Source organism: Oncorhynchus keta, chromosome 23 (assembly GCF_023373465.1).
Source record: "Oncorhynchus keta strain PuntledgeMale-10-30-2019 chromosome 23, Oket_V2, whole genome shotgun sequence".
Taxonomy (NCBI): domain Eukaryota; kingdom Metazoa; phylum Chordata; class Actinopteri; order Salmoniformes; family Salmonidae; genus Oncorhynchus; species Oncorhynchus keta.
In genome coordinates, this window is record NC_068443.1 from 45149681 (window position 1) to 45293859 (window position 144179).

The 144179-nt window shown below is 41.6% G+C and overlaps 4 protein-coding genes and 1 long non-coding RNA gene across 41 annotated transcripts in view; 3 read left to right on the plus strand and 2 right to left on the minus strand.

Moving 5' to 3' along the window:
- Positions 1 to 17124: 17124 nt before the first annotated feature.
- Positions 17125 to 43485, plus strand: tmem71 (transmembrane protein 71). 6 transcript variants are annotated; one of them, XM_052477316.1, is made up of 10 exons: positions 17125 to 17148; positions 30424 to 30521; positions 36939 to 36993; positions 37355 to 37570; positions 39041 to 39225; positions 40455 to 40634; positions 40813 to 40879; positions 41043 to 41104; positions 41205 to 41254; positions 41361 to 43485. In XM_052477316.1, exons 2-10 carry the CDS (start codon positions 30491 to 30493, stop codon positions 41382 to 41384), a joined length of 870 nt encoding a protein of 289 aa, XP_052333276.1. In that variant the 5' UTR covers positions 17125 to 17148; positions 30424 to 30490; the 3' UTR covers positions 41385 to 43485. The 6 variants fall into 6 exon arrangements, 5 of the variants coding, with proteins under 5 accessions (XP_052333276.1, XP_035656514.1, XP_035656515.1 ...); XM_035800622.2 differs by lacking the exon at positions 17125 to 17148 and adding an exon at positions 17420 to 17587; XM_035800623.2 differs by lacking the exon at positions 17125 to 17148 and adding an exon at positions 27482 to 27628.
- On the minus strand, positions 43009 to 47310 carry LOC118402430 (zinc finger protein 665-like). 2 transcript variants are annotated; one of them, XM_035800617.2, is made up of 5 exons: positions 47193 to 47310; positions 46751 to 47006; positions 46539 to 46642; positions 46143 to 46245; positions 43009 to 45609 (listed from the first exon to the last, which is right to left on the minus strand). In XM_035800617.2, exons 2-5 carry the CDS (start codon positions 46992 to 46994, stop codon positions 44720 to 44722), a joined length of 1341 nt encoding a protein of 446 aa, XP_035656510.1. In that variant the 5' UTR covers positions 46995 to 47006; positions 47193 to 47310; the 3' UTR covers positions 43009 to 44719. The 2 variants fall into 2 exon arrangements, with proteins under 2 accessions (XP_035656510.1, XP_035656509.1); XM_035800616.2 differs by having other exon boundaries at positions 46751 to 47211.
- A 25144-nt stretch (positions 47311 to 72454) lies between these two features.
- On the plus strand, positions 72455 to 75318 carry LOC127911071 (uncharacterized). Of its 25 annotated transcripts, none has more exons than XR_008077544.1 (4): positions 72455 to 74707; positions 74763 to 74958; positions 75035 to 75132; positions 75175 to 75318. It is a non-coding gene; the product is annotated as an uncharacterized LOC127911071 (long non-coding RNA). The 25 variants fall into 25 exon arrangements; XR_008077537.1 differs by having other exon boundaries at positions 75035 to 75118; positions 75161 to 75318; XR_008077550.1 differs by having other exon boundaries at positions 75035 to 75118.
- Positions 75048 to 82483, minus strand: LOC118402429 (myoneurin-like). Its single transcript, XM_035800615.2, has 3 exons — positions 81918 to 82483; positions 81715 to 81775; positions 75048 to 76326 (listed from the first exon to the last, which is right to left on the minus strand). Exons 1-3 carry the CDS (start codon positions 82293 to 82295, stop codon positions 75347 to 75349), a joined length of 1419 nt encoding a protein of 472 aa, XP_035656508.1. The 5' UTR covers positions 82296 to 82483; the 3' UTR covers positions 75048 to 75346.
- A 45580-nt stretch (positions 82484 to 128063) lies between these two features.
- amph (amphiphysin) overlaps positions 128064 to 144179 on the plus strand; it is a 144721-nt gene continuing 128605 nt past the window's right edge. For all 7 annotated transcript variants that reach the window (XM_052477317.1, XM_052477318.1, XM_052477319.1 and 4 more), the window contains exon 1: positions 128064 to 128195. In XM_052477317.1, coding sequence (XP_052333277.1) covers positions 128127 to 128195 — 69 coding nt within the window. In that variant the 5' untranslated portion in view covers positions 128064 to 128126. The remainder of the gene's footprint in view (positions 128196 to 144179) is intronic.

The following is a 144179-nucleotide window of genomic DNA, read 5'->3' on the forward strand; positions in this document are numbered from 1 at the left end:
TTTTTTCATCCCTGTTGGTCAGCATTTCTTCTTTGCCAAGATGATGCATCCACCTGACAGTTGTAGCATATCAAGAAGCTGATTAAACAGCATGATCATTACACAGGTGCACCTTGTGATGTGGACAATAAAAGGCTACTCTAAAATGTGCAGTTTTGTCACACAACACAATGCCACAGATGTATCAAGTTTTGAGGTAGCATGCAATTGGCATGTTGACTGCAGGAATGTCCACCAGAGCTGTTACCAGATAATTTAATTGTTGAATTGTTAATTTCTCTACAGCTTCATTTTAGAGAATTTGGCCTCCGGCCTCACAACCGCAGACCACATGTATGTGGCGTCGTGTGGGTAAGCGGTTTGCTGATGTCAACATTGTGAACAGAGTACCCCATGGTGGGGTTATGGCATGGGCAGGCATAAGCTACGGACAACTAACACAATTGCATTTTATCAAATCAAATTTTATTGGTCACATACACATATTTAGCAGATTGCAGGTGTAGCGAAATGCAGCAGGTGTAGCTCCAGCAGTGCAGTAATATCTAGCAATACACACAAATCTAAAAGTAAAAGAATGGAATTAAGAGATGTATAAATATTATATAAATATAGGACGAGCAATGTTCGAGTGGTATTGACTAAAATACCGTATAATAGAATACAGTATATACATATGAGATGAGAAAAGCAGTATGTAAACATTATTAAAGGGACTACTGCTCCATTATTAAAATGACCAGTGATTCCATGTCGATATACATAGGGCAGCAGCTTCTAAGGTGCAGGGTTAAATGACCGGACGGTAGCCAGCTTGTGATGGCTATTTAACAGTCTGATGGACTTGAGATAGAAGCTGTTTTTCAGTCTCTCCATCCCAGCTTTGATGCACCTGTACTCTGCAACATACGTCTGGTGTCTGAGCCGTTGAATTGCGACTCCACTTTGCTTCTGTACTGACGTTTTGTCTGTTTGATTGCCTTACAGAAGGAATAACTACACTGTTTGTATTCGGCCATATTCCCAGTCACTCCAAAGTCCACTCCGAATACCTCTTCGCCGCCGCCGGCGTCTTGGAGCAGCCTCTGGGATAAGTTCAATTTCCCTAGGGGTTACGGACTAAGTATCCAATTTGGGAAAGTCGTATCCCTGGCTGTAATGCTGGCGAGTTAACGTCGCCCTGATATCCAAATGTAGCAACACAGAAAAACATTCTGGGCTATTAATGTAAGAAATAACACAAAAAAAAATAAAAAATAATGCAAAGTTGCTACGGAGCTACTAGAGAGAGATACCGTGACAAGAACTCGAGGCCCATTGTTGTGCCATTCATCCTCCGCCATCACCTCATGTTTCAGCATGTTCACGTTTTTTTGTGCAATTGCCTTTTCATTTGAACATTTGAAAAAAATTGATTGATTTATATACACTATATATACACCCCATCTCCATAGACAAATATTGGCAGTAGAATGGCCTTACTGAAGAGCTCACTTTCAACGTGGCACCGTCACGTCAGTTTGTAAAATTTCTGCCCTGCTTGAGCTGACCCAGTCAACTGTAAGTGATGTTATTGTGAAGTGGAAACGTCTAGGAGCAACAACTGCTCAGCCGCGAAGTGGTAGGCCACACAAGCTCACAGAACAGGGCCACTGAGTGCTGAAGCGCGTTGAGTGTAAAACTGGTCTGTCCTCATTTGCAACACTCACACCAAGTTCCAAACTGCCTCTGGAAACAATGTCAGCACAATAACTGTTTGTTGGGAGCTTCATGGTTTCCATGGCCGAGCAGCCACACACAAGCCTAAGATCACAATGTGCAAGGCCAAGTGTCGGCTGGAGTGGTGTAAAGCTCGCTGCCATTGGACTCTGGAGCAGTGGAAATGTGTTCTCTGGAGTGATGAATAACGCTTCACCATCTGGCAGTCCAAAGGACGAATCTGGGTTTGGAGGATGCCAGGAGAACGCTACCTGCCAGAATGCATAGTGCCAACTATGAAGTTTAGTGGAGGAGGAATTTATTTCACCTTTATTTAACCAGGTAGGCTAGTTGAGAACAAGTTGAGAACAAGTTCTCATTTACATTGACCTGGCCAAGATAAAGGAAAGCAGTGCGACACAGACAACATCACAGTTACACATGGAATAAACAAACATACAGTCAATAACACAATAGAACAAGTCTATATACAATATGTGCAAATGAGGTAAGATAAGGGAGGTAAAGGCAATAAATAGGACATACTGTCGAAATAATTACAATTTAGCAATTAAACAATGGAGTGATAGATGTGCAGAAGATGAATGTGCAAGTAAAGATACTGGGGTGAAAAATAAATAAATAACAGTATGGGGATGAGGCAGTTGGATAAGCAATTTACAGATGGGCTATGTACAAGTGCAGTGATCTGTGAGCTGCTCTGACAGCTGGTGCTTACAGTTAGTGAGGGAGATATGAGTCTCCAGCTTCAGTGATATTTGCAGTTCGTCAATCCAGTCATTGGCAGCAGAGAACTGGAAGGAAAGGTGGCCAAAGTAGGAATTGGCTTTGGGTGTGACCAGGGAAATATACCTGCTGGAACGCGTGCTATGGGTGGGTGTTGCTATGGTGACCAGTGAGCTAGCAAAGACTTATAGATGACCTGGAGCCAGTGGGTTTGGTGACGAATATGAAGTGAGGGCCAGCCAACGAGAGCATACAGGTCGCAGTGGTGGGTAGTATATGGGGCTTTGGTGACAAAGCAGATGTCACTGTGATACACTACATCCAATTTGCTGAGTAGAGTGTTGGAGGCGATGTAAATGACATCGCCGAAGTCAAGGATTGGTAGGATAGTCAGTTTCACGAGGGTATGTTTGGCAGCATGAGTGAAGGAGGCTTTGTTGCGAAATAGGAAGCCGATTCCAGATTTAATTTTGGATTGGAGATGCTTAATGTGAGTCTGGAAGGAGAGTTTACAGTCCAACCAGTCCAACCAGACACCTAGGTATTTGTAGTTGTCCACATATTCTAAGTCAGAACCATCCAGAGTAGTGATGCTGGCCTGGTGGGCAGGTGTGGTAGCAATCGGTTGAAGAGCATGCATTTAGTTTTACTTGCATTTAAGAGCAGTTGGAGGCCACAGAAGGAGAGTTGTATGGCAGTGTCTATAGAAGTATACAGAAGTATACAGAATGGTGTCGTCTGCGTAGAGGTTTATCAGAGAATCACCAGCAGCAAGAGCGACATCATTGATGTATACAGAGAAAAGAGTCAGCCCAAGAATTGAACCCTGTGGCACCCCCAGAGACTGCCAGAGGTCCGGACAACAGGCTCTCTGATTTGACACAATGAACTCTGTCTGAGAAGTAGTTGGTGAACCAGGTGAGGCAGTCATTTGAGAAACCAAGGCTGTTGAGTCTGCCGATAAGAATGTGGTGATTGACAGAGTCGAAAGCCTTGGACAGGATGATGAATACAGCTTCACAGTAATGTCGTTTGATGTCGTTTAGGACCTTGAGCGTGGCTGAGGTGCACCCGTGACCAGCTCGGAAACCAGATTGCCTATCGGAGAATGTACTGTGGGATTGTGCTAAAGCAGCGAATAAAACAAACTTATGTTAACATGCATGTAACCAAGGCTTTTACGGTTACAGAAGTCAACAAATGAGAGCGCTTGGGGAGTGGGAGTGGAGCTAGGCACTGCAGGGCCTTGATTAACCTCTACATCATCAGAGGAACAGAGGAGGAGTAGGATAAAGGTACGGCTAAAGACTATAAGAACTGGTCGTCTAGTACGTTCGGAATAGAGAGTAAAAAGAGCAGGTTTCTGGACACAGTAGAAGAGATTCAAGGCATAATGTACAGACAAGGGTATGGTAGAATGTGAATACAGTGGAGGTAAACCTAGGCATTGAGTGATGATGAGAGAGGTATTTAGTGACACCATTTAAACCAGGTGAGGTCAACGCATGTGTGGAAGGTGTAACAAAAGGCTTAGTTAGCTAAGGCATATTGAGCAGGGCAGGAGGCTCTACAGTGAAATAAGACAATAATCACTAATCAAAACAGCAATGGACAAGGCATATTGACATTAGGGAGCGGCATGCATAGCCGAGTGATCACATGGTCCAGTGAGTAACTAGGCGGGCTGGAGACACGGTGATTCAGACAGCTAGCGTGCCGGGGTTAGCAGGCTAGCAGAAGGGCCTCAGAGTGACGTTGCGATGGAAGAAGTCTGTTGTAGCCCCTTGTGCGGTTACGTCAGCAGACCAGTCGTGATGGATCAGCAGGGCTCCGTGTAGTAAAAGAGTCCAGGCAAAACAGGTATAGTAGCCCAAGAAATTGGCTGATGGACTTCTTCAGCTCACAGTCCGATATGCTCTAGACAGCTAGCCGGCCATTGCTAGCAGGCTAGCAGATGGGCATACAGAGTACGTCGCTACCGAGGAGCCTGTTGAGAAAAAAACTTGGGCGAATTATGTCTGTAGTCCAGTCATGACAGTAAAAGGGGTCCAGGCCAATTGGCAAAATAGGTATTGTAGCCCAAGGAGTGGCTGATGGACCTCTTCAGCTAGCCGGGAGATGGGCCTAGCATAGGCTAGCTCAAGGCTAATTGGTGCTTGCTTCAGGACAGAGACGTTAGCCAGGAGCAGCCATTCGGATAGCAGCTAGCTAGCTGCGATGATCCAGGTGAAAAGGTTCAGAGCTTGCAGTAGAATTACGAAGATGTGGAGAGAAAGAAGTCCGATATGCTCTGGTTTGAATTGCGCTGAGCAGACTGGCAGGAGTTGTCCGGACTAAAGGTTAGCTGATAACTTCTAGCAGTGGCTAGCTGACTACTAGCTAGAAGTTAGCTCTGTTGGGGGTTCCGGGTTCTAAAGTAAAGAAAATAGCAGATCCATACCACATTGGGTGAGGAGGGTTGCAGGAGAGTATGTTGAAGTTGGGGCTAATATTAAAAAAATATATGCAAAGGAAAATATATAAAAAGATATATACACGGGACACGACAAGACGAATAATGGTCTGGGGTTGTTTTTCATGGTTCGGGCTGAGCCAATTAGTTCCAATGAAGGGAAATCTTAATGCTATAGCATACAATGAAATTCTAGATGATTCTGTGTTTCCAGCTTTGTGGCAACAGTTTGGAGAAGGCCCTTTCCTGTTTCAGCATGACATTGCCCCCGTGCATACAGAAATGGTTTGTCCAGATCGGTGTGGAAGAACTTGACTGGCCTGCACAGAGCCCTGACCTCAACCCCATCGGAAACCTTTGGGATGAATTGGAACATCGACTGCGAGCCCGACTTCACTAATGCTCTTGTGGCTGAATGGAAGCAAGTCCCCGCAGAAATGTTCCAACATCTAGTGGAAAGCCTTCCCAGAAGAGTGGAGGCTGTTATAGCAGCAAAGGGGATGTTCAACGAGCAGGTGTCCACATGCTCTTGGTAATGTAGTGTATGTTGTCAAGGGGGAAGGATAAGGACGATTCAAAAATGACATGTACAGAAATCCAGTAAAAACACTGTCCAGGCTCTGTCCCACTCCCAAAATAATACCACCCAGGAATAAACTGGGTACATACGACACCTTTCCTTCAGCTCTCCTCTCCTTCTTTCCTCTCTTCTACTTTCTCAGCTCATCCTCCACTCTTACCCCAATCTAGGTCAACTGACGTTCTTCATTGGCAATGGCATCATCGAATCGCTCTTCCCTCCCTCTGGGTTCTTAAACATGCCTGCCTCATCTGGTGATCGGGGTGCTGGAACAACAACTCTGTGCTCCGGGCCAGACTTGGGAGTTTCTCTGGAATCTTCGCGGTCAATCGTGGGAAAGTCATTTGTTGCAGCTGGTTGGATGGCAGCAGTAGGTACAGTTGGCCAGGGGAACTTGTTCTGTCCCCCGGTCTGCACTCTGGGAGCAGCCCTCCTTAACTGGAGACTCTGAAACACAGAGACAGGGAGAGTTCAGGACTAGACTTATTGTGATATTGTAAACCATTCTCTTTACAAAAACGTTACTCATTTTAGTGTGTGATAACGATCATAGTTTTAGTAAGTGAGACACTTGTTTTTCTATGCCACTACATGTCATCTTAATGGGTAGTGATGGGAGTCACTGACCTGTGTTGCTCCTCCTCAGCCAGCAGCACATAGCTTCTACAGGGTGGTCTGGCTGGGAGCCTCCTAAATGGTCCCCAGTTGGCGATGCCTCGTGACAGACCACCGATGTGGCATTAAACCCTGTAGGAGCAAACACTTTCCCATCAGAGACGTATTCATTTTAAAATTATTCATTAACCATTAATAAACTAATTATAAACCCTTGTAAAGGGAACCTTATTGTAAAAATGACATTTTGCACCATAAAGCTCACAAAATCTTACATGAAGTTATAATAGTTGATAGCAGGAGAGCACAGTAAGAGTAATTGCTCAAAGTTCTTCTTGATCTGGGCACTGACAGACTCATGGATGTTCGTACCCAGGGCTGTGTCTTCAGCAGTCCTGGGGGAGGGAGAGAGACATGAGGGCCAGGCTCTGTTAGTGGGCACAACAACATGTGAAAGAAGGTGTGTGTGTGTGCGCATGCACTGTACCAGGGGTGCTGAAGAGCCTGGTCACATGTGTAGCATATCCTTGGGTCCTTATCAATCAGGTGGACTATAACATCTTTAGCTAAAAAAAACACCAAACACACACAACAGAATATGTCTCTCTCGTCTGAGAGTGGAGGACTACAGTAGCTGAGTGGAAGATATCGGCGAGAAAGGGTGTGGAAAGAAAGGAACGTGTGAAATCTCATAATAATGATAGACAAATAGTGCCAGCTTAACAAGATGTAAAAGACTGAAGACTGGAAATACTTAAACCAGCAGCAGTGATGGGTGGGGGGAAAAATCCATTCAGCTACATATCGTGATATTATTTTTGACGATAGATCGTATCGTATCATTTTGACAATATTGCAACATTATTTTTTGCACTACTTAAATGTACCTGTACCTAAAACTTCTGACCCACTGGGAATGAGATGAAATAAATCAAAGCTGAAATAAATAGTTCTTTCTACTATTATTGTGACATTTTTGTGACATTGTGACAGGGAATTTTTACAAGGATTAAATGTCAGGAATTGTGAAAAACTGAGTTTAAATGTATTTGGCTAAGGTGTATGTAAACTTCCAACTTCAACTGTATAGAATCGTGATAATCACAATACATATCGCATCGGCACCTAAGTATCGTGATAATATATAGATAGATCTGCTCCTGAATTCATCCCAGTCATCAGCAACAGAGAATTTGGGTAGGTACATATCTAACATCAATGTGTACACAATTACAATGATAGTTCAATATGGTCAACATACTGTTGACACGTAGGCTATGGTGTAATGGAATGTTTTGCCTTGTGTGGTAGGTTTTGACACTCTTATGTAGGTGTCATAACCAGCCATAAAATCATGCAATATATGTCACAACAGGTCTAAATATGTGTGTAATGACAGTGTTATTGGTTATGACAAGCTGTCAGCTGTTATGACATATGAGATGGTTATAACTCTGTGTGTCAAGTAAAGTGTTACCGTCCTTTAGATGTTAATGTACTGAACAAACAGCGCCACCAGCAGATAGAAAAGAGCAGGAACTCAAACAGCAGGCTTCTGTGCAATAGGAGGTCAGGGATCCGGGAATGAAGGACAGGTTCTGGCGTGATGAGGCCCAAAAGACCAATTACTGCTTTCTAGACGCAGGGGGAAATACAGGTAGTGGGGTTTAGTGCTTTTGTCTGTGGTGCAGTTTGAGTTGGCTACACGAATAAGCCTAGGTGTCTGTAGCATGGTCATAGATTTGTACTCTTGCCAACTCCATTGCTGTCATTGTCACCATGAGTGACAAGTAGTTGGCATTGTGGCACAAACAGACTGGGAGTCAGACTATGCAGCAGCAAGGAGTGTGTGTGTGTGTGTGTGTGTGTGTGTGTGTGTGTGTGTGTGTGTGTGTGTGTGTGTGTGTGTGTGTGTGTGTGTGTGTGTGTGTGTGTGTGTGTGTGTGTGTGTGTGTGTGTGTGTGTGTGTGTGTGTGTGTGTGTGTGTGTGTGTGAGAGAGAGAGAGAGAGAGAGAGAGAGAGAGAGAGAGAGAGAGAGAGAGAGAGAGAGAGAGAGAGAGAGAGAGAGACAGAGAGAGAGAGAGAGAGAGAGAGAGAGAGAGAGAGATCATTACAGCATGATGTGGAAGATATCTCTCCTTCTATCTGTGTTGCCATGACTTCTTTCCCTTAATATTTCAGACAAGGTAAATAATCTCCCCTCAGTCACATCAATGAGTTATCTGACTAATCTCTACTATGTTAAAGAAGATAGAAGAGACTATTAAAAGGAAGGAATCTTACAACACCGGTAAGAGCGTTGGGCCAGTAACCGAAAGGTCGCTGGTTCCATTCCCCAATTCTGTCTGTGCCCTTGAGCAAGGCACTTAACCCTAATTGCTCCTGTAAGTCGCTCTGGATAAATGTGTCTACTAAATGACTAAAATGTAAATCAGTCAGGATAGGAAGGAGGAGAAGATATGACCGTCTTATGGTAGTTGTCAACTTAAAAAAAAAAAAAAAAAACTCAAATGGGGTCGGATCAAATAGGACTACACATTTCATTGAAACCTCCAAACTCGATCCCGAGTATTCTACGTCTCCCACACCTACAGTATCAGTCAAAAGTTTGGACACACCTACTTATTCAAGTGGTTTTCTTTATTTTTTTACTATTTTCAACAGTGTTGAATAAGAGTGAAGACATCAAAACTACGGAGTAACACATGGAATCATGTAGCAACCGAAAAAGTGTTAAACAAATTAAAATATATTTTAGATTTGATATTCTTTAAAGTAGCCACCCTTTGCATTGATGACAGTTGTGAACACTGTTGACATTCTCTCAACCAGCTTCACCTGGAATGAAAAAATATATATACTTATTTTTGCAAATAAATTCATTAAAAATCCTACAATGTGATTTTCTGGATTTTTTTTTTCTCATTTTGTCTGTCATAGTTGAAGTGTACCTATGATGAAAATTACAGGCCTCTCTCATCTTTTTAAGTGGGATAACTTGCACAATTGGTGGCTGACTAAATACTTTTTGCCCCACTGTATGTGCTTTTTCCAGTCTAGGTGTTTTTATGTTTATTGTTGCTTAAATTGGTTCTCAATCAGAGGCAGCTGTTTATCGTTGTCTCTGATTGGGGACCATATTCAGGTAGCCATATGCCTTGGATAGTTTATGGGTTAATGTCTATGTGTAGTTGCCTGTTTCAGCACTCTTATTATATAGCGTCACGTTCCGTTTGTTATTTTTTGTTAGTTTGTTTAGTGTTCTTCGTTAATAAAAGAAGGATGTATTCAAATCACGCTGCGCCTTGGTCTCCTCTTTACGACGAACGTGACAGAATAACCCACCAAACCAGGACCAAGAAGCGTGAAAAGGAGGAACAGCGCTTAATGGGGAAATGGACCTGGGAGGAGATATTAGATGGAGCAGGACACTGGACACAGCCGGGGGAGTATCGCCATCCTAAGGAGGAGTTAGAGGCAAGCGACGATATGAAGGTACACGGCTAGCACGGAAGCCCGAGAGGCAGCCCCAAGATTTTTTGGGGGTGGCACACGAGGAGATTGGCTGAGTCAGGTAGGAGACCTGAGCCAACTCCTCGTGCTTACCGTGGGGTGCGTGTAACTGGTCAGGCACCGTGTCTCCAGTGCGCTATCCTAGCCCGGTGCGCTCTATTCCAGCTCCTCGCATTTGCCGGGCTAGAATGGGCATCCAGCCAGGACGTATTGAGCCAGCTCTATGTTCTGGATCTCCAATGCGTCTCCACGGTCCAGTGTATCCTGTGCCTCTTCCCCGCCCAGTACAACCAGTGCCAACACCACGCACCAGGCTTCCTGTGCGCCTTCAGAGCCCAGTACGCCCTGTTCCTCCTCCCCGCACTCGCTCTGAGGTGCGTGTCACCAGGCCGCTACCACCAGTTCCGGCACCACGCACCAGACCTCCAGTGCGCCTCCAGGGTTCAGTACGCCCTGTTCCTCCTCCCCGCACTCGCTCTGAGGTGCGTGTCACCAGGCCGCTACCACCAGTTCCGGCACCACGCACCAGACCTCCAGTGCGCCTCCAGGGTTCAGTACGTCCTGTTCCTCCTCCCCGCACTCGCCCTGAGGTGCGTGTCACCAGCCCAGTACCACCAGTCCAGAACGTCCGGCGACAGTACCCAGTCCAGAGCGTCCGGTGACAGTACCCAGTCCAGAGCGTCCGGTGACAGTACCCAGTCCAGAGCGTCCGGTGACAGTACCCAGTCCAGAGCGTCCGGTGACAGTTCACAGACCGGAACCTCCAATGACGGGCCACAGAACATCCGGCGATGATCCACGCAGCGAGGGTCCCCAGCCCGGGGCCTACGGCGAGGATCTGCAGTCCAGAGCCTCCGACGATGATCCACGGGTCGGTGCTACAAGAGCGGACTCAGAGTAAAGAAGGGGGCGGCGTCCAGAACCAGAGTCGCCACCGAGGTTAGATGCCCACCCAGACCCAGGTTTAGGTTTGCGGCCGGGAGTCCGCACCTTTGGGGGGGGTACTGTCACGCCCTCACCAGATGGGATGACGTATTGCTGCAAGATGCTGTGGTAGCCATGCTGGTTAAGTGTGGCTAGAATTCTAAATAAATCACAGTGTCACTAGCAAAGCAGCCCCACACCATCACAAGTCCTACTCCATTCTTCACGGCGGGAACCACACATGCAAATATCATCCGCTCACTTACTCAAAATCTCACATAGACACGGCGGTTGTAACCAAAAATCTCACATTTGGACTCATCAGACGAAAGGAGATATTTCCACTGGTCTAATGTCCATTGGTCATGTTTTTGGCCCAGGCAAGTCTCTTCTTCTTATTGGTGTCCTTTAGTAGGGGTTTCTTTGCGTCAATTCAACCATGAAGGCCTGATTTACGCAGTCTCCTCTGAACAGTTGACGTTGAGATGTGTCAGAACTCTGTGAAGCATTTATTTGGGCTGCAATTTCTGAGGCTGGTAACTGTAATGAACTTATCCTCTGCAGCAGAGGTAACTCTAGGTAATCCTTTACTGTGGCAGTCCTCATGAGAGCCAGTTTCATCGTAGCGCTTGATGTTTTTTGCGACTGCACTTGAAGAATTTTTAAAAAGTTATTGACATTTTCTGGATTGACTGACCTTCATATCTTAAAGTAATGACGGACTGTTGTTTCTCTTTGCTTATTTGAGCTGCCTCGAAGACCAGCATCCTGGAGTCACCTCTTCACTGTTGACGTTGAGACTGGTGTTTTGTGGGTACTATTTAATGAAGCTGCCAGCTGAGGACTTGTGAGGCATCTGTTTCTCAAACTAGACACTCTAATGTACTTGTCCTCCTTCTCAGTTGTGCACTGGGGCCTCCGACTCCTCTTTATATTCACATTGGAGCCAGATTGAGCTGTTCTCCGAAGGGAGTACACAGCGTCGTATGAGATCTCCAGTTTCTTGGCAATTTCTCGCATGTAATAGCCTTCATTTATCAGAACAAGAATAGATTGACGAGTTTCAGAAGAAAGTTATTTGTTTATAGCCATTTTGAGCCTGTAATCGAACCCACAAATGCTGATGCTCCAAATACTCAACTAGTCTAATGAAGTCCAGTTTAATTGCTTCTTTAATCAGCACAACAATTGTCAGCTGTGCTAACATAATTGATCAATTAGCCGTTTAAAATGATAAACTTGGATTAGCTAACACAACGTGCCATTGGAACACCGGAGTGATGGTTGCTAATAATGGGCCTCTGTATGCCTATGTAGATATTCTACCAAAAGAATCTGCCATTTCCAGCAACAATACTCAATTACAACATCAGCAATGTATATACTGTATTTCTGATAAATTTTATGTTATTTTAAATGAACAAAAAATGTGCTTTTCTTTAAAAAACAAGGACATTTCTAAGTGACCCCAAACTTTTTAACGGAAGTGTATTCAGTACATTCTGAACGTTTTCAGACCACATTCTGTTACTGTAACGTTCGTTGTCTTCCTCTGATGAGGAGTAAGAGAGGTCGGACCAATTTGCAGCGTGGTAAGCGTCCATTTTAATAAGACAAACTGAACACTACAAAAATACAAAATAACAAAGAGAAACAAACTAAACAGTCCCGTGTGGAAACAAACACTGACACGGAAAATAACCACCCACAACTCAACAGTGAAACCAGGCTGCCTAAATATGGTTCTCAATCAGGGACAACGATAAACAGCTGCCTCTGATTGAGAACCATACCAGGTCAAACACAGAAATCCCAAAACATAGAAAAAGGAACATAGACAACCCACTCAACTCACGCCCTGACCATACTAAAACAAAGACATAATAAAAGAACTAAGGTCAGAACGTGACAGTTACGTTACAACCTTATTCTAAAATAGTCCCCCCCCCCCTCATCACTTTACACACAAGACCTCATTATTACAAACCAAAAACAATCTTTTGTCTTTTTTAGCAAATTTATGAAATAAAAAATTGATATATCACATTTACATAAGTATGCAGACCCTTTAATCAGTACTTTGTTGAAGCACCTTTGGCAGCGATTACAGCCTCAAGTCTTCTTGGATATGAAGCGACAAGCGTGGCACACTTGTATTTGGGGAGTTTCTCCCATTCCTCTCTGCAGATCCTCTCAAGCTCTGTCAGGTTGGATGGGGAGCGTTACTGCACAGCTATTTTCAGGTCTCTCCAGAGATGTTCGATCGGGTTCAAATTCGGGCTCTGGCAGGGCCACTCAACGACATTCAGAGACTTGTCCCGAAGCCACTCCTGCATTGTCTTGGCTGTGTGCTTGGGGTCGTTGTCCTGTTGGAAGGTGAAACTTCGCCCCAGTCTGAGCTCCTGAGCACTCTGGAGCAGGTTTTCATCAAGGATCTCTCTGAACTTTGCTCCATTCATCATTCCCTCAATCCTGACTAGTCTCCCTGCAACTGAAAAAGATCCCCACAGCATGATGCTGCCACCACCATGCTTCACCTTAGGGATGGTGCCAGGTTTCCTCCAGACATGATTCTTGGCATTCAGGCCAAAGAGTTTAATCTTGGTTTCATCAGACCAGAGAGTTGTTTCTCATGGTCAGAGTCCTTTAGGTGCCTTTTAGCAAGCTCTAAGAGGGCTATCATGTGCTTTTACTGTAGAGAATTTGTATTTAATATGGATCCCCTGGGTCCCATTAAAATTAAGGCGGTTTATACAATTTTAAAAAAAACATTACAATACATACACATATTTCATAACACAGGCCCCTATTCCACCACTACCACATATCTACAGTACTAAATCCATGTGTATGTATGTTATTGTGTGTGTGTGTGTGTGTGTGTGTGTGTGTGTGTGTGTGTGTGTGTGTGTGTGTGTGTGTGTGTGTGTGTGTGTGTGTGTGTGTGTGTGTGTGTGTGTGTGTGTGTGTGTGTGTGTGTGTGTGTGTGTGTGTGTGTGTGTGTGTGTGTGTGTGTGTGTGTGTGTGTGTGTGTGTGTGTGTGTGTGTGTATAGTATGTATGTTATTGTGTGTGTGTGTGTGTGTGTGTGTGTGTGTGTATGTGTGTGTGTGTGTGTGTGTGTGTGTGTGTGTGTGTGTGTGTGTGTGTGTGTGTGTGTGTGTGTGTGTGTGTGTGTGTCTATGTTTGTGTTGCTTCACAGTCCCCACTGTTCCATAAGGTGTTGCTTTTTGGAAGGTGGATTTGTCCTTCAAAAATAATTTGAGTTACTATGTTGATTCATGTTTTTTTTAGGTATCTTTGGGCTGTGTTTTAATGTCAGGTGGGAGTTTGAATTGCTATGTGTCAAAGACTAGAGCCCAATTCCAAGTCTCCACCTTCTGCGCAAAGTGTGCATCGGAATTGGGCTTTTAGCAGAAACCACATCCTCTGAGGTCATGACCTAAGAAGAAGCACTTTATTACGATAGGATCAGTACAGATGTACTATACATCACATTGTACTGATGAATATATACATGTACAACATAGTCATAGACGGACATTTACCATTCAGTCTAGTTCCCACGGTTAGGCGTATCATTGCAGTAGTCTTTTGAATGTTACATATTTATTACTACTATGGTACATTTTTCATTCAAGAGTGGGTCAAATGTACACTACGTGGTTCTCAATTCACATGATTTTAAATGGCCCTCCAGTATGACAAATTCATTTCATTAATGTTGTAGCTTCACTGAGAAGCACTTACCATAATGCACACTGACAGAAGTAAAAGCAACAAAAACCTGATAAATCTAATGGTTCCCCATCAAAAGGGCAACTAGGCCACGCTCAGTTAATTGTTGTTTTCAATGAGGGTTTCTGTGCCCATTCCAATTGCCTTTAGTCCAATACAATATGTTTAACTTGTACTGTACCTCAAATTGCTTAAATATAAGAGTAGAAAAGATTTGCATTATAGAGCTTTGCATTATAGAACCAATTATTTGCAGTGTGTGTTTGTGGAGCCTGTCCAACTCTCTTTCGGCAAATAGCATGTGACTGTGACACCATTATAACTTTATGTATAATATGGTTTGATTGGTTTGGTATTTGCATTTATTATGGATCCCCATTAGCTGCTGCCAATGCAATACCCTTCCCCAGATTTGTGCCTCGGCTGAATCCTGTCTCGGAGCTCTACGGACACTTCCTTCAACCTCTTGGCTTGGTTTTTGCTCTGTGGGACCTGATATAGACAGGTGTGTTGCCTTTCCAAATCATGTCCAATCAGTAGAATTTACCACAGGTGGACTCCAATCAAGTTGTAGAAACATCTCAAGGATGATCAATGGAAACAGGATGCAACTGCGCTCAATTTCGAGTGTAATAGCAAAGGGTCTGAATACGTATGTAAATAAGGTATTTCTGTTTTTTATTTAAATACATTTGTCAAAATGTCAACCTGTTATCGCTTTGTCATTATGGGGTATTGTAGAATAAGGCTGTAATTTACAAAATGTGGAAATATTCAAGGGGGTCTGAATACTTTCCGAATGCACTGTACACCTATATTTACCACCTGGGTCCTGTTTAAACAATAGTAGATTTAGTTGACTATCTGATAATCTACCATTTTATAGGAGTGTTTATAACATGTAACTAACGGTCCTCTAAGTACATCAAAAAGGTTTGATATACCTCAACTGGCATGCCATTCAGCCCTGGAGTTTTCCCATACTGAAAGGCTTTAATTGCATCAAGAAGTTCCTCCTCTGTAATTTGGACTTCACTTGAGTGTTTCTGTACAGCTGTTCATTTGACATCATTCATAGAAGAAAAAAATCCTTACATTTAACTTTGGTTCATGGAGATGGAGGAAACTAAAATGAAAATATACGCTTCAAGTTATTTGCTTCCTCTTTCAGCCCAGGCACAATTTATATTTTGGCCCCTAGATGGCAGTAGTATATGTGCAAAGCTTTAGACTGATCCAATGAACCATTGCCTTTCTGTTCAAAATGTTCTCAAGACTGCCCAAATGTGCCTAATTGGTTTAGTAATAACTTTAAGTTCAAAACGGTGCACTCTCCTCAAACAATAGCATGGTATTCTTTCACTGTAAATTGGACTGTGCAGTGAATATGCCAATATCAGATATGTCTATGTCCTATGGAAATTCTCTTGTTGCTTCAATCTCATGTTAATCACATTAGCTCAACTGTCCCACCGATCCTGTAGAGGTCAATGTGAACTATTTTTGACCTACATTGCTGTTGTTTTAAAGAAGAGTATTGAATTGTATGGCCTCTGAAAGGGATCTGCTGTACAGATGGCATTGAGATCTCTGTAGTCAATATATGGACGAAGATGAGGCCCTTCTTGGCCATGAAGAAACATGCCGAAGGGGAGGTGGATGGGCAAATTAAACCCTGTTGAAGAGCCTCCTGGATATAGTCCTCCATAGCCTTGGTTTCAGCCACCAACAGGGGGTAGATGCGGCTGCGCAGAGTCTGTTAGAGGGTTGATGGCACAGTCTCAGGGGAGATGAGGGAGTCGGGTGGTGTGGGTCTTGGAGAAAACCTCCCAGAGATCCTGGTAAACCTCTGGGATGTCGGCCCTGGATGGCAACCAATAGGACTCTCAACCGACGTGGAACCACAGGGTAAGGGAAAGCAGGTCTTCTGACATCCGGGTGTCCAGGCCGTGATCTCTTCATTCCATCCACTGGATGCTGCCACTGTATCGAAGGTGAGGGCGTACTCCGCAACGGTCTGGTCCTCCTGCCGTAGTTGGAGTAGGTGCTCCCCTCTGCCCTCCGATGGATGGTTGAAGACTCCTCTGAACAGAATCATGAACCTCCCATAGGAACCCAGTTCCTCCTCTCTCCCAGACGGCCGAAGCCCACTCCATCGTCTGGAAAATAACAGTGGCAACCTTGGACCTCTCAGGGGTGGGGACTCCTGTTTGATGAACAGGAAGCCACGGCATTTGGATGGAATCCAGGCATTTGTCCGGGAGGGACAAACGGGCATCACTGACCTAGGCAGACTGCTGAACAGGCTGGGGTGCTGGCTCGCTGGGTCGACTGGGGTGCTGGCTCTCTGGTAGAAGATCCTCCGCTAGTTGGGGATGATACCCCTTGAGGAAGATCTAGACATTGAAGAAAGCGGAGGACCTCATCCATAGCCGTCCACAGTTGCACCAGCTGGACGTGGTTTTGGCCGAAATAGGTCTCCCTGTTCGCCGACCATCTGGGAGATGTCTCGGTTGGCTGCTGCTTCCATTCGGTTAGACAGTATTCTGTAACGAAGACGCAGGGAGTCACTAAGCAGGTGTAACGGATGTGAAATGGCTAGCTAGTTAGAGGTGGCGCGCGCTAATAGCGTTTCAATCGGTGACGTCACTTGCTCTGAGACCTTGAAGTAGTGGTTCCCCTTGCTCTGCAAGGGCTGCGGCTTTTGTGGCGCGATGGGTAACGATGCTTCGTGGGTGACTGTTGTTGATGTCTGCAGAGGAGCCCGGGTATGGGCGAGGGGACGGATTAAAGTTATACTGTTACACAGGTGCAGTCAATGAGTTTAATAAGAATAAACAGTAGACCTGACAGTAATGTGATTTCCTTTATGATCCATTGAGGTATTTAAAACCATATAATCTCCCACCAAAATAATAGTCTTGTATTGCTTGTAGGCTTGATAAATTATTATATATATTTTCAAAGAAGTGTGGATCATAACATAAATTACTTTTTGCATTTTCTTGTTGGCACAATAAAAGTGGGCATTGATATAAAATTCTATTTCTTTTGAATTAGTTATCCACATTGCAATGTTTTGAAATGCGGGCTTTTATTTTGATGGTTTCCTCATTACCATACAAACTGACGTCGAAAATTGTGCTGCTGGTAGAATACTAGTCTATATAGCCAGGCAATATCAACATGGCTTGCGTGTTGAATTGTTGAACGTTTCTTAACGTTTAGAATAGATTGATCCTAAATAAAAACATATGCAGCTTATGTACAGCCTACCGCTCTCCGGGACATACAGAAAGACTTCGATAAGCGAGAGAGTTTGTAAGTAGTCTTATCGCTTTTAACGTAATATTTTATTTGATTCTTCTATCTATTCCACCAAACAGCTATTGTTTTCTCTCTGCTTGACTTTGAACTTGATAGATCTACACTGAAATGTTATAAGAAATTCAATAGACACACAGTGTTTATGTATTTTTGAGTGTTCATTTCAAATATTTGTTGAAATTAACACCTATATGAATATTGTTGTTTTATGATGAACGGTATCGTTATAGCCTTACTCATTCTTAGCATTCTTCAAGGACAGTATTAGTCTATAACCAGTGGGCTATTGCTGCAACGCTATTTGCCAGCACCCTTGTATCCGCAAATAGCCTTTTCTATGTAGGCCCTTTCCTCCAGCAGCAAAAGCTCCAGCATCATCAGATCCTGCATCATCAGTCGGGGCCTACCGGTCGCCAACCTGCTAGGTTCAGATGACAGGCTTTCATTTAGAATGTTTCGGGAAGGGGTGAAAGTCCCTTATGCACAATAGGCGATAACAATAGTGAATTGCAATAGTATTTTTTTCTTCTTCAATTGAAACTCAAATGTCAAATTCAGACAAATGACAAAACAATGCCTTATGTATCATATGGCATGCAGTCCTGAGACAAAACTGGGATAGTTAAATGTAATTTGCACTTCTCAGCAGGTCTGAAAGACACCAATTAACATATGCTTAATTCAAGCTCTGACCTAATAAAGCAATTACAGTATTTATGGTTACTCATACAGTACCAGTCAAAAGTTTGGACACAGCTACTCGTTCCAGGATTTTTCTTTATTTCTACTATTTTCTACATTGTATAATAATTGTGATGACATATAAACTATGAAATAATACATATGGAATCATGTACTAACCAAAAAAGTGTAAAACAAATCTAAATATTTTATATTTGACATTCTTGAAAATAGCCACCCTTTGTGCCTTGATGGCAGCTTTGCACACTTTTGTAATTCTCTCAACCAGCTTCATGAGGTAGTCACCTGGAATGCATTTCAATTAACATGTGTGCCGTGATAAAAGTTACTTTGTGGAATTTCTTTCCTAAATTCGTTTGAGCCAATCAGTTGTGTTGTGACAATAGCCCAATTTGGTCCATATTATGGCAAGAACAGCTCAAATAAAGAGAAACGACAGTCCATCATTACTTTAACACTTGTGTAGTCTTAACATTCTGTAAACCTTGTGCAAAGGGTAAAAAATGACCCGCCTTCACTAAACCCCTAAAATAAAGCAGCTTAATTGAATTTTAAACCCCAAATCTATTTTGCATGAAGAAACAACCTGCCATTCTTCACAAATGTTGTGAATATCTGGGTTTTCCCTCTTCACAATGCAGAAAGACTGCAGTTAATCAGTTGAGACAACTCGTTTTTATTACAACACACCTGTCAATTGTTTTCTTTACTAAAGTAGAGGTGCATTATTATTATTGCTAAAGGTACTGCATAGGTGTAAACATTTTTTTTTTTAGCAAGAGATGGCACTTATATAGCCTATACCTTGTGTCAATTAAAGCTTATCCTCAATACTGACAAAACTAAACTAATGGTGTTTTTTCTAATGCAAGAAATTCAAGAAATAGACCTCTGAACCTTTCACCTATCACCTACCTGTCAGGGCAAGGAGATGGAGGTTGTAACCTCATAAATATCTTGGAATTTTAATTGATGACGGCCTCTCTTTTAAATTGCATATTCAACAACTTACAAAAAAAATTAAGCTGAATTTGGGATTTGATTTTAGGAATAAGGCCTGTTTTTATTTTGAAGCCAAAAGGAGGCTAGTATCAGCTACATGCCTTTACTAGACTATGGGGATATTTTATATATGAATGCTTCCGCTCAGTGTTTGAGATCAATTGACACTCTTTACCATGGCACTTTGAGATTTATTTTAAACTGCAAAACCCTTACGCACCACTGCACTTTGTATACCAGGGTTGGTTGGCCTTCTCTAGTCACCCGTAGGCTCAGTCACTGGTATACTTTTATTTACATAGCCATTTTGGGTTTACTACCTTTTTATTTGGGCATTTTTATTGTTCAGAAATGTGGCGGGTACTCTCTTCGTTCGCTGGAATTTATCCTGCTAAACTGTTCCAAATGTCTGAACTGAATTTGGTAAAAGGGCTTTTATGTCCTCTGCGCCATCGTCTTGGAACGCCTTACAAAATACTTTTAAACTGGAAGAACTTGTCCCGATTGGTGTTTTTAAATCACTGATGAAGGAGTTTGAGGCCGATTCCCTGACCTGTCAATGTTTTTAATTTGCTGTTTTATACTCTTGTGAATTCTATGGTTTTTACTAGATTACTGGTAGTTTTTCATGTTGTCTGTCTGTAATTCTTTTGTAATGACTTGGTGCTGCCTATCTTGGCCAGGGCGCTCTTGAAAAAGAGATTTTAACCTCAATGAGCCCTTCCTGGTTAAATAAAATAAATAAATAAGAAATTTGCATTTTATTGAGGGGAAACACTAAGTCTTGAACTTTTTTGGCAACATAGTGATATATTCTTATATACTGTACAATGAGGAATTCAACTACAAAATATTAGTCTTCTCCCATTTAAAAAAAAACGATTGCCCCCACCCACAAGGTGTATAAACAACAACAATAAATAAGATAATAGATACAAAACAAAAACGTGAAGAACATAAATCAATCAACTCTAATTAGCACATGTAGGACAGTATGCAGGTGTGTGTGCATTGACTTTGCAGATGTATTTCTCACATTTGCAGCACATCGTATTTGTTTTTACAGTCCTTCTTCAGGGGGCAGAATTGGCATCTCTTTCTCTTGCCTGCCCCAGTTGCAGCCTCAGGTGGATCAGACTCAGCCCCCCGAACAGCTTTCACAAGCACTGCAGAGGCTACTGTGCGGGGGAGGCACTCCCTTCTTTGAATGTGTGGGGTTACAAGTGCCTTTCCCAGCTGCTCCAGGAACACTCTCCTCTTGTTCCGCTTATCAGGCATCCAGGTTGTGTTGATCTTGTTTCATATCACGAAGGCATTGTATGAGGACACATCAATGATGTTATGGAAGAAGACCAGAGGCCAGCGGACAGTCATCCTCCTCCAGCTGTAAGTTCCAATCCCCTTGTCCAGGTTGTCCACGCCTCCTTTGTTGTGATTGTCGTCCAGGATGATGGCTGGCTTCCTGTCCTCACGATCACTGATCTCAGCTGTTTTGTGCAGTGTGCTCAGGAGGACCACATTTTTGTTCTTCTTCGGGAGGTAAGAAACTAGAGTGGCGGTGAAGGCAAACTTTGATGAGAAGCCCTCTCTCCCCCTTGTTTCAAGGAGTGCAGGGGGGAGCTCAGGCTTGTTCTTTCTAACGGTGCCCACCATGGTGATCTTCCTCTTCCGGAGCTGCTGGCTGAGTTTAATCTCTAGCACACATAATCTCAATTTCTCGTGCGTGTGTGTGTGTGTGAGAGATAATGATTTTATAACTGCCAGGTCAAAAATGACCCTAAGACAATCTTTGTACCCTGGTGGTGTACAACTTTCATGGAATTATGAACAAAGGCGATGTTTCACTTTTTCTAATGTTGGGGTCACTCGTCATAACATTTCAAGTTGATAAAATATAATCTAGGGTGTTTTCTCTGCTGTTAAACATAGTGGCGGGTCATTTTTGACCCTTAAGGCAACACCAGGGTTAAGACATGAAGGTCAGTCAATCTGGAAAATAACAGAACTTTGAAAATGACAATATATTATTTACCATTCATTTCTATTGGGCACAAAATAATATGAAACAACCAAAATGAACTGCAAATGCATCCGACAGCTTTCAGTCACAACCTTGACGTAGAAATACTGGAACAAATACAAAACTTTTGACTACTTCAACATTTTTAGGGTTGTCAAAGCATTTTGACCACTACGTTTTTTTGGGTGGGGAAAAAATACAAATATTACTTGTTAAACAAAATGTTTATTGTATTAGTATAAAAGTATAATTTCCCAGACTTCTTTTGCATACAACATAGCTCGGGATTTGAATGATTTTATACAGAAGGGTGGCAATCAGACCACACTGTATATCATTGACATTATTTTGTAGGTAAATGTCTACAAATGCCAGCACTGAATATATATATTGTAGACATACAATTAAATAGTAATTAAGATAATGTCACTCGTCAATTGTAGTGTAAAACATGTAGTGTTTTTTTTGTTGTCACCATTTCATTTGTTGTAAAACTAATTGCTTTCATGTCTTTTACGTAATTTTCCATTTCCTAACGATGGGAGATAGTCAGTTCACAAGCGATCTTTGGCTTGTGGTGGGATATGTATCTAGCCTTTAAAACCACGTCAAATATAAATGTATATTATATTGATACATGGCTTATCAAGAGAAACTTTACAGAACACGGAAAAGTGTTGATTAGATTTTACTTGTCACATCACCACGAATTGTTGCACTGTTGTCAATGATGGTTATTGTGTAAAATAATTATATGACCATGATTCACTTTACTGTTAGGTACTTTGTAAAGACTATAATCAAAACCATTGTAATGTACACTACCAGTCAAAAGTTTTTTTTTTTTTTTACTATTTTCTACATTGTAGAATAATAGTGAAGACATAAAAACTATGAAATAACACATATGGAATTATGTAGTAACCAAAAAAAAAAGTGTTAAACAAATCTTAATATATTTTATATTTGAGATTCTTCAAATAGCCACCCTTTGCCTTGATGACAACTTTGGACACACGTGAATGAGTGTGTTCTAAAACTTTTGACCAGTAGTGTGTTGCCATTGTATTATACATTTGCATACCCATGTTTGTCTAATGTTGCTCATTCTACATACTGACTCTACTTTTACTGTCAAATGAACACACAGGAAGAAAGATAGCTGCCTTTCCTCAGGAAATCCGGGTTGTGTAATGCTGTGGTTGAGCGTTCACTCTTTAAACAGTGTTTGAAAACAATGACATGACTGAAGAGGCCTGCTGGCTTTTGTCTTCATTGTCCAGCGCAAAAGACACAATCGACTGTCCATGTCAACAGCCCTCCGCTTTCTAGCATTGTTCCACTGCTGGCTCACACCATGTATCCCCTTTTATTTTAGTTCTGGGAGATATGCACGGCTCTCAGGCCTTAAGACATCTGCCCATTACTCTGTAGCATAAGGACCTGTGATAGATTTGAGATACCATGTTCTGAGTCACGTGTTTATGTTGACGTCCATATTGCGAAGTGCCACAAGAGACGAGACAGAATGTCAGCCTTTTATTTGAATCATATTCAAACCAAAAAAAGGCAACGTACGCTTTCCCGAACGGTCGAGTGCATCAAGGCTGTGGCTTTATACTTCAAAAGACACTTCTCAAAAGGTCCCTTCAACCTGGCTTCAGAAAGCTACATATCTACACACAAACCATTTCTGTATCGACCTTGCTTTGTGCATGGCGGCATTGTCATGGTGAAACAGGAAAAGGCCTTCTCCAAACTATTGCTACAAAGTTGGAAGCTTAAAATCTTGTCATTGTATGCTGTAGCTACTCCAGAGTCCAATGGTGGCGAGCTTTACACCACTCCAGCCAATGTTTGGCTTTGCGCATGGTGATCTTAGGCTTGTGTGCAGCAGCTCGGCCATGGAAACCCATTTCATTAAGCTCCCGATGAACAGTTATTGTGCTGACGTTGCTTTCAGAGGCAGTTTGGAACTTGGTAGAGAGTGTTGCAACCAAGGACAAATGATTTATTTATACGCGCTACTTGTTCAGCACATGGTGTGAGCTTGTGTGGCCTACCGCTTTGCGGGCTGAGCCGTTGTTGCTCCTAGACGTTTCCACAATAACAGCACTTGCAGTTGATCAGGGCACCTCTAGCAAGGCATAAATGTTACTCACTTGTTGGAAAGGTGGCACCCTATGACGTTATAGGATGCCACGTTGAATGTCACTGAGCTTTTCAGTAAGGCCATCCTGCCAATGTTTATCTATGGAGATTGCATGGCTGTGTGCCAGATTATATACACCTGTCAGCAACAGGTCCATTCATTTGAAGGGGTGTCCACATACATGTGTGTGTGTGCAGTGGGACAAAAAAGTATTTAGTCAGCCACCAATTGTGCAAATTCTCCCACTTAAAAAGATGGGAGGCCTGTAATTTCCATCAAAGGTACACTTCAACTATGACAGAAAAAAAATCCAGAAAATCACATTGTAGGATTTTTAATGAATTTATTTGCAAATGATGGTGGAAAATAAGTATTTGGCCACATACATACAAGTAAGATTTCTGGCTCTCACAGACCTGTAACTTCTTCTTTAAGAGGCTCCTCTGTCCTCCACTCGTTACCCGTATTAATGGCACCTGTTTGAACTTGTTAACAGTATAAAAGACACCTGTCCACAACCTCAGTCACACTCCAAACTCCACTATGGCCAAGACCAAAGAGCTGTCAAAGGACACCAGAAACAAAATTGTAGACCTGCACCAGGCTGGGAAGACTGAATCTGCAATAGGTAAGCAGCTTGGTTTGAAGAAATAAACTGTGGGAGCAATTATTAGGAAATGGAAGATATACAAGACCACTGATAATCTCCCTCGATCTGGGGCTCCACGCAAGATCTCACCCCGTGGGGTCAAAATGATCACAAGAACGGTGAATCCCAGAACCACACGGGGGGACCTAGTGAATGACCTGCAGAGAGCTGGGACCAAAGTAACAAAGCCTACCATCAGTAACACACTACGCCGCCAGGGACTCAAATCCTGCAGTGCCAGACATGTCCCCCTGCTTAAGCCAGTACCTGTCCAGGCCCGTCTGAAGTTTGCTAGAGAGCATTTGGATGATCCAGAAGAAGATTGGGAGAATGTCATATGGTCAGATGAAACCAAAATAGAACTTTTTGGTAAAAACTCAACTCGTCGTGTTTGGAGGACAAAGAATGCTGAGTTGCATCCATAGAACACCATACCTACTGTGAAGCTTGGGGGTGGAAACATCATGCTTTGGGGCTGTTTTCCTGTAAAGAGACAGGACTACTGATCCGTGTAAAGGAAAGAATGAATGGGGCCATGTATCGTGAGATTTTGAGTGAAAACCTCCTTCCATCAGCAAGGGCATTGAAGATGAAACGTGGCTGGGTCTTTCAGCATGACAATGATCCCAAACACACCGCCCGGGCAATGAAGGAGTGGCTTCGTAAGAAGCATTTCAAGGTCCTGGAGTGGCCTAGCCAGTCTCCAGATCTCAACCCCATAGAAAATCTTTGGAGGGAATTGAAAGTCTGTGTTGCCCAGCAACAGCCCCAAAACATCACTGCTCTAGAGGAGATCTGCGTGGAGGAATGGGCCAAAATACCAGCAACAGTGTGTGAAAACCTTGTGAAGACTTACAGAAAACGTTTGACTCTGTCATTGCCAACAAAGGGTAAATAACAAAGTATTGAGAAACTTTTGTAGGCGACCAAATACTTATTTCCCACCATAATTTGCAGATAAATTCATTAAAAATCCTACAATGTGATTTTCTGGATTTTTTCCCCTCATTTTGTCTGTCATAGTTGAAGTGTACCTATGATGAAAATTACAGGCCTCTCATCTTTTTAAGTGGGAGAAACTTGCACAATTGGTGGCTGACTAAATACTTTTTTGCCCCACTGTACATATATACTAGTATAAGTATTCAACCCCCTGAGTTATTACATGTTAGATTCACCTTTGGGAGCGATTCCAAGTCTCAAAGTGCTTTCCACATTTGGATTGTGCAACATCTGCCCATTATTTTCTTAAATTCGTCAAATTGGTTGTTGATCATTGCTAGAAAACCATTTTCAGGTCTTGCCATAGATTTTCAAGGAAATATAAGTCAAAATTGTAACTCGGCCACTCAGGAACATTCACTGTCTTCTTGGTAAGCAACTCCAGGGTAGATCTGGCGTTTATGTTTTAGGTTATTGTCCTGCTGAAAGGTGAATTCATCTTCCAATGTCTGGTGGTAAGCAGACTGAACCAGGTTTTCCTCTATGATTTTGCCGGTGCTTAGCTCCATTCTGTTTCTTTTTATCCTGAAAAACTCCCCAGTCCTTAATTATTACTAGCATACCCATGACATGATGCAGTCACCACTATGCTTGAAAATATGGCGAGTGGTACTCAGTAATGTGTTATATTGGATTTGCCCCAAACATATCACTTTATATCCAGGACAAAAAGTTAATTTACTTTGCCACATTTTTTGCAGTATTACTCCTACAAACAGGATGCATGTTTTTGAATATTTTTTATTCTGTACAGGTTTACTTTTCACTCTGTCAATTATTATTGTGGAGTATTTATTATGGATCCCCATCTTCCTGAGTACCCTGATGAATACAGCTTGGCTGTCAAAACTTTGGTTATAAAATGTTTGCGTCTGAGTTCCTAATGTGTGCAGCTCCTTTCTTTTTCTAGTATAGTGGAGTAACTACAATGTTGTTCCATCCTCAGTTTTTTCCTATCACAGCCATTAAACTAACTGTTTTAAAGTCACCATATGCCTCATGGTGAAATCCCTGAGCGTTTTTCCCCCTCTCCGGCAACTGAGTTAGGAAGGCCGCCTGTATCTTTGTAGTGACTGGGTGTATTGATACATCATCCAAAGTGTAGTTAATAACTTTACCTTTTGCTCAATATGCAACGTCTGCTTTTTTTGTTTTGTTTTACCCATCTACCAATAGGTGCCCTTCTTTGCAAGGCATTGGAAAAGCTCCCTAGTCTTTGCTGTTGAATCTGTGTTTGAAATTCGATGCTTGACCGAGGGACCATATAGATAATTGTGTGGAGTACAGAGGTGAGGTAGTCGTTCAAAAATCATGTGAAACACTGTTATTGCACGTAGTGAAGTCCATGTTAACTTATTGTGACTTGTGAAGCAAATGTTTACTTCTGAACTTATTCAAGCTTGTCATAACAAATGGGGTTGAATACTTGTTGACTCAAGATATTCTCAAGATTTACATTTTTAATGAATAATAAAATGAGACACAATTCCACTTTGACATTATGGGATATTTAATCAATTTTAAATAACAAACAACGTGTCAAAAAAAGGCAATACTTTCTGAAGCCACTGTAGAAAAGCCAGTTTCCAGACACACTTCACAAGCCAACCGTTATGCTATTCCCCTCAGGCCCTCTCGGTCTACTGAAACACTGGGCCTCTGTTCCACTCGTTTACTGCTATTAGTACCCTCTCCTGTGTCAGCAGACAGAGACTGTTACCACGGCGGAAAGTCTGACCCACATAGTCTTATGCATCGGGTGTCACAGAGCCATCCCATAATGCCTCTCATTTGGAAGAATGCCCCAGGAAGACAGATGTACAGAAACAAGTCTGGCGGACAATTGAGCGTCTGGCACCAGAAAAGACCAAACAAGCATACAGAGAGGATTTTAAGAACAACAAATAGCCTCTATGAACATAACGTACTGTAATGCTAATAAGGTTGAATGTGAGAATTTATGAATGTTTTAATTTAGTCTTATTTCTTTGCAGTATCCCAGATAATATATTTGTTTTTAGCTAGATTTGGAATACTATCATCTATCAAGAACAGAAAAGGACACATTGGCATTATCTTGAAATGTTGAATAGCTTCTAGTCAGGATAGAGTTAACAGGAAATGTTGACTAGCTTCTAGTCAGGATAGAGTTAACAGGAAATGACACATTATTATAATACATGTTGAATAGCTTCTAGTCAGGATAGAGTTAACAGGAAATGTGACATCATTATTATTATAAATGTTGAATAGCTTCTAGTCAGGATAGAGTTAACAGGAAATGTGACATCAACCTCTCTTTCTTTTCTGTCCTCTGGTTTTCTGCAGCTGTTTTTCTCAGGGTGTCAGAGAATGAACAAGATTTTGGACTGCATGAGAACAAAGTCCTCAATAAACAAATACAATTTGAGTTTACCTAGTTACTTCAAATCTAGTTTAACACGCATCGTTCCACAAAATATATTAGGGGTGTTGCAAATTACGTTTATTTCAAGCGGAACTGTTTGGGTAAGACTGATCAACTGAGTTTCACATACTTTGTGAAATGTCCTAAAAAAGTGAATGTGTGTAATATGCAAACCTCAGATTGTCTCTAAACGTAATAGCAGTACTTAAATCAGTAGTACTTAGTAAACTACAAGTACCAGTGTTGAAATTAGCATTTTGGTTATGCATGTTAGAATCAACTTTGATACCTCATAAAGATATACAAAATCCCTGTCTACTTAGTTTCCCATGCTACCTTGAATTTCAACAGTCTACCATGTAGTCAGTCAGCAGTGTTTTGATTGGAAAGCCCATCATAAGCAGAGAGAAGGACTGGTCTGATATCTCGGGGGGGTTACCAGGGCAGAGTAATCTTGGTAACAACTAGAGGGGTTAAGCTAAGGATTTTAAAGGAACTGCCCACTGTTTCCAGATTTCTATGGAATATGACCTATTAATTAAGTTACAGTATGAGTGAAATAGTTTTCCTTCCTAAAAATGGTAATTAAGTTTGTTTAAAAAAAAGCAGCTTTTCTGTGTTGGAATGGTATGAGCGTATACTGGTCATAAAAAATATTGATGCAGGTAGACTGCTAATTTGGCAGCTCATCCTCAGGGACATGTCATGTACCTACCTCCAATTTATGCTTTGGCCACAAACGAGTATAGGACGGCTCAACATTTTGGATATGGGTTAACAGAATATGAATTTTTAGGAGTGAGTGTTTCCCAAACTTGGTCCTCTGTACAACCAAGGGGTGCACGTTTTGGTTTTTTGCCCTAGCACCACAGCTGATTCAAATTGTCAAAGCTTGATGATTATATGAATCAGCTGTGTACAGTCGTGGCCAAAAGTTTTGAGAATAGCACAAATATTAATTTCCACAAAGTTTTCTGCTTCAGTGTCTTTAGATATTTTTGTCAGGTGTTACTATGGAATACTGAAGTATAATTACAAGCATTTCATAAGTGTCAAAGGCTTTTATTGACAATTACATGAAGTTGATGCAAAGAGTCAATATTTGCAGTGTTGACCCTTCTTTTTCAGGACCTCTGTAATCCACCCTGGCGTGCTGCCAATTAACTTCTGGGCCACATCCTGACTGATGGCAGTCCATTCTTGCATAATCAATACTTGGAGTTTGTCAGAATTTGTAGGTTTTTGTTTGTCCCCCCCCACCTCTTGAGGATTGACCACAAGTTTTCAATGGGATTAAGGTCTGGGGAGTTTCCTGGCCATGGACTCAAAATATTGATGTTTTGTTCCCTGAGCCACTTAGTTATCACTTTTGCCTTATGGCAAGGTGCTCCATCATGCTGGAAAAGGCATTGTTTGTCACCAAACTGTTCCTGGATGGTTGGGAGAATGGGATGGTTGGGAGAAGATGCTCTCGGAGGATGTGTTGGTACCATTCTTTATTCATGGCTGTGTTCTTAGGCAAAATTGTGAGTGAGCCCACTCCCTTGGCTGAGAAGCAACCCCACACATGGATGGTCTCAGGATGCTTTACTGTTGGCATGACACAGGTAAGTTAGCGCTCACCTTGTCTTTTCCGGACAAGCTATTTTCCGGATGCCCCAAACAATCGGAAAGGGGATTCATCAGAGAAAATTACTTTACCCCGTTCCTCAGCAGTCCAATCCCTGTACCTTTTGCAGAATATTAGTTTGTCCCTGATGTTTTTCTGGCAGAGAAGTGGCTTCTTTGCTGCCCTTCTTGACACCAGGCCATCCCCCAAAAGTCTTCGCCTCACTGTGCGTGGAGATGCACTCGAACCTGCCTGCTGCCATTCCTGAGCAAGCTCTGTACTGGTGGTGCCCCGATCCCACAGCTGAATCAACTTTAGGAGACGGTCCTGGCGCTTGCCGGACTTTCTTGGACGCCCCGAAGCCTTCTTCACAATTGAACCGCTCTCCTTGAAGTTCTTGATGATCCGATAAATGGTTGATTTAGGTGCAATCTTACTGGCAGCAATATCCTTGCATGTGAAGCCCTTTTTGTGCAAAGCAATGATGACGGCACGTGTTTCCTTGCAGGTAACCATGGTTGACAGAAGAACAATGATTCCAAGCACCACCCTCCCTTTGAAGGTTCCAGTCTGTTATTTGAACAATCAGCATGACAGAGTGATCTCCAGCATTGTCCTCGTCAACACTCACACCTGTGCTAACGAGAGAATCACTGACATGTCAGCTGGTCCTTTTGTGGCAAGGCTGAAATGCAGTGGAAATGTTTTTTGTGTGATTCAGTTCATTTAGCGGGACTTTGCAATTAATTGCAATTCATCTGACCACTCTTCATAACATTCTGGAGTATATCCAAATTGACATTACACAAACTGAGGCAGCAGACCTGAACCATCGAACACCTTTGGGATGAATTGGAGCAACGACTGCGAGCCAGGCCTAATTGCCCAATGTCAGTGCCTGACCTCACTAATGCTCTTGTGGCTGAATGGAAGTAAGTCCCCGCAGCAATGTTCCAACATCTAGTGGAAAGCCTTCCCAGAAGAGTGGAGGCTGTTATAGCAGCAATGTTCCAACATCTAGTGGAAATCCTTCCCAGAAGAGTGGAGGCTGTTATAGCAGCAAAAGGGGTGACCAACTCCATATTAATGCCCATGATTTTGGAATGAGATTTTTGACGAGCAGGTGTCCATATCCTTTTAGTAATATATTGTACTTTAGTGAGAATTCAGCAACATGTTCCTATTTTTCCATTTGGTTCGATCGTCATTTCAGGCATTTATTTTCTATGCAGTAGTTCTATGTGTTATTACTGCTTTGTCTTGACTGTTTTCTTATGTGTTTTCCAGATTGAGACAGGACCTTTTGACCTTGGAACGCTCCTCCCGAGACACCGCTGTGTGTGTACAGGCAGATATGGCCCTGCCTTTCAATGGGGTTGTTACAAGTACGTCAACTCCATTTCTAGATTTTGTATTTTTATAGTTATTATTTATTGTGCTTAGAATATAAAGACAGTAATCTGAACAAGACGGTTCTATATACGTTATCATTTTGTCTATAGAGTCAACCATTCTATATGGTTTAACAAAACCAACAAATCACTTTTCTTTAGGTTATTCATCTTGAAGGTTCAATTATTAACTCATTATTAACTCATAATTCAGCAGTCAGGCTGAACTGCTTGTGAGTTAGTAGTATGTTAACATGTAGTTATTGTTCTCAACTGGCTTCAACACCAAGTACTGGAATGTTGGTCCTGGCTGTGGCTGACCCTAACCCTGACCCTGACCCTAACCTTGACCCTGACCCTGACCCTAACCCTGACCCTAACCCTAACCTTGACCCTAACCCTGACCCTGACCCTAACCCTGACCCTGACCCTAACCCTGACCCTGACCTTGACCCTGACCCCTAACCTTGACCCCCTAACCTTGACCCCTAACCTTGACCCCTAACCCTGACCCCTAACCCTGACCCCTAACCCTGACCCCTAACCCTGACCCTAACCCTAACCTTGACCCTAACCCTAACCTTGACCCTAACCCTAACCTTGACTCTAACCTTGACCCTAACCCTAACCTTGACCCTAACCCTGACTCTAACCCTGACCCTGACCCTAACCTTGACCCTAAGCCTAACCTTGACCCTAACCCTGACCTTGACCCTAACCTTGACCCTGACCCTGACCCTAACCCTAACCCTGACCCTAACCCATAAACCCTAACCCCTAACCCTGACCCTGACCTAACCCTGACCCCTTACTTTGTTTACTAGATGATGATTTATTGCCTGTTACCTCACCTGTGGTTTTCAGCTCCTGATCAAGGAAGGGTAAAATAAGGACTGCACTTGGGGTAGAATCCTAACTTGAGATCTGTGCTCTTTACCTCTGACTTTAATGTAAATCATGCAGATCTTCACTAAACTTCCAAGTTACGCACGTTGATCTCAAGTAAGGATCAAGAAAGGGTAAAATAAGGACTGCATTTGGGGTAGAATCCTAAATCCAAGTAAGGATCCAGCCCCTAAAGGGTGACTGCACTTCCTGAAATGGCATCGTTTTATATTTGGATCATTATGACTGAATTCAAACGGAAGTTGGTTTCGAGTGTGGTTTGTTCACAGGTGGGAAGAGTTATACAAATGATTTAGCCGATACGCTTCAGCCGGCTGGTGTGTGACCGTGGCAAAGTTGATTTGAGTTTGGATAGCCGGGCCTGGTTAGGGATCTTCAATCAATTACACAATGTAAATGAGAGAATATTTTCATGTTTGTATTTATTTAGGATCCCCATTAGCTGCTGGCAAGGCAGATATTCTTCCTGGGGTACAGCAACATTAAGGAAGTTATATAAAATATTACACTTCATAACACTTTTCACAACACATTGTGGGCCCTCAGGCCACTACTCTACCACCACATATCTACAAAACAAAATACATGTGTATGTGTGTTTAGCATGTGTATGCCTGTGTGTCTCTTTACAGTTCCCTCTGTTTTTAATCTAATTCTACTGCTTGCATCAGTTCCCTGATGTGGAATAGAGTTCCATATAGCTATACCTCCATATAGTACTGTGTGCCTCCCATAGTCTGTTTTGGACTTTGGGGTTGTGAAGAGACCTCTGGTGGCATGTCTTGTGGGGTATGAATGGGTGTCCGAACTGTGTGCTCGTAGTTTAAACATTCAGCATCTCAAAGCTTCTTACAAAAACTATTAGTGATGAAGTCAATTTCTCTACTTTGAGCCATGAGAGATTGGCATGCATATTGCCAATATTAGCTCTCCATGTACATTTAAGGGCCAGCCATGTTGCCCTGTTCTGAGCCAATTAGAATTTTCCTTAGTCCATCTTTGTGGCACCTGACCACACGACTGGACAGTAGTCTATGTGCGACAAAACTAAAGCCTGTAGGACATGCCTTGTTGGTAGTGTTGTTAAGAAGGCAGAGCAGCGCTTTAGTATGGACAGACTTTTCCCAATCTTAGCTACTGCTACAACATTTTTAGCTTACAATTCATGGTTACTCCAAGCAGTTTGGTCACCTCAGCTTGCTCAATTTCCACATTATTCATTACATTATTTAGTTGAGGTTTAGGAATTAGTAAATGATTTGTCCCAAATACAATGCTTTCAGTTTTAGAAATATTTAGGACTAACTTATTTCTTGCCATCAATTCTGAAACTAACAGCAGCTCTTTGTTAAGTATTGCAGTGATTTCAGTCGCTGTAGTAGCTGACGTGTACAGTGTTGAGTCATCCGCATACATACACACATTGGCTTTACTCAGCCAGTGGCATGTCATTAGTAAAGGGGCCTAGACAGCTGCCCTGGGGAATACCTCATTCTACCGGAATTATGACTTGCATTAAAGAAAACCCTCTGTGTTCTGTAATACAGGTAACTCTTTATCCACAATATCACAGGGGGTGTAAAGTCATAACACATTTTTCCAGCAGCAGACTATGATCAATAATGTCAAAAGCCACACTGAAGTCTAACAAAACAGCTCCCACAATGTTTTTATCAATTTCTTTCAGCAAATCAGTAATTTGTGTAAGTCCCAAACATGTTGAATGCCCTTCCCTAAAAGCATGCTGAAAGTCTGTTGTCAATTTGTTTAATATAAAATAGCAATGTATCTGGTCAAACAATGTTTTCAAAAAGTTTACTAAGGGTTGGTAACAGGCTGATTGGTCGGCTATATGAGCCAGTAAAAGTTTTTTTTACTGTTCTTTGGTAGTGGAATGACTTTTGCTTCCCTCCAGGCCTGAGGGTACACACTTTCTTGTAGGCTTAGATTGACGACATAGCAAATAGGAGTGGCAATATCATCCCCTATTATCCTCAGTAATTTTCCATCCGAGTTGTCAGATCCAGGTGGCTTGTCATTGTTGATAACAATTCCATGCTCAATTTACAATGCTTTTCTTCATAATTTGGTCAGTTATACTTGGATGTGTACGGTCGCCATTTGTTGCTGGCATGTCATGCCTAAGTTTGCTAGCTTCCATTCAGCCACACGCATTAGTGAGGCCGGGCACTGATATTGGGCGATTCCAATTCATCCTAAAGTTTGTCGATGTGGTTGAGGTCAGGGCTCTGTGCAGGCCAGTCAAGTTCTTCCACACTGACCTCGACAAACCATTTCTGTATGGACCTCGCTTTATGCATGGGGGCATTGTCATTCTGAAACAGGAAAGGGCCTTCCACAAATTGTTGCCTCAGTTGAAAACACAGATTCGTCCAGAATGTCATTGTATGCTGTAGCGTTAAGATTTCCCTTCACTGGAATTAAGGGGCCTAGCCCAAACCATAAAAAACAGCACCAGACCATTATTCCCCATCCACCAAACTTTACAGTTGGCACTATGCATTCGGGCAGGTAGCGTTCTCCTGTCATCCACCATACCCAGATTTGTTTGGGCTCTCAGTCCAGAGAACACATTTCCACTGCTCCAGAGTCCAATGGCCTCGAGTTTTATACCACTCCAGCCGACTCTTGATATTGCGCATCGTGATCTTAGGCTTGTGTGCAGCTGCTCGGCCATGGGAACCTATTTCATGGAGCTCCCAACTAACAATTATTGTGCTGACGTTGCTTCCAGAGGCAGTTTGGAACTCGGTAATGAGTGTTGCAACAGAGGACAAACGATTTTATATGTGCTACTTGTTTAGCACACTGCGGCCTCGTTCTGAGTTTTTGTGGCCTACCACTTAGTGTATGAGCCGTTTTTTTTAACCACACTTACCGGGGCCGCTCTAGCAGTGCCCCGTCGCCATGTTGAAAGTCACAGAGCTCTTCAGTATGGGCCATTTTACTGCTCATGTTTGTCTATGGAGATTGCATGACTAATCCTCGATTTTGTAAACCTGTCAGCAACGGGTGTGGTTGAAATATCAAACTCCACTCATTTGAAGGGGTGTCCACAACATGTTTGGTTACTACATGATGCCATATGTGTTATTCCATAGTTTTGATGTCTTCACTATTATTTTACAATGTAGAAAATAGTAAAAATAAACCCTTGAATGAGTAGGTGTGTCCAAACATTTGACTGGTACTGTACATTATCAAACATTTCACACATGTTCTCCAGATACTGACTGGTAGCACTTGGTGGTCTATAACAGCTTCCCACCAGAATGGGCTATAGGTGAGGCTGGTGAACCTGTAGCCATATTTCTTCAACAGTATTTAACCTGAGATCCTCTCTCACCTTTACGGGAATGTGGTTATGAATTGGACTGCACCACCATTGGCATTTGTCTTTTCTGTAGATGTTATAACCATGTATTGCTACCACTGTATCATGTTGTACACCTTTTTAGTTCTCATTAAATTATTTAAATATTTGTACGTGAATTCCTACAATTTATAGTTGGTTTGAGCTTTTATGTCTTGGAAATTTGGAGCTATTGGAATTAACATTTTTCGGTAATTAACATTTACTGATGGTGCCTGACTATCCCATAGTGATGTCCAAAGTCAACCCAAATTTTCCGCATGCATTACAATTGGGTCGCATGCTCATGCACTCCGAATTGATGACGGCTTTTCAGCTGCCAGCTGTGGGCAAGTTTGAAACAAACCCAACCTGAATTTACATTGTGATGCAGTCACGACCTTAAGTCTCACAGAACTCCAAAATTATCCTGTTTACACAGTACATTTTTACAGTAGAATAAATGTTTGGCTCATATCGATGTCACACAGTTTTTTAAAAGTCTTAAGACATTGGAGGGGATACTAAAGTTAACATATGGAATTGTTTTAAGATGTTTTCTTTATTTCTTTAACCCCTATTTTACCAGGTAAGTTGACTGAGAACACTAACTAATTTACAGCAACAGCCTGGGGAATTGTTACAGGGGAGATGAATGGGGATGATTAGGTGACTGTGATGGTCAGATTGGGAATTTATCCAGGACACCGGGGTTAACACCCCTACACTTACAACAAGTGCCATGGGATCTTTAGTGACCACAGAGAGTCAAGACACCCGTTTAACGTCCCATCTGAAATACAGCACCCTACACAGGGCAATATCCCCAATCACTGCCCTGGGGTATTGGGATATTTTTTTTTCGACCAGAGGAAAGGGTGCCTACTGGAGGCCCTTCAGCACCTCTTCCAGCAGCATCTGGTCTTCCATCCAGGGACCGACCACGACCAACCCTGCTTAGCTTCAGAAGCAAGCCAGCAGTGGGATGCAGGGTGGTATGCTGCTGGCTATACCATGGTCATTCCATGGAGCATTTATCTATTTGATTTGGAATTTTACGACCTCTAAGGTATGCCCCCAAAATATTTACTACTATAGCCAATAGAAATGCACTGAATAACACATGCATAAATAGGGAAAAAAGAATAAGGGTTGAAAGGTCCGTCCGTATATCTAGGAGATATTAAAAAAAGCTCAGGAAATATACAGTGCATTTGGAAAGTATTCAGACCCCTTCCCTTTTTCCACGTTTCATTACGTTACAGCCTTGTTCTAAAATGGATTAAATAAAACATTATCGATCTACACACAATACCCCATAATGACAAGGTGAAAACAGGTTAACATTTTTTGCATATTTAAAAAAAAATAATAATAACATAAGTATTCAGACTCTTTGATATGAGACTCGAAATTTAACTCCGGTGCATCCTCTTTCCATTGATCATCCTTGAGATGTTTCTCCAACTTGATTGGGGTCCACCTGTGGTAAATTCAATTGACTGGACATGATTTGGAGAGGCGCACAGCTGTCTATATAAGGTCCCACAGTTGACAGTGCATGTCAGAATAAAAACCAAGCCATGAGGTCGACGGAATTGTCTGTAGAGCTCCGAGACAGGATTGTGTCAAGGCATAAATCTGGATAGGGTACCAAAAAAAATGTCTACAGCAGCTGGCCACCTGGCCAAACTGAGCTAATCAGGGAGAAGAAAGGGCCTTGGTCAGGGAGGTGACCAAGAACCCAATGGTCACCCTGACAGAGATCCAGAGTTCCTCTGTGGAGATGGGAGAACCTTCCAGAAGGACAACCATCTCTGCAGCACTCCACCTATCAGGCCTTTTGGTAGAGTGGCCAGACGGAAGCCACTCAACAGTAAAAGGCGCATGACATCCCGCTTTGAGTTTGCCAAAAGGAACCTAAAGTCTCTTAGACCATGAGAAACAAGATTCTCTTGATTCATGAAACCAAGATTGAACTATTTAGCCTGAATGCCAAGCGTCACAGATTTGTTAAAAATGTATTATGTGAGATTGACGCACGGGTACATGGATTTTAATAAATTAGGCTAGCCAACAAACTTGTGAAGTCTTGGAAGTCATAATCTGTCAATATTTTTGTATATCAACAGGTTCACCTATAAAGAGAAAGAGAGAAAAAACATTGGCTAACGAGTCATGTCAAAGGTAAAACTGGTCAAAATGTAGGCTTTGAGGTGCATGGATGCAATGTAGCGTTCCTTCGAGTAGAATTACAATTACCCCACAATTCTTTTTGACTATGTATGCAATGGGTGACCAGACCCTCCTGGAGAGCTATTGAGTATGCTTGTGCTCCAACCCCATTGTTACACACCTGTTTCAACTAATCAAGGTCTTGGGGAACATCAAACTAGTCAAATCAGGTGTGCTAGGTTGGAGCGGAAGCCTGCTTAACGGTACCCGTCCAGAAGGAAAGTTGGACAACCTTGTTGTAAGCTTTTGTTTCTTTTATTGAATAACTCTGACATCTATAACTCTGTCTTTGTTCTCTTTGTGTACTCTGTAGCCTGGGCCTGTCCCTCCTGTCATCTCCAGATTCATCATACGAGTGTTACTCTGTGAACCCCGTGACGGGCTCCCCCAGCTCCTGCCGTCGGAGCCCCCGCCTCCTCAACAACGGCTACTACGTTCTGACTGAGGACAGCTACACCTGGGATGACGAGGGCAATGTCTCTCTCACCCCCTCCAAAATCAAACTGTCCTACAAAGAGAATCTAGTCAGGTGAGTTGTTCCAAAGAGACATGCCACGTTGAATCCAGAACTGAGAGAACTATTATGTCAAATATTTTCCTCTGTGCAAATACTTGGTTTGTCAGATGCAATGGAACCAATAGACTAGTCCCCGAAGTGCAAACGTTGAGCTAAATCAAGTATACCTCAGTATTTGACCTAGGTCTGGTTGAATGTCAGTCACTAATAGACACTGTTTAGCTAGCATTCATGAATAACTATGAAAGCTCAACTCTGAGGTGTATATAGTTTCAAATGTAGAACTACTATGGGTATTAAATAACAGTGAATATAATTGAAAAATGACTGTAGCAAACTACTTTGGTGTCATGGTCGGAAATGTTCTCCCCGTCGTTATGCAGCTCTTGACAATGGGTTCAGATTTCTATTTGGGTGTGGATAGCCATGCAGGTCTGTGTTCAAACACAAGCCCTGTTTATAGGGATGAGGTCATGGATTAGCCTATTTGAGAGAGCTGCACGGAAAATGTGAGGCTGGTTGGTCCTGTAAATTGGAGGTCGTAAGTCAAGTCAACCGTTTGCATCGCTAAGAGATTCTAGTCAGTGCCATTTTGCTCTTAGAATGAAAAACATCAATGCCTTTTGCAGGCATTTGGTTAAAAGACATTTGATTGCATAATCATGCTGTCATTTTATTTGAAAGCCTATGATACACGAAATAATTTATTGGTGGAATTATGTAATAGAGATTTGTTCAGAGATGAATTTTCACATGGCATGGTTAAGCCACTGGTTTTGTGGGCTTTCGAACGTACCCTGCTGTCTAATTATTACTACTTTGACAATACAATATCACGATACCCAATGGTCCTTTTAGAACCTGCTTTTGCTCAAATATTGTAATATTTGCCGTTTAGCAGAAAATATTATCCAAACCAACATTGTGTGCTCTATAACTTCAAAAACAAACCACTTTGGTGTCATGGTCGGAAGGCTAGGGATAATATGAGATACCACGGGAGCTTTGGTGTCATGGTCGGAAGGAGAGGGATAATATGAGATACCACGGGAGCTTTGGTGTCATGGTCGGAAGGAGAGGGATAATATGAGATACCACGGGAGCTTTGGTGTCATGGTCGGAAGGAGAGGGATAATATGAGATACCACGGGAGCTTTGGCAGCTCTCATATTCAATACATATAGGACAGCAGCCAATTGATAAGAACCTTGCTCAAAGGGACAATAACGATACCCTTTACAAGTCACTACGCTAACATGACAAATGACATGAAATAAGTACATGAAACATAAGGTAGATTTAGTTAGGACTTGTTTTTTGAGTCTGTCATACTAAGTATCTTGACAACATTATTGATTATTACTGTGATCACAGATGTAGTACAAAGAAAGACATTAGGAATACTATGAAGAACATTAGTCTTTTAAACATTTGTTGACATTGTCCTGATAAAAAGTACGACTTGTGTTTCCCTCCCCTTAGAATCTTCAGACGCAGGCGGAAGGCCCGCCGGTCTCTAGCTAGTCTGTTTAGTGACATGACTGAGACGTGTCAGTCATGGCTGGATGAGAAAGTGTTCGGAGGGGTGCGTCACCCACCTCTTGCAGAGTCCTCCTGGATGGAGCATAGCACCACCGATTTGGACACCAGCTGCAGCTTCACTTATGGTAAGGCCTGCTATGCTATGTCTGAGTGGGAGACACGTGGGATGGCCAACTGTTGTGACACTTAAGCAATGTTGCACTTATTTCATGTAATTTTGGCCATGTTTATGTAAAGGGTATTGTTGTTGTCCCATTAAGCAAGGCTCTTATCAAGTGGCTGCTGTCTTATACAGTGCCTTCGGAAAGTATTCAGACCCCTTGACTTTTTCCACATTTTGTTACGTTACAGCCTTATTCTAAAATAGATTTGTTTAAAAAAAAAAAAAAAATCCTCAGCAATCTACATACAATAACCCATAATGACAAAGCGAACAGTTTTTTTGCAAATGTATTAAACATATAACATATACCTTATTGAGAAACAAGATTCTCTGGTCTGATGAAACCAAGATTGAATTCTTTGCCTTGAATGCCAAGCGTCACATCTGGAGGAAACTTGGCACTATCCCTACGGTGAAGAGTGGTGGAAGAATCATGAAGTGTGGGGATGTTTTTCAGCGGCAGGGACTGGAAGAATAGTCAGGATCGAGGGAAAGATGAATGGAGCAAAGTACAGAGAGATCCTTGATGAAAACCCGCTCCAGAGAGCTCTGGGCCAAAGGTTCAACTTCCAACAGGACAATGACCCTAAACACACAGCCAGACAACGCAGGAGTGGCTTCGGGACGGGTCTCTGAAGGTCCTTAAGTGTCCCAGCCAGAGCTCGGACTTGAACCCGATCAAACATGTCTGGAGAGACCTGAAAATAGCTGTGCAGCAACCTGACAGAGCTTGAGAGGATCTGCATAGAAGAATGTGAGAAACTCCCCAAATACAGGTGTGCCAAGCTAGTAGCGTCATACCTAAGACTCAATGCTGTAAACGCTGCCGAAGGTGCTTCAACAAAGTATTGAGTAAAGGGTCTGAATACTTTGTAAATGTGTTTTTACTTTTCATAATTTAACAATTTATAAACCTGTTTTTGCTTTGTCATTACAGGGTAGTGTGTAGATTGATGAGGACAAAATAATTTAATACATTTTAGAATAAGGCTAATGTAACAAAATGTGGATAAAGTGAAGTGGTCTGAATACTTTCGAAGGCACTGTATGTATAAAATATGAGCGCTGTCAAAGCTCACATGGTATCTCATATTATCATCCTGCTTCGAGGGTAAACCACACCAACCTTGAATAGATGTGTGAAACTAACAACCTTCCTCAGCTGTAGTCGTGTCTCCTTGGCCATTCCAGATGACAGTGAGACCATGCCCACGAAGTTGGCTCACGAGCCCATGGTGCAGGAGGAGATCATCACGGAGACCTGCGTCCACCAGGAGCATTTCGGCCAATCCCTGGGTGGCCTTCTGGATGTCCCGCCCCCCTCAGCCTTCCTCTCCAATAGCTGCTGTCCCCCTAAACCCCAGCCAGCAGGTGAGCTGCAGTCCATCGTTATCTCATTATCTACGCTCTTCTGTGTATTCAAATGTTTAACTGTTGTGTATATCATTATAGATCTATCCCCCTCTCGTCTCAAAAGTACTAGATGAAGACAGGAGAGGAGGTTCCATTGGGTTTTTGTCAGTTTTGTTAAAATATTTATGCATTTCAGATTTTCCCATGGCGAAAGCTCTCTTCATCATTCTCATGGTCTTTATCTTCTCTGCCATATTTTCAAGGTAAGCAGTATATCAGTATAAAGGTGTATGGGGTGGCATTTACCTTTTTAACCAAACAGTACACATCTAATTCAGTGTGAAATGATTTGATAAAAGCCCTCTTAATGATGCTCTCTTGTATAGAATACCTGCTATAACGTAAACTATGTCATTATTATTTCAGGTGTCTGTTGTGGGGACTGACAATGGCATTCAGCACATTTATATCGATAATGATATATCTGTGTAAGTATACCTCTCGTGTGGTCAGTGTGGCTTTTGAAGCAAATTTCAATGGTGTTTCAAAAAAATGGACCGTTAATTTAATACATTGCCTTTTCTCCAGTTGTCTCACAATCTGGGCCCATGGGCAAGTGGAGAAAAGCGAAGACCGAGGTGAGTCTCATATTCTCAAATATGAAATTACATTTATTTTGACCTCAGGCAACCACATGTTTTACATTAACGTGGTCAATAACTTTGTTCTTCATTTTTGTTCCAGGATATTACATCAAAGAATGAGTAGATGAAAGCTGTGCACACACACACACACACACAATATCTGTTTACTCATGAAATGAATCTATGATAATGAAAAGGGTGGATGTATGATAATGAAAAGGGTGGATGTGGACCACAAGAAAAGAGTCATAGATTCTTACATTTCATTAGATAAATGCGTGTAGATTGCACTTGCACATAATGTAACACGAGTTCCATTAATCTGGTCATAAAAGCCGGCTATTGGGCTCAATTGAGCGGGTATAGGGTGACACTGGTCATGCAAAAATGAGCACTGATCAGTGGAATAAATACAAAAAAAACGCATAATCAAAAGCAATTTAATTAGAAACTCCAAAGATGTGCGTTAGGAGAAGATGATTTTAACTGTATTTTTGTAAACCACGATGCATTGCGTATTTGGAACTTGTATTTTTGTAAACCACGATGCATTGCGTATTTGGAACTTGTCTTGGATAATATGCCTTCCAGACTATGCTAGTTATTTTACTCACTGATCACTGCCATTTGCTTGTCCAAGATGTTTCCCATAATCCTGAATCTAAAAATAAATCGGTAATATTCATATCATATATTCATATCACATATTATGCACACATGTTTTTAATATATGTTTTTAATATATTCTTCAAATACCTGAATTGATATTGTTGATAGTTGATCTTGGGTTTTTTTAGGGCTGTCCAGTGTTACTTATTTTCTAGCTTCCAGTATTTTGAATACAATTGCAGGGCCATTAAAGTAGCAGTAGCAGTGGCTTGCAGTCTGAGACCTGTTTTTTTTCCTCACAAAAATGACAGCTGCAACTTTTAATCTGAATAGAAGCAAATGGAAATACAACATGCTAATAAGTGCCTTCTTTAGCCTGGCTTAGCTAATAGCATGCTGTGCCTGCTAAACAAAACAGGCCTACATGTCAGTAGGCAGTAGACTGCGGAATCAGATAACAGCCTATCTGCTCATGGTAGTGCTGAAACGCGTATAGAAATGTTTCTATTCAAGGGATATGGGGAGGAGTTGGTCATTTTTCATAATACTCATACCACTAGCTGCCTCCTGTGGTTAACCACAACCACTTATCAGTGGATCACAATAATGGAATGTGAATGTTGAGGATAATGACGGCTGCAAAGAATAAAACAATCGCCCCCCCCCCCTCCCTTTGACTCATTAAATGGTACAATGTTGAGTATGTAATGGCATTGAAGGCTGAGGGAAAGTGTGTTTTCTGTCAGGAAAAGGAACAGGGCACAGTAACTGAATAAAGTTCATATTGTATAGCTTTATATAGTTGAAATATGAGTCGTGTTTTTGGACCTCAAACTACAGCAGGACTCTTTTGAGAATCAAAAAAAATAGGTGACTTGTACTTTAATAATGAGTTAATTTTGTACATCTCAACTCGCCATTCTTTGTAATACATTGCATGTTGTTGGTCCTTTAGAAAAGCTGTATCTAATCGTCTCCGTATATGTACTATGTGTCCAGACGAAAGTGACTTGAGAAGTGTTGCTGTATGTATTCACTCCAAGTGCCAAATCTGAATGATTTTACAATTCTGACCAGAAAGTGTTAAATCACCAATACTTCATCAATAAGCCAAAACTAATATATAACAAAAAAAAAAGTTGCCGGTAGACACCATTTTATTGCTAGTTTATTGTAAACAAAAGCTAATGTACATACTACAGTATATGAAGACAACATGGCTGTTATTTCTTTGTAATATTCATGATTTATTGGCATATACTGAATGTACTTTACAAGACCTTGAGATGTAAGTAATTGCCTATTGTGTACATTTGGTCACTTACAGTACCTTTTACAGAAACCAGTTTGAAATGTTACTTTTAAAAAAATAATTTCTAATGCTTTGATACTCAACTAGTTTCCACATTTGCAAAATGTGTGGTTCTTTGTAATGCATGTTTATCTTTTGCACTCATATTGGATGTATCTGAAAATGTAATCAGTTGTACTGTTTTTATATTCTTTAATAGTTAATGAGCTATATTGCACTGAAATGTTCATCTTTTCTAACAGATTTGTAAAATAGTTCAACTCAATTGGCTTTATACAACATTAAATGTCATTTTTTTATAGTTGCCCAAGTATGTGACCTTATTTTTAAAGATTCAATATTTTCAGTGCATTTTCAGGATCTCTGGAAATGTTATGATTCTAATGTGAGTCTATAACGTGACCGTGAAATGTATCATGAATGACTTGTCAGTGTTCAAACCACTGACCACTTTCTGCACCAGCTGAGGAGTAGAGACTTAGATTGCTAGGGCAGTGAATATTTCATTGACTGTAAGAGGCCTTTGTGTAGCAGTGAGCCTGTGCAACATCCATCCATTCAATTTGACTGGCTCTTTCAGGAACCCTATTAATCATGACTACAACATGCTCGTATTATTGTAAAAAAAAAAAAAAAAAAAAAAGTCTGGTTAATACACTATTACAGAATTTGCACCATGAAAGTTATTTGTTTGACAATACCACTTACACGTCTACATACTATCACTATTTTCCTCAAATGAGGCACTGTCATGTCAGAGGATGAGTGACTAACAACAACGATAGTTACAAAAACACATTGAAAAGTGTAAGGAATCATTTTTGGACTATAAAGTCCGTCAGTCAAGCACCCGATTCCTTTGCAGGTTGACGTTTATTGGGATGACTGTTGTCCTGGAGGCACAGTTGAGCGATTTCCACTAGACGGGCCAGCTGCAAAATCAAAATTGGCTATAAACAGTGCATTCAGACCCCTTCCTTTTTTCACATTTTGTTAAGTGACAGCCTTATTCTAAAATGGATTAAATTAAAATTGTCCCTCAATCTACACACAATACCCCATTTTGCAAATAAGAATTAGCTTATTTACATAATTATTCAGACCCTTTGCTATGACATTCAACATTGATCTCAGGTGCATCATGTCTCCACTGATCCCCCTTGATGTTTCTACATCTGGCAAAAATGTCTAAAAACCTGTTTATGCTTTGTCATTATTGGGTAGTGTGTAGATTGAGGGGGGGCAATTTAATCAAATTCAGAATAAGGCTAATGTAACAATGTGGAAAAGGTTTAGGGGTCTGAAGACTTTCCAAATGCACCGTATAGTACAAATGGTTTTAGCTTTTGTCTTAATTTAAGTTGTGTTTGGTTTAAAAAGCTGATTTTTATGACTGTGGCTGACTACCCTGCAGAGCTGCCTCCAGTACATGAGTCATCCCAATAAATGCCAACCTCCCGAGTCCCTTTTCTGTTCAAGCTTGGCTGAAGCACGTTTAGGCATGCTTTCACCCATTGAAAAGTTGTTGGTAAAAGTATTTATCCATCGTGAACACTGATGTGTCTATTGAGGTGATTGGCCGATATGAAAGTCTTCCCACAGTGCATACATCTGAACTGCTTACATCCCGTGTGTACGCTCATGTGCACTTTGAGTGAGCCCGACTGTGCGAAGCGCTTGCCGCAGTGGCTGCAGCCGTAGCGTCTCTCCCCCGTGTGAACGCTCTGGTGTCGCTTGAGGTTGCTGGAGTCGGAGAAGCGCTTCCCGCACTGCGCGCAGCTGAACGGCTTCTCCCCGGTATGAACCCTCAGGTGTGTCTTGAGATTCTTCAGACAAGTCAAAGTCTTACCGCAGAAACTACAAGTTAACAGCTTACCTGCTGAGACGTCGCCATTGATACTCCCATCATTGTGATGACTGTCATGGGAGACCAAACCATTGGATCCTGTTCCCATGCCTTTTCCTACAGTCCTGTGAGGCTCTGAGGGCAACGGCGCCCTCTGTCTACCGTCCTGGTAAGCGACAGGTTTTTTGTGCTCAGTTATGGAGGGAATCACTTTGCTCATTTCATAGGGGAATCCATTCTCTGACTCCGATTGAGTGGGTACAACATCCACATGAGAGTAAGAGCACTCGGGAAGATCAGCCCCAGAACCCTGTGTGCGAAGGGTCCCAAGTTGTCTGTGGGGCTCAAACATCATACAATCAAAGCCCACACTTTTAAGTATTCCATCACCATTTTCCAGTCCTGGGTTTAGAGATCTTTTGTTCACACTCAGGTTATTTGATCCTGGCAGGAGGTTGTTGTCCGTTTCACCACTCACCCATAAACAAGAGCTGGCGTTCTCCTGTTTGCTGATTGGTTGAGCAGCCTCTGTGTCCACGTTGGATTGCCTTTCTCCTCCATCAGCACTGTGATTTAAAGCTCCTATAAAATCAACAAGGCCGTGTGTGAATCACTATAAAAACTGGATGCTCATCATGAAGGTAATCATCAACAATCACATCAGTTGAAGGATATGAGCCATTTCAGAGAGTTATTGGTATACATCTATACAGTATAGTCTATATGAAAGTTGAAGGATATGAGACATTTCAGAGAGTTATTGGTATACATCTATACAGTATAGTCTATATGAAAGTTGAAGGATATGAGACATTTCAGAGAGTTATTGGTATACATCTATACAGTATAGTCTATATGAAAGCCCAAACTGACATAAATTCAGTTGTACTTAAATAAATGTATTAAATTGTATTCCGTATGTAGTTTAACATTGTCGCAATCACTTTACATGACAGTATTCATTTGGCAAGTTATTGGGTCACTAGAAAGGTTGATTCATTCATATTTATGGGAAAGGCATAACTGAAAGCATCAAAGTGTAATGAGGTGTGTATGAAAACACTTTTCCAAAAGGTATAATGAAAACACATAAGTTTGTCTACCATTTTACTTACCACCACTCAGTCTCCCCCATTGGTCATGATTCTCCCAGGATTCTTCCCACATCTCCTCTTTGATGGTAGGTGATTTGGGGTTTATCTCTTCCAACCCTGCAGTCTGTGTAAAATCAGTTGGGATGCCAGATATAACTGGGAATAATCCACTTACTGTGCACATGGTACACCTTACACAGTCAAAGAAAACTGAAAAGATACAACAAGAGCACTAACAGCACAGTAAACAGGTAAAACAACATAGCTTTAATGCAAGATGACCACTAAGCCTAGGTAGGCTAGATCATGTTTGCTTTCAGACCGAGGTGGTGTTGATAACCATTGTGAAATATTAGAGGCGGCCTTTTTGAAATATTGTGGGAAAATGAGGCACACCGAGGCAAACGTAAAGCTTACCTTTCTCGGTGTTGTCGTTTGTCCAGTGTCACCCGAGGACTCTCTGTGCCTAAACATGCTGGTTACCAACTTGGAATCAATTGCTCCCCGACATCGTACCTCGCCTGAAATGAGTAGAGGGGAATAAGCATGCATCCAGACACAATATACGTTATTAATGCTGTAACCAATTCATGTAAATGAATTGTTTATAACCAGTAAATGTAACGTACTGTTTGATGTCCTTTTCGATTCCATGCCAAGGTGAGCTCGAGAGCGACTGTGCGGAGGGACGGAGTTTCCCATTCCCTCTCTCGGAGTACTCGCACTAGACACTTTCATCTCCATCAGCCGTAGTTTTCTCCTCAAAGTTTCATTCTCCTTCTGGCCTCGAGATATCTCCACGTGCAGCACGGCATAGCCATTGTCAACAAGCTCGCAGATTTCAGCCACGGCCGCGTTAGCCAAAACCTCCATGATGGAGGCGAGCTGAGTGTGAAAAGCAACGGAATTTGCCATTACTAGAGAAAATACTTACAGGATTGTTAATAGGAAGTGTAGAAGAAATAGGCTGTAGAAAAGCATAGATGCCGACGCCTCGAAATCAAATGTAGTTTAGCATCAATAAAATGTAAACACAGTGCCTTCGTTGACCAGGAAGTATTTTTTGAATACCTCTCACACTGCGCCTGCGTGGTAATTTCACCCAGTCGTCCTTTCTTCCTCTTCTTTGTCTTCTTCTTCTTCTATGATATCATGGCGGTCCTCAAACAATCGTTTAAGCACGTGCCGCTGGCTACTGTGCTGGAATGTACGATCAATCATGATCAGTGGTGGTAAAAGTATCCAAGTGTCATACATGAGATAAAGTGTAATAATATAATAATAATAATAATAATAATATAATAATATATGCTATTTAGCAGACGCTTTTATCCAAAGCGACTTACAGTCATGTGTGCATACATTCTACGTATGGGTGGTCCCGGGAATCGAACCCACTACCCTGGCGTTACAAGCACCATGCTCTACCAACTGAGCTACAGAAGGACCCCATAGTGTAGATACCTTCAAATAGAAAGTTGCTCAAGTAAAAGTGAAAGTCAAACAGTAAAATACTACTTGAGTAAAAGTCTAAAAGTGTTTTGAATTGCTAAAAAATACTGAATTAAGTATCAAAAGTAAAAGTATAAATCATTTAAAATTCCTTATATTAATCAAATCAAAATTAATCTGCCACATGGGCAAAAAAAAAACAGGTGCAGACCTCACCGTGAAATGCTTACTTACAAACCCTTAACCAACAATGCAGTTTTAAGAAAAATAGAGTTAAGAAATCATTTCAGAAATAAACTAAAGTCAAAAAAAGTTACAATAACATAACAAAAACGAGGCTGCAGTATGTACAGGGGGTCAATGTGCTGGGGTAGAGGATAGTTGAGGTAAATGTAATGTAATAGTGCCTAAGGAAGTATTCAGAACCTTTTGACTTTTCCCACATTTTGTTAGATTACAGCCTTATTCTAAAATTGATTACAAAAATAATAAATCCCTCGTCAATCACCGCACAATACCCCATAATGACAAACCAAAAACTGGTTTTTAGAAATGTTTGCAAATTAATTGAAAATAAAACAACAGAAATAACACATTTACATAAGTATTCAGACCCTTTTACTCAGTACTTTGAAGCACCTTTGGCAGTGATTACAGCCTCAAGTCTTCTTGGGTATGATGCTACAAGCTTGGCACACCTGTATTTGGGGAGTTTCTCCCATTCTTCTCCGCAGATCCTCTCAAGCTCTGGCAGGTTGGATGGGAAGCATTGATGTACAGCTATTTTCAGGTCTCTCCAGAGATGTTAGATTGAGTTCAAGTCCGGTCTCCGGCTGGGCCACTCAAGGACATTCAGAGAATTGTCTCGAAACCACTCTTGCGTTGTCTTGACTGTGTGCTTAGGGTCATTGTCCTGTTGGAAGGTGAACCTTCACCCCAGTCTGAGGTCCTGCGTTGTCTTGGCTGTGTGTTTAGGGTCATTGTCCTGTTTGCCAGAGTAGTGCAGAGATGGTTATCCTTCCGGAAGTTTCTCCAATCTCCACAGAGGAACTCTAGAGGCCTCTCAGAGTGACCATCGTGTTCTTTGTCACCTCCCTGACCAAGACCCTTCTCCCCCGATTGCTCAGTTTGGCCGGCCGGTCAGCTCTAGGAAGAGTATTGGTGGTTCCAATTTTCTTCCATTCAAGAATGATGGAGGCCACTGTGTTCTTGGGAACCTTCAATGTTGCAGAAATGTTTTGGTATCCTTCCCCAGATCTGTGACTCGATATAAACCTGTCTTGGAGCTCTACGGACAATTCCTCCAACCTCATGGCTTGGTTTTTGCTCTGACATGCACTGTCAACCGTGAGACCTTATATAGACAGGTGTGTGCCTTTACAAATCATGTCCAATTAATTGAATTTACCACAAGTGGACGAAAATGAAGTTGTAGAAACATCTCAAGGATGATCAATGGAAACAGGATGCACCGGAGCTAAATTTCGAGTCTCATAGCAAAGGGTCTGAAAACATATGTAAATAAGGTTTTTCTGTTTTTTATTTGTAATAAATTTGCAAAAATATATATATATATATTGTTTCCGGGTTGTCATTATGGGATATTGTGTGTAGATTGTTACAGATTTTTTGTATTTTTAATGCATTTTAGAATAAGGCTGTAATGTACCAAAATGTGGAAAAAGAAATGGGGTCAGAATACTTTCCGAAGGCACTGTATAGTGGTTTCAAGACTGGGAACGAGCAAGGTCAAATCATGAGGCCAGTGATTTTCAGGTCGGAAAGTTGGAGCTCTAAAACGACGCCAAAGTTTCCGACTTGGATGACCTTTCAAAACTATTTTTCCCAGTTTGAGTTCCTAGTTGTCTTCTATGCACTGAAGTCGGAAGTCTGAGATTCCCGAGTTCCCAGATGTTTTGAACGTGGCAATAGATCCACCTGTCGTTAGTTACGGGCAAGCAAAATCAAAAAAAGATGGTGGAAAGGCAATCATCGATGTCTGGTTTTCCAATTCTATATAATGTCACTTTGCTAGAATACAGAGACAAAATCAGAAGGTCAATGGCACGGAGGAGGATTGCAGAGATTTTTTGTGTTGATGGTGGGTGAAGAGAGATTTGCACAACAATGTTTGGTTTGTCATGCTAGCTGCGTAGCTATGAACATCAATCAACCTAAAAAGCCGATTTATGGTCAGTCTGGCACTGGCCATGCAACATTTACTGCGATGCAGCCTCAAACGTAAGTCAGGGCATTTATACTTCTTGTGCTTCACGGAGCAGAGCTGTTCTGTCCTACCAAGCAAAAAGGCAGAAACTGCTCATTTGGTGGAAAATGTGTTAATGTCATTTTTGATACATTAAATACATGCTTAATCATGTGAACAAGTATCATGCCTCTATTGTTTTGCATTTTGGAGAAAATGGGGGTCATGTTAGCAGTAACTTTATAAAGTTACTGTGAAACCAATGTAAATAAAAAGCCATTTTTCTCAGTTCCACACTTTGAGTAGTCAAGGAAGTGAGTTTGTGTTTATACAGGACGTACCGCCTCCACCTACCGTCAACCAATCATGTCAATACGGAGCTATACGGAGCCCTTTCGCTTGTTACACAATTTGGGAGGCGCACGGCGATGCGGTACAGAGTTTGGCCAATGCACGCCTCAGGAGGCTCCACAATTGCATCACACTCTCCGTATGGAGCCTCCGGCCTCATTGCAGGATCAAGCATAGATTGGCTTTAAACTTCAAAACTATGATCAAAGCCACCATTTGTGAATGTGTTGAGTAAATCAAATTGCACACCAAAGGGTAGGAAACCAGTGTAATATGCTACCAATTGGATTATGGTATCTTAACATTATGAATCTCATATATTGTACCTTATGGCTCTTTCATTATACCCGTGTCATGACATTGATGGTTAAAGCTCACTTCCTGTAAAATACATAGGACTACAGGTACTTTGGGAAAAGGAAATTAAAATTACAAGGCTCCACATTGTTTTCCTTTTTGAGATTTTTAATTGGCCTACAAATTGTCAGATTCTTATTTGTACCTATAATTTGTACCTAACATTCATAACGTTAAGATACCTATAAGGACTTGCTCTAAACAATTTAAAATGTCAGAAACATGTAGCTCAACAATATGCAAATGCTGTGTGTTTTGCTATTCTCTGCTTCAGATGGACAATTTGTATTTTTTTTATTTCACCTTTATTTAAACAGGTAGGCTAGTTGAGAACAAGTTCTCATTTGCATTTGCACTGCGACCTGGCCAAGATAAAGCGTAGCAATTCGACACATACAACAACACAGAATTACACATGCAATAAACAAAACATACAGTCAATAATACAGTGGAAAAATAAGTCTATATACAATGTGAGCAAATGAGGTGAGATAAAGGAGGTAAAGGCAAAAAAAAGGACATGGGAATGGTAGAACAGCTGGAATGGCGCTAGATTTGATTCCCGGGAGTGGAAGAATGTGCAAATGTAGAGAGTGGAAGAATGTGCAAAGTAAAATAAAATAATGGGGTGCAAAGGAGCAAAATAAATAAATAAATACAGTAGAGGAAGAGGTAGTTGTTTGGGCTAAATTATAGATGGGATATGTACAGGTGCAGTAATGTGTGAGCTGCTCTGACAGCTAGTGCTTAAAGCTAGTGAGGGAGATAAGTGAGCTTCAGAGATTTTTGCAGTTCGTTCCAGTCACTGGCAGCAGATAACTGGAAGGAAAGAAGACCAAAGGAGGAATTGGCTTTGGGGGTGACCAGTGAAATATACCTGCTGGATCGTGTGCTACGAGTGGGTGCTGCTATGGTGACCAGTCAGCTGGTGAGATAAGATAAAGGAGATTTTACCTAGCAGAGACTTGTAGATAACCTGTAGCCAGTGGGTTTGGCGACGAGTATGGAGCGAGGGCCAACCAACGAGAGCGTACAGGTCGCAATGGTGGGTAGTGTATGGGGCTTTGGTGACAAAACGGATGGCACTGTGATAGACTGCATCCAGTTTGTTGAGTAGAGTGTTGGAGGCTATTTTATAGATGACATCACCGAAGTCGAGGATCGGTAGGATGGTCAGTTTTACGAGGGTATGTTTGGCAGCATGAGTGAAGGATGCTTTGTTGCGATATAGGAAGCCGATTCTAGATTAATTTTGGATTGAGATGCTTAATGTGAGTCTGGAAGGAGAGTTTACAGTCTAACCAGACACCTAGGTATTTGTAGTTGTCCACATATTCTAAGTCAGACCCGTCCAGAGTAGTGATGCAGGACAGGCGAGCAGGTGCAGGCAGTGATCGGTTGAATAGCATTTAGTTTTACTTGCGTTTAAGAGCAGTTGGAGGCCACGGAAGGAGAGTTGTATGGCATTGAAGCTCATCTGGAGGTTAGTTAACACAGTGTCCAAAGAGGGCCAGAAGTATACAGAATGGTGTCGTCTGCGTAGAGGTCTATCAGAGAATCACCAGCAGCAAGAGCAACATCATTGATGTATACAGAGAAGAGAGTCGGCCCGAGGATTGAACCCTGTGGCATACCCATGGAGACTGCCAGAGGTCCGGACAACAGGCCCTCCGATTTGACACACTGAACTCTATCAGAGAAGTAGTTTTAAACCAGGCGAGGCAATCATTTGAGAAACCAAGGCTGTCGAGTCTGCCAATAAGAATGTGGTGATTGACAGAGTCGAAAGCCTTGGCCAGGTCGATGAATACGGCTGCGTAGTAATGTCTCTTATCAATGGCGGTTATGATATTGTTTAGGACCTTGAGCGTGGCTGAGGTGCACCAGACCAGCTCTGAAACAGATTGCATCGCGCGGAGAAGGTACGGTGGGATTCGAAATGGTCGGTAATCTGTTTGTTAACTTGACTTTCGAAGACCTTAGAAAGACAGGGTAGGTTAGATATAGGTATGTAGCAGTTTGGGTCTAGAGTGTCACCCCCTTTGAAGAGGGGGATGACCGCGGCAGCTTTCCAATCTTTTGGAATCTCAGATGATACGAAAGAGAGGTTGAACAGGCTAGTAATAGGGGTTGCAAAAATTTCTGAAAATCATTTTAGAAAGATAGGATCCAGATTATCTAGCCCTGCTGATTTGTAGGGGTCCAGATTTTGCAGCTCTTTCAGAACATCAGCTATCTGGATTTGGGTGAAGGAGAAATGGTGGGGGCTTGGGCGGGTTGCTGTGGATAGTGCCGGGCTGTTGACCGGGGTAGGGGTAGCCATGTGGAAGAGCATGGTCAGCCGTAGAGAAATGCTTATTGAAATTCTCAATTATTGTGGATTTATCGGTAGTGACAGTGTCTCAGTGCAGTGGGCAGCTGGGAGGAGGTGCTCTTATTCTCCATGGACTTTACAGGGGCAGCAGGTTAGCCTAGTGGTTAGAGCCCGGAAGAACTGACAAGGCTGTTGTTCTGCCCCTGAACAGGCAGTTAACCCACTGTTCCTAGGCCGTCATTGAAAATAAGAATTTGTTGTTAACTGACTTGCCTAGTTAAATAAAGAAAATAAATAAAAAAACTTGCAAATTTCTGTTTGAAAAAGCTTTCCTAACTGCCTGTGTATATTTGTTCCTAACTTCCCTGAAAAGTTTGTTCACGCCCTGGTCTATTTTGTGTTTTTCTTCATGTATTTGGTCAGCCAGGGTGCATGGGTTTTTGTATGTGGTGTGTAGTTTAGTGGGGTTGTGGCAATTTGGAAAGTCTATGGCTGAAGTGGTTCTCAATCAGAGGCAGGTGGCAGGTGGTTATCGTTGTCTCTGATTGGGAACCACAGGTAATTGTGGGTGATTGTCCTGAGTGTCTTGATGTCCTTGTTAGATGTTAGTTGACAGTATAGGCTGTTTCTGGTTTTGTTTATTGTTTTGTAGTGTTGTAGTGTTCGTGTTTAGTCGTGTTTTACGTTTGTTTAAATAAACATGGATCAAATCGACACGCTGCAGTTTGGTCCGACTCTCCTTCACCATTAGAAAACCATGACAGGGGGCTATTCGATGCAAATGCAGAACGTCACAGGATGTTTCTGTGCTGGTCAAAGGCAGACAGGTCTGGATTGAACCAAGGACTATATCTATTCCTAGTATTCCTCAATGACCAGGCCAGTAATTCCATCATACTGTAGGCCTATGGCACATGGCTGATATCCTAAGACAGAGTGACAATCAAATAAAAAGATTAGAGACAAAAACATTATCATTTACATTTAAGTCATTTAGCAGACGCTCTTATCCAGAGCGACTTACAAATTGGTGCATACACCTTATGACATTTATGTATTTTGTTTTTGTTAGCAAGGTGAATTATATATAAAAACCTTCTGAGATTATTGGAGGACAATCTATTAATTATGAAGCCAGTCTGATCTGGGTTGACCAACAGGGGAAGACATGACTCCAGTCTCTTAGATAGCATCTTGGTGACCAGTTTACAAGGAGAGAGATTGGTCTATAGGAGGCACACTTTAGCGTGTTTTTTCCTTTCCACTGCTTGAGAGAAAGACTCTGGAAAGCAGTTGTCCTCCCCGTCTTTTTTAAGTACCTCCATAAGGTAAGGTACCAACAGCTCCCTAAATTCTTTATAGAACTCTGGAGGTAAGCTATCCTCCCCAGGAGATTTATTTGAAGATAAGGATATAATGGCCTACAACAATTCAGGAACTGAGAACTGTTCACTCAGGCGCTCTCTGTCTACCTCTGACAGGCATGGGAGGTTGAGAGAGGAGAGAAAGGAGTGGATCTCTGATAGATCATCGCTTGATTGGGAAGTGTAGAGGTCTTCGTAGTATTTCTTAAAAGTATCATTAATTTCAGTAGGGTCGAAAGATATCTCATTAGTAAGAGTTTCTATAGCATTAATTGTCTTACTTTCCTCTGCTTTCAGTCGCCATGCCAATACTTTGTGTGCTTTCTCTCCAAGCTCGTAATAACGCTGTTTTGATTTAGTGATGGCCCTCAGCTTGATATGTGTTCAGAGTATTATAGTTCATGTCATTCATTTCATGAATGACATGGTGAGCTTGCCGGCTTTGGTAAGAGGTGAGGGTTTATCAGAGGACATATCAAGAACTGTATCTATACAAAAATTGAAATCTCCAGCCAGTAGGCATCCTGGTGGTGCTTGAACAACCTGAAGGAAGACATTCTGAATAAACATATGGTCATCGAAGTTAGGAGCATAAATATTCAATAGGGTCCAAGACTCTGAAAACATATTCCCCTGCACCAAAACAAACCTGCCCGAGGGATCAGAGATGGTGTTGTTGACACAGAAGGGGATGTGTCTACTTATCAAAATTTCAGTTCATCTTGCTTTGGAGTTAAAAGAGGACGCAAAAACTTGTCCTCCCCATTCCCTCTTCAATTTATTGTGTTCACTGGCTGTAAGATGTGTTTCTTGTAAAAACACAATGTCAGCCTTTAATTTCTTAAGGTATGTATAGACTCTTTTCCTCATAATCGGGCTGTTAAGACCTTTTCCGTTGAATGTGACATATTTTAGTGGATTAAGCATAGGTTGGGTTTCAAATATGTAACCGAATGGAAATCTCTCATATGTAAATAGTCAAGAAATGTTTCAACTTTAGTTTGAATACTGAAGTGACCTATGTGTCTCTTTTAGGAAGGAAATAACAATAAACATAGAAAATTTAAAAACAGAAAACCCCACCCACCCCGATTGTCAGACTAAAACAACAATCCCAACATTCAAACATGAATACACTTGTAGAGATACGTTGCTGCTCGCTTTCCATCTATCTTCCTCTTACTATCTGAAACCTTGGCGTAAACTAAAACCTGCGAGCTCTCTAAGTTGAAAACAAACGTTGTGAATAGACATTTATGGCTGAATATTTACTGCCCACGGTAAGGGCTGCTTGAGTCTTTTCAGGAGAAGAGAAACAGCATAAATGCGGGGGCCTAAGGCCACTAATTTGCTTCGCCCAGTGGATATTGACTAATCCAAAATATACTCTCCTGTAAATGTAATAGAACTCACCACGGGAAAAAAAAACGGTTAGTTGAAAATGTACAAATCAATTATAGCGACCAGATAGCGGGGTAAACGGATCCAAATTCCAAGAAAATATCAGCAGTTCAGTCCCAGGACAGCATGAAGAAGAAAAACAAACAAACTGCATCTTATTGCCCAGAGAGACCGTCCTGGTTCAGACGCGGTTCAGTTCTTTGAGAAAAGTGAACACTTCTCCTGGTGTGTTGAAGAGATGGCTTCGGCCTTTGTACTGAACTTTCATCCGCGCAGGGTGGATGAGGTAGCCGGTGATGTTCTTCTCCTTCAGTGGCTCTTGGTCAAGCATCTTCACGGGTAGTGGCTCTTGGTCAAGCATCTGCACGGGTAGTAGCTCTTGGTCAAGCATCTTCACGGGTAGTGGATCTTGGTCAAGCATCTTCACGGGTAGTGGATCTTGGTCAAGCATCTTCACAGGTAGTGGCTCTTGGTCAAGCATCTTCACAGGTAGTGGATCTTGGTCAAGCATCTGCAGGGGTAGTGGCTCTTGGTCAAGCATCTGCACGGGTAGTAGCTCTTGGTCAAGCATCTTCACGGGTAGTGGCTCTTGGTCAAGCATCTTCACGGGTAGTGGCTCTTGGTCAAGCATCTGCACGGGTAGTGGCTCTTGGTCAAGCATCTGCACGGGTAGTGGCTCTTGGTCAAGCATCTTCACAGGTAGTAGCTCTTGGTCAAGCATCTGCACGGGTAGTAGCTCTTGGTCAAGCATCTGCACATCCTTCAAAGGATAGTTTATATGTTTATCTCTGGCCACATCTGTTCAACTGTGTGATTCTGTTCACCAGAAGAATATATAAATCTGCTAACCTCATCACAAAAGCAATTACTGTATGAACTAATATCTTTTCATTATTCACAGTGATAAATATATTGAGAAAAGTTTTAAAGTAAATGCAGCGAGGAGACCAAAAGTGTAATAAAATGAAGTAGTGGCGTGTGTGTATTTTTATGTGAGAAATGCTGAATTAGTATAAAAAAAAATGTGATGAAAGTAACTCAAGCAAAGTATTTGCATGTTGTTGCAGTTGGTTCCTCGTCAATCATTTGCTTATTGGTGAAATCAGTATTCAGACAATATCTTAAGTAAATCAATCAAAAACCTTTATTAATGCAATTGCAGACAGAAGTTGACAACTGGTACATAAGCACGCATGTTTCCGAGTAAGTTCTGCAAAATAGGAAAGGATCCAAGTTGCTTTAATATGCTTGCAGTCAACCCCTAGTGATGTCACTGCCTACGTTAACACCTTCTACTCATGAGACCAATCCCATGCATCAGGAGAGACAATAGTTTCAGTGTTTTCTAAGGGCTCAGCAGTAATTTTCCACTCCCCAAGTTGCTTTATAGTGGTATGTCTGACTAGTCTCTTATCTCTTTCACTCCCCTGCAGGGCTCTGTGTCTATGAATCTCTTTCAGCCTTGAGGCGCTTTCTCACAGACACCCTGTTTTGACTGCAATAACTCACACATCTCTCAGATCGTTTCTTATAAGAGGCAAAGACTAGAAAATAACTGTTGAACGGTATTAAACCTTATAATGCATATATTGCTAATCTGTAGTCCAGGGCCCTATAAATGTAGTGGGGGAGGGGTCTTATAGCCCTTCCCCTTCTATTAATACAACATATATATTGCTAATCTGTAGTCCAGGGCCCTATAAATGTAGTGGGGGAGGGGTCTTATAGCCCTTCCCCTTCTATTAATACAACATATATATTGCTAATCTGTAGTCCAGGGCCCTATAAATGTAGTGGGGGAGGGGTCTTATAGCCCTTCCCCTTCTATTAATACAACATATATATTGCTAATCTGTAGTCCAGGGCCCTATAAATGTAGTGGGGGAGCGGTCTTATAGCCCTTCCCCTTCTATTAATACAACATATATATTGCTAATCTGTAGTCCAGGGCCCTATAAATGTAGTGGGGGAGGGGTCTTATAGCCCTTCCCCTTCTATTAATACAACATATATATTGCTAATCTGTAGTCCAGGGCCCTATAAATGTAGTGGGGGAGCGGTTTTATAGCCCTTCCCCTTCTATTAATACCACATATATATTGATAATCTGTAGTCCTGGGCCCTATAAATGTAGTGGGGGAGGGGTCTTATAGCCCTTCCCCTTCTATTAATACAACATATATATTGCTAATCTGTAGTCCAGGGCCCTATAAATGTAGTGGGGGAGGGGTCTTATAGCCCTTCCCCTTCTATTAATACAACATATATATTGCTAATCTGTAGTCCAGGGCCCTATAAATGTAGTGGGGGAGGGGTCTTATAGCCCTTCCCCTTCTATTAATACAACATATATATTGCTAATCTGTAGTCCAGGGCCCTATAAATGTAGTGGGGGAGCGGTCTTATAGCCCTTCCCCTTCTATTAATACAACATATATATTGCTAATCTGTAGTCCAGGGCCCTATAAATGTAGTGGGGGAGGGGTCTTATAGCCCTTCCCCTTCTATTAATACAACATATATATTGCTAATCTGTAGTCCAGGGCCCTATAAATGTAGTGGGGGAGGGGTCTTATAGCCCTTCCCCTTCTATTAATACAACATATATATTGCTAATCTGTAGTCCAGGGCCCTATAAATGTAGTGGGGGAGGGGTCTTATAGCCCTTCCCTTCTATTAATACCACATATATATTGCTAATCTGTAGTCCTGGGCCCTATAAATGTAGTGGGGGGGGTCTTATAGCCCTTCCTTCTATTAATACAACATATATATTGCTAATCTGTAGTCCAGGGCCCTATAAATGTAGTGGGGAGGGGTTTATAGCCCTTCCCTTCTATTAATACAACATATATATTGCTAATCTGTAGTCCAGGGCCCTATAAATGTAGTGGGGGAGCGGTCTTATAGCCCTTCCCCTTCTATTAATACAACATATATATTGCTAATCTGTAGTCCAGGGCCCTATAAATGTAGTGGGGGAGGGGTCTTATAGCCCTTCCCCTTCTATTAATACAACATATAAATTGCTAATCTGTAGTCCAGGGCCCTATAAATGTAGTGGGGGAGGGGTCTTATAGCCCTTCCCCTTCTATTAATACAACATATAAATTGCTAATCTGTAGTCCAGGGCCCTATAAATGTAGTGGGGGAGGGGTCTTATAGCCCTTCCCCTTCTATTAATACAACATAAGCATAATCAATTCTTATAATACATCAATAATTTGGTGCAACCCCTATCATGACCCCAAGCTGAACCCCATCAATGTGTTCTACAAGTATGAGAGAGAAGTGTTATTGGGGTGTTGGCGGGGGGTGAATTGTTCTTGGACTACATATAGAGAGGCCATACATTCTCTCAGTAAACATGACATGTTTTTATCTGAAGAAGATATGATTTACTTGGAACTGAGAGTGTCGGCGCCACAATGCACAAGTTTTTGATTTATTAAAACCAATCCTCACCTCAAGTTGTTAGCGCATGGATTTCGCCTCGACTGTACTATCCTTGAACTGCATACAAAAAAAAATGTCTGTCTGTTTTTTACAGAGAATGTTTTCCCCTTTCTTCAACGATAGGCCAAATGGCATTGTGAACGATAAGGGAATATATTATTTTTGTGTGAATGCCATCCTGTTGTGCAGCTTACTTACCTTTACACTTCCACCTTTGAGACATCATAAATGACAAGGGTTGTTTTAAACTGTCATTGCAGCATCGCCTACAATCTTAGAGCTGAAGCCATCTACACCCTTTGAAAAAGAATATAAAGACAACATGCAACAATTTAAAGGATTTTACTGAGTTACAGTTTATATAAGGAAATCAGTCAATTGACATAAATTCATTATGCCCTAATCTATGGATTTCACATGACTGGGAATACAGATGTCATTGGTCTGTTGGTCACAGATATCTTTTTTTTTTTAAACGTAGGGCGTGGATCAGAAAACCAGTCCGTATCTGGTGTGACCACCATTTGCCTCATGCAGCGAGACACGTCTCCTTGGCAAAGAGTCGATCGGGCTGTTGATTGTGACCTGTGGAATGTGGTCCCACTCCTTTTCAATGGCTGTGTGAAGTTGCTGGATATTGGCGGGAACTGGTACACGCTGTCGTACGTGTCGATCCAGAGCATCCCAATAATGCTTAATGGGTGACATGTCTGGTGCGTATGCAGGCCTTGGAAGAACTGGGACATTTTCAGCTTGCATGAATTGTGTACAGATCCTTCCGACACGTGGCCGTGCTTTATCATGCTGAAACATCAAGTGATGGCGGCGGATGAATGGAACGACAATGGGCCTCAGGATCTCATCACGGTATCTCTCTGCATTCTTATTGCCATTGATCAAATGTGGCCATTGACTGGCTGAGAGGATTGTCTACAGCCCACCCACTTGCCCAGGTGAACAGTCATTGGTCTATTATAATCAGATCACATTGTGACGTCATGATGTGGGCCAAAAGTTCAATCCCATCTGAACAGGGTACCTCATAATTTGGAAATATCATTAAACAAAACGGAATATCACACTCTTTACTGCACTGAATGGATGTTTATTTGTGTCTGCCTTTACTTCACACTGCCTCCTAGAGCCTGGTGGCATTTCTCCCATGTGACATTATACATGAAGGAAACTGGTGTTGTCATTATGAGAGTGACTTCATACATTAAATTGTGACATTAATGTCACATAGATAGGATGTGTTTAAATGGTATCCGATCATGTTTTCCCAAAAGGAACATTGTGGTGGATGCGCTGCAGGTGGGAAGCTCGGTCACAGTCTGAGGATGCTGCATGTTTCCTCTAGCAACTATTTTATTCGGGAACATTTTCAACGATAATATAGACATGATATTTGCAGTAGGCCTATGTTTAATTCCAAATGTCTTAATACCAAACAGTGTTATTGTGTACACATTCACCTTTATTTACAGTCAGAATTCAAAATAAATGTTTTAGTTCATCTAAAGCCACATATTTCTCCTTGTGTATTCACTTTTTCACAACAGTTTGCATTATATGCACGCAGTGTACTCTAATCACTTGAAGTCCCTGTATAGGCCAAGGCCGGACATCTAGATTTTATGTTGCTCATTATAACATTGTGATATGCTGTTTGTTGTCTCCTCACGGTAGCGCACATCGAACCCCTATAAAAACACGTGTCAAAACTTTGGTGAAGCCTCCTTAAAACAGGTTCATCCTGTTGCAAAATACCGTCAAGAAAGATCATTACGGTAACAGAAGAGATGCTCCTGGACTCGGGGAGATCGAGATAAAAAAAGGCGGTAACTGTTGCCCACCAGTTTTCAATTTGTAACAAATTCTTTATTCCCATCCTTATATCCATTGGTATGACTGGTTTGTATAAGTTATTGTTCATAGAAATGCACCAGCCTCATGTCCAAGACTCCTTATATATAATAATAATATATGCCATTTAGCAGACGCTTTTATCCAAAGCGACTTACAGTCATGTGTGCATACATTCTACGTATGGGTGGTCCCGGGAATCGAACCCACTACCCTGGCGTTACAAGCGCCATGCTCTACCAACTGTGCTACAGAAGGACCACAAGTGTAGCGCTATCGTAAGTACATTTCCAACATATTTCTAAAGGAAATGATTTATCAGCCAATAGGCATTACCCAATGGACAAAACAATGTCCTATCTAAGGTCTGGACTTGATTTTATCAATACTGATTCTAGATGTTGCCCTGTGTCTCAACTTTCGGTTGGAGGAAGTGGGGTTGCTGCAGGGAAGAAGAAGACTCCTCTTCGCTTTCGAGGAAGATTGAGGAGGTGGTTCTTGCTGCTGACTCCTGCCGCTGTGCGTCACCAGCAAATCCTTCAGCAGCAGGTGCCGAACTCCAAGCCCCTGCTAGATGGGCCGAGGCTCTTCAATTGTCCCATTCACAGTGCGGCACCAGGTGGTCTTTGGCATTACGGCATTCTTGGCTATGGAATTCGGTTCCATCCTCAGAACGTTTCCGAGACAAGGAGTGTTCTTTGAGTTTACGTCTCTTATACATCTGAACTGGTCTTGTAGAAGTCCTGGTTTGAGACCTTGTCAGGCCTTTGGAAATGGTTGTGGATATGGAGTTCATGTCAGTCTCGATGATTCTCCAGCTTTAGCTGTAGGACTGATTTCCCATTGTTGTTGTAGATGTCTTTGGGCTGTATTGATGCATATATACACGTCCCGGATGTTGTCAGGAGTGTCTCACTTTGTTGTCGTCTGTGCTGGATGTCTTTTTAGAGGTGGAGTTTTCTTTGCAAGGTATGTAAAAGCAGTTAACAGGTTTTTCCATTCCAAGCATTACTCCATGATGTTTCTTAATGTAAATATGTGGTCCATAAAGCCAGATTCTGGAGCCAGCTTGTGCTTCACACAGGGTCTGTTCAAAGGCAGAAGTACAGTAACCGCTTATTCTAGCAGGGATTCGAAACGTGTTAACATTGTAGATGACTTCAGAAACAAACAGTGTTTGTCGGTGCATAGTAAAAGATCATTTGGGGTTGAAGTTTAAAGGTTGTGCAACATCAAAAAACATGTTGTCCTGGTTGTTAAGTCCTATTTGGTAAAGGCCAGTTGAAAGTAGGCTCAGCAAAGTATTCTATTGAAAAAAACAGATCACACCGGCATATAATCTACAGGCTTGGGTTTTACTGTTTTAACCTCAAACATGAAGAAAATAATCAAACTAATCCACTAAAAGCGTGATTGACTGTAAAAGTGTAGCGTTGCAGGTCTTTGTGTATTATAAATACCGATCAGCATTGTTAACCGAGGAGTTCCGGTGTCTAGTTGTGTGTAGGCCTGCAGCACCCTTATAGTATAGGATTCATAAGCGCTTTTTAAAACACAAAGTGTATCGTTCAGTTGTTTGCTAATGAATCAAACATAAGATTTTCTAATTGTTTTACTCTTTAACATTATGTTATACTTTATACCATGTGATTTTAAATCAACCCTGGAGTCCTGAAGCCACTCAATTTCACTCTGGTCTAAATATACTTATATGGATTTTTCTCCCATTTTTTTGTTGATACAGCAACAATGAAAGAAACAGTCAAACGCTGCAAGACAATCATTGGATACAAGGTCTGCGTGTAGCAATGCCTCTTCCCATCTAACCAGTGTTTAAAATGTAGGGGGCCTTGATACACAGACACATTGATTAATGTGGGCTCCAGGAAGCCTTGGAGTATCTCAAAACTACATCTGACTAAAAGGGTGTAAATTATTGGTTTTGTTTAACATGGAACTGTGTTTGTCTGTACGTTATTACATATGTAAATTAGTCACAGGCGATATCTCTGACCTCTTCTCTATGTTCGCTACATACTTCAGTCTGACACCATGCCCAAAGTCTGCAAATGGATTTTGTCCCCCCACACCAAACGCGATCACGACATGCAGGTTGGGTATCAAAACAAACTCTGAACTAATTATATTAATTGGGGGACAGGTCGAAAAGCTTTAAACATTTATGGCAATTTAGCTAGCTATCTTGCTGTTGCTAGCTAATTTGTCTTGGGATATTGATAGGTGAGAACTGTCTGTTAATTGAATGATTAGAATATCTGACAATTAATCCACACATAAAATGGTCAACCGAATCGTTTCTAGTCATTCTCCTCCTTCCGGGCTTCTTTTTCTTTGTTGGACTTTATATGACGATTGGCAACTTACTTTCATAATAAGGTGCATTACCACATCCGACCTCAGTTCACCTTTCAATCACCCACGTTGATATATGTTCCTAAAAACCAATGAGGAGATGGCACGTGGGTATATTAAAACCAATGAGAAGATGGCACGTGGGTATATTAAAACCAATGAGAAGATGGCACGTGGGTATATTAAAACCAATGAGGAGATGGCACGTGGGTATATTAAAACCAATGAGAAGATGGCACGTGGGTATATTAAAACCAATGAGGAGATGGCACGTGGGTATATTAAAACCAATGAGGAGATGGCACGTGGGTATATTAAAACCAATGAGAAGATGGCACGTGGGTATATTAAAACCAATGAGAAGATGGCACGTGGGTATATTAAAACCAATGAGAAGATGGCACGTGGGTATATTAAAACCAATGAGAAGATGGCACGTGGGTATATTAAAACCAATGAGAAGATGGCACGTGGGTATATGCTTCTTAAAACCAATGAGGAGATGGGAGAGGCAAGACTTGCAGTGCGTTCTGTGCCACAAATAGAACTTATATTTTAGCGCCTGGCAATGCAGACGCTCATTGGCGTGCGCGAGCAGTGTGGGTGCAATGATAGCATGTATGTGTACATTTATTTTGCAATGCGTGACGCGACCGCTGTGGTCAGCATGTGAGACTGTCATCGTTGAAGTCGATTGTGGATGTTTTACAACAACAAAAGATCTGTGATTGTTTGTTTTCTTGTTAAATGTTTATGTTACATTTGTTTATAGGTTGTTTGTGTTACACAATAAAACTATTTTGTGGTTTTTAAATGCATTGCGTTATGTAAGTTCAACATCTTTTTCAGCTGTCAGTGGTGCGAAAGACACATTTAGGTTCAATGCATTATGTTGTGCAACTGACTAGGTATCCTCTTTCCCTCCTTTCTTTCTTCAGATTTAATTCATTTACATGTGTTGGAAGTATACAAGTAGACAATATCGTAGGAAATCAGGGCAGCAAAGTTATCCAAACAATAGCATTCGTTTCATTTATAACTTTTCTTACAAACGTATGGGGTGAACAGAAGCACAGTAGCAGTTACTGAATTTATGGCACTCACGGATAAAGTTCTTAATTTTAACAGAAATAAAGCAAAAGGAAAATATACAAGACATAGAAAAATACATTTTATTTTCTTCCCACCAACTGACAGAACTGTAACTCTCGCAGTTGCCATATCAACGGAGTTGATTGGAATTTGTTTCAGTGCAGCTCATATCAACAAAACCAGTAGACAGTGAAATTAAAAAATCCATTAAAGCGTTGATATTTTATCTTGAGTTACGAACCAGAAGAGTTTTGTCCTCAAAGTGCCTGTGAGAGGAAGGTACAACAATATTGAGACTCAGCCACTGTGAGTGTCCTCAAGGCCGAGGAGGTGTTGAAGGTACCCCACGGGGGTCGGGGGGAGGCGATGGTGGGAGTAGTCCTCGCGGGCGAACATGAAGACGCCGCTCGTAACGGGAAGTGCAAGAAGTCGTATATCATGACGCGGAGCTCCGGGTGATGCCGCAGGTATGAGGCATGCTTTGCCTTCAACTCCTCCTGTACATTCCTAATAGTGTGTGTATCTGTGTGTCTGTGTATTTGCGGCTCAGCTGGCCAGGTGCCTAAACAGGAACAGGATGTGATATCACACAAGGAGAAAGAGATGAGAAGAGCAGTGGTCCCAGGTTTCTCTAGTCTAGGCCGGGTTACTGTAAAAGCATTTTGTGACAAAAGAAAATGGCCATGTTTAATTTTGCTTGATTGATTGTGTAAGTGGACGTGATGTAGGAAGTAGCAGTGCCAACACTGCCAAGTGGCTGGGATGTCTTCCCCCGAGTCCACTGTCTCCTCCACCCCAAACACCTCCAAGAGCACCACTCCCACCGCCTGCACCCCAGCTCCCTTTGACCACACAAACATGGTCATCCCCAGGCTATTGCACACAGCGCATATAAGCTTGGGATATCAACCACTCAAAGTTGGCCTTACTGGGAGTGACCATAGAATTCTATGGGACCTACTGAGTAAAGTGTTTGTCAGTTAATCACAGAATGGTGAGGTGTACGTACCTCTGCTTATGGTGTGCTAGCATACGGGGGATGCTTAGGTGGAAGTTGTTATGGGAGATGATTGGTTGGTAGATTAAGGCGATTAAGCCAATGCCTATGTGCTGGGATATTCTCCTGGCACTCTGTATTGGCTAACGAAGGCCAAGTTTGACACGTTGGTCAACCAGACTCTTCACGCATTTGGGCGGAAATGTCTGGGAATGAGATGAAAACAAACTGATTAAATCAAACTGAGAACACACATCAACTTCATAGAACAGTGAACACACTAATCTCTAAAAAACAACAACTGGTATGAGTATTATGAGTAGGGCAGACTAAATCAACGGACACACCCACATATGTGGAGGTCATGTTTTTCAGGATGCTCTTCCTCAGAGGGCACAGCATCAGAAGCAGCAGGCTAGAGCCCTCACACACTAACCCATTCAGAGAGGACAGAGGGTAAAACACAGTCCGCCTTCTCACTTACCACCCCCCTCCCCCCCTTAGAGCCTTCAAATACATCACCTCTAGAAAGCACATTCGGAAACACTCACTCTGCCCCCTTACCTTACACAACCTCCTTACTAGAGTTGTTGTGGTGACCGTATTACTGGCCTCATGAAGGCAGTCAAATTCCACGTAACCTTTTAGTCACAGCAATTAGGCTTCTTCAAGCTCTGATGCTGCTGATGGTCATTAGTAGCCTGCCAAACTTGCTAACTGCCTGGTACTCAGGACTCTATTGTCCCTCTAATCACTCTGACATCAATGCAAATGTAATAGGACATCGAATCAAACACTTCATGAGAGATCACGAGCTCATGTTGCGCAACATTTCTATTAGCTCTGCAACTGCATGAGAAAACAGAGTGATGGCATCTATTGAAAAGAGGAGGATCCCATCAGCTTTCTATAGGCTTGGCCTGCTATATTTATTTCTCAACTTCTCCTAATATTAAGCACATTGCTTATCTATACAACAGGAGTATAGCCTACCTGGCTGGCATGCAAATGAACCACGGGAAAAGCATCCTCCATTTGCAATTGAAGTGCATAGATAGTATTATTTTCCCTGCCCTTGTTGAGACAGGTGCATGATAATGGTCCATTCTAAAACAAAACAAATTTCACACATATATTATTTAGAATAGTCTGATGGGTGACAATATTAGCCTATCACTTGTAACTTTTTCTAATCATAGGCGCATACCTCATGTAGACCATAGGCCTACAGTTGAAGTCGGAAGTTTACATACACCATACACATTTCAACTCAGTTTTTCATGTCATTTGATCCGAGTAAATAATTCCCTGTTTTAGCTCAGTTAGGATCTCCGCTTTATTTTAAGAATGTGAAATTTTAGAAAAATAGATGAGAAGGATTTATTTCAGCTTTTATTTCTTTCATCACATTCCCAATGGGTCAGAAGTTTACATAAACTAAATGTGTATTTGGTAGCATTGCCTTTAAATTATTTAACTTGGGTCAAACGTTTTGGGTAGCCTTCCACAAGCTTCCCACAATAAGTTGGCTGAATTTTGGCCCATTCCTCCAGACAGAGCTGGTGTAACTGAGTCAGGCCTCCTTGCTCATTTTCTATAGGATTGAGGTCAGGGCTTTGTGATGGCCACTCCAATACCTTGACTTTGCTGTCCTTAACCCATTTTGCCAAAACTTTGGAAGTATGCTTGGGGTCATTGTCCATTTGAAAGACCCATTTGTGATCAAGCGTTAACTTCCTGACTGATGTCTTGAGAAGTTGCTTCAATATATCCACATAATTTTCCACCCTCATGATGCTATCTATTTTGTGAAGTACACCAGTCCTTCCTGTAGCAAAGCACCCCCAAAACATGATGCTGCCACCCCTGTGCTCCACTGTTGTGATGGTATTCTTCGGCTTGCAAGCCTCCCCTTTTTTCTTCCAAACATAACAATGATCATTATGGCCAAACAGTTATATTTTTGTTTCATCAGACTTGAGGATATTTCTCCAAAAAGTATGATCTTTGTCCCCATGTGCAGTTGCAAACAGTAGTTTGGCTTTTTTATGGCGGTTTTGGAGCAGTGGCTTCTTCCTTACTGAGCGACCATTCAGGTTATGTCGATATAGGACATGTTTTACTGTGGATATAGATACTTTTGTACCTGTTCCCTCCACCATCTTCACAAGGTCTTTTGCTGTTGTTCTGGGATTGATTTGCACATTTAGCACCAAAGTACGTTCATCTCTAGGAGACAGAACGTGTCTCCTTCCTGAGAGGTATGACAGCTGTGTGGTCCCATGGTGTTTATACTTGCGTACTATTGTTTGTACAGATGAACGTGGTACCTTCAGGCGTTTGGAAATTGCTCCCAAGGATGAACCAGACTTGTGGAGGTCTACGAATATTTGTTCTGTGGTCTTGGCTGATTTATTTTGATTTTCTCATGATGTCAAGCAAAGAGGCAATGAGTTTGAATGTAGGCCTTGAAATACATCCACAGGTACACCTCCAATTGACTCAAATGATGTCAATTAGCCTATCAGAAGCTTCTAAAGTCATGACAACAATATTCTCGAATTTTCAAAGACGTTTAAAGGCACAGTAAACTTAGTGTATGTAAACTTCTGACCCACTGGAATTGTGATAGATTATTTAACTTATAATCACTGTGTCTGGAAACAATTGTTGGAAAAATACTTATGTCATGCACAAAGTAGATGTCTTAACCGACTTGTCAAAACTATAATTTTTTAACAAGACATTTGTGGATTGGTTGAAAAACAAGTTTTAATGACTCCAACCTAAGTGTGTGTAAACTTCCGACTTCAACTGTCAATGCCTGGACTACTTTAATTTCGGTGAACCTCTTATACAATGGGTTAAAGTTATGTACAGCAACCCCAGGTGTAAAATAGTAAATAATGGTTACTTCTCACAAAGTATTGAGCTGTTAAGAGGAGTAAAACTAGGCTGTCCATTGTCTCCATATCTACAGTGCCTTGCGGAAGTATTCGGCCCCCTTGAACTTTGCGACCTTTTGCCACATTTCAGGCTTCAAACATAAAGATATAAAACTGTATTTTTTTTGTGAAGAATCAAGAACAAGTGGGACACAATCATGAAGTGGAATGACATTTATTGGATATTTCAAACTTTTTTAACAAATCAAAAACTGAAAAATTGGGCGTGGAAGGTGTATATTCTCTTTTAATGAATGAACAAATGAAACGTGAAGCTATACAAAATACTGCTGAAAGGCAACTACACATAGTCAAGATGCCACAAACTCAAATGAGGAAATGGCTACCTAAATATGATCCCCAATCAGAGACAACGATAAACAGCTGCCTCTGATTGGGAACCATATCAGGCCACCATAGAAATACAAAAACACCTAGATGACCCACCCAAGTCACTATCACGCCCCAACCAACACAGAGAAGAAATAGCTTACTATGGTCAGGGTATGAAATCTACATTGTAGTGAAGACATCAAAACGATGAAATAACACATATGGAATCATGTAGTAACCAAAAAAAGTGTTAAACAAATCAAAATATATTTTAGATTCTTCAAAGTAGCCACCCTTTACCTTGATGACAGCACACTCTTGGCATTCTCTCAACCAGCTTGAAGGAGTTCCTACATATACTGCGCACTTGTTGGCTGCTTTTCCTTCACTCTGTGGTCCAACTCATCCCAAACCATCTCAATTGGGTTGAGGTCAGGTGATTGTGGAGGCCAGGTCATCTGATGCAGCACTCCATCACTCTCCTTATTGGTCAAATAGCCCTTACACAGCATGGAGGTGTGTTTGGTCATTGTCCTGTTGAAAAACAATTGAGTCCCACTAAGCCCAAGCCAGATGGCATGGCGTATCGCTGCAGAATGCTGTGGTAGCCATGCTGGTTAAGTGAGCCTTGAATTCTAAATAAATCGCAGACTGTGTCACCAGCAAAGCACCCCGACACCATCACACCTCCTCCTCCATGCTTCACAGTGGGAATCACACATGCAGAGATCATCCGTTCACCTACTCTGTGTCTGACAAAGACACCGTGATTGGAACCAAAACTCTCACATTTGGACCTATCAGACCAAAGCACAGATTTCCACCGGTCTCATGACCATTGCTTGTGTTTCTTGGCCCAAGCAAGACTCTTCTTCTTATTGGTGTCCTTTAGTGGTTTCTTTTCAGCAAATCGACCATGAAGGCCTGATTCAAGCAAGTCTCCTCTGAACAATTGATGTTGAGATGTGTCTGTTACTTGAACTCTGTGATTTATTTGGGTTGTAATCTGAGGTGCAGTTAACTCTAATGAACATATCCTCTGCAGTAGAGGTAACTCTGGGTCTTCCTTTCCTGTGGCGGTCCTCATGAGAGCCAGTTTCATCATAGCGCTGGATGGTTTTTGCGACTGCACTTGAAGAAACTTTCAAAGTTCTTGAAATTTTCCAGATTGACTGACCTTCTTGTCTTAAAACAATGACGGACTGTCGTTTCTCTTGGCTTATTTGAGCTGTTCTTGCCATAATCTGGACTTGGCCTTTTGCCATCTTCTGTATACCAACACTACCTTGTCACAACACAACTGATTGGCTCAAACGCATTATGAAGGAAAGAACTTCCACAAAATAACTTTTAACAAGGCACACCTATTAATTGAAATGCATTCCACCTCATGAAGCTGGTTGAGAGAATGCCAAGAGTGTGCAAAGCTGTCATCAAGGCAACGGGTGGATACTTCGAAGAATCTCAAATATAAAATATATTTTGATATGTTTAACACTTTCTTGGTTACTACATGAATCCATATGCTATTTCATAGTTTGAATGTCTTCAGTATTTTTCTACAATTGTAACGTGAATGCAGCGTGGTTATGGTTGAACATCTTTAATAAAGATGATAACGTGAACAATATACATATACAAAATACGAAAACATGGAAAAACCGAAACAGTCCTAACTGGTGCAAAAGAGACTGGAAGAGACAGGAAACAATCACCCACGAAATACCACGAAATACCCAAAGAATATGGCTGCCTAAATATGGTTCCCAATCAGAGACAACGATAAACACCTGCCTCTGATTGAGAACCACTCTAGGCAACCATAGACTTACCTAGAATACTACACTGAACACAACCCCATCAATCTACAAAAACCCCTAGACAAGAAAAACACAATCACCCATGTCACACCCTGGCCTAACCACAATAATAAAGAAAACACAGAATACTAAGGCCAGGGCGTGACATTAACCCTTAGCCCCACCCATCTCTTTAAGGACTCACATAGGAGTCCATGGCGTGACAACAATGTAGAAAATAGTGAAAATAAAGAAAAACCCTGGAATGTGTCCAAACTTTTGACTGGTACTGTATTTTTAAATGAATGATTTGGCCAATTCCTTACATTTTCACATGTTTCCTGAAAATGCATCTAAACATATATATTTGAAGTATATTTTTTTTCAATATGGGATAGCCAACTACAGACACAATATGATCAATCAAAATGGTTTCTCTCCCGTGTGGACATTCTGATGTTTCTTCAGATAGCTCAGTTGGTAGAGCATGGCGCTTGTAACGCCAGGGTAGTGGGTTCGATCCCCGGGACCACCCATACGTAGAATGTATGCACACATGACTGTAAGTCGCTTTGGATAAAAGCGTCTGCTAAATGGCATATATTATTATTATTATTATAACCAGCCTGGCCAGCTGAAGGGTTTGTCTCCTGTGTGAACCCGCTGGTGAACCTGAAGATACTATGGACATGTAAAACTCTTTCTTGCAGAAGCCACAAACAAACAACAGTCCGCTTTCGAACCCTGCGTTGCATTTTATGTCCTGCACTGACATGTAGCGTTGGACTATGGCCACTTTTTGGCCTTGCTATGTTCTCTCTCATATTTCCTTGACTGTTAGCGAAAAGCCTCTCGGCAAGATATCCAAAGGCTTCACTAGCCTCGTAAGAAATGCAGGTTAAGTGGATGTAAATCATTACTATAATCATAATAATCATTACTGCTAGATTCATAGTTTTCTTCATTGGATCTATAAATCAAGCATCGCAGTCTCTGGTTTCACATTGTGAAATGCAAACTTAACATGTGTAAATATTTGTATGAACATAACAAGATTCAACAACTGAGACAAAAACTGAACAAGTTCCACAGACATGTGACTAACAGAAATGGAATAATGTGTCCCTGAACAAAGGGGGGGCCACCAGCTGCATTAAGTACTGCAGTGCATCTCCTCCTCAGGGACTGCACCAGATTTGCCCGTTATTGCTGTGAGATGTTACCCCACTCTTCCACCAAAGCACCTGCAAGTTCCCGGACATTTCTGGGGGGGGATGGCCCTAACCCTCACCCTCCGATCCAACAGGTCCCAGACATGCTCAATTGGATTGGGATCCGGGCTCTTCACTGGCCATGGCAGAACACTGACATTGCTGTCATGCAGGAAATCACACACAGAACGAGCAGCATGGCTGGTGGCATTGTCATGGAGGGTCATGTCAGGATGAGCCTGCAGGAAGGGTACCACATGAGGAAGGAGGATGTCTTCCCTGTCACACACAGCGTTGAGATTGACAGCAATGACAACAATCTCAGTCCGATGATGCTGTGACACACCGCCCCAGACCATGACGGACCCTCCACCTCCAAATCAATCCCGCTCCAGAGTACAGGCCTCGGTGTAAGGCTCATTCCTTCGACGATAAACTCAAATCCGACCATCACTTCTGGTGAGACAAAACCGCGACTCATCAGTGAAGAGCACTTTTTGCCAGTCCTGTCTGGTCCAGCGACGGTGGGTTGGGCCCACCGTTGTTGCCGGTGATGTCTGGTGAGGACCTGCCTTACAACAGGCCTACAAACCCTCAGTCCAGACTCTCTCAGCCTATTGCGGACAGTCTGAGCACTGATGGAGGGATTGTGCATTCCTGGTGTAACTTCGTCAGTTGTTGTTGCCATCCTGTACCTGTCCTGCAGGTGTGATGTTCGGATGTACCGATTCTATGCAGTTGTTGTTACACTTGGTCTGCCAATGTGAGGACGATCAGCTGTCTGTCCCGTCTTCCTGTAGCACTGTCTTAGGCGTCTCACAGTACGGACATTGCAATTTATTTGCCGTGGCCACATCTGCAGTCCTCATGCCTCCTTGCAGCATGCCTAAGGCACGTTCACGCAGATGAGCAGGGACTCTGGGCATCTTTCCTTTGGTGTTTTGCAGAGTCAGTGGAAATGACTCTTTAGTGTCCTAAGCTTTCTGTGACCTTAATTGCCTACCGTCTGTAAGCTGTTCGTGTCTTAACGACCGTTCCACAGGTGCATATTCATTAATTGTTTATAGTTCATTGAACAAGCATGGGAAACAGTGTTTAAACCCTTTACAACGAAGATCTGTGAAGTTATTTGAATTTTTCGAATTATCTTTGAAATACTGGGTCCTGAAAGAGAGGCGTTTCTTTTTTTGCTGAGTTTATGTTGTTGCTTTGGGTGAGCTGTGACACGAATGGGGCTCATTTCTGTAGCATAAGAGCGAGCTGGATCTTCAGAATCTGTTTCAGAGTGCTTCTTTTTCTTTATTCTCACGGAAAGTCACCAGTTGAAGTATCCTGGGGTAAAGAATGCGTTTGGCTGTTTCAGTACTTGGTGTCCATAAGAGTATCCCTCCTTCCGTACGCAGTGTGCAGCGTTCATACGCTGAAGCTTCGGGATCGTGCTCTCCCTCACTCCCTCTGCGTTGATGTGCGAATCAATCACATCCCTTTTGTCTTCATCATCATCACCTGATTCAAAACTGCCTATAGGAGGGGGAAATAGTGGATAATTGCCTTTTGGAGAAATCTTTCTATTATGGGGTTGGTATTTTCTAGTATAGCTAAACCATCCATTCCATTTGACTTTTTATTCCAGGCCTCCGTTGCACTTACTCTCTCTTTGTATCCTGTAGGCTTACGGTGTCCGGCTTGCCTTCACCATAGACTGTAGGGAACCAGATTCATCCTTTCTTAAAATGTTTCAATACCATATCAAGAAGAGCATGTAACTCTCAATTCCATAAAGTAACAATAATGTAAGGACACATTAGGAAGAACTCAATATTATTCTCATACCAATGCTGCATTTTTAACTAGGGTGCCTGAAATCATAACATTTCCAAGATCCGATATTATACATTTTGTCATGTTTCTAGTCATCTTCCTAGCTTTGCTAATATACTATAGACAATATTGTTTTACAGGATCTTCCTCTTCTTTGCTTGGATGCTCTCCATCGCAACAAAATCAACTCTTTGCCAACTGGACTCCAGTGGTCATCAGCCTCTAAAAACACAAAGAGTAAAACATTGACCTGGTGTTTAGCTTTAAGTGGCAATACAGAATTGAGGAGAAAACCCATGAAAACTATAGAAATAACTACAGTGGCTAGTAGAATAGTGGTGATATAAATACATTGGTTAAATCATTGTAGGCTAATTGTAAACAGCCAGGAGTTGATGACTGGTCTCACTGGGATCAAGGTGATTTCTGACCGAGTGTTTGTGCGCTACTGACCCCTTTCCATGTCCTTGCGCATTACGCTTCTCCATGATTTGTATGATAAAGTGCGCGGTTTGTGAAAAGGAACTGAAGTCGACGTTGTGGCCGGCGAAAAGACTGACATCTTGTTATAACAACTTTCTAAACTAATCACAGACAAACAGCATTTGTCTACGAGTCAGTTGATGTTGTTATAGGGTTTCTATGGTCAGAACCATAACAGTTGTGACAAGAGGCTCCAACCTAATCTAAACGAAGAAGCCTTCCGCACTGCAAGACTGCGCGACAGTATTACGTCAACCGCGTTTCAAAATGGTTAGCCAACGCAGTTGTTTTTGAAAATCATCCACCATGGACCAGAGACGTACACCACGGTCTGAAAATGGTTATTCGAATAATAATTCATCCATAGAAATTAAATTATAACTAACAGTACATTTAGGTTACTATGCATATGATATGTCTGAGGGTCTCTCAGCATTTTTGAATCGAGGATACAGAGATACAGAGGTGCGAGATAAAGATGATTATCCGCCATTTATTTCAACAAAACCTTGGATCTAAACAACATCTAAACACAATTGTTGTCAAGAGATACAATGTAATACTGTTCTATTTAATTCTGTGGATTGACCTACACATAACAATATCATAATGGAACATGAAATGGTCATCTTTTCAAAGTCTAAACATTAAACCTAAAATTGCTAAATATGCAAATAAATTGTAAACGACACTAAAGTGAAAACAAGCATTTACACTCCCCAGGTAACATTCCCCAGGTAACACTCCCCAGGTAACATTCCCCAGGTAACACTCCCCAGGTAACACTCCCCAGGTAACACTCCCCAGGTAACATTCCCAGGTAACATTCCCCAGGTAACACTCCCCAGGTAACACTCCCCAGGTAACACTCCCCAGGTAACACTCCCCAGGTAACATTCCCCAGGTAACACTCCCCAGGTAACACTCCCCAGGTAACACTCCCCAGGTAACACTCCCCAGGTAACATTCCCCAGGTAACATTCCCCAGGTAACACTCCCCAGGTAACACTCCCCAGGTAACACTCCCCCAGGTAACATTCCCCAGGTAACATTCCCCAGGTAACACTCCCAGGTAACATTCCCAGGTAACAGGTAACATTCCCCAGGTAACATTCCCCAGGTAACACTCCCCAGGTAACACTCCCCAGGTAACACTCCCCAGGTAACACTCCCCAGGTAACACTCCCCAGGTAACACTCCCCAGGTAACATTCCCCAGGTAACATTCCCCAGGTAACACTCCCCAGGTAACACTCCCCAGGTAACACTCCCCAAAATACCCTAAATAGATAAAACATGTCATTTTGATCCAATCAATTTCATTCAGTTTCCCATTGATTTGTATGCTTTTGAACAGTAAATGGTTAGAAAGTGCACTCTAATGCATGTAACTTTTGTTTTAACTTTACAAAGGTCTCACATTAGAGTGGTGTTTCTTCAGGTGTAACGTGAGACTGTATTTCACTATGAAACTTTTCCCACAAAGTGTACACGCAAACGGCCGTTCTCCTGTGTGTACACTCTGGTGAGTTTTCAGATGGGCTGACTGGGTGAACCTTTTCCCGCACTGGGCACAACTGAACGGCCGTTCTCCTGTGTGAATCCGCATGTGCACCTCGAGGTTCTGAGACGTCATCAGACACTTGTGACAGAAAGGGCAAACGAAACGCTTCTCCCTGCTGTCAGCGCTCCCTTGGATCTCGCTCCCTTGGATCTCGCTCCATTGGGGATGGTTAGACTGTTTCTCATACATGGCAAAACTCATCATGTCGGGTCCATCGAAATTTGATGCTGTGTTCATTCCCTGTGTCAGTTGACAGTGATCGGGACTCATGCCTGAGATATTTTCGAGGTTTTGTTGGAGCTGAGAGAAAGTAATCTCTGGCTTAGCCTGTTTGTTCCACGTAGAGCACACGTCCATCTCTAATTCAATAGGCTGAGAGTCACTAATGTCGATATCCCTCCTATCGCTGTGAGTCCCTACTTGACTGCTAAAGGTGACAGCTGATACAGTGGGAACAAGCGGAGGCTCTGGGTGGACCACAAGCACATCAGAGTCTGTTTTTGAGGCATAGGAGCAAACCAGCTCCACTGTCTCCATCCCATTGCCCCCTAAGTGGCCAGAGGAACCAGGCTGATTGGGGGTTTCATGCAGTGTGTATTGAGGGCCCAAGATCACCCGTTTCCCAATACTTAATCTAGATGCAGGGCGTTTGAGATTCTGCTTCAATGTCTCTTTCCTTTGCTCACCCTGGAAGATACTGTTATCTTCATTCCTTTGCCAGTCAATCTTCCTGCTCCTGAACTGTGCTGGGCTGTTCCCTTCCTTTCGGGGGGATGTATGGGGAGCCACACTATCTCCTCCCACGGATGACACATTAACACCTGGAGGAAAATATCAAAGATTAATAACTACATAGAGTAGAACTGCATGGTGGTAGCTAACTTTCTGAATGGTTTTATAGGACACATTATACCAGTAGGAGGGGGTTATGATTAACTCATTTTACCCCACTATCTGAATCTGAGAACATAAACAACAAAATCACCCTCTCTCTCAAACAAAAATAAATGCAACATGCAACAATTTTGAAGATTTTACTGAGTTACAGTTCATATAAGGAAATCAGTCAAATGGATGCATGGATGTCCCTCAAAACTTGAGACATCTGTGGTATTGTGTTGTGTGACAAAACTGCACATTTTAGAGTGGCCTTTAATTGTCCCCAGCACAAGGTGCACCTGTGTAATAATCATGCTGTTTAATCAGCTTCTTGATATGCCACACCTCTCAGGTGGACGGATTATCTTGGCAAAGGAGAAATGGTCGCTAACAGGGCCGTAAACAAATTTGTGCAAAAAAAATGAGAGAAAAGATGGCGCCGAAGAACATGGCTGACGTTTTACATTCTCCCAACCAATTGTGCAATTTAGTTTTTTTGCATTTTGTGTAACATTTTTTAAAACTCATTGTGTACATAATGTTGCTGCTACCGTCTCTTATGACGCTCGTCGGATGTTGCAGGGCTTGAAAACTATTATGGACTACAAAAGGGAAACCCAGACGCAAGCTGCCCAGCGACGCGCGCCTACCAGACGAGCAAAATGCCTTTTATGCTCGCTTCGAGGCAAGCAACACTGAAGCAGGGACGAGAGCACCAGCTGTTCTGGATGACTGTGTGATAACGCTCTCGGTAGCCGATGTGAACAAAACCTTTAAAACAGGTGAACATTCACAAAGCCGGTGGGCCAGACGGATTACCAAGCCATGAGGTCGAAGGAATTGTCCGTAGAACTCAGAGACCGGATTGTGTCGAGGTACAGATCTGGGGAAGGGTACCAAAAAATGTCTGCAGCATTGAAGTTCCACAGGAACACAGTGGCCTCCTCCATTCTTACATGGAAGAAGTTTGGAACAACCAAGACTCTTTCTAGAGCTGGCTACCCAGCCAAACTGAGCAATCTGGGGAGAATGGCCTTGGGTCAGGGAGGTGACCATGAACCCGATGGTCACTCTGATAGAGCTCCAGAGTTCCTCTGTGGAGATGGGAGAACCTTCCAGAAGGACAACCATCTCTGCAGCACTCCACCAATCAGGCCTTTATGGTAACCAGACGGAAGCCACTCCTCAGTAAAAGGCACACGACAGCCCGCATGGAGTTTGCCAAAAGCCACCAAATGGACTCTTAGACCACGAGAAACAAGATTCTCTGGTCTGATGAAACCTTTGAACCTGAATGCCAAGCGTCATGTCTGGAGGAAACCTTGCACCATCCCTACGGCGAAGCATGGTGGTGGCAGCATCATGCTGTTGGGATGTTTCTCAGCAGAAGGGACTGGGAGACTAGTCAGGATCGAGTGAAAGCTGAACGGAGCAAAGTACAGAGAGATCCTTGATGAAAACCTGCTCCAGAGCGCTCAGGGCCTCTGGGGGCGAAGGTTCACCTTCCAACAGGACAATGACCCTAAGCACACAGCCAAGACAATGCTGGAGTGGATTCGGAACAAGACTCAATGTCCTTGAGTGTCCCAGCCAGAGCCCGGACTTGAACCTGATCGAACATCTCTGGAGAGACCTGAAAATAGCTGTGCAGCAACGCTCCCCATCCAACCTGACAGAGCTTGAGAGGATCTGCAGAGAAGAATGGGAGAAACTCCCCAAATACAGGTGTGCCAAGGTTGTAGCGTCATACCCAAGAAGACACGGGGCTGTAATCGCTGCCAAAGGTGCTTCAACAAAGTACTGAGTAAAGGGTCTGAATACTTATGTAAATGTATATATCAGTTTTTTTGTACTTTATACATTTGCAAAAAAAAATAAAGAAAAGGGTTTTACTTTGTCACTGTGGGGTATTGTGTGTATATTGTTGAGGGAAAAAAACTATTTAATCCATTTTAGAATAAGGCTGTAACGTAAATACACAGTTTCCTGATCTTTCTTATATATCATAGTTTCCTGACCCTTCAGAACAAACGTTCTTCAGATTGTTTTTGTTGACTATTTTGTTATCCATGTATGAAGCTGTTATCCAATGCGTTTCTATGGGCTAACAGCAGTAAGGGCAAATTCAATGTTTCATCAAATACATTTTTTAAGATTTTTTTTTTTTATACATAAAATTATAAATCAAATGGCTAACTGATCCTTGGTATGACCATCTTAAAACAATTCCAGGATGAGTTGTTAGTATAAAAATACATGTAATTGTATTATATTGACCATCTTAAAACAATTCCATGTGTTAGCCTCTTCCTCTGTGGTTTTATTAAAATGATTTCCTAGGCTTTTATAGCCATATAGTCTAGTTCGGAAATTAATGTTTTGTGATAACTGCACTGGGATTTTAATTATGTTTGAGAACAAAATGTTTTTTTGGTTAGGGATTTTTTTTTAACCTTAAGGACTCCAAATCTGAAATGTTGAAGTGAAGAGAATGTATAGTCAAGGAGGAGAATAATTATTATGTCAAGGATTTTTCCCCCCTCCAGAAATAGAGGCATACTAAGACAAAAGAAATGTGACACCGTGTGTAAATGATAACACATTAGCGCAGGAAATGAAGAAATGTATTAAAATACTGGAAGTGAATGTTAGAATTAAACAATTAACTATGCAAATGAGTAAAGTAGTATTCATTAAGGAAATGCATGTCTCTAATAAGCACCTGTTGTGTTCAGTGATTTAAAAGGTTAATCTACCCCCAGAAATAAAAAAACATGAAACTCCTCTGTCAATTTGATAAAAGCCTATAAAAAAGCCTAAATACTAATTTTCCCCATGATTTAACTTCTGGTCTGCTTGTGGAAATCAGGAAATGGTGTGCACTTGATACTTACATCCGACTTTTGCCCTAAGGATACGAAGATCGCATTGAAAAGACGGGGGCCATCCTCACAAAAGTCGCTTGGTGGTCTGTATATGTTCAGATCTGTCTGACCTCTTCAGAAGGTGGTCAGGCATGCATTGTGTGCGGATTTCACCTCAGTCTAGACGCAATCAGGCTACCGAAAGCGCATACAGTGGGAGACGTCAACAGCACTCCTCCCACAAGTCTCCAGAAGATGTGTTTTGGGACAGAGGGGCACCTTTTAATTACAATGTTGTAATATATATATATATATATATATATATTTGGGGTTAGAGTCATGCTAACCTGTTTGCAATTCCTTTGGCGTTGCTCGCTCGCTACATAGGTCAGCTGGCTAGTTAGCTACAATAGTTAGCTACTGCCATCAGTTGTTGTGTCATCATATTTTGCCTGTTCCACCGTTTGTAGAATGCATAGTGGCATTTTAATATAGCATGGGAATAGGGAATCCAGACACACCGTGGACACCTTTAAATGTTGGTGTAGATGCATGACGCGTCTGGAAGTCTATGAACAGAACTCTATGATCAAAATACTAAAGCTGCATGAACTGTCAAGTCCATGTTGTGTTACTACCATGTTGTTGTCATGTTGTATTGACAACTCCATTGTGTCCTCCTCCCAGAGCGCTAAGAACCATGGCGTGATCCTGGACAACACCCTGTCGTTCTCAACTAACATCAAGGCGGTGGCCCGTTCCTGTAGGTTCATGCTCTACAACATCCGCAGAGTACGACCCTGCCTCACACAGGAAGTGGCGCAGGTCCTAATCCAGGCACTTGTCATCTCCCGTCTGGATTACTGCAACTCGCTGTTGGCTGGGCTCCCTGCCTGTGCCATTAAACCCCTACAACTCATCCAGAACGCCGCAGCCCGTCTGGTGTTCAACCTTCCCAAGTTCTTTCACGTCACCCCGCTCCTCCGCTCTCTCCACTGGCTTCCAGTTGAAGCTCGCATCCGCTACAAGACCATGGTGCTTGCCTACGGAGCTGTGAGGGGAACGGCACCTCAGTACCTCCAGGCTCTGATCAGGCCCTTACACCCAAACAAGGGCACTGCGTTCATCCACCTCTGGCCTGCTCGCCTCCCTACCACTGAGGAAGTACAGTTCCCGCTCAGCCCAGTCAAAACTGTTCGCTGCTCTGGCCCCCCAATGGTGGAACAAACTCCCTCACGACGCCAGGACAGCGGAGTCAATCACCACCTTCCGGAGACACCTGAAACCCCACCTCTTTAAGGAATACCAAGGATAGGATAAAGTAATCCTTCTCACCCCCCCCCCTTAAAAGATTTAGATGCACTATTGTAAAGTGGCTGTTCCACTGGATGTCATTTACATTTACATTACATTTAAGTCATTTAGCAGACGCTCTTATCCAGAGCGACTTACAAATTGGTGCATACACCTTATGACATCCAGTGGAACAGCCACTTTACAATAGTGCATCTAAATCTTTTTAGGGGGGTGAGAAGGATTACTTACCCTAAAGGTGAATGCATCAATTTGTAAGTCGCTCTGGATAAGAGCATCTGCTAAATGACTTAAATGTAAATGTAAATGTATTGCTGCCATGCTATGTTGTCGGCTTAGGTCTCTCTTTATGTAGTGTTGTGTTGTCTCTCTTGTCGTGATGTGTGTTTTGTCCTATATATTTTTTTATTTTTAATCCCAGCAAGAGGCCTTTTGTCTATTGGTAGGCCGAAAGAATTTGTTATTAACTGACTTGCCTAGTTAAAAAAAGGTTAAATAAAAATAAATGAATAGACAGGGCGGGAAAGCAACGCTGCTCTCACTCTGGGTAGATATGCCGTTATAGCTCAGTTGCAAAGACTAACTGCAAGTTGAACTCTGTGTGACGGAGTCCTAAATAGATAGTGCAGTTTGTTTAGGTGATTTTACAATCTAGCTAGCTACTTCACATGCTGAAATTGACTTTGGTATTATTGTGTGTAGCTATGTTTTCTAGCTAAATACCTAGCCTGGGAGAGAGAGAACATTGCATTGTGGGTTTGTAGTAGACTTGAGCTGCAACAGATTTCACAAAATATGTTCACATTTCTATCAATCTTGTTATTACAACAAAATGAAACATTTGTTCACAAAAAAACATGTTCACATATTAGTGTTATTTAATTAACACTGTTACCTAATATGAATTAGTGGTTTGAAGTGGATTATCCCTTTAAACAAATAAATGCCAGTGCTATTAATTGAAGTTTTACAGCATCTTCATACTGTACTGTCTTTGCTATAACTAACGAATCTGGGAAACCCAAAACTAAACTCTTGCGTAATTGCATCAGATGCCAGTTACTTTAAGTGTGTCTGTCTTCGAGAGATTAACTGATCAACATACCTTCTTCGTCATTCTAGAACAACACCACAGATCTGCACTCTATTTACCTTCCTCATGTGTGTCACTGTCCTCGGAGTCCTCATCTTTGATAAGTACCACATCGGGTAACTGCAACAAATCATCATTTGAACGCAAACAAAAATGAACATAATGTACAATTCTGTATTATTGTTCAATGAGAATTTAGTGGATAAACAATACACACGGGGGATATAGATAGCTTCTGAAAGACTTGAATATGGACACTTACCTCCTCTTCTTCTTCTTCTACAAAGTAGCAATCTCCAGACGTTATTGTTATCCCATTACTTTTATGACATGTGTCCTCCTGCTGCGACAGTTTTGGATGAAGACCTTCACCTACTGGGACGGGTTCAGTAACAACAGCTTGAGTTCCAGCTTTTCCATCGATTCCTCGCGCAATTATAGACTCAATCAAATGCAGTTTCTTCTTGAGGTCCTCGTTTTCCTTGTAGCTCCTTGATATTTCTAATTGCAAAATCGCATAACCTTCATCCACGACTTCACATATGTCCGCCACCGCTGCATTGGTCAACGCCCCCATGATGGACGCTAACTGCTCGTGTAAAGCCTTGGAATTCCACATGGGTCCGGGTATTCTGCTCATTTTCAGGACTAGTCTGTAGTTACAGTTAATCGTTTATTGATACTTGAAAATATATCATAATATTTGGGTGGTACTAAGGATTTGGAAATACCGATGTGTGAAGAGTTCGTCCATCGGGAGAATAGCTTGCTAGCTGGCTAGGCTACAAACAATAGGAAAGGGGCGAAGAAGAGATACTTCCTGTACCCCACACTCAGTTTTCAAAATAAAGGTTTTAAACAGCAGCCTTGGTGCCTAATAATCGGCATACTGTTCCCAGTTGTTGGCCACCTTACTATTTTGTTCAATTACAAGATATATCCGTAATATTGTATTCAACAAAAACCCCACACCAACCTCATCTCCGAAGTGTTTACTGGATAGTTGAAATAAATTAATTTGCTGGTCAATTTTTAATTGCTTAACCCCGTGCGCCCTCATGTGGACTCGTAAAAATAGTTATGCAACAACAAACATATTTACAACAGTTAATAATAACAAAATATACATTAGTATAAATCATTTACATATAATCAAACGTATCTGCATTGACAAACAATGAAAACACTGTGTTGGAGTTTGTGTTGCAGAGATGTACTTGGAAATATAAGGGAAGAAATACACAAAAAAGAGTTGAATAAATATACAACAAACAAGCATAGTTGCCCACACTTGGGTTTTGTTGGTAACCAACCAACCACTATATACTGCAGGTGACCACGTTTACATGTGCACAGTATTAGTAGTAGTAGCTCATATCCCGCTTAAGGTCGCATTCGGGATAAGCCGTTTGCGTGCACCGTTGATATCCCCCTCATGAGTATCTATGAATAATCAGAATTATTCCTCAGTTAAATTGGTTAAATGGAATAGTAACTGAAATATTGACACTGACACTGGCACTAAACCTATAACCGCTCACATGCAGCGTAACACTGTTATGCAAGCAGACAGTATTTCAACCACAAAATATGCACCCATATGTGTTTAGCCATTTTCCATTTTCTCAGCATTTGATTTCCTTAAAACTGGTCAAGCTGATAATATCTGGACATTTTGGACCAATCATTCCACTGTTTGGGAGTTATTGCGTTTTCTCCCCGGTCCCCAAACGAAACAGACAACTTTACCATTAGATTACTAATGCATTCATTCTATCGATGTAAGACAGTATTCTGGTGAGCACTACTTTATTTAGTCTTCTGGAGCAGCAAGTTATGACAGAAGAGAAGCATGTATCTAACTATAGTTGACAAACAAATGGCCTACGAAATGTCTAAAATTATAATATGGCCTACCAAATGTCTGAAATTATAAGGAGAAACTTGTCTAAATTAGGGGTGAAAGTAGCCCGTAGTAAATTAATTCTAGTAGGCTAAATTATTGTATTTGTCACATACACATGGTTAGCAGATGTTAATGCGAGTGTAGCCAAATGCTTGTGCTTCTAGTTCCGACTGTGCAGTAATATCTAACAAGTAATCTTAACAATTTCACAACAACTACCTTATACACACAAGTGTAAAGGAATGAATGAGAATATGTACATATAAATATATGGATGAGCGATGGCCGTGCGGCGTAGGCAAGATACAGTAGATGGTATAGAGTACAGTATATACATATGAGATGAGTAATGTAGGGTATGTAAACAAGATGCAGTAGATGGTATAGAGTACAGTATATACATACGAGATGAGTAATGCAGGGTATGTAAACATTATATGAAGTGGTATTGTGGTCAGTATGTTGGCAGCAGCCACTCAATGTTAGTGATGGTTGTTTAACAGTCTGATGGCCTTGAGATAGAAGCTGTTTTTCAGTCTCTATGTAGATATTCCATCTGGGTTCGACATGCCACAGTATACCGTTTTAGATCAGTGTATCCCAGGCATCTTATCCGGGTTTCTCATAACCCGGGATACAAGCTTCTTCGGGTTATTGTAAACAGAATATGATGTTTATATGCATCAACTAAAAAACAGAATACTTGAGTACCCCAAATAATAACAGGATATTGATGTCCATGTAAACGTTGTCAATGACTTATATATACACTAGATGACTAAATGGGGGCGCTGTGTTGAAGCCAAAGTGCCTCCATCTTGGCACTCCTCCACCGTTGTAAAATATTTTGGAAGGTATAGAAATTAATTTATTAAGGTCTACATTTCTTTTTGCCACATGTATTATATTACAGACACCTTAATGCGTACTTTTAAACTATATTATGTGCTCTAAACACAAAAATATATAAAACAATTTTCCTTCAATTATAATTTGTAAAGATTACTAATGTTACTGTCCACACGACAACAACAAAAATACTTAAATACATGTCATTTTGTCCTTGAAACATTTAATTGAAATACTGTAGAATTCCATTCATTCCTATGGAGGACTGCTCCTACTGGGGAGTACCAATATGAGCGACCGATGTATTCAAAGCCTCCCAATGTCCAGTACATAGTAGGCACAATCCACGGTTTATATACACTACAATTAAACGTTTGGGGTCACTTAGAAATGTCCTTATTTTTTTAAAGAAAATCTCATTTTTTGTCCATTAAAATAACATGAAATTGATAAGAAATACAGTGTAGACATTGTTAATGTTGTAAATGACTATTGTAGCTGAAAACGGATGATTTTTAATGGAATATCTCCGTAGGCGTACAGAGGCCCATTATCAGCAACCATCACTCCTGTGTTTCAATGGCACGTTGTGTTAGCTAATCCAAGTGTGAAACTTTTGAATGGTAGTGTACATCATTGAGTGGAACCCCTGCAAGAGGCTTTATATACATCATTGAGTGGAACCCCTGCAAGAGGATATATTTCTATCATTGAGTGGAACCCCTGCAAGAGGATTTATATATATCATTGAGTGGAACCCCTGCAAGAGGATTTATATATATCATTGAGTGGAACCCCTGCAAGAGGCTTTATATGCATCATTGAGTGGAACCCCTGCAAGAGGCTTTATATATATCATTGAGTGGAACCCCTGCAAGAGGCTTTATATACATCATTGAGTGGAACCCCTGCAAGAGGCTTTATATACATCATTGAGTGGAACCCCTGCAAGAGGCTTTATATACATCATTGAGTGGAACCCCTGCAAGAGGCTTTATATACATCATTGAGTGGAACCCCTGCAAGAGGCTTTATATACATCATTGAGTGGAACCCCTGCAAGAGGCTTTATATACATCATTGAGTGGAACCCCTGCAAGAGGCTTTATATACATCATTGAGTGGAACCCCTGCAAGAGGCTTTATATACATCATTGAGTGGAACCCCTGCAAGAGGCTTTATATACATCATTGAGTGGAACCCCTGCAAGAGGCTTTATATACATCATTGAGTGGAACCCCTGCAAGAGGCTTTATATGCATCATTGAGTGGAACCCCTGCAAGAGGCTTTATATACATCATTGAGTGGAACCCCTGCAAGAGGCTTTATATACATCATTGAGTGGAACCCCTGCAAGAGGCTTTATATACGTCATTGAGTGGAACCCCTGCAAGAGGCTTTATATATATCATTGATATATCACGTAAGCTGAGCCAATAACACATGGTCTCAGTAAACATACCTGGCGAGGAGCGTTTTCTGTCCTTGGAGATGTACCTGTCACGTAAGCTGAGCCAATAACACATGGTCTCAGTAAACATACCTGGCGAGGAGCGTTTTCTGTCCTTGGAGATGTACCTGTCACGTAAACTGAGCCAATAACACATGGTCTCAGTAAACATACCTGGCGAGGAGCGTTTTCTGTCCTTGGAGATGTACCTGTCACGTAAGCTGAGCCAATAACACATGGTCTCAGTAAACATGTAATACATAAATTAGTACATAAACTTTACTTCTGCCTTTATTATAACAGGTGAGTTTCCTGCTGCCTTTATTATAACAGGTGAGTTTCCTGCTGCCTTTATTATAACAGGTGAGTTTCCTGCTGCCTTTATTATAACAGGTGAGTTTCCTTCTGCCTTTATTATAACAGGTGAGTTTCCTTCTGCCTTTATTATAACAGGTGAGTTTCCTGCTGCCTTTATTATAACAGGTGAGTTTCCTGCTGCCTTTATTATAACAGGTGAGTTTCCTGCTGCCTTTATTATAACAGGTGAGTTTCCTGCTGCCTTTATTATAACAGGTGAGTTTCCTGCTGCCTTTATTATAACAGGTGAGTTTCCTGCTGCCTTTATTATAACAGGTGAGTTTCCTGCTGCCTTTATTATAACAGGTGAGTTTCCTTCTGCCTTTATTATAACAGGTGAGTTTCCTGCTGCCTTTATTATAACAGGTGAGTTTCCTGCTGCCTTTATTATAACAGGTGAGTTTCCTGCTGCCTTTATTATAACAGGTGAGTTTCCTGCTGCCTTTATTATAACAGGTGAGTTTCCTGCTGCCTTTATTATAACAGGTGAGTTTCCTGCTGCCTTTATTATAACAGGTGAGTTTCCTGCTGCCTTTATTATAACAGGTGAGTTTCCTGCTGCCTTTATTATAACAGGTGAGTTTCCTGCTGCCTTTATTATAACAGGTGAGTTTCCTTCTGCCTTTATTATAACAGGTGAGTTTCCTGCTGCCTTTATTATAACAGGTGAGTTTCCTGCTGCCTTTATTATAACAGGTGAGTTTCCTGCTGCCTTTATTATAACAGGTGAGTTTCCTTCTGCCTTTATTATAACAGGTGAGTTTCCTGCTGCCTTTATTATAACAGGTGAGTTTCCTGCTGCCTTTATTATAACAGGTGAGTTTCCTGCTGCCTTTATTATAACAGGTGAGTTTCCTGCTGCCTTTATTATAACAGGTGAGTTTCCTGCTGCCTTTATTATAACAGGTGAGTTTCCTACTGCCTTTATTATAACAGGTGAGTTTCTCACGTTTCAGTTCTGGCCTGACATGAGTTCAGCAACCACACTAATAACATTTTACTTTTATGTATAATTATGACCCTTTATAAAGCACAGCTTCTTTGAGAATTGACAGAGATATATGTCACATTTGGCAATGCACTTTAGTTCTAATGAGGACGTTATGTATGCTATATAAAGCCTTTATAAGTTGTGGTTCATTTAAAGTGGGACCATTATAGTAACAACTTATATGGAATGAATGTTCCTTTTTCAAAATACTCTATACTCTTAATAGCTTTGTTTCATTGAGTTAAATATTCTCAATTGTACCATTTCAAAGGCAATTGAAGAAAAGTTTAAATCGGCATCGCAATGTTAGTCCATGTTTCTCACTGCCATCATTCAGAGTTCATCAATGGAAACATCATCAGTGTGAAAATACAAAATATCCTAAACTAGGTCCTCAGAGCTCTCGTTCCTCAGCTAGGATTGGTGGCCGCTATCCTCTCCACTTCTGTTGTCATGGTGGAGGAGCTCATTCTGGATGGCCCTTCTTCACAGTAATCCACTTTGACAGTTGCCACCTCAGTACCTTAGGGAAGAGATTGACAGAAATAGGGATATCAACAAACATAGTGATAAACCCGTGTCTGTCCTTGACGCAAGGGGGGGGCAGATGATTACTTTGTATGGGGGAGAGGTAGGAGATGTGCCTGTGAAGAGCAATACTGCCAGTAATGTTGGAGAGATTATGTAAACTTCATTTTTTGTGTTATAATTTTAGAAGTGTGATTCAAGATTACTTTACCACTTGACATAGCATCCCAATGCACCATATTTCAGCCTGCACAAACCATTTCGGGTTTGGAAAGGAATTTATTAATTGGTTAAGAATGATTTATGCACACCCAATGGCGTCCGTGGTAACCAATCAGGAAATGTCACAGTCATTCCGCCTATTCAAGGGCTGCTGACAGGGGTGTGTGCCCTATTTTGCCTGCTCTTTTCGCTATAGCCATGGAACCCCTTGCTCCTCTCATTTATGCATGTGCCAATATAGCTCCGGTTAAAATAAAAGACACGCAGCACAAAATGTCCCTATATGCAGACAATGTTCTTTTGTTTTTGTCCAAGCCTAAAACTTCTATTCCACCATTACTTAACTTGATAAACACATTTGGCTCCTTCTCTGGCTACAAGATAAACTGGCAAAAAAGTGAGTTGATGCCAATATCACGGCCTGTGGATATGCAATTTCTGCAATCTACCCCGTTTAGAACAGTGATGGACAAGTTCACAAGCCTTGGCATTGTAGTGGCAAGAGACCTTGATCAGCTATTGAAAGCGAATTGGGACATGAAAATATATCAGCTTAAACAAAATATATATTTTGGAAAATCTCCTCGGTTGGTCGTATAAACGCTATTAAAATGGTTATCCTACCCAGGTTTCTTTACCTCTTCCAATGTCTACCCAATTTCATACCACAAAGCTATTTTAAGAAACTGGATTCAATAGTAACTCAATTTTTATGGGATAACAAGGCAGCCAGAATTTCAAAGAAGCATTTATGCAAGTACAAAATAGAGGGGGGCTTTGGCCTTCCTCACTTCAAACTGTATTATTGGGCTGCTAATCTGAACATTGTGTCTTTCTGGAGGGAAAGTTTACCTGCGATGAGACAGAAGGATATGCCTGCATGGCTTTTGACTGAGCAGGCCTCCTGTCAACGTTCCTCACTCCCTGCACTGGTTAATAGTCCAGCATATGTGGAAAAAAGCCACTTATGACTCTAATCCGGTCATTTGTCATACGCTTAGGATCTGGAAACAGATGAGGTATTTTCTTAACATACCCACTGTTTACATTGACAGCCCGATTTGCCTGAATCATGCTTTCCACCCCGCATTGGATGATGTGGTGTTTTCACAGTGGAGGGAGAAGGGGCTCACAACAATTGGTCATCTATACATAGATGGTCAGTTAGCTTCATTTCAACTATTACAGGGAAGGTTCAACATGCCAACAACACATTTATTCAGATACCTCCAAATCAGGAATTTCGTAAGGACACATATCCCACAGTATGGCATGAAGCCAAATAGTCCTACATTAGATAGCTTGATCCTTGTCAAACCCCATTTCAAAAGGGTCGGTCTCTAGACTGTATGATGTGCTACAGGCCCACATAGAGATATCCACAGACACCATTAAAAGGGCTTGGGAACAAGAACTTGGTTCAGAAATCTCAGATGAGGACTGGGTAGAAGCTCTCAGGAATATAAACCACAGTTCAGTGAATGCCAGACACAACCTTTGATAGAGTTATAACCCCAGACCCATTGATCACACTGTTTGGTACAGTTGATGGGAATAACCAGGAGGGGAAGGCTGTCTCTCTTTGTACTCTATTAGTCAAAAGGCCCATATTGCAATTTTGGAAATTATCTTTCAAATGTGGTTACGGGATTTAGGGAATGTAATACATATGGAAAAGATTCGATACAATACCTCCAATAGAAGTCCATTGTTTTTCCAAAATATGGCAGCCGATACTGGATAAATGGTCTAGTCCAGCTTCATAACTGGGTTGACGATCTGCTGCTACTCTGTGCTGTACTCCACTCAACATTTATTTTTGGCTTAACTACACTGCTTGTAATGACTATATACTGTCTTCTTATACATGTACCACCAAATAGGATTTAGTTTTATTTTGTGTATGTGTGAGTTAAGTTTTGTTTTGTCCTCTAAATTGGCCATTCCATTCAACTGTCACGCCCTGACCATAGAGAGCTTTTGTTTTTCTATGGTATAGTAGGTCATGGCGTGACTGGGGGGTTTTCTAGTTATTATTTTCTATGTGGGGTTCTAGTTTAGTTTTTCTATGTTGGTGTTTGGTATGATTCCCAAATAGAGGCAGCTGGCTATTGTCTCTAATTGGGGATCATATTTAAGTAGCATGATTTCCACCTGTGTTTTATGGGATATTGTTTTGAGTTAGTGCACGTAGCACCTCTGTAGTCACGGTTCGTTGTTCAATTGTTTATTGTTTTGTTTTGCTAAGTTTCACTTTATAATAAATTATGTGGAAGTCAACATCCGCTGCGTCTTGGTCCGTCTCTACACACGATCGTGACAGAATATCCCACCACAACAGGACCAAGCAGCGTGCCCAGGAGGAGAGGGTAACATGGATTTGGCGTTACGGTTTTCTTCCGTCGAAGGAGAGTCGGACCAAAATCTAGCGTGGTAATTTCTATACATGTTTATTACGATGAAAACACGAACAATACAAAAAACAACACACGGAATGTGAAAACACCTAAACATCCTATCTGGTGACAACTAACACAGAGACAGGAACAATCACCCACGAAACACTCAAAGAATATGGCTGCCTAAATATGGTTCCCAATCAGAGACAACGAGAATCACCTGTCTCTGATTGAGAACCGCCTCAGGCAACCATAGACTTTGTTAGAACACCCCACTAAGCCACAATCCCAAAACCTACGAAAACCCCCCATACTTAAACACAACACAAAATAAACCCATGTCACACCTTGGCCTGACCAAATAAATAAAGAAAACACAAAATACTAAGACCAGGACTTGGGAGGAGATTCTGAATGGGAAGGGATCCTGGACTTGGGAGGAAATCCTGGATCGCCTTCTTTGGCGGCAGACACAAGGAGAAAAAGGGGAGGACAAAGACGACGCCGGGGTTCGCGGCCACAGAGAAAGCCCAAAAGACAGCCTGAATTTTTTGGGGGTGGGGCACATGGGGTGGGGCACATGGGGTGGTCAGCGGAGCCGAGGAGTGAACCAGAGCAAGTCTGGGAGAAGAGGGAGCAACTGGAGGAGAGTGAAAGGAGAGAGTCAGAGACCGTCAGAGAGTGGATGGAGGTATTGGAGGAGAAAGAGCGGAGAGAGCTGTTGAGTTGGTGGAAGATGCACGACAGTTGCCCTAAGGAGCGTGAAATTAGTTTAATGCCACCTGAGTCAGCTCCCCATACTCGTCCTGAGGAGCGTGCTATTAGTCTGGTGAAATCTGTGCACCAGGTCTCCAGTACGCCTCCACAGCCCAGTAAGTCCTATGCCAGCTCTCCACAATCGCCTTGAGGAGCGTGTCATTTTTCCAGTGCCATGTGTATCGGCTTTATGCACCAGGTCTCCAGTGCGCCTCCACAGCCCAGTAGGTCCTGTGCCAGCTCTCCACAATCGCCTTGAGGAGCGTGTCATTTTTCCGGTGCCATGTGTATCGGCTTTACGCACCAGGTCTCCAGTGCGCCTCCACAGCCCAGTAAGTCCTGTGCCAGCTCTCCACAATCGCCTTGAGGAGCGTGTCATTTGTCCGGTGCCATGTGTGTCGGCTTTACGCACCAGGTCTCCAGTGCGCCTCCACAGCCCAGTAGGTCCTGTGCGCCTTCACAGCCCAGTAGGTCCTGTGCGCTTCCACAGCCCAGTAGGTCCTGTGCCAGCTCCTCGTACTCACCGTGCGAAGTGTGTCATAGTTCCGGTACAATTGATGCCAGCTATATGCACCAGATCTCCAGTGTGCCTTCACAGCCCAGTACGTCCTGTGCGCCTTCACAGCCCAGTACGTCCTGTGCCAGCTTCTCGCACTTGTCGTGCGAGGTGTTACATCGAACCGGTACCATTGATGCCGGCTATATGCACCAGGTCTCCAGTACGCCTCCACTGCCCAGTACATCCTGTTCCAGCTCCACGCACCAGGCCTCCAGTGCGCCTCCCCAATCTGGTACGTCCTGTGCCGGCTCCACGCAGTAGGCTTCCAGGGCGCCTCCCCAGTCCGGAATGTCCTGTGCCGGCTCCACGCACTCCACGAACCTCCTGCGATGGTCCTTCTGTAGCTCAGTTGGTAGAGCATGGCGCTTGTAACGCCAGGGTAGTGGGTTCGATCCCCGGGACCACCCATACGTAGAATGTATGCACACATGACTGTAAGTCGCTTTGGATAAAAGCGTCTGCTAAATGGCATATATTATTATTATATTATGGTCCACGGTCCGGAACCTCCTGCGACGGTCCAGAACCTCCAGCTCCAGGGCAGGAGCCTTCCTCTGCGCCGATGTCCAGTCCAAACACGGCGTCCAGTCCAGCTCCAAGACAGGAGGCCTCCTCTGCTCCGATGCCCAGACCAGACACGGCGTCCAGTCTTGCTCCATGGCAGGAGTCTTCCTCTGCACTGATGTCCAGTCCAGGGTCCATGGCTGGATCCGCGGGATGAGCGGGTTCTTCGGCCCGCACCAGAGCCGCCACCAAAGTTGGTGGATCCGCGAGCTGAGCGAGTTCTTCGTCCCGCACCAGAGCCTCCCCGATGCTGACGGATAAGTGGGTATTTCGCCCCGCACCAGAGCGGCCACCGATACTAGACACCCCCCCCCAACCCTCTCTTTTGGTTTCAGGTTTTGCGGCCGGAGTCCACACCTTTGGGGGGGAGGGGGTACTGTCACGTCCTGACGATAGAGAGCCCTTATTTTCTATGATAGAGTAGGTCAGGGCGTGGCTGGGGGTTAGTCTAGTTTATTATTTCTATGTGGGGTTCTAGTTTTGTTTTTCTATGTTGGGGATTTTGTATGATTCCCAATTAGAGGCAGCTGGTAATCGTTGTCTATAATTGGGGATCATATTTAGGTAGCTTTTTACACCTATGTTTTGTGGGATATTTTTTTATGTGTAGTTGCATGTTAGCACTCCATTGTCGTCACGTTTCGTTTAGTCTTTATTGTTTTGTTGTGTGGTTCACTTATTTAAAATAAAAGATGTGGAACCCAGATCACGCTTCACGTTGGTCCATGTATGCTTCAAACGTTCATGACATCAACAGTACAATGAATGTCAATGTTTCTTTTTAAAATTTTATTGGAAAATAATAAAGATATTATATATATATAAAAAAAGAGAGACCTAAGACAACAATACAGCATCGTAGCAACACATGACACCAACATGGTAGCAACACAACATGGCAGCAGAACAACATGGTAGCAGCACAAACATGGTGCAAACATTAATGGGCACAGACAACAGCACAAAGGGAAAAAGATAGAGACAACAATACATCACGCAAAGCAGCCATGACTGACAGTAAGAGTGTCCATGATCGAGTCTTTGAATTAAGAAAATTGAGACAAAACAGTCCAGTTTGAGTGTTGCAGCTCGTTACAGTCGCTAGCTGCAGCGAACTGAAAAGACGAGCAACCCAGGGATGTGTGTGCTTTGCAGACCTTTACCAGCAGAACGGGTGTTGTATGTGGATGATGAAGGCTGCAGTAGATATCTCAGATAGGGGGAAGTGAGGCCTAAGAGGGTTTTATAAAAAAGCATCAACCAATTGGCCTTGCGACGGGTATACAGAGATTATCAGTTTACAGAAGAGTGCAGTGATGTGTCCTATAAGAAGCATTGGTGGCAAATCTGATGGCCGAATGTTAAAGAACATTTAGCAGCTCGAGAGCACCTTTACCTGCTGATATATAAATTACGTCTCCGTAATCTAGCATAGGTAGGATGGTCTTCTGAAAAAAGGTTAGTTTGGCAGCTGGGGTGAAAGAGGAACGATTACGATAGAGGAAACCAAGTCTAGATTTAACTTTAGCCTGCAGCTAATAAGTTTCTAGTGTTAACATGCAGAAAACGAGAGCAGAAATCAGTGAAGCAGAGCACATGTCAGAATTGGGGCTAAGAAACAGTTTTCTAACTTTGACTAGTTAGCTAGCGAACTAAAGCTGGCAAATATGCTATGGTCGCTAATTGCTAGCTAATGTTAGCTGGGCTCAATGGTTTTATTTTCCCTGAACATTGTTCTCGTGGTATCCGTACCCCAAGGGTATTACGAAATACACACCCAGCATGTTAACATTCGCTAGCTAGCTACTTGTGTCAACCTGCCTTCCCCCGTCACGCGCATCAACGATTATTGGACTCACCTGGACTCAATCCCCTGATTTCTGCTCTCGTTTTCTGCACGTTAACATTAGAAGCTTATTACCTAAAATGGATCAATTGAAAGTGTGGGTTCACTGCTCCAATCCAGATGTGTTGATCATTATTGAGACGTGGTTAATTAAGAAAGAGTGTTTTGAACACTGATTTGAACCTTTCTGGTTATAACCTTTTTCGGCAAGACAGGTCTTCCAAAGGTGGGGGAGTGGCAATCTTTACCAAGGATCACCTTCAGTGCTCGGTTGTCTCCACCAAGTATGTCCTCAAACAATTTGATTTGCTGGTTTTAAGCATTAAACTTTCAAATAGCCCTTTGTTGACTGTTCCTGGGAGTTATCGTCCTCCATCAGCACTGGCCTGTACCCTACCTGCCCTAAACTCTCTCCTGGCCTCTTACACTAAGTCTGAATTCGTCCTGCTAGGTGACCTAATCGCATCAGCGATTATTGGACTCACCTGGACTCAATCCCCTCTGTCATTACCTCCCCTATTTCTGTCTTGTTCCCCGTTCTGTTCCTTGCTTCAGCATTAATTGTTGTTTGTTGTTTTGTCTGTTTCCTGATTAAATGTTGACTCCCTGTACCTGCTTCTGATCTCCGGCATCGGTCTTTACGGAATGCTGAAGCCACCAAACGAAGCATCGGGAAGTGCTGGCTTTCCGGTTGGTGGTGACGTCGGGTCCGGGGATCGCCACTGATGGAACTGGGGGTGCCTAAGCCAGCTCGTCGGGCTGTCACACCCTAGCTAGCTCGAGAGGTTTCTTGCCCCAGATTGGCTCGGGAAGTTACCTATCCCATGTCAGGCCTCAGCCGGATCGTCAGGGTTTTACGTCCAGCCGGCTCGTCAGGCTGCTATGCCTCGGCCGGTTCATCGGGCTCCTACACCTCAGTGGGATCGACAGGCTTTCATGCCCCAGCCGGATCACCAGGCTCCTATGCCTCAGCCATTTCATCGGGAGTTTACGCCCTGCCGGGTTGTCCAGCGCCCGTGCCTCTGCCGGCCCGTCAGGCTCACCCAGGTGGGACGGCGCCCCTAGAGGGGGGGGGGTACTGTCACGCCTGCCCCGACTCCCCCTCCCTGGCGTTCGAAAGCACCAGGCTCCCCAGCATTACACACTCCTACCACCATCATTACGCACACCTGCCTTCCCCCCCATCACGCACATCAGCGGTTATTGGACCTGGACTCAATCCCCTGTCATTACCTCCCTTATATCTGTCTGGTTCCCCGCTCTGTTCCCTGCTTCAGCATTAAGTGTTGTTCGTCGTTTTGTACCCTTGTGCTGACGTTCTTGCCTTGGTCTTGTGTGTTTCCTGATTGACTCCCTGTACCTGCTTCTCATCTCAGGCGTCGGTCTTTGTCATATATTTTTCTTCTACATCACAGACTCCCACAACACTGCAAAAATGGAAATCTAAGTAGGATTAAATATCTTAAATCAAGGCAATATATATATATTGTTAGTAGGAACTGGTTACCTGACCTGGTTTCGGCAATGGACCTACACAATCAATTATCACTCTTTCAAACGGTTCCCCCACCACAGGAATCGGGCAGAGCGGCGCTCGAGGAACTGTTTGGTTCACTTTCCCAGTGAGTTGACATACGTGACATGTTTTACAAAATTGGACCACGTCAGACTTCAAACCTGGCCAGAAGAAATGACGAAGGACCCGGTTATAAGTCTTTGTGATCCCCAAGTGTCCAGACCACGCCTGGTCATGGGCGAGTGACAGCACCTGCTGTCGGAACGGTGTAGGAACAACCACTTGAGACACTTCACTCCAGTCATTAACGGTGTCATGAGAAGCCCATTTCCGCATCAAAACTCCTGCTTCCATAAAGTAGGCGGTCTCTCTAGTTTTAGCTTCCTCAATGGAAATTACCGAAGCAAAACACTTGGGAAGACTGGTGTCTTCTTTTTGACATTCAATCACCTTCTCTGGGGTGACAGACAAAAGAATGTCATGTAATTGGGACGCAATTTCTTTTTCCCCTGCCTTAGTTTTTACGGGGGTAAAAACTGTCGGCATTGCAGAAGGCATACTCAGTGCATTGTCTTCTACTTCAACGTTCTCAAAAATGGAACTAGCCAAATCCACCACATCTCCTAGCTTGCGAGATTGTGCCCTCGTTAACACACAAGCAGGAAAAACACGTGGAAATGCTTGAACCAATTTCTCATCTGTAGTTCTGATTTCTGGGTTGTCTACTACCTCTAACACAGGAGTGACATTACCACCAGCAATATCATTCCTTAGTAGCAATGTGACTCCTTTTACTGGCAGTGTAGACACTACACCAACACAGAAACGTCCTGATACCAAGTCTGACACTAAGTGGACCCAGTGTAATGGTACAGGTACGGTATTTGTCTCTATCCCCTATAATATGACATGCGAGCCACAATATGTTTCAGGAGACCAGGGTAAAGCATCAGTAACGATTACTGACTGCGCCGCCCCGGTGCCTCGTAGGATTTGTATGGGCTTTTGATCAGCTTGTTCTCCTGTTAAGGAAACACAACCGGCAGAGATAAACGGAGCATAGACAGGATCCGGTTTCTCAAATGCTGAATCAATAACTCGATCCAAGGGACGAGCCAAAGACTTGACTAAACCCAAACTTTTCAGTTTTGGGGACGGTGACAGGGACTGTTTCGGTTTATTTTTCAAAACTGGGCAGTCCGCAATCACGTGACCCTTTTGGTGACAGTAAAAACATTAACGGATTTCATGAAAAGGCTTAGGGTTGTCAGAGGTAAAGCGACCTGAACGAGGAACTGATGACGTAATCGTCCGGCCTTCAAAACGAGGTGCACCAAAGACAGTCTTGTGTGTCAAAGCGTACTCATCTGCCAACACTGCTGCTTGGGCCAATGTCACCACTTTCTGTTCATTTAAATGAACTACAATTCTATCTGGGAGGTTGCTTTTAAAGTCCTCCAACAGCATCAACTCCCGAATATCAGCAAAGGTGTTAGCTTTGCTGGCTGAACACCAGCGACTAAACAGAGACTCTTTGTCCCTAGTAAATTCAACAAATGTACGGTGAGAGGGTTTCTTGTGGTTCCTGAAGCGCTGTCTATAAGCTTCAGGCACCAACTCATAAGCCCGCAACACGGTAGTTTTAACTGTATTGTAGTGTAAACTGTCTTCCAGGGAGAGAGCAGCTACTACTTCCTGGGCTTTCCCAGACAATTTACATTGTAACAGGAGCGGCCAAACCTCGAGTGGCCAATGCAGCGCAGCGGCCACACGCTCAAACGCAGAGAAATAAGAATCAACATCCGACTCTCGGAATGGACTAAAGCTATGTTTTTAACTCACGTCAAAGTGGGTTTGATGATGAGCAGCTTGTGTGGAGTCGCACTGGAGGCAGCGTCTAGCTCCAGTTGTCGGATCCTCACTTCCTTGTCAGCTTCTATTTTCCTAATTTCAAGTTCAGAATTCATCTGTCTCTCTTTATCTTTTTGCTCCATTTCTAACCGAGCCAGCCTCACCTTCAGCCTAGCAGTCCCTTCTGAACGACCCGAAGCAGAAGATAAAGGATCGAATCGGGGCAATGTGAAAGGCGTACGAGGAACCCCTTCCTCCGCCCTGTCCTCCGACTTGGCATCAGAAGGTCTACCCGTCTCCTCTGCTTGCAATGAGAGAATCCGATCTCTCACTAAACCCTCCCTGACTAGCACCAAAAGCTCAGCCTTTAGGGCTTTCTCAGGGACAACAAATCCATAATGGTCAGCTATAGCTATAAGGTCTACTTTACGAAACCTACCCAAACAATCAATAGAGGGCTGAGGCAGCCATCTTATACAATGCAGTCTCCTGAACACACTAACTAAACAAGTCATCCAAACTCACAACCTACCATCACACCTCAATCACTAACCACAGAGAGCTCAGAGCAGCAGGGTCCGGAGGGTTTAATGGATATATCCCGGATGAGCCCCCATTATGTTACGCACGCCTCTACGAAGAGGGAACGCAACACCCTGCTACAACTACACTCTCCGTGAAGAGAAAAAGGAATGGACTGCAGGTGCGAGTAAGAATGACAACAGGCAGAATGTGGTACCGTTTACAAGGACTTTATTCCTTTACACGGTGATATGGGGAAAAGGGGCTGGACGGAACCAAAGCAAAGAAAGTAAATCTCAAAGTCCCCCCCCTCTCCTATCTTACCTGCCTACCCAATACTTACCTAATTTAGCACCACCTGGTGCCCTAACCAAAATACAGGGGGTGGTCCGCCCAGGTCTTACCTAGTGTGTCTAGACAATGAATATGCTATGGGTATATGTATGCCCGCTGTATGCCCGCGGGCCTCTTGCCTAAACACTCCCAAGGTGCCTTCCCCTTTCCCCCTGGGAACAAATGAAACAGAATATTAAACAATTTCACAAACAAACTAAGAAACAAAGGACATCAAATAAGCTCTATCTGAGCAACAAACTCACAAAACATACCAACTTCCCGGCAATGAACTCCCTGCAAAATCAACCTCTAGCGAAATCTCTCGCAGCAATCCCTACCTCCAAAACTCTAGCAAATCTCTCTAGCAAATCTCTCTAGCAAATCTCTCTAGCAAATCTCTCTAGCAAATCTCTCTAGCAAAATCTCTGCAATGACCTCGCAGAAAATCTCTTCCTCCTGAACAGAACACTGGCTTTTATATAGCATGGAGTCAACCAATCAGCTGCTTGAGGGATTTCAGGAAGCCATTTCCTGAAATAAACACATGCAAACATACAAACTACAACACATAAACTGGGTAACGTAACAGCTTGTTTTTTGTCTGACAAGATATTTCTTCTTATCAGCCAGTTTATGTTGGAGCATTTCACTTGTTTCAAGCTTTTTGTCCTTAATTATCTTAATAAGATAATATGACTTGTTACTGAGATTGTATTACTGGTTCTGAGTAACTTTATGCTCGAATCTAGACTTACCAGAATTATAAAGCTGTTTGATCAACACTGACAAGTACAAAACTGCTTTGTCAAAGTCAGAAATCATCTTATCCTTTTCAGCTCTTCACATATTAAGAATGAATAAGAATAATGACCAAATGGAATTCACTGTATTATCTTACACACAGCACAGCAATCATGTAGACAAAATACAGTACAGAACAAAGACAGTACACTTGTCATATCTGGGGAACACACTACGAGTCATTTGAACTGTTGTGCAATTCTATTACATCCCCAAGATGGTATTTTACTTGTACATAAGTTTGACTCTTGTGGCTAATTGTGTAATAAGAGGTCAAATCAACCAACTTTTCAACATCCACTAACTCAGTGGCCTGTGCAAAGTGTGGGACCTCAACTTGATAAGCCACGACCTTTCTATCGAAGCGTATAGTTTGCAATGGTTGATATACCAAACAATAAAGCCTAGAATCAAAAAGAAATATATGTTTTTGACCAGTCTAAATTCTGGCATATTACCATTCAGTACTTTGGCAAAGATCATGGACTCCTGAGTTATGTATTTATTCGTATTGATTTACAAGCCATTTGAGTGATACAGCATGGTTTACTTCATTGAAACCTACATTTTCCACGTAAATATTGTAGATCTTTAACCTCTGATATAGGTCCCATCTCCCTTTCATTTGAAAGAATTGGGTGCATTGAACTGTCAACATTTTGGCAGCTTTCATATATTTGGTTGTAATTGAACAAAGACTTGGAAATATTTAAATTGAGCTTGGAAGCCCATTGTTTAAAGAAACAATGTTTAGACTCGAACCACATTCACACACATGTCTAACCATTGGACCCAGTGCCTTTATCTGCGATGGCAAATGTATCATATAATGCTGTTTAGGTGTAACATTGTGGTCTGCAAAAAGCTCCTTCCAATGCTTCAAATGATTTTCAATGAGCAACTTCAACCTAGACACAGTCACAATGGATAGAACAGGCGCAAATACGATCTGTACAATCTCTATTAGCTCAATTGCCAGTCGTATATATGCATTGACTTCCAAACTCTCCAAAACAAATGGCAACATCCTTAGCAGGACAAGCATTTGCCCAGATGGCTACTTTAGTTTACCATCACTGGGCGTTAATGTACTAACAGAAATTGGGGATGGCCGGTCTCTAACATCTAGAGGGGAATAAGAGAAACCAAGAATAGCAGAATTCCTGATCAATCTGTCCTTACACAACAAGATGATTCAAAACACATTTGATTTCCTATGGGGCTACGCCCTCCAGAATGACATGGATAATGTCTTGCAGAGTTTGTTGTATGATATCAAAGGCTGGGAATTCAACTAACTTGCTCCTTCTATCGATCCCATATGTTGTTCTCAGGGCTGTTGAGAAGCAAGTCCGTCTGTGCCTTTTCTATTTCATCACACTGTCTGACATGCTTCTCCAATGTCCTTTTAGTATATGCATCCTCATTGAAGTGTCCTCAAAAGAACACGCACAGTGTCTGCACTTACTGTAGGCAAAGCCCTCTTTGAACCCTGCTAGTTCATGTAGTGTCAGGGTGTCTCCACATAGAGACCATGGCACCATATATAATTTTCTCTCTGTTAATAGTTAGCATTTTAACCCCACTGTACAATGAATGCATCCATGTCTTCCCTGATTCTATTCAATATTACATCTACACCAGATTGACGGAGGTCTGCTGATCTAGCCATGGCAAGTAGCCTGATAGCAGCCAGTTTAGACCTGCATTTTGGATGTATATTTCCTAGGGTGTAGTACACCATTAACAACTTGTTTTTTGATGCAAAGGATCCTATTAGATTACAGATCTCTATTTCATCCGTGTATTTCATCCATGAACAATCTGCAATGCATTTGGTTTCTCTGAAAATAAGGGATGTGATTTTAGAAGAGCACCATCAAACAATGTCACGGGGAAAAAAACTCTCCCTGCACACCTGGGGTCCCTTTTCAACAATAGACAACATCCTTGGGTGTGATTAGCACTGTTCTAGACTTTTGACTAATGGTACATAATAAAATAATTTGTCTTTGATGAAAATGTCTTTGATCCTCCACATTTCATCCTGCATGTGGTGTCCAAACAGCTAAACAGCTTCTTAATAACACTGTCTTTTTCAAGTTGACCTGATGTGCTTCCTGAATGCTTCTTTAGCACTGCCTCCATCTGCTTCCTGAGGTTGTCCAATAGTGATGATTGATACCGCTGTAGCCCAGCAACAATGTCATTCACGCCTTTCTGAAAATGAGAGAGAGAGAGAGAGAGAGAGAGAGAGAGAGAGAGAGAGAGAGAGAGAGAGAGAGAGAGAGAGAGAGGGAGAGAGAGAGAGAGAGAGAGAGAGAGAGAGACTGAGGCAGAGAGAGAGAGAGAGAGAGAGAGAGAGAGAGAGAGAGAGAGACTGAGGCAGAGAGAGAGAGAGAGAGAGAGAGAGAGAGAGAGAGAGAGAGAGAGAGAGAGAGGTGGGGATGTCATCAATCATGGAGGTTGGAACACATCATCATGTAATACCTATGATATTGAGATTTGCTAATGACATATTCATTAACATAAGGACATAAGGGATCAACAATAGTCAGGTGGACAACGTAGCACTGAGAATGAACTCAACCATCACTGAACCACTACAAAATGCTCTGCATAATGTAACAAACCAAATGCTTTGCTCTGTTCAGAAAAAGCATCTTACCTGTGAGAGACGATGCTTGGCTCTGTTCAGGAAAAGCATCTTACCTGTGAGAGACGGTGCTTGGCTCTGTTCAGGAAAAGCATCTTACCTGTGAGAGACGATGCTTGGCTCTGTTCAGACAAAGCATCTTACCTGTGAGAGACGATGCTTGGCTCTGTTCAGAAAAAGCATCTTACCTGTGAGAGACGATACTTGGCTCTGTTCAGAAAAAGCATCTTACCTGTGAGAGACGATGCTTGGCTCTGTTCAGAAAAAAGCATCTTACCTGTGAGAGACGATGCTTGGCTCTGTTCAGAAAAAGCATCTTACCTGTGAGAGACGATGCTTGGCTCTGTTCAGAAAAAGCATCTTACCTGTGAGAGACGATGCTTGGCTCTGTTCAGGAAAAACATCTTACCTGTGAGAGACGATGCTTGGCTCTGTTCAGGAAAAGCATCTTACCTGTGAGAGACGATGCTTGGCTCTGTTCAGGAAAAGCATCTTACCTGTGAGAGACGGTGCTTGGCTCTGTTCAGGAAAAGCATCTTACCTGTGAGAGACGATGCTTGGCTCTGTTCAGGAAAAACATCTTACCTGTGAGAGACGATGCTTGGCTCTGTTCAGGAAAAACATCTTACCTGTGAGAGACGATGCTTGGCTCTGTTCAGGAAAAGCATCTTACCTGTGAGAGACGATGCTTGGCTCTGTTCAGGAAAAGCATCTTACCTGTGAGAGACGATGCTTGGCTCTGTTCAGGAAAAGCATCTTACCTGTGAGAGACGATGCTTGGCTCTGTTCAGGAAAAACATCTTACCTGTGAGAGACGATGCTTGGCTCTGTTCAGGAAAAGCATCTTACCTGTGAGAGACGATGCTTGGCTCTGTTCAGACAAAGCATCTTACCTGTGAGAGACGATGCTTGGCTCTGTTCAGGAAAAACATCTTACCTGTGAGAGACGATGCTTGGCTCTGTTCAGGAAAAGCATCTTACCTGTGAGAGACGATGCTTGGCTCTGGTCAGGAAAAGCATCTTACCTGTGAGAGACGATGCTTGGCTCTGGCATTTACCACAAAAGCAGTGGCATGTGCTGTCAGATTATTTTTTTTTTAAATGTTTACATATCCTGAGGCTGGACATTACTAGTTCATGACAAGTATAATGTTTGTGACAGGAGAAGTGGTTGCGAAGACTGACTATGCTATTAGTAAATCTAAGTACTTAAAACAAATATGGTCAATTTCAGTAGATTGCCACCAACCGAGTAACTTGTTGCACTGTGACAGCTCCATGTTGGTCAATGCCCCTTTGCCCTTCATCCGAGTCAGGCGTATGGAGTTGCTGATCAGTGATGCTGGAGTTGGCTAGAAGCTGATCGGGTTGCACTGTGACAGCTCTATGTTGGTCAACGCCCCTTTGCCCTTCATCCGAGTCAGGCGTATGGAGTTGCTGATCAGTGATGCTGGAGTTGGCTAGAAGCTGATCGGGTTGCACTGTGACAGCTCTATGTTGGTCAACGCCCCTTTGCCCTTCATCCGAGTCAGGCGTATGGAGTTGCTGATCAGTGATGCTGGAGTTGGCTAGAAGCTGATCGGGTTGAATGTTGTCCTGTGTACCACACATCAAAGAAACAGATTATTATTTGAAATTAATTATTTAGTTTCACCAAGAGAGCTATTTAAGTGTTTTGTTCCAATTTATCATATATTATTTTCACATTAACCCAGCTTTAGCCATAAAAGTCATTATATATTACTTTAGCCATAAGAGTCATTATATATAACTTTATTTTCACATTAACCCAGCTTTAGCCATAAGAGTCATTATATATTACTTTAGCCATAAGAGTCATTATATATAACTTTATTTTCACATTAACCCAGCTTTAGCCATAAGAGTCATTATATATTACTTTAGCCATAAAGTCATTATATATTACTTTAGCCATAAGAGTCATTATATATTACTTTAGCCATAAAAGTCATTATATATTACTTTAGCCATAAGAGTCATTATATATTACTTTAGCTATAAGAGTCATTATATATAACTTTATTTTCACATTAACCCAGCTTTAGCCATAAGAGTCATTATATATTACTTTAGCCATAAAAGTCATTATATATTACTTTAGCCATAAGAGTCATTATATATTACTTTAGCCATAAAAGTCATTATATATTACTTTAGCTATAAGAGTCATTATATATTACTTTAGCCATAAGAGTCATTATATATTACTTTAGCCATAAGAGTCATTATATATTACTTTAGCCATAAGAGTCATTATATATTACTTTAGCCATAAGAGTCATTATATATTACTTTAGCTATAAGAGTCATTATATATTACTTTAGCCATAAAAGTCATTATATATTACTTTAGCCATAAGAGTCATTATATATTACTTTAGCTATAAGAGTCATTATATATTACTTTAGCCATAAGAGTCATTATATATTACTTTAGCCATAACTTTAGCCATAAGAGTCATTATATATTACTTTAGCCATAAGAGTCATTATATATTACTTTAGCCATAAAAGTCATTATATATTACTTTAGCCATAAGAGTCATTATATATTACTTTAGCCATAAAAGTCATTATATATTACTTTAGCTATAAGAGTCATTATATATTACTTTAGCCATAAGAGTCATTATATATTACTTTAGCCATAAAAGTCATTATATATTACTTTAGCCATAAGAGTCATTATATATTACTTTAGCTATAAGAGTCATTATATATAACTTTATTTTCACATTAACCCAGCTTTAGCCATAAAAGTCATTATATATTACTTTAGCCATAAGAGTCATTATATATTACTTTAGCCATAAAAGTCATTATATATTACTTTAGCTATAAGAGTCATTATATATTACTTTAGCCATAAGAGTCATTATATATTACTTTAGCCATAAAAGTCATTATATATTACTTTAGCCATAAGAGTCATTATATATTACTTTAGCTATAAGAGTCATTATATATTACTTTAGCCATAAGAGTCATTATATATTACTTTAGCCATAAGAGTCATTATATATTACTTTAGCCATAAGAGTCATTATATATTACTTTAGCCATAAAAGTCATTATATATTACTTTAGCCATAAGAGTCATTATATATTACTTTAGCCATAAAAGTCATTATATATTACTTTAGCTATAAGAGTCATTATATATTACTTTAGCCATAAGAGTCATTATATATTACTTTAGCCATAAAAGTCATTATATATTACTTTAGCCATAAGAGTCATTATATATTACTTTAGCTATAAGAGTCATTATATATTACTTTATTTTCACATTAACCCAGCTTTAGCCATAAAAGTCATTATATATTACTTTAGCCATAAGAGTCATTATATATAACTTTATTTTCACATTAACCCAGCTTTAGACATAAGAGTCATTATATATTACTTTAGCTATAAGAGTCATTATATATTACTTTAGCCATAAGAGTCATTATATATTACTTTAGCCATAAGAGTCATTATATATAACTTTATTTTCACATTAACCCAGCTTTAGCCATAAGAGTCATTATATATTACTTTAGCCATAAGTGTCATTATATATAACTTTATTTTCACATTAACCCAGCTTTAGCCATAAGAGTCATTATATATTACTTTAGCCATAAAGTCATTATATATTACTTTAGCCATAAGAGTCATTATATATTACTTTAGCCATAAAAGTCATTATATATTACTTTAGCCATAAGAGTCATTATATATTACTTTAGCTATAAGAGTCATTATATATAACTTTATTTTCACATTAACCCAGCTTTAGCCATAAAAGTCATTATATATTACTTTAGCCATAAGAGTCATTATATATTACTTTAGCCATAAAAGTCATTATATATTACTTTAGCTATAAGAGTCATTATATATTACTTTAGCCATAAGAGTCATTATATATTACTTTAGCCATAAAAGTCATTATATATTACTTTAGCCATAAGAGTCATTATATATTACTTTAGCCATAAGAGTCATTATATATTACTTTAGCCATAAGAGTCATTATATATTACTTTAGCCATAAGAGTCATTATATATTACTTTAGCCATAAAAGTCATTATATATTACTTTAGCCATAAGAGTCATTATATATTACTTTAGCCATAAAAGTCATTATATATTACTTTAGCTATAAGAGTCATTATATATTACTTTAGCCATAAGAGTCATTATATATTACTTTAGCCATAAAAGTCATTATATATTACTTTAGCCATAAGAGTCATTATATATTACTTTAGCTATAAGAGTCATTATATATAACTTTATTTTCACATTAACCCAGCTTTAGCCATAAAAGTCATTATATATTACTTTAGCCATAAGAGTCATTATATATTACTTTAGCCATAAAAGTCATTATATATTACTTTAGCTATAAGAGTCATTATATATTACTTTAGCCATAAGAGTCATTATATATTACTTTAGCCATAAGAGTCATTATATATTACTTTAGCCATAAGAGTCATTATATATTACTTTAGCCATAAGAGTCATTATATATTACTTTAGCCATAAGAGTCATTATATATAACTTTATTTTCACATTAACCCAGCTTTAGCCATAAGAGTCATTATATATTACTTTAGCCATAAGAGTCATTATATATAACTTTATTTTCACATTAACCCAGCTTTAGCCATAAGAGTCATTATATATTACTTTAGCCATAAAGTCATTATATATTACTTTAGCCATAAGAGTCATTATATATTACTTTAGCCATAAAAGTCATTATATATTACTTTAGCCATAAGAGTCATTATATATTACTTTAGCTATAAGAGTCATTATATATAACTTTATTTTCACATTAACCCAGCTTTAGCCATAAAAGTCATTATATATTACTTTAGCCATAAGAGTCATTATATATTACTTTAGCCATAAAAGTCATTATATATTACTTTAGCTATAAGAGTCATTATATATTACTTTAGCCATAAGAGTCATTATATATTACTTTAGCCATAAAAGTCATTATATATTACTTTAGCCATAAGAGTCATTATATATTACTTTAGCCATAAGAGTCATTATATATTACTTTAGCCATAAGAGTCATTATATATTACTTTAGCCATAAGAGTCATTATATATTACTTTAGCCATAAAAGTCATTATATATTACTTTAGCCATAAGAGTCATTATATATTACTTTAGCCATAAAAGTCATTATATATTACTTTAGCCATAAGAGTCATTATATATTACTTTAGCCATAAGAGTCATTATATATTACTTTAGCCATAAAAGTCATTATATATTACTTTAGCCATAAGAGTCATTATATATTACTTTAGCTATAAGAGTCATTATATATAACTTTATTTTCACATTAACCCAGCTTTAGCCATAAAAGTCATTATATATTACTTTAGCCATAAGAGTCATTATATATTACTTTAGCCATAAAAGTCATTATATATTACTTTAGCTATAAGAGTCATTATATATTACTTTAGCCATAAGAGTCATTATATATTACTTTAGCCATAAAAGTCATTATATATTACTTTAGCCATAAGAGTCATTATATATTACTTTAGCTATAAGAGTCATTATATATTACTTTAGCCATAAGAGTCATTATATATTACTTTAGCCATAAGAGTCATTATATATTACTTTAGCCATAAGAGTCATTATATATTACTTTAGCCATAAAAGTCATTATATATTACTTTAGCCATAAGAGTCATTATATATTACTTTAAGAGTCATTATATATTACTTTATAAGAGTCATTATATATTACTTTAGCCATAAGAGTCATTATATATTACTTTAGCCATAAGAGTCATTATATATTACTTTAGCCATAAGAGTCATTATATATTACTTTAGCCATAAGAGTCATTATATATTACTTTAGCCACAAGAGTCATTATATATTACTTTAGCCATAAGAGTCATTATATATTACTTTAGCCATAAGAGTCATTATATATTACTTTAGCCATAAGAGTCATTATATATTACTTTAGCCATAAGAGTCATTATATATTACTTTAGCCATAAGAGTCATTATATATTACTTTAGCCATAAAATGATCGAATAGCCTAATGGATAGTATGACTTTGGTCCGTGTGTCGTCCGTTCATTAAATTGTTATTTTTAAATCCAGAGAACAAAAACAAAATGCTGGCTAGTTACTTCCTTGTTCCGGTGGTGCTTGGCTTTCCTCCGATTGGCTGTTCACCTGGTTGGGTACCTTCAAGTAGGTGTTGAAGTTGTTTTCTCTTCACATGATGATAGAAGGAACTGTACACTCTATATTCCTCAGAGCATCCGTCAATACCACAGAGCAACCAGAAATCAGGGCTGCGACTGTGCAATCTACCGACATGGCTCAATAACAGTATCAATTAAAAAGTACTAAAAACGCAGCAGATGACGCACCGCCAAAGCATCTTGAACATTACTAAAAGCAAACACAAGTAAAACGTTCCCACTGCTTTCGATGAAAAGGGCGGAAAGAACTGAAAACGATTTTCACAGGTATCTATAATACGACCAAGTAATTTGATTGGAGTAGAGTACAACAGCACTGGGACCTTTAACCATACATGTATCACTCTAATAACTGTTAATTACATTAATGGTCCTTATCTATCTTAAATTGTAACAAACTTTGCACCGCAAAGATGCACATATTTCCACAAATAACATTTGAGTTAAATTATGAATGGTCGTCAGGAGAGGACGGTAACGTGTAGAGACCTACACAAAGTAGAAAATGGATATGTGGTGCTTGGCAACAGTCCAGTCCCAGACCAGTTAGGGAACTAATGTAAACTCACATAAACTCGTACATCGCCTTGGTCTGTACAATTGCCCTTATTTTAGCGCCCCAAAAACGTAATACTTCTAGATCAACTGTAATGTCAATACCATTGTAAAGCACAATTTCTCCCCTTTCCAACAGAATCAATTACATGACCTAAACACTGCCCGTTTCTGCATAATTCAAGCAGGTGAGGGAAGCGAAACTAATGCGTGATAGTGAGAAGGAGAGATGTTGTGTGGGAAAATTGCTTTTTTTCACTCGATCTGTCCAACTTATCACCTTATCGGCTCTAAAATGTAAATAAAACACTATGAAGAGTTTATGTCATGTGTCATTTACATACCTATTTGAAGGTTTGTGTCGAATTTGAATCGGGTTTTTAAGGCGGTGCTAAAGTGATCTTAGAAGTAAACAGCGGCTTTGAGAAAGATGATCGCATGCAATTGATAAGGAAATGTGTTTTAATAAATTATTAGAATATTACACTCCTTAAACCATAAGTCTGAAACCATGTGATTGTATGAAATTGATTTTAATCATTAGATTGTCATAATACATGTGTGTAATTTGAATCATTAGATTATCATAATATATGTGTGTAATTTGAATCATTAGATTATCATAATACATGTGTGTAATTTGAATCATTAGATTATCATAATATATGTGTGTAATTTCAATCATTAGATTATCATAATACATGTGTGTAATTTGAATCATTAGATTATCATAATATATGTGTGTAATTTCAATCATTAGATTATCATAATATAATATATGCCATTTAGCAGACGCTTTTATCCAAAGCATTACTTACAGTCATGTGTGCATACATTCTTTAGCCATAAGAGTCATTATATATTGGTCCTGGGAGATTAACCCACTACCCTGAGCGTTACAAGCGCCATGCTCTACCAACTGAGCTACAGAAGGACCATCATAATACATGTGTGTAATTTGAATCATTAGATTGTCATAATACATGTGTGTAAGTGTTAGAATCATTCGATTATTATATTATAATACTGTGTGTGGTTTTAGTCAGTGGAATAATAATATATCCTGGAGTGTAGTTCTTAGTCAGAATCAACATTTTGGGAACAATGTGTCTAGTATTTTGATAACAGACTGTCTGTCTGAGCCAGATTCGGGGCCGACCTTGGCTGGGACACTGAGAACTTCCCAGTCTCAGGTCTCTCCCTATCTTAGGGGAGGGCAGGATTTGATGGTTTGTGTGGAAGTATGTGTGTCACTATAAATTGAAGGTCTTTGTACTGTGCACGTCAGGCCGTTCCGTCAATAAACATTTAACTTTGGTAGACTGGGCCTCTGTCTGTTTTAATTTCTATCAGTATCTTACAAATCCTGATATAAAAGACTGAGAGTAATATAATTGAATTGGTTAATGAACAGGAGAACAGAATTCTCAATGAAGACAAAACATGACTAGGTATCCCCCCCTTTACCGCTGTCACTGTCCATTTCTTGTTTTTAAAGGATGAGAGAAGTGCTACACCTGGTGGAGAGAGATTGTAAGACAGAAATAGGTGCTTTATGCGTGCTGTACGTTACGACAAGACACGTCTAGATGTAACGGAGGGTCCGTTTTTTAAAAACTTTTCTCCAATACTATAGAGCCATTACCATGTCGATCAACGCTTGAATAGAAACCTAATTCACACCCCCGATGTTGACGTCAACACAGTCCCATTAGTTTTCTTTGTAGCCTCGTTTGAATGTTGCAGTTGCGCACATTTGTACGGAATGGGGTGAGTTTACGTTATGTGTGTTGGCGGAGCCAAATAAATAAACAAATCATAATCTGTTGTCGCTTAATAATTGATTATTTAAAGTAACATGTCCCTCATTGTATTGTTTTTTTTGTTTGTTTTTGAGAGCTGACTTTTTGCAGTGATAGATTCCAAGATGGGAAAATGCTTACAAGAAAGAAACGGATGAAGAAGAGTTGTCGATTTCCATTGTTACTTGAAAATGTTAAAAAGGGAAGAAAACGACAATCCCATGTTTCTAAAATGGATTGAATATTTTTTTCCCTCATCAATCTACACACCCAATAATGACAAAATGAAAACAGGGTTTAGAAATGTTGGCAAATTTATATCATTTACATTTTTAAAAATTATTTACATAAGTATTGCTGTGAGACTCTAAATTGAGCTCAGGTGCATTCTGTTTCCATTGATCGCCCACCTGTGGTAAATGATATTTATTGGACATGATTTGGAAAGGCACACACCTGTCTATATAAAGACCCACAGTTGACAGTGTATGTCAGAGCAAAAACCAAGCCATGAGGTCAAGGGAATTGTTCCCGTAGAGATCCGAGACAGGATTGCGTTGAGGCACAGATCTGGGGAAGGGTACCAAAAAATATCTACAGCATTGAAGGTCCCCAAGAACGCAGTGGCCTCCATCATTCTTAAATGGAAGAAGTTTAGAACCACCAAGACTCTTCCTAGAGCTGGCCGCCGGCAAAACTGAGCAATCGGGGGAAAGGTGAGTTAAATGTTTTTCAGCGGCAGGGACTGGGACAGTGGTCAGGATTGCGGGAAAGATGAACGAAGCAAACTATAGAGAGATCCTTGATGAAAACCTGCTCCAGAGCACTCAGGACCTCAGACTGGGGCGAAGGTTCACAGCCAAGACAATGCAGGAGTGGCTTCGGGACAAGTCTATGAATGTCCTTGAGTGGCCCAGCCAGAGCCCGGGCTTGAACTGGATCGAACATCTCTGGAGAGACCTGAAAATAACTGTGTGGCGATGCTCCCCATCCAACCTGACAGAGCTTGAGAGGATCTGCAGAGAAGAATGGGAGAAACTCCCCAAATACAGGTGTACCAAGCGTGTAGCGTCATACCCAAGACTCAAAGCTTCAATCGCTGCCAAAGGTGCTTCAACAAAGTACAAAGTAAAGGGTCTGAATTCTTATGTAAATGTAATATTTCTGTTGTTTTTTTTACAAAATGTTTTTACTAAATGTAATTTTATAGATATTGCTCATAGGTAACTACACTGAACAAAAATATAAATGCAACATGTAAAGTGTTTGTCCAATGTTTCATTAGTTGAAATTAAAGATCCCAGACATTTTCCATACGCACAAGCAAAGTGTATTTCTCTCAATTTTTTTTTCTCACAAAGTTGTTTACATTCCTGTTCGTGAGCATTTCTCCTTTGCCAAGATAATCCATCCACCTGACAGGTGTGGCATATCAAGATGCTGATTTAACAGCATGAGGGACAATAAAAGGCTTCACTAAAATGTGCAGTTTTGTCACACAATACAATGCCACAGATGTCTGAAGTTTTGATGGAGCGTGCAACTGGCATTCTAACTGCAGGAATGTCCACCAGAGCTGTTGACAGAATTTAATGTTAATTTCTCTACCATAAGCCGCCTCCAACGTCATTTTAGTCCAACCGGCCTCACAACCGCAGACCACGTGTATGGTGTCGTGTGGGTGAGCAGTTGGCTGATGTCAACGTTGTGAACAGAGTGCCCCATGATGGACGTGGGGTTATGGTATGGGCAAGAATAGGCTAAGGACAATGAACACAATTGCATTTTTTTCGATGCCAATTTGAATGCACAGAGATACCGGGACAAGATCCTGAGGCCCATTGTCATGTCATTTATCCACCACCATCAACTCATGATTCAGCATGAAAATGCATGGCCCCATGTCGCAAGGATCTATACACAATTCCTGGAAGCTGAAAATGTTCCAGTGAGTATGGCCTGCATACTCACCAGACTAGTCACCCATTGAGCATGTTTGGGATGCTCTGGATCGACGTGTACGACAGCATGTTCCAGTTCCCGCAATATCCAGCAACTTCTCACAGCCACTGAAGAGGAGTGGGACAACATTCCACAGGTCACAATCAACAGCCTGATCAACTCTTTGCCAAGGAGACGTGTCTCGCTGCATGAGGCAAATGGTGGTCACACCAGATACAGACTGGTTTTCTGATCCTCACCCCTACCTTTTTTATAAAGATATCTGTGACCAACAGATGCATATTTGTATTCCCAGTCATGTGAAATCCATAGATTAGGGCCTAATGACTGATTTCCTTATATGAACTGTAAGTCAGTAATATCGTTGAAATTGTTGAATGTTGCGTTTATATTTTTGTTCAGTGATTTGTTATTAGAAACTCAACCAAGTTAACCCAGATGGTACCCTTTTTGGGGGTGCGAGCAACAACACTGAGTTGAGATTTCAAAGAGTGTGCATTCACGTGTCGGGTATGTAATTAGAGCCTACTGAGCCTCCCAACCAATCGCAGCGCATCCACAAGAGATTACAACCTTGTGACAGTTATTACTGAATCAGATGCAGCTGATTGGTGAATTTAGTGGAAACTTGCAACAATCATGGCAACAAGCATTTACAGATTGAAGAGACTATTAAACGTGTATTCTTCCATTTGCTACATCTATATTTGTTCTGAATTAATTCATTCTAGCCTACTGTAGTGATGGCATGTTCCCTGTAATCCTATTGGCTACGGTTGTTCATGGGTATTTCACATAGTCGGCATGCGCCCAGTGATTGTCAGTTGATAATTGGATTGCTTGATGGCTTAACGACACGTTATTGGAATACTGTCCATCAACATAACATCAAATTGATCAGAAATACAGTGTAGACATTGTTAATGTTGTAAATTACTATTGTAGCTGGAAATGGCTGATTTTTAAAGGAATATCTATAGAGGCGTACAGAGGCCCATTATCAGCAACCACCACTCCTGTGTTCCAGTGGCACTTTGTGTTAGCTAATCCAAGGGCTAATTGATCATTAGAAAACCCTTTTGCAATTATGTTAGCACAGCTGAAAACTGTTGTTCTGACTAAGAAGCAATGAAATTGGCCTTCTTTAGACTAGTTGAGTCTCTGGAGCATCAGCATTTGTGGGTTCAATTACAGCCTCAAAATGGCTAGAAACAAAGACTTTTACTCTGAAACTCGTCAATCTATTCTTGTTCTGAGAAATGAAGGCTATTTCATGAGAGGAATTGCAAAGAAACTGTACAAAGCTGTGTACTACTCCCTTCACAGAACAGCGCAAACTGGTCCTAACCAGAATAGAAAGAGGAGTGGGAGGCCCCGGTGCACAATTGAGCAAGAGGACAAGTACATTAGAGTGTCTAGTTTGAGAAACAGATGCCTCACAAGTCCTCAACTGGCAGCTTCATTAAATAGTACCCACAAATCATGAGTCTCAATGTCAGCAGTGAAGAGGGGACTCTGGTATACTGGCCTTCTAGGTAGAGTTGCTCTGTCCAGTGTCTGTGTTCTTTTGCCCATCTTAATCTTTTCTTTTTATTTGCCCAGTCTGAGATACATTCAGCAGTCCAGCAATCAGTTGATGTGTGTAAGTGTGTGTGCTGCAGGTTTAAAGCTACGAACACACAGGCTTTGCTCTCATAGGGGGGCTGTGCTTTGGCAAATTGGTGGGGTTATATCCTGCCTGGTTGGCCCTGCCAGGGGTATCGTCAGACAGGGCGAAAGTGTCCCTCGACTCCCCTGTCTCAGCCTCCAGTATTTATGCTGCAATAATCTATGTGCCAGGGGAGCTAGGGCCAGTCTGTCATATCTGGTGTCCTGTGTGAACTTAAGTATCCTCCCTCTAATTCTCCCATCTCTCTCTTTCTCTCCCCTCCCGGAGGACCTGAGCACTGAACTGTTCACCGGACGTGCTACCTTGTACCGGACCTGTCTCGACCTCTGGATGCTCATTTATGAAAAGCCAACTGACATTTACACCTGAAGTGATAACCTATTGCACCCTCTTCAACCACTGTGATAATTATTTGAACCCACTGATCATCTATGAATGTTTGAACATCTTGAAGAACGATCTGGCCTTCATGGCCATGTACTCTTATAATCTCCACCGGGCGTAGCCAGAACAGGACTGACTACCCCTCAGAGCCACATTCCTCTCTAGGTTTCTTCCTCAGTTCCTGCCTTTTTAGGGAGTTTTCCTAGCCGCAGTGCTTCTACATCTACATTGCTTGCTGTTCGGGTTTTAAGCTGGGGTTCTGTATAAGCACTTTGTGATATCTGCTGGTGTAAAAAGGGCTCCATAAATACATTTTATTGATTGATTGATATCCCATTCCACACTTTTTTGGGAGGGTTCATAAATGGATTGAAACTGGCTGGCCAGGTGGACTGGGGATAAGTTCTTTCCTCTTCTGGCTCACGTTGAGAAAGATGTACGTTCCTCTCAAGTTCTTGGCCCTTTCCAGAACAGCTACCTTGTCCTTGAACCTCAAGCACTTGACCACTATCGACCTGGGTCTGTCACCTGGGCTGGTGGTAGGTTTTCCAGTCCTGTGGGTTCGCTCGATCTCAATCTTCCTGTGGTCCATCTTCAGTTTCTCAGTGATATTTTCCCCTACTTTGTCCTCAGAATCGGTCCGGGACTCGTGGAGATTCTGCAATTCTGTCCACAACAATGTTGTTCCGCCTTGATTGTCCCTCGAGATAATCTGATTTCTCTGTCATTGCCATCATGGCCATCATGGTGGATTCAATGACTTACATATTGCGGTCATCTTACTGTTTTCTTCAGGTTCTGTACCTCTCTGGTCAGATTGTCCATTATTTTATTAGTGGACTCCACCAGTATCTGACTTGAAACTATTTTCTTGTTGTTGTAACAACTGCTTGTGGAACTATTTTTTGTTCATTTAAAATATTGTTTACCTCTGATAGAGAGACACCACTATCCTCAATGATACTCCCACCGGCTTTGGTCTTGGTCATGGTAGCAATGTAGACATTGCTGTTAGTCCACGCAGTTCTAGACAGGGCAGGTCACAGATGGAAACAGTGACAAACAGCAGGGATTCAAACAGTCACACTCCCGGGGACCATCCGTGTAAATTGGTGAGCTATATGGTACCAAACATCTGATTTGGAAGTTAACAATGAGTTAGACGATTCTAACAGTGATCGATTCTGATTCTAGCAAAGAGTTAGAATCCAAAGAAATGGTCAACAACCACCCACAGAACCTCCACACTTCATGCCAATCCCCAACAACAAGTTGATAGTATCATTTCTCTATGTCTGACAAGTAGTATGGAGCTGCGGCTCAGAGTATTGTTTCTTCATCCTATGCCTTGTATTCCTAGTGAATTTTGTGATGGTTTTTAACCCGCTAAGTGAAATTAGTCATGGAAGTTGTTAGGTTTATGTCCCATCCTACATTCTAATATGATCAGGTTTTGACCACTAGATGGTGCTGTTCCAGGTGATATTTATTTTATATATATATATATATATATATATTTTATGTTTGTCATTTAGCAGACACTCTTATCCAGATCGGGTAATTATTAGGGTAATGTGTTATTATTAGGAGCAATGAGGGTAATGTGGGTAATTATTAGGGTAATGTGTTATTATTAGGGTAATGTGTTATTATTAGGGTAATGTGTGGTAATTATTAGGGTAATGTGTTATTATTAGGGTAATGTTAGGTTGTTATTAGGGTAATGTGGGTTAAGGGTTGTGTTATTATTAGGGTAATGTGTTATTATTAGGGTAATGTATTATAATTATTATTAGGGTAATGTGTTATTATTAGGGTAATGTGGGTAATTATTAGGGTAATGTGGGTAATTATTAGGGTAATGTGTTATTATTAGGGTAATGTGTTATTATTAGGGTAATGTGTTATTATTAGGGTAATGTGTTATTATTAGGGTAATGTGTTATTATTAGGGTAATGTGTTATTATTAGGGTAATGTGTTATTATTAGGGTAATGTGGGTAATTATTAGGGTAATGTGTTATTATTAGGGTAATGTGTTATTATTATTAGGGTAATGTGTTATTATTAGGGTAATGTGTTATTATTAGGGTAATGTGTTATTATTAGGGTAATGTGTTATTATTAGGGTAATGTGTTATTATTAGGGTAATGTGGGTAATTATTAGGGTAATGTGCGTTGCTCAAGGGCGCATCTACAGATTTTTCACCTAGTTGACTTGGGGGATTCAAACCAGCGTCCTTTTGGCCGCGTAAGCAGTCTATGGACAAGGTATGACAACAAAACCCATGCGTTGGTTTTGTGGTCCACCGTTTCAAATGGTAACTTTTTAGCATTTGTGGCACAAATCCAATGCAAGTCAATGGTACTTATACAGTGCATTCGGACCCCTTGACTGTTTCCACATTTTGTTACGTTACATTCTTATTCTAAAATGGATGAAATTGTTTTTCCCCCCCCCATCAATCTACATACAACAACCCATAATAACAAAACAAAAACAGTTACTTAGCATTTTTTGTAAATTTATAAAAAATAAATAAAAAACTGAAATATGACATTTACATAAGTATCCACACCCAATAATCAGTACTTTGTGAAAGCACTTTGGCAGCGATTACAGCCCGAGTCTTCTTGGGTATGACGCTACAAGCTTGGCACATCTGTATTTGGGGAGTTTCTCCCAATCTCCTCTGCAGAATCTCTCAAGCTCTGTCAGGTTGGATGGGGGAGTGTTGCTGCATAGCTATTTTCAGGTCCCTCCAGAGACGTTCGATCAGTTTCAAGTCTGGGCTCTGGCTGGGCCACTCGATGACATTCAGAAACATGTCCCAAAGACTTATGGTCATTGTCCTGTTTGGAAGGTGAACCTTTGCCCCAGTCTCAGGTCCTGAGTGCTCTGGAGCAGGTTAATCTGAAAAAATGTCAAGAGCTTTGAAAGTTTCTTCAAGTGCAGTCGCAAAAACCATCATGAAACTGGCTCTCATGAGGTCTGCCATGGGAAAAAAGACCCAGAGTTCTCTGCTGCAGAGAAGAAGTTAATCAGAGTTACCAGCCTCAGAAATTGCAGCCCAAACAAATGCTTCACAGAGTTGAAGTAACAGACACATCAACATTAATTGTTCAGAGGAGACTGTGTGAATCAGTCCTTCAGGGTCGATTTGCTGCAAGGAAACCACTACAAAAGGACACCAATAAGAGGAAGAGACTAGGAAGTGGATAAGCATCTTTAACAGTGTTCTCGGTTAACCTTCTGTAATCCAAACAGAACCTGATTGAGCCGTCCTTTCTTACAAACACCACTGGTGCTGGCCATGGACTGCTGGACTGCTGGATGGGTTAACTATTCCTCCATCTACCATGTCCTGCAAATGCTTGTCAAACTCGGCTTCCAGATGAACATGCACCCACCTCAACACTTGTTTGATAGGCCTGGTGTCCCCTGTGTCAATCCTATGCTGGACTAGTTTTGTGCAGCCCAAGTCAAAATCGAAACACTCCCACATACCTTCCCACCATTTCCTTTACAACTCTCAGCTGCACCTCAGTTCGCTGGCTGCAATCTATGCAGTAACTGTTCTACGTCCCACTTTGCTGTGGTGGGAAAATATGTCGGCTGGTTAGAATCCTGTGGGTTAGCAACAATACAATCTTCACGACCCTTCTCCCAGATAGAGAAACAGTTCAGTGCCCTCCCTCAGTAACTGTGAATCCGGATTCATCACACGCACTGGCAGTTTCTCCTTAACTGAGCTGCAAATGCTACATGCTACCAACAGGTTACTTGTATCAGTGACTTTAACACAGGGCTCAAGAAGACCATCCATTTTGTAATTGTTTACTTCATCTTCATCACTTCCCTTCGTCTTTACCAGTTATAAACATTTAACTTCTGGAAGTTCGTTCATCATCATCACTTCACACCTTCCCCCTGGCGCTCCCCTGAAAATCAGCGGAATCTGCTTCCCCAAAACACAACATGTTTTCTTTCTCTAATCAGGTACAGCCCCGTATTTTACCAGGAAGTCTGTCCCTATCACTGGTCTGCGTCACTAGTGACTACAAAATCCCAGGTCAGATTCAAACTGTGGATGTTCATGGACCAGCTCCCCAGGACTGAGAGAAACTGTCCGTTTGCTACTTTAATCGTGCTGTGGTATGGTTGCAGTGTACCACTCTTACCTCCAGTAGCAGTTCTCCATACCTGTTTGTGTACCATTGAAACCTGGGCCCCCGAGTCCACCATGACCTCACACTCAAAGTCAGCCATTTTGCACTCCAGGTAAACCCCACTCCCCACAACACTTGAAGTAATCCTGGCTGTGGACTGGTCAGCTGTGTATGTAGTTGAAGCCCATGCTGCTCTCCTTTTCCATGTAAGGACAATGTTTTTTCATGTGCAATGTGCAACCACAGTGCCAACAGGCCCTGCTATTGGTCGAGGTCGTCTCCTGGTCCGGTCTGTATCCTCCCGCGGAGTCCGCTGTTGCTAGGCAGAGTAACCTCACTTGTCCCACACATGTTCACGTTGTATTGTGCAGCGTCTTTGCTTTCCAGAAATACTAGCTGCCTTATCTGATGTCTACAGCAATGCGAACTCACATAACCTACTGACCACAACCACACAACTACTGACCACTACTGACTACAACTACTGGCCACAAATACTGGACCACACACCTACTTACCAAAACCACTGACCACTACTGACCACAACAACTGGCTACAACCACACAACTACTGACTACACAACTACTGACCACAACCAACCAACTACTGAAACACAACATCACAGCAACACACCACAACCACTGACCACTACTGACCACAACTACTGACCTCAACCACACAACGGTTAGCTGCTAACAGTCAATAGATAGAGCTGTTTAGTACTAGATTTATTACTAACCAACAACAGCTGCACATTCCAATAAAATAAAATAAAGTTTTGAAGTTCACTTTCCTTGCTTTATCTATTATCTAACATGAATCTAGCAAGTGCAGTGCTCATTTAGTTTTATAGAAAAAAACTTTTAGCATGTTTCTCTCACTGGCTTTAGCAATGGAAGGAGCAGGGTTACCAAGGTAACTGTTGCCTAGCAACACGTGCCTCGGAGGGAGACAATATTTTCATAGGAGGGAGACAATATTTTCATAGCTCGACAAATTCCCGTGATTTCTGACCAAACAGTTAGCGTTAAGATCCAGAATGCTTCCCTGGACGACCTGGAATGACATAGATAATATTTCTAATGATCACTAGCTTCATCATCCTTCTCAGGGTCATGCTCCATACTCTAAATAACTCAACTGGCTAGTTTGCCTGTCTGTAGAGAGAATAGAAGGGCGGGCTGTGATTGGATAGAGCGAAGCTGTCTGTGTTCACTCCCTTCATACTTCCCCTGATAACTTCTCACCAGTCATGTGCTAACGGTTTGCTGATTAACCTAGCTTGAGGTGTCTGGTTGTAACTTTGTAGCTTGCTGTTTAGTAGCCATATCTACAACTGAAAAGAGAAAAGGTTTTACAATAGGGATACAATAAATCTCTGAATGTAAAACCTCTTTCTATTTTTAGTCATAGATATGCTACCTGTAGTTGTTTAGCTAACTTAGCTAGCTAGACTAGTTAACTACCAGGGTTTCCATAAGCCAGTAATTGGCTGTTTTTGGCTGCAAAAAAAAACGAAAAGCAGATAGATAAAATTGATGCCGCCCAAATTGAACGGTAGAAAGAACAAACTGTAGGCTATCAGCGCGTCACCAACCACTTTACAATGTGAGCTGGAGGCATTATTCCTTTTGAAAACTGTTAATGGTTTGAAACCTGAATGTTTTACTTCATCATGAAGCATGTCTCTGACCATGGCCTAAATGAGCGCATGGAACTCAAAGATGGCCAATGCAACCTTTGGCCTATAACTTCCATTGTCAACTACTGTTACTAAAAATACATAAAGCCGACAAATAAAAACAGTAGAAAATATACTGATGAAAATTCTGGTTCATTCAATCACATTTATCTCTCTACTTAGCCTGTCTGCCTCCCTTTCTATCTGTCTTGTCTTGAGCTATTGAAATGCTATATAGTATCAAATCAATGGTACGCGATGTGGAGTTTATCTTAGACTCCCAGGAGCTGCCACAGTTTGGTAATTACAGACGAAAAATGAATTCCTCTGTCACTGTCCATGGTTTCTCCTGGCAGGCCGAATAGACTGAAAACATGGTTGAGCAAAAGTACTGTTGTGGTTTCCGCTGTGTCATTGGTTGCAGGCAGGCACTCCACCCACTTTGTGAATGAGCAAGTCACTGTGAGGAGATACTTGTTGCCTCTTGCCGACCTGGCAACTGGGTCGACCCAGTTGATCTGGATCGAGCTCCAGGGGTAAGACACACCCTTGCGTTGCAGGGGTGCTCTGTGAAGTAGCTTGGAGGGTTGAAACTGGCAGCAAACTAGACCCCTCACGTCTTGGGCCACATCTTGTTCCATGTGAGGCCAGTGGGCCACCTGTCACAATGTTTTACATGTAGCCTTGACCCCCCTATGGCCTCCACATGGCTCGTCGTGGGCATGAGCTATCATTATCCCCCCTACAAGTGTGAGGTGCTTTTTAGTTGCGTACAGCGAACGCAAGTCGTGTGAGCCTGCCAAGGCCAGTTCGTACACTGGATCAGACAAGAAAGCCATCGAAGTCGCGAGGAACTCATCTTGGTGTTGCATCGATACCAGGTCACCATTCAGGAATGAATGCGTTAGCAACACATTATGTTCGTGCAAAGACATTTCCTCTGGTGGTACATGAGAGGAGCACTCCGAGAATTACACTTGTAGACATATTTTAGATGTTTAATATTCAGGTCTTAAAAAATGGCTTGTTCTGGACATTTATAATACTGAGGCCCCCAGAGATATCTATAACCCCAGACATTCATGCTTCATAGATAACAACCGTAAGGGAAATAAAACTGGGGGGTGGAGTGGGGCATGGGCCACAAAATAACACACACCCTCTAACACATGACCACACGAACAGGGGGGCGGGACAATGCACATATTCACTACATGTCAGAAGGTCATAAGTTCAGCAATCAATCATATTTTTGACACCTGTCATCAATCAATCATTTTGACACATGCCGTATCCTATCACTCTCTTACATGGATACGCGTTACGGCAGACCCCATGGGCGCCTCGGTGATCATTGCATCTCGAGCATCAAAACACCTAAAGGGGTGCTGTGAATTGCACCAGATTTCGCCATGCTGTTGACATGGTCGTTGCCAAGTTTGTCACGACCAGGTGATTTTGGAGTGTCACGTGACTTTCTTCCAATACACCTGTATGTCGTGTTTGGTGATGAGGTCATCGCAAGCTAGGATGAGCTCTTTGTTTTTCACCTCTTTGCCACTTGAGGTAGTCATGTGATTTTTGTTTCCAAAACGGCGAGTGGCATAAGAAGATGAGTCTGGCGTAGTTTGAGTCGGTGCAGATTGCCAGTCCTGACAAGTCGTATTTCATCGCTGTTTGCAGTGTGATCAGTACGCCAGCAACTTCTGCGAACTGGCTGGTCTTGTTACCTAGCTGAAATTGAAATGGTGTGCACGGAATGTCGTTGTGCCGTACCAATCCAACACCAGCTTGCAGCTTGGTCTAGATGACGGTAAGAACAGCCGCACACAAATGCCATCAGCATGCCGAGACACACGTTCTCTTCGAACGTAGTTTGAAGGCAATGGCGGAGCTATGTCACACGGGGGGTGAAATCAGCGTCTAGATAAATACAGGCCCAGACTGTGTGTGGAAAATGATTTAAGACTGAGACTCTCTCCAATACAACCCAACATTGTAGAGTTATGTGCATCCTTTCAAGCGCACCCTTCTCATTAACCTGTGGTGAGTTATTCCAAATGAATTTTGATGAAACAAATAAAGTTTTAAGATGGCTAAATAAAGAGCAAAACTATTGATTATTGAATTTCAAATTATTGATTATTATATTATTATTTGTGCCTTAGTCCTATAAGAGCTCTTTGTCACTTCCCACGAGCCGGCTTGTGACAAAAACTCACACTCATTCTTATGTTCAATAAATGTATCGTATAGTGGGTGTGTGTGGCAGGCTTACAATGGTGGCAAAAAACAACATTTGAGAGTGCTCTGACCCCGGTGCTGGAGGGGGTACGCACCTGGAGGTTGATGGTTTGAAGGGGTATGGGACTATAAAAAGGTTTGGGAACCACTGCTCCAGAAGGTACCTTAGGGTGGTATTTTTCTGCATCGCAGAGTCCACCTGGGTATTTATATTAGACACTTGAGTATCGCACTTGCTCTGTTCGGCCTCATACTTATCTGTTATGGTTTGCAGGGAGAGGTCTCGAGTGCGGAGCGGGAGATTCAATGATGAGATGTCCTCCGCTTGCTTAGAGGTCACTTTTCCCAACGTTGTCACCTGGGTTTTCTCATCGTTCATTAGATCAGCGACTTCAATGAGTTCTGTTGTTTTGTCCTCCAACTTGATCATTGTGTTCATTAGCTGATCGTCTTTTGTCTGCAGCTTTTGGAATAGAGCATTATTGCTTTGAGGGGTCATTCAAAACTGCTTGAAGGGCATCAAGTTGCTCGCCATTTATTTTAGCTAGCTCGTCAGATTCATCAAGTTTTGTGTGGACTTTGTCGTATTTATTTTTGGCTAAATCGAGTTGTTCCTGTAGAATAAGGATTTGTTCAAGAGTTTGTGCAAGTTCTTAATCGTAAGTGCTTGCCAGAACTTTCAATTGTTCTGTTCTCAAATGCAGTTCCTCGGCTAGCAGTATCGTCTTTGTCGGCTTTAATCGATAACTTCCTGGTTCTCTCCACCTGTCCCTTCATCTCCACAGATTCCTGCTCGTGTCTCTGCTGGGCACTGAGGTATTGGAGCACTGTCCATCTCTGCTGGTGGGCATAGTTGAGGGCTAACCTGGAGAGAACCTTCACAAGGCCTGTGCCTGATGGTCTATCGCAATTTCTGCAGTTTTTTTTTGCTTATGTCATCCTAATCGAACATTTTCAGCCCTTCGACATAGTTAGGATTTGTGTTGCTGCAGAGGTCAGCGACAAATCTTTCCGTGGGTAAGGGTTCACTTTATTAGCGGGGCACCCCATCCGATAACTAATAATCATGATAATGTGTTAGGCTATTTGGGAATTCAACTTTAATTAACTTGAAAAGTGTTGCATCTATAGGTTAGTGTGGAAAAGTTTAAAGTGTTTCATTGGTTGGAACAAATCAGTTTGGATATTATCCAACTGATCAACCTGAAAAGGTAAGTTTGGCCATTTTTAATGGAATGAAACATGATATCCAATCAGTTGAGATTGATTGGATATCATACAGTTTACCCCATTGTAATAGGTGTGAGAAGTCAAGTGGTTTTACATGAATCCCCCCCCATAATTACTGGCGATATGTCACCACCAGGGGTCTCTTCTCCCTGAAAGCTGAAACCACACAGGATTCCAGTAAAGGTGGGACTTCCAACAATACTAGGTCAGTAATGTGGGAGTTGGCTCCAATGAGCTTGCAAAAGCAACTTGAATTGATTCATCAATTTTAATGATGAATCAAACCTGTGTAGGTTATTTGGGAATTACACTTAAATTTACCTGAAAGCACTGTATATCTAGGTCAATGTGGAAAAATGTCTCATTGGTTAGAACAAATCGATTTGGATATTATCTAAATGATTAACCTAAAAAGGTAAGTTTGTCCATTTGAACCCCTTTTGTTTAAATTGAATGAGACACCGATATCTAATCAGTTGTGATTGGCTGGATATCAGAAGAGTAACCACTTGTTCCAAATGTGAGACAACTGTTGGGCCTCAATGGAATGTATTTGTTGTACCGGAACACGCGGTAACATAAAAGAAAATACCTGCCGTTGGTCTACTCACACTACTGATGGAGAGATAATAAGTCAGTTTCAGTCAAACGACGATATCTACTAAAATTGATTAATTTATGACCGAATCTACTCACTCCTGAAACGCGAGAGACAGAAATAGTACTACGTTTGGCCCAACTAGTCTATTCCTCAGAATACCCCAACATCGGCTGGCCCATACTTCCTAGCTCGTAGCATTCATTAAATCCCCTACACACTGACTTTTCGTCAGATATACAACACCGGAGTCAATCTCTCCCTACTAGTATCTGGATGAAAAGGAACCATACACATGCCATCTCCTGCCTACAGCCATATTGGTGTAAAACGTATCGTGCTACACAATTCCTATAGACTGAATTCAACAGTAAAGCCTAGTTTTATCTTAGATCCCTCTCACGGGGCTCCAATATGTTGTGAAGTGACTATCAGTAATCTGATGACTTATTCATTTGATCAATTAAATATGTTTAATTGATACTCGAATAAATTAATAATGTAACAATTAACTCATTAGGAATTTGGGGGCACCATGGGAAAAGTTTTTTAATGAGCATCTCCCGAATTAATTCAAGAATATTTAGATATCATAACAGTCACTAATTAATCATTCCCTCATATCAGTCTCATTCTGAACGTCGTAGACTTTGTAAATCTGCACAAACCAGAGTCTCACTGATTCCATACCACACAAATTGATTTTATTATTTATTTACTATCAAGCTAAATGATAACATAAGATACACACACACACACACACACACACACACACACACACACACACACACACACACACACACACACACACACACACACACACACACACACACACACACACACACACACACACACGGTATAGGTTATTGATTGGAAACTTAATACGACAACAAGTCCGTAGCGGACTAGCACAATATGACACTTGTTACACAAGATGGAGATTTAAAGGGAGAGAGAGAGCGAGAGAGAAAGAGAAGCAACACTTGGATACATTTGAGAACTACACTCGCAATGACACTAATACCTTGCCCCGAACTGCTGCTCTTTTGGGTAAGAAGTAATGCATGTATTTACGTGTTGAATGTCTTCATCAGGTATCTCTGTTGGACCCAGACCTTCGTGGAAAGGGTTCCACTTATTTCGGATGGCCTTCTCCTTCATTCTATGGTGTAAGTCTCTGATTGTCCACAGGAGGTCACAATGTCCTTCTTAGTTGTCTGTTTACTTGCACTCGTTCTGGAAGAGTTGTCTCCTGAGGACGGCTAATCAGCCGTGTCGATGATCCCCAGAGTGGTGATGAGAGCACTGTAGGACATGATGATTTGAAGAGAATAACAGAATGGTCCTACTTAAATTCATCTCCTGAAACACAGTACTTAGAGCAGCTACTCAGCCGTAACATTGATTGTTAAAGAGGTTCCTTTGTCTTCTTCAACCTTGTGTTGCGTTCCGGCGTTGTGACTATCGTAGACCTCGCTGCAGCTGTGGTCCGTTTTAGTCCGAAATGTTAATTCTTAACTCAATCTTCTTATATCCTCGGGTAAAACAGGGGCAATTTTGTCATTCTCACACACTCTCTGGGCTCCCTGGGGTGTGGATAGTTTCAAGGCAAGGTATCAGAATTAATTAGTATGATCTCGTTAGAGAAATAAAGTCACAATCCTATCGTCACAAAAAACATTCTCTTTATCCTTGATATTTTCTACAAAACGTAAAGAATGTAAACCTGATATACACCGTGTAAAAGCTCTTGATGTTACAATATTTTCGTTTATAACGTCTTTGTAACAATTTTAATCACAAAATAGACATTCATTTTCCATATTCAATCTCTCATCATTCCTAAACATTCAGATGTGTAAATATATTGTCCCAGTGTCCATTATTTGATGTTAAAGTTTTGGGCAGAAAATGATTCTGTTAACACAAAGACTTTCCATTTGCCCAAATCTTCTGCTGCCTACAATTTAAGATCAACATGAGGTGTTACGGTATAATGCATGGCTCCATGTCACAAGGATATATACACAATTCCTGGAAGCTGAAGTTCTTCTATGCTTGCATACTCACCAGACATGTCACCCATCGAGCATGTTTGGGATGCTCTGGATCAACGTGTGCGACAGCACGTTTCAGTTCCCGTCAATATCCAGCAACTTCGCACAGCCATTGAACAGGAGTGGAACATCTAGCCACAATCAACAGCCTGATCAGCTCTATATGAAGGAGATGTGTCACGCTGCATGAGGCAAATGGTGGTCACATCTGTGTCTAACAGATGCATATCCATATTCCCAGTTGTGAAATCCATAGATTAGGGTCTACTGAATTAATTTCAGTTGACTGATTTCCTTATATTCCTGTAACTCAGCAAAATATTTTAAATTGCTGCATTTATATTTTATTTTACTAGGCAAGTCAGTTAAGAACAAATTCTTATTTTCAATAACGCCCTAGGAACAGTAGGTTAACTGCCTGTTCAGGGGAAGAACGACAGATTTTGTACCTTGTCAGCTCAGGGATTTGAACTTGCAACCTTTCGGTTACTAGTCCAATGCTCTAACCACTAGGCTACCCTGCCACCCCGTATAGTAATGGTGTGCTATGAATATGGGAACAAATACTTTTTTACTACTGTCATCGGGTGTATAAGAGGCGAAGTCGGATGCAGGAGAGTAGCGTGATGTAAACAGGCGCACTTTTATTTAAGTTCCAAAACGAGAGCACTAAATAAATCAAACGCGCTCAAAACCCGGAACATAACAAAAGTAAAGTTCATAATAAAACACCACAAATAATATGAAACAATTACACACAAAACATGATGGGAAACAGAGGGTTAAATACAAGTAGATTGATTGGGGAAATGAAAACCAGGTGTGTATGGAAACAAGACAAGACAAAATGGCCTTTTACAGAGGAGTGGCTTCAGTCTGGCTACTCTACCATAAAGGCCTGATTGGTGGAGCGCTGCAGTGATGGTTGTCCTTCTGGAAGGTTCTCCCAGCTCCACAGAGGAACTCTGGAGCTCTGTCAGAGAGACCATCGGGTTCATGGTCACATCCCTGACCACATGTGGATATCTGAAAGGATTGGACAGGTGTCCAAACAATTCCACTTGGTCTATCAGAGTGCAAGATGGAGCTACCATGCTCCACCTAGGTAGGGGCTAGGATAGGGATGGATGTGGAATCCCACATCAGCAGCACATGTCCATCCCCAGGCCTCCCCCAACACACACACACACACACACACACACACACACACACACACACACACACACACACACACACACACACACACACACACACACACACACACACACACACACACACACACACACACACACACATTCATGTACTGTATGCTTTCTACATAAGACTATCCACAGGGGCTCATGTCCACGAAAGCTTTGACGCAACCCAGAAGTGTTTTCCCTGTTCACAAGCAAGCGACGGGTACAGTGGGGGCAGGGTTGGATCAAGTCTACGCCTATAGGCTACATTGTATGTCTGTTTGAAGCAGAAACGGGATAACAATATCCTGGTCCAGCTCGGCATCATGTTGATATCTTGTCATGATAAATACATTATAACTAATCGATATATAGAAACCAGAACATATAATAATCATTATACTAAAAACTGGGACGTTTGGTTGAGTGTGTGCATTTTAGTACTGTGGCTTTAAGAATTGATCCTCCCCTCCTTCCTCGTCCGTCATCATTTCTCTGTCCTAGGTGCTAAACTGAAGCGACGCTCATCCCGTTGCAGTATCAGCAGCCATGGCCGAAATAAAGACGGGGATTTTCGCCAAAAACGTGCAGAAACGGCTAAGCAGGGCGCAGGAAAAGGTAAAGCGTTTAACACATTTCAAATCGACATCCTGTGTATCAAGTTGTTTTTGCTTTGTGCTAAACCGCGTTTGTGCCCAGAGGAGCGGTCCAAGGATTGTCCTCGGGTAGCTGGGAGGAGCAGGTGTATGGATGGATGTGTGTAGAAATTGTAGTCGGCGTAGGCTAATCGTGCACGGATAAGTGAATATGTCTCATGATTAAAATACCTTCCCTGATGTATTTTGCTTGACTATAACGGCATTTATGTTCTAGCCTCTGCATTTAGCCGAGATGCATGGCGACAATTGTTAATGTCGCGAATGCAATATTATCCCCTACTGCCATTTCACAGCGAGGCTTTGAAGGCTCCATTACAGTATCCACTTTAATATACGAACTAAATGAACGGAAGGCCCTTAGAACGGAGGTTGGGACTTTTTTTGAGGTTAGAGGCCAACACACTGCTTTTGTGAAGCCTGTCAAATGGGAATGAGCCTACATCAATCTAATAACGGATATCACGTCAACTAAATGTCATAGCGATGTCTGAAACATTTCATTCGGTGTTAAAGATCAGCCTCCTCCATTTCGAGGCATGCTTGTGTTGGTTTCATTTACATTTCGCTCATAGCCCAATTAAATACATCACCTTAATTCAAGTTGAGTGTCAAAACCGTGTTTTTCTGCAAGGTCAGGGGAAGGGGAGATGGTGAGATGGGGAATGCCCTGCTCACTGCAGCACGAACGATATAGCGGTGGTTCTCTTCCCTACTCGTGCTCAACGATGCGTTTTTTAGGCTGTGGCGTAGCCTATATGCATGCGTTTACAGTAGTAGAGATAATACTCAGCCAATCCTTTCTATTTAAGAACGGGTATTTTTAGGGCCTTGCTTGTATTTACAGACTCCAGGTAGACTAATAATGGAATTTTGGCCAAAAGCTTGAGAAGGGGAAACTGCCTAGGCGGCCTAGCAGTTAGAGAGGCGAGCCAACAACTGGGTTGCCAGTTTGAATCCCGGGTCCGATGGGAAAAATCCCTCGGAAATGAGGCAACTGTTATTGCTGTTATCAAATCCTAGATGCCATTGCCTGCCGTTGTGCCCTTGAGCAATGCACTTACCAAAACAACAGCTCCCTGGGCGCACAGTGTGAGCTCTGCTCCAAAAACATGTCTATATGTGTCTTTCAGAGGGTTTGGGTTCAAAGTGGAAGTCAAATTTTGGTTGGACCTTGTGTGCAATTGACCAATAAAGTCATCTTAATCTATTGTTTTACAGGCTTTGTCTTACCGAAAATGGGATCTATGTTTATTATGGCTTGTATCCTTAGGCAAGCTAGTCATTTTTACAGGGCAATATTGAAAGGTTTTAGCCAGTTGTTGTTTTTACAACCTGTTTTGGCCTGCCTCATTTAAATTGTACATGGAGAGCAAATTTGGTTTGATATGAAATGGGACGTTGACATGAACACAGATGCAATTCACAGATACAATTACAGACAGTCTATTAGACATAATACAATTGTATCTACAACCATGACAAAAGACTGCACACCGACCACCTATCACCCTTCTTTCAACTAGCTGATGGTCAGGTCGAAATAAAAATCAACGGCCTGTGAAGCTGGTAAAGAGAGTATTCCCTGGTTCTAGATCAGACACACGCACACACAGACACAAACCGCAGTAAGAGGATTGTCTTTCTTTTAATATCCCCTCGTGCTACTGTTCTCCTAATGGCAGACTCGAGGTGAAGAACGTGCGGAACAGTCTTAGTTAATATATACATTACAGCCAAAACGGCTTTTTAATTACACCTATTGCTTGGCCCAAGTGTATGCGGTAGTGTAGTTATTAAACCCACGGTATTCCCAAACAAATGTTTTCTGAACTCAAGTACAGGTGGAAACATTCGTTTAATACCTCTCCTCTAAATTCAATAGCGTTGACAGACACACATGGGCCTTTTGCCGGGGAAATTCACGATGACACGCGGTCATATGACAAAGCTGCATCAACATGTCTAAAATCTGTGGCGTGGCAGGCAAGATGTGTAGACCGTCTACCTCTGAGTGTGCTGTCCATGGTGCTGAAATCACCAATGTTCTGGTGTTAAGTTTTTTTTTAAGCCTAAGTAAGGGACGTGTAAGATTTATGAAAGGTTTTGGCTTGCAGTATACTACACTTACATTCGGAGTGCTTTTTCATTTGATATTCAATATGCTATTCTTATTCTATTCTAAGACGAACCTTCCATTTGAATGCATATTGAAGTTCATCATAAGTATTCAATAAAACTTTATTGAATGAATGCACCTTTTTGTCATCATCAGGCCTGCTCATATTCTATAATCAGCTTTACCCTAGATGTTACCACCACAAACCAATATTACTTTATACCAACAAATGTTTTACACCCACTTTTTGCCATATCTACTATCTAAGCCTACGAGAAAGTGTCTGCCATCAGGCCTGGGGGGAAGCAAAAGTAATTCCGCTACCCAAGAATGGTAAAGCCAACTTCACTGGATCTTCACTCGGAGCGAGGAAGAGCTCGGTTTTGTTTTGATCGGGAAGTTTGTTGTTTACAATATATTGGAAAGTTCTTGGTCGCTACCGAGCTTCTTATTTTGGGTCTGAGAAGCTATTTGGTATCGCAGCTAGCCTAAATGCTAGCCAGCTGGACGCCCAGTTAGCGAGGTGTTCTTGAACGCAGCCTGCGACGCAGTTAGCCATTGTGGCTGGGACCGCGGATTGTCCCGGGTTCGTGGCCGTCTAGATCCCTGCTGTTGATTTGTTTTCAATTTTCCCCGTGTCCTGCCCTGTCTGGAACTGCAAAGGGTAACAGCCTAACATACGTTGCTATAGCTACCATGACAAAGACCAAAGCAGGCGGGAGTACTGTTGGGGACAGTGTCACTGGTGTCTCTCTATCACACGTGAAGGATCTTTTTAATGAAACAAAAAGAGCAGCAGTTACAACAACAAGAAAATAGTTTCAAGTGTTTTGTCCAAATACTGGTGGGTTCTACGACCTGAGCAGAGAGGTCCAGGACCTGAAGAACAATTTGCAGTTCTCCCAGGGTCAACTCGATGAGTTGAAACAGGAGAACGGAAAGATGACAGCAATCTGTAAGTCATTGAGAGAGGACATCAGTTCTGTGTGTGAATCCTTGATAACAATGACAGATAAATCAGAGGGACAATCAAGGCGAAACAACATGGTTGTGGACAGAATTGCAGAATCTCCACATGAGACCTGGATGGAGTCTGAGTACGAAGTGAGGAAAATGATCTCTGAGAAATTGAAGATGGTCCACAGTAAGATTGAGGTAGAGCGCGCCCACTGGACTGGAAAATTCACCACAGGTGATAGGCCCAGGCCAAGTTCCTGAGGTTCTAGGACAAGGTAGCTGTTCTGGAAAGAGCCAAGGACTTGAGAGGAATGTATATCTTCCTCAACGAGGACTATCCTGAAGCTGTGTGCCAGAAGAGGAAAGAACTGATCCCAGCCATGATATCTGCATGAGGGCGTACATCCGCTACGACAGGCTCATTTTCCACCCTCCCTCCAAGAAGCCTGGAAGGGATGAGAGAGCCTAGCCTATGGGTTCGTAGCCTCAACCCCGCAGCACACACACACCAATTTATTAATGGACTGCTGAATATATATATTTACTCTTGCTTTGTATGCTCCTTTCAATATGATGTCCATCTCTGATAAGCTACACAGGAAAGGGCTGAAAATAGACCATATTAATACAGTTGAAGTCAGAAGTTTACATACACCTTAGCCAAATACATTTAAACTCAGTTTTTCACAATTCCTGAAATTTAATCCAAGTAAAAATTACCTGTCTTAGGTCAGTTAGGATCACCACTTTATTTTAAGAATGTGAAATGTCAGAATAATAGTAGAGAATGATTTATTTCAGTTTTTATTTCTTTCATCACATTCCCAGTGGGTCAGAAGTTTACATACACTCAATTAATATTTGATAGTATAGTCCCTCCTGCAGCAAAGCACCCCCACAACATGATGCTGCAACCCCCGGGCTTCACGGTTGGGATGGTGTTCTTCAGCTTGCAAGCATCCCCCTTTTTCCTCCAAACATAACGATGGTATTTATGGCCAACAGTTCTATTTTTGTTTCTACAAAATTTCTACAAAAAGTATGACCTTTGTCCCCATGTGCAGTTGCAAGCCGTAGTCTGGCTTTTTTATGGCGGTTTTGGAGCAGTGGCTTCATCCTTGCTGAGTGGCCTATCAGTTTATGTTGATATAGGATTTGTTTTAATGTGGATACAGATACTTTTGTACCTGTTTCCTCCAGCATCTTCACAAGGTCCTTTACTGTTGTTCTGGGATTGATTTGCACTTTTCGCAACAAAGTGCGTTCATCTCTAGGAGACAGAACGCTTCTCCTTCCTGAGCGGTATGACGACTGCGAGGTCCCATGGTGTTTATATTGCGTACTATTGTTTGTACAGATGAACATGGTACCTTAAGGCATTTGGAAATTGCTGGATGAAGCAGACTTGTGGAGGTCTACAATTTCTTTCTGTGGTCTTGGCTGATTTCTTTTGATTTTCCCATGATGTCAAGCAAAAAGGCACTGAGTTGAAGGTCAGCCTTGAAATACAGCCACAGGTATACCTCCAATTGACCCAAATGATGTCAATTAGCCTATCAGAAACTTCTAAAGCCATGACATAATTTTATGGAATTTTTCCAAGCTGTTTAAAGGCAGTCAACTTAGTGTATGTAAACTTCTGACCCACTGGAATTGTGATACAATGAATTATAAGTGAAATAATCTGTCTGTAAACAATTGTTGGAAAAATGTATTGCGTCATGCACAAAGTAGATGTCCTAACCGACTTGCCAAAACTATAGTTTGTTAACAAGACATTTGTGGAGTGGTTGAAAAATGAGTTTTAATGACTCCAACCTAAGTGTATGTAAACTTAAGACTTCAACTGTATATGTAGCCTTAGAAATAAGGTTAATGAAATCAATAACTTTGCTAACATCAGATAACATTCATATATTAGACTCACTTAGATAATTAATTTGTTGATACATCAGTAGCTATATATATATATATATACCATTTATAGAAGAGACAGAAATGCTGATGGGGGAGGAGCCATATCCCTGTAATGCTTAGAAAAGATCTTATGTCTTGTGTTATTGAAGTGTTGTGGTTGGAGGTTCACTTGGCACATCTAAAGCCTTTTCTTTTGGGGTGTTGCTATAGGCCACCAAGTGCTAACAGCCAGTATCTAAATAATATGTGTGAAATGCTTGATAATGTATGTGATGTAAACAGAGAGGTCTGCTTTCTTGGGGACCTGAATATTGACTGGTTTTCATCAAGCTGTCTGCTCAAGAGGAAGCTTCTTACTGTAACCAGTGCCTGTAATCTGGTTCAGGTTATTAATCAACCTACCAGGTTGTTTACAAACACTACAGGAACAAGATAATCCACATGTATTGATCCCATTTTTACTAATACTGTTCTAAAGCTGTATCTGTACCCATTTGATGCAGTGATCACAATATAGTGGCTATATACAGGAAAGCCAAAGTTTCAACAACTGGCCCTTAAATAGTGTATAAGATATCATACAAAATATTTTGCTGTGACTCTTATGTGGATGATGTTAAAAATATTTGTTGGTCTGATGTGATTATCTTCTTATGGGCAGGTGGGATGGCAGCGTCCCACCTGGCCAACATCCGGTGAAATTGCAGAGTGAGAAATTCAAACTACAGTATTATAAATATTTAACTTTCATAAAATCAGAAGTGTTATACATCAAAATAAAGCGTTACTTCCTGCTAATCCGGCCGCTGTGTCAGATTTCAAAAAGGCTTTACGGTGAAAGCAAACCATGCGATTATCTGAGGACAGCACCCCGCATACAAACACATGAAAAACATTTCAACCAGGCAGGTGCGACACAAAAGTCAGAAATAGCCATATAAAAAATGCCTTACCTTTGATCTTCTTCTGTTGGCACTCCAAAAGGTCCCAGTTACATCACAAATGGTCATTTTGTTCGATAATGTCCTTCTTTATATCCATACAAAACTCAGTTTAGCTGGCGTGCTTCAGTCAATAATCCACCCAGTTTCCCTCCATCAAAATGCATACAAATTGAATCCCAAACGTTACTAATAAACATTTCCAAATAAGTCAAACAACGTTTATAATCAAACATAAGGTGATTTTGATAAACAATCAAATTTAAGACGGAGAATCGTTGTTGTCTTTACCGGAGAAAAATACCAAAGTATGTGCTCTCTTCCACGCGCTTGGAAACACTACAGCCAAAATGTGAGCCACCTAGAAAAACTACAATTTCTGGCTCATTTTTCCAAAAACCAGCCTGAACCTCTTTCTAAAGACTGTTGACATCTAGTGGAAGCCCTAGGAACTGCAATCTGGGAGAATTTGGCCTTATAATAAAAGTGATAGCCATTGAAAATAGTGATAGGCCCCAAAAGAAATTCTGGGATGTTCGTCCTCTAGGTTTCGCCTGCCATATCAGTTCTATTATACTCACAGACATAATTTTAACAATTTTAGAAACTTTTAGAGTTTTCTATCCAAATCTACCAATTATATGCATATCGTTTCATATCTGGGCCTGAGTAACAGGCAGTTTACTTTGGGCACGCTTTACATTCGGACGTCAAAATACTGCCCCATACCCAAGAGAGGTTAATGAGGAGTATCCAGACGCTGCACTTGATTAATTTATGATATTGCTTCTTCCAATTATTCATAAACATGCACCTGAGAAGAAACTGACTGTTAGAACTGTTAAGGCTCCATGGATTGATGAGGAATTGAAAAACTGTATGAAGGAGATGGGGCGAAAGGAGTGGCTAATAAGTCTGGCTGTACATTTGACTGGCTTACTTACTGCATATTGAGAAATTATGTGATTAAACTCAACAAAAAAGAAGAAGAAACTTTAATATGAAGCCAAGATGAATGATATAAAGAATGATGGAAAAAATACTTTGGAGTACTTTAAGTGACATTATGGGCAGAAAGACTAATTCAACTCCATCTTTCATCGAATCAGATGGCTTATTCATCACAAAACCGTTTGATGTCGCCAATTATTTTTTGGGATTATTTCACTGGCAAAGTGGAAAAACTTAGGCAGGAAATGCCCACGACAAACTCATGTATTAAAAAAAAAAAGAATAATGAAAGAAAAGCAGTGCAAGTTTGAATTTTGTAAAGTTAGTGTGGGAGAGGTGGAAAAACGATTGTTAACGATCAATAATGACAAACCTCCTGGCATTGAGAATTTAGATGGAAAGCTACTGAGGATGGTGGCTGACTCTATAGTCACTCCTATCTGTCATATTTTTAATCTGAGTCTAGAGGGAAGTATTTGTCCTCCGGCCTGGAGGGAAGCCAAAGTAATTCCACTACCCAAGAGTGGTAAAGCGGCCTTTACTGGTTCTAACAGCAGACCTATCAGCTTGCTGCCAGCTCTTAGCAAACTGTTGGAAAATTTTTTGTTTGACCAAGCTATTTCTCTATAAACAAATTAACAACAGACTTTCAGCATGCTTATGCTTATGTACTGCACTGACACAAATTACTGATTGGTTGAAAGAAATTGATAATAAGAAGATTGTGGGAGCGGTAGTGTTAGATTTCAGTGCAGCCTTTGATATTATTGACCATAACCTGTTGTTGAAAAAACATAACCTTTCTAGTGCAGGCGTTCCGCTAGCAGAACCCCTCGACAACATTCTGCTGAAAAGGCGAAATTCAAAAATGTTTTTTAGAAATATGTAACTTTCACACATTAACAAGTCCAATACAGCAAATGAAAGATAAACATCTTGTTAATCTACCCATCGTGTCAAATTTTAAAAATACTTTACAGCGAAAGCACAACATATGATTGTTAGGTCAAAGCCAAGTCAAAAAAACACACTGCCATTTTTCCAGACAAATATAGGAGTCACAAATAGCAGAAATATAGATAAAATGAATCACTAACCTTTGATCTTTATCAGATGACACTCATAGGACATCATGTTACACAATACATGTATGTTTTGTTCGATAATGTGCATATTTATATCCACAAATCTCAGTTTACATTGGCACGTTACGTGCAGTAATATTTTGATTCCAAAACATCTGGTGATTTTTGCAGAAATACTCATAATAAACAATGATAAAAGATACAAGTGTTATTCACAGAATTAAAGATAGACTTCTCCTTAATGCAACCGCTGTGTCAGATTTTTTAAAAACTTTACGGAAAAAGCATAATCTGAGAACGGAGCTGAGAGCCCAATCCAACCAGAGAAATAGCCACCATTTTGGAGTCAACAGAAGTTAGAAATAACACTATAAATATTCACTTACCTTTTTGATGATCTTCATCAGAAGGCATTCACAGGAATCCCAGTTCGAACAATACATGAGTGATTTGTTCCATAAAGTCCCTCATTTATGTCCAAATAGACACTTGTTGTTAGCGTGTTCAGCCCAGTAATGCATCTTCATCTTCATCAAATTTGATTTGTCACATACAGCGAAATGCTTGTGCTTCTAGTTCTGACCATGTAGTAATATCTAACAAGTAATTTAACAATTTCACAACAACCACCTTATACACACAAGTGTAAAGGAATGAATAAGAATACAAATATATATGGATGAGCGATGGCCGAACGGCATAGGCAAGATGCAGTAGATGGTATAGAGTACAGTATATACATATGAGATGAGTAATGTAGGGTATGTAAACATTATATAAAGTGGCATAGTTTAAAGTAACTTGATACATTTATTACATCTAATTTTTTATCATAAAAGTGGCTAGAGATTGAGTCAGTGTGTTGGCAGCAGCCACTCACTGTTAGTGATGGCTGTTTAACAGTCTGATGGCCTTGAGAAAGAAGCTGTTTTTCAGTCTCGCTTTGATGCACCTGTACTGGCCTCGCCTTCTGGATGATAGCGGGGTGAAGAGGCAGTGGCTCGGGTGGTTGTTGTCCTTAATGATCTTTTTAGCCTTCCTGTGACAACGGGTGGTGTAGGTGTCCTGGAGAGCAGGTAGTTTGCCCCCGTTGATGCATTATGCAGACCTCACTACCCTCTGGAGAGCCTTACGGTTGTGGGCGGAGCAGTTGCCGTACCAGGCGGTGATACAGTCCGACAGGATGCTCTCGATTGTGCATCTGTAAAAGTTTGAGTATTTTTGGTGACAAGCCAAATTTCTTCAGCCTCCTGAGTTTAAAGAGGCGCTGTTGTTCCTTCACCACACTGTCTGTGTGGGTGGACCATTTCAGTTTGTCCATGCGGAACTTAAAACCTTCCACCTTCTCCACTACTGTCCCGTCGATGTGGATAGGGGGTGCTCCCTCTGCTGTTTCCTGAAGTCCACGATCATCTCCTTTGTTTTGTAGACGTTGAGTGTGAGGTTATTTTCCTGACACCACACTCCGAGGGCCCTCACCTCCTCCCTGTAGGCAGTCTCGTCGTTGTTGGTAATGCAAACTTGATGATTGAGTTGGAGGCGTGCATGGCCACTCAGTCATGGGTGAACAGGGAGTACAGGAGAGGGCTGAGAACGCACCCTTGTGGGGCCCCAGTTGGGTGCGGCCCGTCAGGAAGTCCAGGACCCAGTTGCACAGGACAGGGTCGAGACCCAGGGTCGGTCTCAAGCTTAATGACGAGTTTGGAGTTTACTATGGTGTTAAATGAACAGCATTCTTACGTAAGTATTCTTCTTGTCCAGATGGGTTAGGGCAGTGTGATTGCATCATCTGTGGACCTATTTTGGCGGTAAGCAAAATTGGAGTGGGGTCTAGGGTGTCAGGTAGAGAGGGAGGTGATATGATCCTTGACTAGACTCTCAAAGCACTTCATGATGATGGAGGTGAGTGCTACGGGGCGATAGTCATTTAGCTCAGTTACCTTAGCTTTCTTGGGAACTGGAACAATGGTGGCCCTCTTGAAGCATGTGGGAACAGCAGACTGGGATAAGGATTGATTGAATATGTGGACACACAAAGCATGTGTGTCCATGTATGCTGATGATTCAACGATATACGCATCAGCAACCACAGATAATGAAGTCACTGAAACCCTTAACACAGAGTTCCAGCCTGTTTTGGAATGGGTGGCCTGTAATAAATCTCTAAAACTAAGAGCATTGTATTTGGTACAAATCATTCCTTAATATTGGAACTACCCATCCCGGATCCGGGAGAATTGTCAGCAACTACACTAATTGGCATAGCGCAACGGTCAAATAATCTTACTAGAAAATATTCATATTCATGAAATCACAAGTGAAATATAGCGAAACACAGCTTAGCCTTTTGTTAATCACTCTGTCGTCTCAGATTTTGAAATTATGCTTTACAGCGATAGCAAGACAAGCATTTGTAAGTTTATCGATAGCCTAGCATAGCATTATGTCCAGCTAGCAGCAGGAAGCTTGGTCACGAAAATCAAAAAAGCAATCAAATTAACCGTTTACCTTTTGATCTTCGGACATTTTCACTGACGAGACTCCCAGTTAGACAGCAAAGGTTCCTTTTGTTCCATAAATATTATTTTTTATACCCAAAATACCTCCGTTTGTCAAGTTATTTTCAGAAATCCACCGGAAATAGCAGTCACGACAACGGCGAAAAAAATTCAAAATGATATCCATAATATCGACAGAAACATGGCAAACGTTTTTTAAAAATCAATCCTCAAGGTGTTTTTCAAATATCTATTCGATAATATATCAACCGGGACAGTTGGCTTTTCACTAGGACCGGGAGGAAAAATGGCTACCTCTCTGTTACGCGCAAAAATCACACTGAGAGCCAACAGCTGGCCACTTACGCAATGTGCTCGTTTACACTCATTCTTCAACAAAGGCGTGAAACTACGTCTAAAGGCTGTAGACATCTTAGGGAAGACGTAGAAAAAGGAATCTGGTTGATATCCCTTTAAATGGAGGATAGGCATTTCCTGATTGGATTTTCCTCAGGGTTTCGCCTTTTAATATCAGTTCTGTTATACGACAAGATGCAATATTTTTGACAGCATTTGAAAACACTTAGTGTTTTCAAAAGCTGTCAATTATATTGTCATATTGCTAGCATCTGATGTTAAGAAAACCCATCCAACCAGGAAGTGCCGCATTTTTAAAAACCGCCTCATGCCAATGACTCTTATATGGCTGTGAATGGCTACGAATGAGCTTACGTTCAGCTAAATCTGTAATGAATGGTGTCTGTTGACAGCATTGTGGGAGACGTCTTTTTAGGCATTTCCATTGAAAACTGCCATGGTCAAACAAACTGCCATGGTCAATGGTTGTAAAGATGCGGAGAGGTCTGTCCGTAAAAAGAGATGCTCTGCTTTTTTGACACTGTACTCCAAAAGCAAGTTCTGCAAGCTCTAGTTTAGTCTAATCTTGATTATTGTCCAGTTGTGTTTTCCGGTCCAGTGGGGGCAAGGAAAGACCAAAAATAATATTTTTTGAAAAAAGCAGCCCAGAACAGAGTGAAAGCATCTGAAGTTCTTCAAAGGTAAATAATTTAATTTGGTTGCTTTTCTTATTTTCATTGTAATCAGAGAGCCTGATATAATGCCATATAAACTGCAAAATGCTTGTCTCTCTTGGCTGAGAGCTCAGAGACTGATTGCATCACTTCTTCTTTTAAAAGAAACATTAATGTGTTGAAAATCCCAAATTGTTTGCATAGTCAACTTACACACAGCTCTGACACACACATTTACCCCACCAGACATGCCACCAAGGGTCTTTTCACAGTCCCCAAATCCAGAACAAATTCAAGAAAACGTACAGTATTAAATAGACCCCTTATTGCATGGAACTTCCTTCCATCTCATATTGATCAAATAAACAGCAAACCTGGATTAAATATTAATAATAAAAAATAAAAATAATAAAATATATAATAAAATAAAAAACAGATAAAGCAACACCTCGTGGCACAACGCCTCTCCCCTATTTGACCTAGATAGTTTGTGTATGTAGTGATATGTATGTAGTTCTGTCCTCGCTGTTCATGTCTATTGATGTTCTGTATTATGTCATTCTGTATTATGTTTCATGTTTTGTGTGGACCCCAGGGAGAGTAGCTGCTGCTTTTGCAACAGCTAATGGGGATCCTAATAAAATACCATTTACAACAGTGTGCCTCAGTGATCAGTAGGTCTGGCTACCTTCAAAATGGATACTGACTGTAAGTCGCTTTGGATAAAAGCGTCTGCTAAATGACATATATTATTATATTATTATACTAGAAATTGGTTTAAAAATAATGCAACATCTGCCGCAACAAGTGACGCTGAAACTCCACTCGTTGAAATCACTGCTACAATTGATGGCGATCATGGCAATGTGGCCTGCCCACAGATTTGGGCTAGCCTAGTCTCTGTCAATGGTGAAGCTAGCGGAGCCCCCCTCCCAGTCCCGCCACCTGCCTCCTTGCCCCCACCTAGCTCAGCAGCAGCTGATAGCCATGCTAAAGCACACAAGCCAGAGCCACCCACATCCAGAGAAGCAGCCCCAAATGACCTTGGGGTTGAGAAGTCCAATCGGGTGATATTAGATGTGTTTCCAGTAAGTTGTATTCAGGGAAGAAGCAGTCTTTTGCTAATACATGGTACCATAATCGATATTGGCTCGAATATTCAGTACAAGCTGACTGTCACGTTCTGACCTTAGTTCTTTTGTTATGTCTTTGTTTTAGTATGGTCAGGGTGTGATTTGGGTGGGTTGTCTATGTTCGTTTTTCTATGTTGTGTTTTGCGTTTGGCCTGGTATGGTTCTCAATCAGAGGCCGGTGTCGTTAGTTGTCTCTGACTGAGAATCATACTTAGGTAGCCTTTTCCCACCTGTGTTTCGTGGGTGATTGTTTTCTGTCTTTGTGTATGTCACCAGACCGAATGACACGAAACGAAACAGTCCTCTTTGTTATTTTTGTTTTAGAGTTCTGTGTTTAATAAATTCATCATGAACACGTACCACGCTGCGCATTGGTCCTCCGATCCTTGCTACTCCTCCTCAGAAGATGAGGAAGACGAGTGTTACACTGACTTCACCTTTACCACCTTTACCATTAAAGGGTTCTGTTATTGGAAGCATTAGAGACAGAAAAAGAACAAACCTGCCACCTCGAAAGAACACTTAACATGTAAAGGCTATGTAGAGGGAGAGAGAAATGCACCAAGAGACAACCAGTGTGGATACTTCCTGCGCTAACATGGATCAGCTTGATCTTCGTAGATATTACCTCGGCTCTGTTGTTGACATTATTGCATTTTTATCCGTTAATAAACTCCCTCTAAGAAGAGATCATGACGCATGACAGAGAAAGGCAGTGGGGTGTTGTCATTGTTTGAGTATACCCCCCCCCAAAATGACCCAGAAGTGGCCAAGATAGCACCAACCATTCCGCACAACGCAACCTACACGAGCCACGACGTCCAGAACGACTGAATAAAACAAATGAGCAACTTAGCGACGGAGCATATTGTCGGGGAAGTAATACGGGACTCGTTTTCTCCTATAAAGTGGACCGAACAAGAGACTCCACAGCTGCGAAAACATTTCAATCGTACTTCTGTTTGTTGATGGAAACTATGAAATAAATGAGCGCATTCTGACCATAGCCACTGCAGATGCAGGTGATGCCAAAACTCCCACAGAAACTGTTATCACAGAACAGACCAAGGCTGGACTGAGAACGGGCAAAATCCTGAGTAAAGTCTACAACGGAGCCTCTGTGATGTCAGGGAAGCATGGGTGAATGCAGAAACTTCTACCACCAGCTTCATCTGGTGGCGGGCCATGCCATTTCCTCCGAGGATGCCATCTGAGATTTCTTTCAACATTTGTAATCTTCTTTCCAAATTTGTAAGAAAGCCCACCATTAGAGTTCATTTACAAGGGGGAGACACTGAAACGCCTGCTCGACCACTGCTAGACTGGTCACCTGGCCACTGTACATGTCATCTTCAAGTTCCCCAAGGATATATCCAAGGCACAGATTGAAAACACACAAGCTTTTCCCGCAGATGTGGAAGTCGAGGCAGTGAGGTTGCCATATCAAAGCCCAGCTTCAGGTTGATCGTTCTCATGGTAAAAAAAAGATCCTGATACTTTTTGACCCACCAAACAATGTGTTCCAGTCACTGGTGAACGGTGTGTTGATGGTCTCCAAGTTTTTGGAGCTATGGAATCAGTGGAATCAGTGCGTTGACGCAACAGACCAAGGGCCAAACAAGAGGAGACACACAACCAACAAAAATGTGGTTGAAGAATCAACGGGAGTGGGACACAACCATGATGAAGAGGAGGCGAGCAACGGGAGTGGGACACGACCATGATGAAGAGGAGGCGAGCAACGGGAGTGGGACACGACCATGATGAAGAGGAGGCGAGCAACGGGAGTGGGACACGACCATGATGAAGAGGAGGCGAGCAACGGGAGTGGGACACAACCATGATGAAGAGGAGGCGAGCAACGGGAGTGGGACACAACCATGATGAAGAGGAGGCGAGCAACGGGAGTGGGACACAACCATGATGAAGAGGAGGCGAGCAACGGGAGTGGGACACAACCATGATGAAGAGGAGGCGAGCAACGGGAGTGGGACACAACCATGATGAAGAGGAGGCGAGCAACGGGAGTGGGACACAACCATGGTGAAGAGGAGGCGAGCAACGGGAGTGGCGTAGATGCACTACGTGGAGAGATGAACGGGCGCGGTTTGGGGAGTGCAACAGCATACTTATGCATACTCAGACTTGCTGTCTTCACTTGATGCAGCAGGGCACATGTTTCTGGATACAGCCAAAGTCAAGTCCCTCTTGGAGTATGCTGTTGCTGAGTATGCTGTTGCCCAACAGTTCCTCCACACACAGGTGAATGGGTCCACGCTTGCAGAGGATTGGAAATGGACACAAAACTCTTCTGACCACCTTCCACAAGACCATGGAGGCATTTCTAAGTGTCATGGTAGCAATGAAGTCTGCTTGAAAGTTTGGAACCTCCACTGCCGTGTGTGAGAACTCTTTTTCTACGTTGAATAATATTTTCAGTGATCCCCGAAGGAGCATGCTTCAGCCTCGCAGAGCCCACCTTATACAACTTTCCGTCGAGAATGACCTCGCAAGGAAATGCAGGAATGAGTGGAAGGAATATGTGCTGAGGAGATTCCATTCCGCAGAGAAATGCCATCTCCAGGTTTATTAGACCCAACAAGGAGAGGCAGAGAGTGTGAGTAGATTGTTTTGATGTTTTGCTTGTCTGCAATGTGCAGAGTGGTGCTGTCCATGGTCCTGTTTAAGGTTCGCTTGTTATTTGCACACTGTGGTGCTTTTGTGACTCTGTTTTGGCTATAGGCATAGGTAGGCCTATGTGTTGAGATGGGGTTTTGATACAGGTCAGGAGAAATCTGTTTTAATTTGTCTTATCCAGTTGTTCCTATCCGTTAATTAAATCAGACTTTATTATCTGGGCTTACCATTTAACCCCCCAAGGTTGATGTCTGTATTTGGGGAGTTTCTCCCATAATTCTCTGCAGATCGCCTCAAGCTCTGTTAGGTTGGATGGGGAGCGTTGCTGCACAGCTATTTTCAGGTCTCTCCAGAGATGTTCGATCGGGTTCAAGTCTGGGCTCTGGCTGGGCCACTCAAGGACATTGAGACTTTTCCTGAAGCCACTCCTACATTGTCTTGGCTGTGTGCTTCGGGTCTTTGTCCTGTTAGACTGGGGCGAAGGTTCACTTTCCGAGGTCCTGAGCACTCTGGAGCAGGTTTTCATCAAGGATCTCTCTGTACTTTGCTTCGTTAATCTTTCCCTTGATCCTGACCAATCTCCCAGTCCCTCTGAAAAACATCCCCACAGCATAATGTTGCCACCACCATGCTTCACTGTAGAGATTGTGCCAGGTTTCCCCAGACGTGACACTTGG

Bases quoted from the DNA above. Each gene is read 5' to 3' on its own strand.
- tmem71 (XM_035800620.2), top strand. From the start codon at position 27,473: ATGAACAAGATTTTGGACTGCATGAGAACAAAGTCCTCAATAAACAAA. The intron at 39,226-40,454 runs GTAAGGCCTGCT...TGGCCATTCCAG, and splicing joins CAGCTGCAGCTTCACTTATG to ATGACAGTGAGACCATGCCC. The intron at 40,635-40,812 runs GTGAGCTGCAGT...TATGCATTTCAG, and splicing joins CCCTAAACCCCAGCCAGCAG to ATTTTCCCATGGCGAAAGCT.
- LOC118402430 (XM_035800616.2), bottom strand. From the start codon at position 47,036: ATGGCAAATTCCGTTGCTTTTCACACTCAGCTCGCCTCCATCATGGAG. The intron at 46,246-46,538 runs GTAAGCTTTACG...GATTTTACACAG, and splicing joins AAACGACAACACCGAGAAAG to ACTGCAGGGTTGGAAGAGAT. The intron at 45,610-46,142 runs GTAAGTAAAATG...TTGATTTTATAG, and splicing joins ATGGGGGAGACTGAGTGGTG to GAGCTTTAAATCACAGTGCT.
- LOC118402429 (XM_035800615.2), bottom strand. From the start codon at position 82,295: ATGAGCAGAATACCCGGACCCATGTGGAATTCCAAGGCTTTACACGAG. The intron at 81,776-81,917 runs GTAAGTGTCCAT...GATTTGTTGCAG, and splicing joins TAGAAGAAGAAGAAGAGGAG to TTACCCGATGTGGTACTTAT. The intron at 76,327-81,714 runs GTAAATAGAGTG...ATTTTCCTCCAG, and splicing joins CAGTGACACACATGAGGAAG to GTGTTAATGTGTCATCCGTG.